Source organism: Oncorhynchus nerka, linkage group LG24 (genome assembly GCF_034236695.1).
Source record: "Oncorhynchus nerka isolate Pitt River linkage group LG24, Oner_Uvic_2.0, whole genome shotgun sequence".
In the NCBI taxonomy this organism is placed as follows: Eukaryota; Metazoa; Chordata; class Actinopteri; order Salmoniformes; family Salmonidae; genus Oncorhynchus; species Oncorhynchus nerka.
This window is the reverse complement of record NC_088419.1, coordinates 67,398,210-67,514,985: the sequence shown is the minus strand read 5'-3', so window position 1 is coordinate 67,514,985 and position 116,776 is coordinate 67,398,210. Positions and strand designations below refer to the sequence as shown.

The 116,776-nt window shown below is 43.4% G+C and overlaps 7 protein-coding genes and 1 non-coding gene across 15 annotated transcripts in view; 5 read left to right on the top strand and 3 right to left on the bottom strand.

The window, feature by feature from the left end:
- The first annotated feature begins 7,165 nt into the window (after window positions 1-7,165).
- LOC115108817 (U5 spliceosomal RNA) lies at window positions 7,166-7,281 on the top strand. The gene has a single exon (XR_003860407.1). It is a non-coding gene; the product is annotated as a U5 spliceosomal RNA (small nuclear RNA).
- Window positions 7,282-18,939: 11,658 nt separating this feature from the next.
- mmachc (metabolism of cobalamin associated C) lies at window positions 18,940-21,158 on the bottom strand. The gene is made up of 5 exons (XM_029632853.2): window positions 21,041-21,158; window positions 20,476-20,676; window positions 20,017-20,169; window positions 19,665-19,841; window positions 18,940-19,424 (listed from the first exon to the last, which is right to left on the bottom strand). Exons 1-5 carry the CDS (start codon window positions 21,128-21,130, stop codon window positions 19,272-19,274), a joined length of 774 nt encoding a protein of 257 aa, XP_029488713.1. The 5' UTR covers window positions 21,131-21,158; the 3' UTR covers window positions 18,940-19,271.
- Window positions 21,159-21,224: 66 nt separating this feature from the next.
- Window positions 21,225-26,065, top strand: LOC115108477 (trichohyalin). 6 transcript variants are annotated; one of them, XM_029632851.2, is made up of 12 exons: window positions 21,225-21,303; window positions 22,161-22,242; window positions 22,444-22,486; window positions 22,601-22,763; window positions 22,893-22,974; window positions 23,097-23,295; window positions 23,432-23,505; window positions 23,653-23,729; window positions 23,845-23,945; window positions 24,023-24,111; window positions 24,224-24,370; window positions 25,017-26,065. In XM_029632851.2, the coding sequence occupies exons 5-12, from the start codon at window positions 22,926-22,928 to the stop codon at window positions 25,181-25,183; spliced, it is 903 nt and encodes a 300-aa protein (XP_029488711.2). In that variant the 5' UTR covers window positions 21,225-21,303; window positions 22,161-22,242; window positions 22,444-22,486; window positions 22,601-22,763; window positions 22,893-22,925; the 3' UTR covers window positions 25,184-26,065. The 6 variants fall into 6 exon arrangements, with proteins under 6 accessions (XP_029488711.2, XP_029488708.2, XP_029488704.2 ...); XM_029632848.2 differs by having other exon boundaries at window positions 21,258-21,299; XM_029632844.2 differs by having other exon boundaries at window positions 21,264-21,303; window positions 22,123-22,242.
- An 84-nt stretch (window positions 26,066-26,149) lies between these two features.
- On the bottom strand, window positions 26,150-36,472 carry LOC115108478 (uncharacterized). Its single transcript, XM_029632852.2, has 5 exons — window positions 35,976-36,472; window positions 31,007-31,258; window positions 29,530-30,075; window positions 28,618-28,781; window positions 26,150-28,410 (listed from the first exon to the last, which is right to left on the bottom strand). Exons 1-5 carry the CDS (start codon window positions 36,037-36,039, stop codon window positions 28,366-28,368), a joined length of 1,071 nt encoding a protein of 356 aa, XP_029488712.1. The 5' UTR covers window positions 36,040-36,472; the 3' UTR covers window positions 26,150-28,365.
- Window positions 36,473-37,377: 905 nt separating this feature from the next.
- ipo13b (importin 13b) lies at window positions 37,378-85,940 on the top strand. Of its 2 annotated transcripts, XM_029632841.2 has the most exons (24): window positions 37,378-37,515; window positions 37,793-37,880; window positions 56,873-56,998; window positions 59,003-59,146; window positions 59,811-60,023; window positions 60,122-60,375; window positions 67,036-67,176; window positions 67,975-68,116; window positions 68,369-68,535; window positions 71,454-71,574; window positions 71,649-71,796; window positions 72,511-72,692; window positions 72,789-72,815; window positions 73,261-73,395; window positions 77,608-77,760; window positions 77,857-77,937; window positions 78,063-78,200; window positions 78,316-78,412; window positions 79,778-79,830; window positions 82,987-83,053; window positions 84,291-84,349; window positions 84,902-84,991; window positions 85,086-85,267; window positions 85,367-85,940. In XM_029632841.2, the coding sequence occupies exons 1-24, from the start codon at window positions 37,493-37,495 to the stop codon at window positions 85,461-85,463; spliced, it is 2,928 nt and encodes a 975-aa protein (XP_029488701.1). In that variant the 5' UTR covers window positions 37,378-37,492; the 3' UTR covers window positions 85,464-85,940. The 2 variants fall into 2 exon arrangements, with proteins under 2 accessions (XP_029488701.1, XP_029488702.1); XM_029632842.2 differs by lacking the exons at window positions 37,378-37,515; window positions 37,793-37,880 and adding an exon at window positions 44,594-44,941.
- Window positions 85,941-91,142: 5,202 nt separating this feature from the next.
- pfas (phosphoribosylformylglycinamidine synthase) lies at window positions 91,143-102,519 on the top strand. The gene is given in 26 exon segments (XM_029632836.2): window positions 91,143-91,258; window positions 92,633-92,755; window positions 94,181-94,316; window positions 94,401-94,506; window positions 94,616-94,814; window positions 95,390-95,495; window positions 95,606-95,746; window positions 95,858-95,982; window positions 96,107-96,235; window positions 96,381-96,518; window positions 96,767-96,895; window positions 97,055-97,285; window positions 97,370-97,593; window positions 97,700-97,942; window positions 98,146-98,376; window positions 98,586-98,766; window positions 98,853-98,936; window positions 99,087-99,242; window positions 99,739-99,858; window positions 100,005-100,150; window positions 100,545-100,844; window positions 100,938-101,052; window positions 101,129-101,155; window positions 101,158-101,280; window positions 101,433-101,573; window positions 101,714-102,519. Coding segments are annotated over 25 exon segments (3,966 nt in total). The 5' UTR covers window positions 91,143-91,258; window positions 92,633-92,634; the 3' UTR covers window positions 102,028-102,519.
- A 147-nt stretch (window positions 102,520-102,666) lies between these two features.
- si:dkey-183n20.15 (RING-HC_RNF170 domain-containing protein) lies at window positions 102,667-112,194 on the bottom strand. The gene is made up of 6 exons (XM_029632840.2): window positions 111,276-112,194; window positions 110,673-110,775; window positions 109,658-109,766; window positions 107,156-107,229; window positions 106,629-106,739; window positions 102,667-103,881 (listed from the first exon to the last, which is right to left on the bottom strand). Exons 1-6 carry the CDS (start codon window positions 111,314-111,316, stop codon window positions 103,582-103,584), a joined length of 738 nt encoding a protein of 245 aa, XP_029488700.1. The 5' UTR covers window positions 111,317-112,194; the 3' UTR covers window positions 102,667-103,581.
- A 1,869-nt stretch (window positions 112,195-114,063) lies between these two features.
- Window positions 114,064-116,776, top strand: part of hook1 (hook microtubule-tethering protein 1) — a 12,979-nt gene continuing 10,266 nt past the window's right edge. The window contains exons 1-2 of one of the 2 annotated variants that reach the window (XM_029632837.2): window positions 114,064-114,307; window positions 116,268-116,353. In XM_029632837.2, the coding sequence (XP_029488697.1) occupies window positions 114,263-114,307; window positions 116,268-116,353 (131 nt within the window). In that variant the 5' untranslated portion in view covers window positions 114,064-114,262. The remainder of the gene's footprint in view (window positions 114,308-116,267; window positions 116,354-116,776) is intronic. The other variant, XM_029632838.2, reaches the window with a different exon arrangement.

Below are 116,776 nucleotides of genomic sequence, written 5' to 3'. Positions count from 1 at the left end.
ATCATCATTAGTCATTTAGGTCAACATTGGAACATTCAGAGATCCTCACTGAACTTCTGGAGAGAGTTTGCTGCACTGAAAGTAAAGGGGCTGAATAATTTTGCACACCCAATTTTTCAGTTTTTGATTTGTTAAAAAAGTTTGAAATATCCAATAAATGTCGTTCCACTTCATTGTGTCCCACTTGTTGTTGATTCTTCACAAAAAAATACAGTTTTATATCTTTATGTTTGAAGCCTGAAATGTGGCAAAAGGTCGCAAAGTTCAAGGGGGTCGAATACTTTCGCAAGGCACTGTAGATGGGCTGTTTACAGATGGGCTATGTACAGGTGCAGTGATCTGTAAGCTGCTCTGACAGCTGGTGCTTAAAGCTAGTGAGGGAGATGTGAGTCTCCAGCTTCAGAGATTTTTGCAATTCGTTCCAGTCATGGGCAGCAGAGAACTGGAAGGAAAGACGACCAAAGGAGGAATTGGCTTTGGGAGTGACCAGTGAGATATACCTGCTGGTGCGCGTGCTACGAGTGGGTGCTGCTATGGTGACCAGTGAGCTGAGGTAAGGCGTAGATAACCTGTAGCCAGTGGGTTTGGCGACGAGTATGAAGCGAGGGCCAACCAACGAGAGCATACAGGTCGCAATGGTGGGTAGTGTATGGGGCTTTGGTGACAAAACGGATGGCACTGTGATAGACTGCATCCAGTTTGTTGAGTAGAGTGTTGGAGGCTATTTTATAGATGACATCACCGAAGTCGAGGATCGGTGTAGGTCGAGTTATTTAAGTGACTGCATAGATGACAACAGAGAGTAGCAGTGGTGTAAAGAGGGGGTGAGGGGTGGCACTGCAAATAGTCTGGGTAGCCATTTGGCTAGATGTTCATGAGTCTTATGGCTTGGGGGTAGAAGCTGTTTAGAAGCTTCTTGGACCTAGACTTGGCGCTACGGTACCAATGTTGCACAACATGAGCTTAGGGGCTCTCATGAAGTGTTTGATTAGATCTTTGAATATATTTACATTGATGTTAAAGTGATTAGAGCGACAATAGAGTACGGAGTACCAGGCAGTTAGAAAGTTTGGTAGGCTATTAATGACCAGCAGCAGCAACAGAGCTTGGAGAAGCCTAATTACCGTAACTAAATGGTCATGTGGAATTTGACTGCCTTCATCACTAGTGACCGCCGGTGTGGCGATAATACGGTCACTGCAATAGCCCTAGTTAAGGTAAGGGTTAAGGTAAAAATAAATAAATAATGAAAGAGTGCCTAGATCTGCTATTGAAAATGCGACCCTCAGAGCCAGAGCTCGCAGCTTATGCCCAACCACCACCCCGTCCACAACTCAAGTCTACGTGATAGTAATAACGTCCACTGTTGGCCCTCGCGGCTGGTTTCGAAGTCATCTCCCAATGTCCTGCTTACCTGGATGGATGTCAAATTTTGCAGTGGATCTTGAGCGACCTGGCTGCACACACCTAGTATCCTACAGTAATAGGACACCACCCTCTGGCATGGTAGAGATATTATTATTATTATGATGGTGCTTTATTACTAATGGACAGTATTAACAGCAAGGGCATATACAGTTACAGTTAACACCCCCCCTCACACATAACAGTATCTAAAAGACTGCAGTGGAATAGTCACAACCATAACCCCTTAACTATAAACACTTACAGTATACCAGTGATTCATATGATTGTGTAACGTCTATTAAGGTACAGTTAGAGTAATGCTTCGCTTTCCTTCCATCGTCTAGTCCACCCACTACAGGCTGATAACCCTCTCTCTTCCTTTTTGTGTCTGTGTATGTGTGTCTCTGGGTATATGTGTGTGTGTCGGGGGTGTGTGTGTGTTTGTCAGGGTGTCGGGTGAGTTGGGCAGTGAGACGTCTTCACTATTTAATGAAGGTGGGGGCAGTGCCGTCTGTCACAGGGACGATGCTGGCTCTGGCACTAGGCCTGAAGGGGTCCACTCTGCTGGCATTACTGGAGGTGGAGAGAGTCATCACTCACCCTCTCCTCTATCTATCTCTGCCTTTCACTCAATCTCTTCAAAATGAGAAATACAGCTCTTTCTCTCTTTGTTTGGTTCTAACTGAGTAATTATCTCTCTTCTCTACATCTCCGTTCCTCTTTCCCTCCTGTTCTCTTTGAGGCTCTGACTCTTGTCTTTGTGAGCATGTGTTCATCTCCATCATTCTAATTGGAAGAGGAGCAACTGCGTCTATCACTCACGCGGATTACTACACTAAACATAAACTGCAATATATGTGTCTAGACTATACACTACTATACATTAAACACTGCACTATACCTCTACACACTATACATAATCACTGCAATAGAAGAAACATACAAGGCTACAAGACAGCACATTGTCTGTTATCAGAGAAAATGTAATGCATACAAACCAAACAGATGGACTGTTTATCTAGCCGACAGCATGGAAATGGTTTATTTAATCCAGAGCTGAAGAGCAATGCACAGGCCACTTAAGAAGACCTAGGGTAGCTATTAAACCCATGATCATAACATTGTTCCTTTTACTGTAATTCAGATATACTTTCCGGTTTGGTCCTCATAAAGGTAGTTTGATGTGAAACATTTCCCAAATGTTCTGCTGACTGGCTAAATCCTCCATCTGTGTGAATAATAGGTGGCAGTTCTGGGAAAACACAGACTTCATTAGTATAGACGTGTGTAGACCAGCACCCTAGCCCAGATGAGCAGCGTGTGTGTTCCACGGTTTCATCAGAGTATGTTAATCTAGTGCTCCCTGTTTCTGTTTAGTTTGGTGGAGAATGCGCTCCCATAACACCAGCCCAACCCCCACAAACACCGGGCGGCAGGCAGGCACCACTGTTTCATATGCTTTGAGGTTGTATACAAACAGATGAACCAGTGTCTGAATACATGTTCTGTTTCTCTGTATGGATAACCAGATGAGTAATGACATGCATAAAGCATACCATAAAGCTCCAGGTGTGCGAGGGAGTACGCGTGTATATCTTCTGTGTGTGTAGGTGTTTAGGTGTGTATGCTAAGTGCGTTTGTATGTGTGTGGAGTTACAGTCTCATATGTCTCACATGAAAGTTCAGACGTGAGGGTCAGTCATGCTGTAGAAAGAGAGAGATCTGCCCTGAGCAGAGTTGTGAAATCCCCCTGACAGAAAGGCCACTCGCTGTCTGACCCCCAACATCGTGCCCTCTCACTTGGCCTCCCTCCCTACTCCAGCCTAAGGCTTTGATTGAATGGAAGCTTTACAGCAGCATACAGAGAGTCCTACCCCCACATTCACAACCTCTTCCCTGGCTAGAACTCGCTACCCTAGAGGGGGCTAGGGTCTGAGGAGAGGAGGAGGGTGAGATGAGGGAAAATGGGAAAGGAAAGAGTTGAGAGAGAAGAAGAAAAATAAGTAATGGGTGTGGAGACGAGTACTGCAGTCTGTTACTGGCACTGGGGACAATAGAGGAAATGGACCCAGCCCACTGGAGAAGCCACAGCCAATAGCAGATTGAGACAAAGTGGACCCAGAAAGTGTCCATAGTCTAAAGGATATGATGACTCATTAGGTAGAGGCTGGCAACAGAGCAAAGCACCCCTCTAGCTAGCCCTCTGTTACTACACTGACACTTACAGTATAGGAGGAGAGCAGCAACGCTGGGCAATGGCTAACCACATTCCTCTGTTGTGTGTGTCTGAGCGACTGGGTCCTGTCTGGTGCGTGTGTGGGAGGCATCAAGAGGTCTCTGTGGTGTGTGAGTGCAGGTGTGTGTTTAAGGGAGGGTTTGAGCTTCTAAGAGATGGCTGTTTGTGCCGCCTGGTGTGTGTGGATTCCTAGGGGAGATGTGTGTGTTCCTGCTGGAGAGGTGTATGTTTGTATGGGCAGTGTGCATATATGTTCCTGCCATGACTGTGTGTGTCCCAGGCTGGTTGTCGGCAGAGAGGGCAGTGTGTCCGTCCTGACATTGCCAGGCTAGGGTGCAGCAGGGAAGGCCAACAGAAGGTGTGACCGTAGGGTAATGTGGAAGGCGGGTGGAGACAACTGTCAAACTCAATGAAACACACAGGACACACCTCTTCCTCCTCATCTTCCTCGACATCCTCCTCTCTCTGACATAGGGTTGTGTCTTTGCTGTGTGGTATCATTCCTGTCACCTCTGGCTGGTCTGAGGTCAGTGTCAGAGCCTCTCTGAGTCTCTGCGGGTCAGTCTCTGTCTTAAGGTCACTTAGCAAGGATCAGTGAGTCACGCTCTCTCTCTTTGGTTCCCAGTCTGTGGTGTGTCTGCCATGTCCTGTTAGCATTTAATGTGTTGTCTGTCAGCATGTTGTCTGTCTGTCAGCAGGGCTGGTGGTGTCCTGGTGAGAGGCAGACTGGCTGTGTCAGTGAGAGGACATCAGGATCAGTGTCACACGCACACACACAGACAAGCACGACAAACACGCACAAAGACATAGGCACACACAGCAATTATCAGTCTTGCTAAGTTTTCCATTCAGGTGCACATTACACACACTCAAAAGTTCACCAGCAGAGGAGAATAAAAAAAACACACTGAACCCAATGCAAGTCCAAACCAAAGATCCCTCTCAGATTCACTCATAGAATTCCACTGGGTAACCCTGCAGGGAGAGTTCAGTGTACACACGCACGCACGCACGCACACACACACACACACACACACACAAGCGCACCTTCACACTCTCCTCTCCGCTATAGTGTCTTTAACATAGTGTACTCCAGCAATACAGATTTAAAAAAGGTTATACAGGTGGAAACTAACTGATATCACATGCAGTGAGGGCAAACACACACACAGACGTACACACACATGTTGGCATTTGTTGTGTCACTGGACTCAGGTGGGCTGTATAAATGCGTAAGCTGCAAAGACATGTTTAATAATTCACTGTCAGACTAGACGGGGGCAGCCGCACGGAAAACCCTTACCTCAACACAGTGCATTGTCTCAAACAGGTATGTGTGCATGGCTTGCTCCAGATTGTGTATTAACCCATGTCAGATGAGATGAAACTATGTTAGAGGATTTATGGAGGCTACCTGCTGATAGATGACCAATAAACACCTGGATGACAGACAGTCAGTCTGTCTGGTTTGTGTGTGCCTGCATGTCAGTCTATCTGGTATGTGTGTGCATGCCTGTCAGTCTGTCTGGTATGTGTGTGCATGCCTGTAAGTCTGTCTGGTGTGTGTGCATGCCTGTCAGTCTGTCTGGTGTGTGTGTGCATGCCTATCAGTCTGTCTGGTGAGTGTGCATTCCTGTCAGTATGTCTGGTGTGTGTGTGCATGCCTGTCAGTCTGTTTGGTGTGTGTGTGTGCATGCCTGTCAGTCTGTCTGGTGTGTGTGTGTGCATGCCTGTCAGTCTGTCTGGTGTGTGTGTGCATGCCTATCAGTCTGTCTGGTGAGTGTGCATTCCTGTCAGTCTGTCTGGTGTGTGTGTGCATGCCTATCAGTCTGTTTGGTGAGTGTGCATTCCTGTCAGTCTGTCTGGTGTGTGTGTGCATGCCTGTCAGTCTGTTTGGTGTGTGTGTGTTCATGCCTGTCAGTCTGTCTGGTGTGTGTGTGTGCATGCCTGTCAGTCTGTTTGGTGTGTGTGTGTGCATGCCTGTCAGTCTGTCTGGTGTGTGTGAGAAAGGGAGAGAGATAGAATCAGAGGGCTGGTTGTAGGGAAGAGAGAAGGAAATAGAGAGGGTGATCGAGAAAGGCAAGCGGCTGGTTGTGGGACAGAGAGGGAATGGAGAGAGAGAGAGGGAGAAAGTGATAGAGAAAGGCAAGGGCTAGTTGTGGATGTGGGAGTATAATTAAGTCCAGTACTCTGTTTCTCTGCAGGCTGCTGCATGGAGCTGGAGAACTGCTGATTCAGGAGAGAGAGGGAGAGAGAGAGAGAGAGAGAGAGAGAGAGAGAGAGAGAGAGAGAGAGAGAGAGAGAGAGAGAGAGAGAGAGAGAGAGAGATGGGAGCGAGATAGCTAGAGCGGGAGTGGGTGAGAGAGATAGGAGAGGGAGAGAGAGGAGGCCGACTGTTATGGGTAAAGAGTTACTCTAGTCTAGAGTGTGTGGAGTAAAATACAGTAACAGCGACTGTAGAATGCCAGGTTATTGTGAATGGGATGATGCCATCTAAAGGACAAAGCAGAAGTGCACTTTATAAAATCAATCAAAGCTGTTAATGTAACCATCACAGCTAGTGTTCCATTCATGAAGAATATAGTATAACTTTAATTTAGTTTGCCCCAAAAATGCACCATGTTAACATGCAATATTATATATAGAAATCCATGTTCCTAGAAAACAATTAGATTTTAAGTAGAAATTGAAGAAAATAGATCATAGGCAGGCACATCATCACAAGACCTATTTTGCCAGAATAAGAAGCCATTCAGCATAAGGTATTGCCTTTGAAAATAATTGTGTTTAAGAGATTTGGGTAGACTTTTCTTTAGGCCTATTGGGCTAGTGAGCTAATTAAGCGATATCCAATGCTTTGCTGTGTTTTTCAGGGTAGTAGGGTAATCCATAAATCAAACAACTGTTTTAACAGGTTGCTAGACTATTTAACAAAAAAAACGTTTTCTTCGTTGAGTTACTGTTGGACTTCTAAATTGACACGTTGTTGCAGACAGCGGTTACACGCAATTGTAAAGCCCACCAGTTAAATGTTCTGATTTTAATATTTTTTTCCGCCGCTCCTCCCTGCTTCTCACGCCTGGTTTGTGAACAAGTTGTTTGCGGGTCTCAATGGCGCATGCTCGATGTAGAAGTGTTATAGTATTTCGTTCCGGTGGCAAATTGTTTCTAACTTTGAAAGTAGACTTTTGATGGTAGCTAAACTTTTAGGACAAAAATGTTCTCCTTTTTGCTGAAATTACGCTGGCGTTGCAGATTATAATATTTTTTTTAGGATTGAACGGGGCAAACCAGGGAGTGATTTTATAATGCCCAGCGTGCATTTCGTTTGTGTAAAGAATGAATGAACTTACCAAGCATTGACACTTATGACACTTAACTCTTCATTTGTATTGGGGAACTGTAATATCTGTGTGTGTTGTATCGGCGATTTAAAGATTTTTTTGTTGTTTTCCATTAAACCACGATTGTGAATAGTAAGGCCGAGAACTCCGTCGGAACAGTGTCCTAACAGTCAGTAGTACACTCTGGTTTCTCTTCAGATCGCATAAATCTTTCGCCTTTTACTAAAGATTTCCGTGGAGAGGAACATTATGAGTATCAACTAATTTTTTGATGCCTGGCCTCACGGCTGGGCTTCCAATAATTGTTAATAACAAACTGTTCACAGCTCCCAGTCTTTGTGGATATCCTCTGAGATTTAGTGTTTTGCCTGTGTGCTGTATCCACATACTGTCTTGCATTTGTGAACTTCCATCTGACGTCACAGCTCATGGTTGTACGTTTTAAAATAAATATCTTGGAGAAAATGTTGCAGTTGTAAAGCAAGCTTTCTACAGCTCTACATATTTTTGCGCCCTGGGACACTAAGCAACCGCTTTTGTCGCTTATGCCTGGACAGGTCTTCTCCATCTGCTGTATAATGACACTTACCTGCTCATCAAGTTAACACTCGACCCATGAAGACCGTTGGATGGATGTCGAGTCCATATTTGCTCCAATGTATCACCAGGAGACCAGTAAAACAGCAAGAAAAGCTTTCTATACTGAAAACTTAACTGTTGTAACTAATTACAACTATTCTCGTTACTGTAATTGAGTAGCTTTTCCGAGTACTTGTGATTTTACTTTACTTAAGTTAAATGTCATTAAAGTAACAGTATTTCCATATGAGTAGGATATTTCAGTACTCTTTCCACCACTCGTGGAGTGAGTGAAAGAGGGAGTGAGTTAGGGAAAGAGTGTGAATGGATGATTGAGTGAATGTCAGCCAGTCCCATGGACAAGGAATAAGTAACAAAGGCGTAAATAGTATATTGAAGTATGGCAACTTTGTTTATGCATTTTATTTTGTATAGATTTATAAATACATTTTAATTCCTTGAATGCAGAATTTATTTGAAAATGTTAACAGTATATTTGACTTTTTTTAAACATACAGATAAAATAACATACAGATCAAATAAATGTACTTAGTTTACTGTAGATTAATTTACTCTTCCTTTTTCAATTTAAGGCATGGAAAGTATCATGTGTAACAATTTTCAGCTAAATTAGCTAATTATCAACATCAACTGTTTTTTTTTACAGTTTATATCACTCGTTTACTTTTACTGAGTACTTTTTAAAATGAGCTACTTTTTACTTTTATAAGTAGTTTATTTATTATTATTATTATCTTTACACCAGTCATTTTACTTCTACTTGAGTAAAATATCACTAAAATAATAGTACTTCTAATTGAGTAGAATATTTCGGTACTCTTTCCATCACTGCTGAAAACTGCAAAACTGGGCTGAATACTGCTAAAAAGCTGAAATAATGAACTGTACAATCAAGCAATTCAAGAAACATGAGCATTCCTTATCAATTCATAATTTGATGCAATAATCTACATTGATATTGTGACGTCGCCACTAGATGGCGATCATAGAGATCCTATTTAAATTCTATGATTAAAAAAAAAATGGACCTTTATTTAGCTAGGCAAGTCAGTTAAGAACAAATTCTTATTTACAATGACATGGTCGGTTAGGAGGAAGTTGAGGTTAGAAAAAGTGTTAAGTATTCAGCAATCGACTCATCATGCGGCCCAATCAGCCACACAAAACAGTCTTGAGTGGCAACAAATCTGCCCAAGTGGCTGATTTAACTTTCAATACACCCACTTCTGTTGATCCTCCCAGTTCTGTTGACATGCCTACTTCAGACACACTCCATGTATGTAGTTACCCAGGACTCAACTCTATGGCGCTCATTGACAAATTGTTCTAGAATGCATTCCTAAATTAAGCGGTCTTCATTCCAAGGGTTTGAAGCATATATCGTGTGTGACAGAAATAAAAAAAATCAAATCTTATCAATAAATAAATATCTCCCAAAAGAAACATTAAAATACATCTTTGGTTATTGAAAACGAATTATTTTCCAAATAAAACCAATACCAAATGTATAATCTCTTGGTAACATTTTTTATTGATTACTCAGAAATGGATTTGGTCACTTAAGTGATTTAAGGGGGAATCATTTATATTGGTCTAAAAAGACATACAGAGTTAAAATAAAGTACAGAGTGAAAATGAAACCCCATGTTTTGATTGCACAAGAGTATGTCATCTCACATTTGTTTATTGCATGAATTGAAATCAGTGGCGGTCGGTGCCATTTAAGATGAGAAAGGATTATTTTTTTTATGAGCATGGCCTTATTTCTATTACAGCATATTGGATGACTGTCATTCATATTCCATTCACCCAGCTCAATGTAACATTGATAGGTTTAGGTCAATGCATGATACTCAAATGTTCCCTGTACCTCCCTGTACTTCCTGTACTTTAAAAAGGATCGGAAAACTTTCCGGTATTTTTCCGGAATTTGTCTATGGGAAGTTAGGCCCGGGAATTTGGGGATTCATCAAAAAAAGTTAGCTAAAAATGTAACCTTTTTGTGGGATACACAAGGCAATTCTAGGTTTTGTGGCATATTTTGGTTAAACTATCCCCAATTCAATGGAATTGCAACCCTATGCATGCACAGTTCATTCTTCCATGACATGTACAGCTGATTCTCAAGATCTTGCACACTAATGAGATGCTATTGAGCCCACGCTACTACACTGTCTGAGTCAAGGACTACATGCTTTCTGGTAAGTTTTGATTACAATACTGGGTGGGGTGAATATATTTTATATGACATATATGATTTTTTGTTAACTAGTAAATAGTAGCCTACAGCAAAGTGTGTTTAAATCATTTCTAACTTGTTAACAAGTTCTGCTAGTTAGTTTCAGCTTGCTTGAGCCTGCTAACTGAGGAGTGTTAATTCACCTGTTTCCATACATGTTTAATTTTAAAACATTTATCTTACAAAAGGAGTTGTTTAATCTAATAGCTTAACTATTTATCTGTACATGGAATTGTATTTTTATTTTTACAATCTTTACAGGAAAATGCCACAGGCACTATCTGATGTGTGGAGACATTTCACTGCAGCTAATGTAGAAAGAAAAGCTGTGTACATTTGCAAATACTGTGGCAAATCATATGTGAAGAATGCAACAAAGATGCAGACTCATCTGGCCAAGTGCATAAAGTTCCCTCAGCGCTCACAACAAGCAACTTCTGACAAAAGTCCCTCTAATTCTATTCGAGGTGAAATGATGAATCAGACACCTTATCGATAGCAACAGCTTATGATCCTCCTGGAATCAGAAGTTTTTTTTGACTCAATGGAGGAACGTACTCAGAGAAATTTAGAATGTCTTGCTCAAGCTGTGTATGCAACTGGTTCACCTCTGATGCTCACAGGCAATGTGTATTGGAAAATATTTCTGAATGTTCTTCACTCAGCAAACACCCCTCCAACCAGACATGCTTTATCTACTCATTTTCTGGATGCAGAGTTCAACAGAGTTCAAGTGAAGGTCAAGCAAATCATAGCGAAAGCAGACTGTATTGCAATCATCTCTGATGTGTGGTCGAATGTTCGTGGGCAAGGAATAATTAACTACATCATCTCCACCCCTCAACCAGTATTCTACAAGAGCACAGACACAAGGAAAACAGACATACAGGTCTCTACATTGCAGATGAGCTGAAGGCAGTCATCAATAACCTTGGACCACAGAAGGTATTTGCACTGGTAACAGACAATGCTGCAAACATGAAGGCTGCTTGGTCTAAAGTGGAGGAGTCCTACCCTCACATCACACCCATCGGCTGTGCTGCTCATGCATTGAATCTGCTCCTCAAGGATATCTTGGCACTGAAAACAATGGATACAAGAGAGCCAAGGAAATGGTTAGGTATGTGAAGGGTCATCAAGTTATAGCAGCAATCTACCTCACCAAACGAAGTGAGAAGAATACGATCACCACATTGAAGCTGCCCAGCAACATGTCATCATGTTTGACCGTCTCCTGGAGGGGCAGGAGTCTCTTCAAGAAATGTCCATATCACAGTCTGCCGATATGGACAGCCCCATCAAGAGGATCCTCCTGGATGATGTATTTTGGGAGAGAGTGGTAAGCAGTCTGAAACCTATAGCAGTAGCCATTGCACGGATTGGGGGAGACAATACCATCCTGTCTGATGTTCAGACAGATGTAAGATAAGGAAGCCGTACTGCCCTGCCCACTTCACTGTGGCTCCAAGCAGAGGAAACTGCCATTCTGAAATACATCAAAAAGCGTGAAGACTTCTGCCTGAAGCCCATACATGCTGCAGCATACATGTTGGACCTCAAGTATGCTGGCAAGAGTATCCGGACTGGTGCAGAGATCAACAAGGCCTATGGTGTCATCACCGTGTCTCACCACCTTGGCCTGGATGAGGGCAAGGTTCTTGGCAGTCTGGTGAAGTACACTTCCAAGCAAGGGCTTTGGGATGGAGATGCAATATGGCAGTCGTGCCAACATATCTCATCAGCCACCTGGTGGAAGGGACTTTGTGGATCGGAGGCCTCATTCATCCTCCAAATCCACACCAACATCAGCCATCTCAGAGCGCAACTGGTCCTTGTTTGGGAAAAAACACACACCAAAGCACGCAACAGGCTGATCAATACAAGGGTTGAAAAATTGGTGGCCATCCAGCCAAATTTGAGGCTTTTTGAGCTTGACAACGAGCCATCCTCAACAAGGTTGGAAAGTGACAGTGAAGATGAAGCTTCCGAGTCTGATGTTCAAGAGGTGGACATTGAGGAGGTCCAGGGAGAAGACATAGAAGCCTGAGTGGAAGACAACCAAAGTTTTAGTTTCCAGACTATCGTTTTTGGGAGATGCGGTGGATCATTGGAGATCAACAAAAGAAAGGAAATATTGAATGTTCAGTGAAATCATCCCATGTGAAGTCAACTATTGTAATTAAAGCAACTATCTACGCACTCTCCTCCTCTCACCTTTTCCCCCTCGCTTGTGGAGTTCAGTGCACAACCCATCAGCTGTCTATTACCAGGTGAAAAATACTTTCCAAGCCAAACCTTCATATCATGACCACTAATCTCTACACACAGCCTACATTGTCATGTCATAGTCAACATAGCTACTAGAACTAAGGCCTTAGTAAACCCCCTACAATCATGCAGTACAGAGTACAGTCAGAAAGCAGTTTAGCAGTTACACAGGCGGGCTCCGGTTGCAATGAATGAATAAACGAAAAGCTTACCTTGACTTGGAAAACTTCCAGTGTTGGATAGCTAACATAACATCCCTTGATGCCATGTTTGAGTAGGCTAAACTAGCTAGCTGCATTCGCTAACTAAGTGAAAGTTTAAAAAAATACAACCAAATATAGCTCTCCCTCTCGCTTGTCCTTAATTTTGAAGGAAATTAATTTGTTCAAAACTGTTCAACTATTGTCTTTCTCTGTCTTTTATTTTTTGTACTTTTATTTCACCTTTATTTAACCAGGTAGGCCAGTTGAGAACAAGTTCTCATTTACAACTGCGACCTGGCCAAGATAAAGCAAAGCAGTGCGACACAAACAACACAGAGTTACACATGGAATAAACAAACGTACAGTCAATAACACAATAGAAGAAAAAAAATCGAAATACAGTGTGTGCAAATGAGGTAAGATTAGGGAGGTAAGGCAATAAATAGGCGAAGTAATTACAATATAGCAATTAAACACTGGAGTGATAGATGTGCAGAAGATGAATGTGCAAGTAGAGATACTGGGGTGCAAAAAAAACAAAAACAATATGGGGATTAGGTAGTTGGATGGGCTATTTACAGATGGGCTATGTATAGGTGCAATGCTCCGACAGCTGATGTTTAAAGTTAGTGAGGGAGATATGAGTCTCCAGCTTCAGTGATTTTTGCAATTCGTTCCAGTCATTGGCAGCAGAGAACTGAAAGGAAAGGTATCCAAAGGAGGAATAGTCTTTGGGGGTGACCAGTGAAATATACCTGCTGGAGTGCGTGCTACGGGTGGGTGCTGCTATGGTGACCAGTGATCTGTGATAAGGCGGGGCTTTACCTAGCAAAGACTTATAGATGACCTGGAGCCAGTGGGTCTGGCGATGAATATGAAGCGAGGGCCAGCCAACGAGAGCATACAGGTCGCAGTGGTGGGTAGTCTATGGGGCTTTGGTGACAAAAACGGATGGCACTGTGATAAACTGCATCCAATTTGTTGAGTAGAGTGTTGGATGCTATTTTGTAAATTACATCGCCAAAGTCAAGTATCGGTAGGATGATCAGTTTTACGAGGGTATGTTTGGCAGCATGAGTGAAGGATGCTTTGTTGCGAAATAGGAAGCCAATTCTAGATGTAATTTTGGATTGGAGATGCTTAATGTGAGTCTGGAAGGAGAGTTTACAGTCTAACCAGACACCTAGGTATTTGTAATTGTCCACATATTCTAAATCAGAACAGTCCAGAGGAGTGATGCTGGACAGGCGGGCAGATGCGGGCAGCAATCGGTTGAAGAGCATGCACTTAGTTTTACTTGCATTTAAGAGCAGTTGGAGGCCACGGAAGGAGAGTTGTATGGCATTGAAGCTCGTCTGGAGGTTAGTTAACACAGTGTCCAAAGAAGGGCCAGAAGTATACAGAATGGTGTTGTCTGCATAGAGGTGGATCAGAGAATCACCAGCAGCAAGAGCGACATCATTGATGTATACAGAGAAAAGAGTCGGCCCAAGAATTGAACCCTGTGGCACTCCCATCGAGACTGCCAGAGGTCCGGACAACAGGCGCTCCGATTTTCCACACTGAATTGTGAGAAGTAGTTGGTGAACCAGGCGAGGCAGTCATTTGAGAAACCAAGGCTGTTGAGTCTGCCGATAAGAATGAGGTGATTGACAGAGTCGAAAGCCTTGGCCAGGTCGATGAATACGGCTGCACAGTATTGTCTCTTATCGATGGCGGTTATGATACCGTTTAGGACCGTGAGCGTGGCTGAGGTGCACCCATGACCAGCTGGGAAACCAGATTGCATAGCGGAGAAGGTACAGTGGGATTCTAAATGGTTGGTGATCTGTGAGTCAACTACTCACCATATGTCATGCACTGCAGTGTTATCTAGCTGTAGCTTATGCTTTCAGTACTAGATTCATTCTCTGACCTTTTGATTGGGTGGACAACATGTCAGTTTATGCTGCAAGAGCTCTGATAGGTTGGAGGATGTCCTGTGTAAGTCTATGGAATGGGGTGACGACCATGAGCCTTCTAGGTTTTGCATTGAAGTCAATGTACCCAGAGGAGGACAGAAGCTAACTGTCCTCCGGCTACATCATGGTGCTATCCTACAGTGTGCTGCTGAGGCTACTCTAGACCATTGCAAAACAGTGTATTTTAATAAATTATTTGGTGACATGGATATATTTGATATAGTTGTATCTACAGAAAAAGGATAACCTTTTTCATTGTTTCACTATTTTTATGAAATTCACTGAGGATGATCCTCCCCTTCCTCCTCTGAGGAGCCTTCACTCATTGAAATATATTTATTCATGTGGCTCAGCGGTCTAAGGCACTTCATCTCAGTGCAAGAGGCGTCCCTGGTTCGAATCCATCAGGCCTATCAGTGGTGTATTTATGGCAGAGCAAACACACCCTAGACTGTGTACCCATTAATAATGATCTCGCATGACTAGTATGACTGCAGGTGAGTGTGTGTGCGTGCACACACCTTTCACCCCAGAGATTTTGCACACAGTACTGTAAAGGATGGTAATAAGGCTCTTTAAAACTGAGATGGCTGCCACTGTGGAAAGCACAGTGGATGACAGAATGTACACAGCAAACCAGGAACATTCCCAGGACATGTGCTAAGATTCCCATTAAGTTCTAGTTTGCGTTTTATCTAACATTATGATCATAACATCCCAAGAATGATCTAAGAATGTTTTGATAACCATTTCTTTTGTTAGTTTTAAATGAAATACCCTTGGAATTGTCTCCTCTAATATTCCCAAACATGTTGTGCACAACACCTGGAACAGTCCCCAAACGTTCTCATTACGTTTTCCAGTTAATGTAATAACAATGCACAAGTAGTGTTTTTAGAACATACTACGGCAACAAAATGTGAGTGCAACGTCCTGGGAACATTCTTTCAACATCAAGTGAATGTTATATAAACATTTTATAATCATCAGCACAACTGGACAGTTTTTGTGTTATGAGAACATTTGCCGCAACCTAATGAATGTTCTGGGAACTTTCACGGAACCAATTTTGGTATGCTGGGTAGTGTAGAGTTCAGTTGAACCTTGCTCCACATGAATTACATACTTCCCTGCTATAGGCAACCTAACCAGAGGGCTTAGCCACGAGAGAGAATGAGTGAGGAAGGCTGGACTACAGAAATGATTTAACAACTAGAATACAGCTGTGCTGGCCAGAGAAGAGGGTGTATAACAAAGGGAGTAAATTGTGAATGTTACTGTATCCCTCCATTATTTGTCCATCTGGCTCTCGGAGGCCTGCAGCATTCTGTGAGTACAACTACGTTCAACAACACACAAATAGCATAGGTCGTATAGTAGGGGTGGTTCAGTAAACTATGCTAGCTTGATGATTAGTATTCATAGTTAGGAGATGAAATGGTGCTAACCATTGTGTGTATGTGTCGCAGCATCTGGCCAGTACTCTGGGGTTGGTGTGGCTATTCAGTAGGGTTGTGTTTGCACACGTATACACCACAGGAGATAAGACAACACACAAGCTTTAACATGTGTGTGTCGTCCCAGATGTGGCACATTTGGAGACATTGTTCTAGTGGGACTGTTCCTGGCATCAGTGGACTACGGGAGAAATCTACTGGGCTGGATTAGAACATAGCCTTCGTTATCACCAAATGCATGCTTTTCAACCGTTCACTGCCTGCACCCGCACGCCTAACTAGCATCACCACCCTGGATGGTTCCGACCTAGAATATGTGGACATCTATAAGTACCTAGGTGTCTGGCTAGACTGCAAACTCTCCTTCCAGACTCATATCAAACATCTCCAATCCAAAATCAAATCTAGAGTCGGCTTTCTATTTCGCAACAAAGCCTCCTTCACTCACGCCGCAAAACTTACCCTAGTAAAACTGACTATCCTACCGATCCTCGACTTCGGCGATGTCATCTACAAAATAGCTTCCAATACTCTACTCAGCAAACTGGATGCAGTTTATCACAGTGCGATCCATTTTGTTACTAAAGCACCTTATACCACCCACCACTGCAACCTGTATGCTCTAGTCGGCTGGCCCTCGCTACATGTTTGTCGCCAGACCCACTGGCTCCAGGTCATCTACAAGTCTATGCTAGGTAAAGCTCCGCCTTATCTCAGTTCACTGGTCACGATGGCAACACCCACCCGTAGCACGCGCTCCAGGAAGGGGTACAGTGCCTTGCGAAAGTATTCGGCCCCCTTGAACTTTGCGACCTTTTGCCACATTTCAGGCTTCAAACATAAAGATATAAAACTGTCGTTTATTGTGAAGAATCAACAACAAGTGGGACACAATCATGAAGTGGAACGACATTTATTGGATATTTCAAACTTTTTTAACAAATCAAAAACTGAACATTTGGGCGTGCAAAATTATTCAGCCCCTTTACTTTCAGTGCAGCAAACTCTCTCCAGAAGTTCAGTGAGGATCTCTGAATGATCCAATGTTGACCTAAATGACTAATGATGATAAATACAATCCACCTGTGTGTAATCAAGTCTCCGTATAAATGCACCTGCACTGTGATAGTCTCAGAGGTCTGTTAAAAGCGCAGAGAACATCATGAAGAACAAGGAACACACCAGGCAGGTCCGAGATACTGTTGTGAAGAAGTTTAAAGCCGGATTTGGATACAAAAAGATTTCCCAAGCTTTAAACATCCCAAGGAGCACTGTGCAGGCGATAATATTGAAATGGAAGGAGTATCAGACCACTGCAAATCTACCAAGACCTGGCCGTCCCTCTAAACTTTCAGCTCATACAAGGAGAAGACTGATCAGAGATGCAGCCAAGAGGCCTATGATCACTCTGGATGAACTGCAGAGATCTACAGCTGAGGTGGGAGACTCTGTACATAGGACAACAATCAGTCGTATATTGCACAAATCTGGCCTTTATGGAAGAGTGGCAAGAAGAAAGCCATTTCTTAAAGATATCCATAAAAAGTGCTGTTTAAAGTTTGCCACAAGCCACCTGGGAGACACACCAAACATGTGGAAGAAGGTGCTCTGGTCAGATGAAACCAAAATTGAACTTTTTGGCAACAATGCAAAACGTTATGTTTGGCGTAAAAGCAACACAGCTCCTCACCCTGAATACACCATCCCCACTGTCAAACATGGTGGTGGCAGCATCATGGTTTGGGCCTGCTTTTCTTCAGCAGGGACAGGGAAGATGGTTAAAATGGATGGGAAGATGGATGGAGCCAAATACAGGACCATTCTGGAAGAAAACCCGATGGAGTCTGCAAAAGACCTGAGACTGGGACGGAGATTTGTCTTCCAACAAGACAATGATCCAAAACATAAAGCAAAATCTACAATGAAATGGTTCAAAAATAAACATATCCAGGTGTTAGAATGGCCAAGTCAAAGTCCAGACCTGAATCCAATCGAGAATCTGTGGAAAGAACTGAAAACTGCTGTTCACAAATGCTCTCCATCCAACCTCACTGAGCTCGAGCTGTTTTGCAAGGAGGAATGGGAAAAAATGTCAGTCTCTCGATGTTTAAAACTGATAGAGACATACCCCAAGCGACTTACAGCTGTAATCGCAGCAAAAGGTGGCGCTACAAAGTATTAACTTAAGGGGGCTGAATAATTTTGCACGCCCAATTTTTCAGTTTTTGATTTGTTAAAAAAGTTTTAAATATCCAATAAATGTCGTTCCACTTCATGATTGTGTCCCACTTGTTGATTCTTCACAAAAAAAATACTGTTTTATATCTTTATGTTTGAAGCCTGAAATGTGGCAAAAGGTCGCAAAGTTCAAGGGGGCCGAATACTTTCGCAAGGCACTGTATCTCACTGATCATCCCTAAAGCCAACACCTCATTTTGCCGCCTTTCCTTCCAGTTCTCTGCTGCCTGCGACTGGAACGAATTGCAAAAATCTCTGAAGTTGGAGACTTTTATCTCCCTCACCAACTTTAAACATCTGCTATCTGAGCAGCTAACCGATCGCTGCAGCTGTACATAGTCCATCGGTATATAGCCCACCCAATTTACCTACCCCATCCCCATACTGTTTTTATTTTATTTACTTTTCTGCTCTTTTGCACACCAGTATCTCTACCTGCACATGTTCATCTGATCATTTATTACTCCAGTGTTAATCTGCTAAATTATAATTATTCACTCCTATGGCCTATTTATTGCCTACCTCATGCCTTTTGCACACAATGAATATAGATTATTTTTTTTCTACTATGTTATTGACTTGTTTACTCTATGTGTAACTCTGTTGTCTGTTCACACTGCTATGCTTTATCTTGGCTAGGTCGCAGTTGCAAATGAGAACTTGTTCTCAACTAGCCTACCTGGTTAAATAAAGGTTAAAAAAATCATAACCCTAATCCTCAGGACTTTTGCATCAACATCATGAGTAACTGACTAAAAGCTAAAGCAGAATGGGCATTATTTATTCAATTGATGCATGTGTGTCATTCCAACAATGATTTATTTTTAATAAAAATAATAGTTTGATGATAAAGGATAGCAGTAGTCTCTTGAGCAAAAGCTCAGGTTGCACTACTTCATGTCTCCTCTAGGGGCACTAACTCACTAAATGTACAGTACAACGTGGATCATTTCACAGTACAACTGAAAAATTATCAAAACAATAACAAATGTTTGTGCATTTATTAAGTCCTTTACCACATTTAAACGTACCATTGTTGCTTTTCCATGAAAGATCTCTTTTCACTCTACCATCTAACACTAAACATTATAGTAGCTTCATAGGCCAATAGGCAGATAAAGTACAAAAGGCAGATAAAGTACATTAGCTCTCACAGTGGAACACTGTCTGTGAATACAGAAAGACGACAGTACCAATGAGCATGTAGGGATTGCATGTCCAAAAAGGCCTCAAACCATACCAGACGTTCCCTTAAGAGTCAGTTACTTCAGAGCCAGCCAAGTCTAACTGTAGCGTCTCCTCTCACTGTTATCATCTGTCAGTTCTCCTGTGTGTTGTCCTCTTCTCCCCCGGTCAGGTAGCCCCAGTCTGTGAGCAGGTCTAGTCGCTGGGCTGGGGGGGTGGAGAAGTATTTTCTCTGTTTCTGGGAGTAGGTTTGGACTGGGGGGACAATATCTCTGTAACTCCAGTCCTGTCAACACAGATTATATATTCTCTATATCCTCTTTAAATGAATCATACATAATTATATTTATTAATATGCATCATTTGCACCCATTATTGATATAGACAGTATATAGTTTCAGACCTACCTGTCATGCTATCCTTATTGTTGATCTATACTTATTAATCCAGTATATTGTAGCAGGGCTATCTGCCAACCATATTATTGATCAATACTTATTAATATAGTATATAGTGTAAATCCTACCTGCCATCTGAGGTTAAAGTCCTCAAGTAGCTGTATCCTATCCTCCCTGGTAGGAACACAGTCTGGAGGAGCTGTCTGCTGCAGCTCCGAACCCACCTCAGACCCAACAAACACTAACATAGCTCTGATAGCAAACCAGCCCCCCAGACGTGGGTGTATACACACACCAAACATCTTCTGTAGAGGTGACAAGAGGAAGGGAGGGGGGAGAGAAAGACAAAGAGGTAGTATAAATAGTTTTATAAGTAATACAAATGACTGGCCATCTGTGAACCAAAGAACATACAGCACCCTATTTATCAATTTATTAGTAAATGAATGACTGAATTACCCCTTTGGACCGGTCACTCACCTTCTCCCCCCAGGGGTGGTCAGGTATGTCGGAGCGTTGGTAGTAGTACACAGCTCCCGCCACATGGGCAGCGCTCTGGGCCAGGAACTTGGGCTTCCTGCTGGGCAGCATCTCATAGTCATAACTCACATCTACCTTCACACCTGGAAAACACTACAGGAGGGAGAGAGAGATGGGGGGAGGTAGAGAGGGGAGAGAGTGATGTGAAGTGTGGCCCAAGGGTGTGTGTATTAATTAAGTCTTGTCATGAAATCTGTTTAATAACAACCAAACAGAGTAAATGGAACGAAACGGGGAGAGACGACCTACCTGAATTTTTGTCAATACAAACTATTTTTGTTGCAAAACACTTTCCTTTTGGAGTAAACTGTTTCAAAACGTTTTTCAACATCACTCCATCAACACCCCAGATGTTAATGCAGTGAGTGATGCACTGGTTGCCCCCGCCCCCCCACCCACCTCAGAGACTGTGTTGTTGATGCAGTGTTTGACACACTGGTCTATGGGGTCTGCAGACACCCCCTTCCAGCCCCTGCTCTCCATGAAGGGCAGGAAGGCCTGTTCAAACATGGCTGGAGTGCTGAGTACCACCGCTCCCAGGGTGTCATTAGGGTAGGACAGATGGAGAGAGGGGGGCAGGACTACATTGTACCAGCCAATCTGGGAACACAAGCACAACAAAGAATAAAAATGTGGGTAACTTTTGTAGCGATTGAGGGGGAACAGCCCGGAAGGGACACGTTTCAACAACCCTGTCGTTATTGGACAGATATACTATCACCTGTGCCATAAGTCCCAAACCTGTTGGCAGACTACAGTCCAGTATGGTCAGCTTTTATCATTTTCATATGAACAAGACATTGCTGAGAAAGCGTGTACGAACTTTGAATTGGAGCTTGTCAACTTGACTAGTTTAACAATTGACGACACGTTCACTGACAATATTTAAAAAAGGGCCACGTTTAAAGTTTGACGCAAATTCTTTTAACAAATAGCTCGAATGGAACAGCGGCCATAACGTTACCTTCAGTGGATAAACTTCAAACCCCAACTTTGACAGATGATTACTCAAAGCTTTTCTCACATCTTCCACATTGACCGTGGGCAGCGCCATCACTGAATGTTTAAATGTGTTGGGTTGTGGGAAATAGTGTTCTCTATCACGTGACTCTCTTATTTCCGCGTTGTAAGCATTTAATCTATCAACTACAATACCCCGAACCCATTAGTGCAACGTATAATACGCAATCACGTTGTCGAGGATTTAAAAGTGGAACAGGACAGTACGTAAGTAGCTAGCTAATAATGTACATTTCTGCTCAATGTTTTAATAATGTATATTATGTTCTGCAATGTTAACCAACCTTTGAATTGTTTCATCCATCGCTGATATAACGACCTTCAGCCAGCTTTCTGTTCATGCACTGATTGATTTGTGATTTTGAGTACTTGGTGCCAGGGGCAAATCAACAGTAATGCGAACGTCGCCATCGTGTTCCATGTATAAACAAATCACTAGGGTGAATGTTAGCTAGCCAGTCAATCATTCATTGCAAACAATGCCTCTGACTGTCAAATTCGAACGCAACGTTAGCAACAACACAAAGGCAAGCCCAAAACAAAAGCCACCTGCAACGGTACTTAGCTAGCGACAGTTAGCTGTGTTAACTCATCTGTCAATGAAGTGTGATTGATTTGTGTTAGCCACCTCATCATCATTCAGCAACCAACCAACTCGTCTAGAGTTACAGCATCACACGTTAGTTATAAAATACTGGCCAATGCAATGGCTAATCTCATGCGTGTACCATATCCATTTCATTTATTTGTTTATCATTTTGCTTGTTTAAAAAAAAATGTTTTTACAGTACTACTGATATTGATTACTTCATTGTAGGGAAAGAGCAATAAAGGCATGTCACTGTACTTGTGTACAATAAAACTTCACTTGAGATGAAAAAGTTGACAGTGGAGATGTGGGCAGAAGAACACATGAATGAATACTGGATTATGTAGGGATTTCGAGGGACAGTTTGAGCAGAGCATGGACAAGATACCCTGCAGGTAGAGGGCAAGTGCTTTAACTTTTGGCCCATAAATACTCAGAAATCAGTCTTGGCACCCTTGTCCTATGGTTTGAGTAGAGCAGCCCTGACTGAGATGAACTGGGACAACCAGCTGAGCTCCATCCTCTCAGCAGCTGATGGCAGTGTTGCCAAGATGAGGGTGAGTAGCCAGTAGATGGCACTATAACATAATTATGCATACGTGGCAGTGCATTACCAAGGGCTTCATCAGAAGAGTTGACTGCTAATTCTTAGCAGTTAGCTAGATTCTAGTTTTACAGTATATGATAGAAACATTGAAGTTCATAAATACCCTATGTACTTTCCCCACTGTGTGTTGACGGGGTTCATGTTTCCCCAGGAGAGACTGACCACGCCAGGGAATTATCCAAAAGGTAGAGAAGGTGAGGGGAGATCTCTGTGGTCTTTAAGATGGCTGACTGTGACACACTTTCTCTGTTGGTGATTCCCCCTCTTTTTCTGCTCCTTCTTATCCTCTCTGTCTCTCGCTCACTCAGTAGATCTCTATCCAGTCAGGGAGGTGGCTAGTGTGTCAAATTTGGAGCTCCCTCGTCTCCCCCCTCTCCCCAAGTCCTCCATCTCTCTCCTCCCCCTCCCTCCTCCGCTGTGCAGTGGGCAGACCTGGCAGCCGTCCAATCACAACTGCAGATCCAGAGCCAGGTCCGTGCGTGTGCGCATACGTGTGTTCATGTATAACTATCATTTTTATTACATAAAAGGTGCATAAATAGCCCTACATTTTAGTTAATTTCTTCTTCCTTCTACTCTTTTTATTCTAATGGTTGCCAGGCCATAGAGTCTCTGACCCAAAGTCTTCATGACATGGACAGAGAGAGACACTCTCAGCAGCGCCACATACAGGCACTACAAGGTACATACACCTATCGTTATCACACAACACTAACATTTACTGCTCAATATACCAATCCTGATTGGTTGAGTGATTGATTTGTTGATTGAATATTGTAGATTTGTTATTCTTCTATCTCTCAGACGAGGTTCGCAGGCTGCGAGAGCAGGCGACGGAGAGAGAGCGGGAACAAGAAAGGGATGGAGAGAGGAGAGGGTCAGGGATGACTAGTCCAGAAGTGGAGAGAAGGATGGACCAGTGGAGGAGAGATGTGGGCCGTGAGCTCAGCACTCTGAGAAGGCACATCACCAGAGCCACATCACAAGGCAACCTGGAGGAGAGGTGAGGGGGCAGGGTTTTTCTCACCTGTGAGGTTCAGGTGATCATTATTGTATGTGTAGCCCAACACCAAATCAACCATTAGCCCTTAGTATGGACCATACCGGTTTGGTGAAAGCTGATTGTTGTCCTTTTATAGTTTCTGCTCTAAGCTGCGAAGGGAGGAGTTGGATCATTTGAGGAGAGAGGTGGACACACTCAAAACCCAGCTCAGTGAGTCTCACATACACAGTCTTGTTCTCAGTTTTTTTTCTGCAGGACTACACATGTCTCAGACTCAGAGCTGTTGAGAGGGCAAGCACAGTCTCGCTTACTCCTACTCCTTTTCTTTCATCGTATTTGTGTGTGTGTGTGTGACAGGGAGGCAGGAGGAGGACATGTTTCTTCAGCAGTCGGAGGCCAGAGAGACGAGGAGGCAGTATGAACACAGCTGCAAGGTATTAATGAATGAAGGAATTAAATTAACGATTGAATAATTAAAGAAGGTAATTTGAGTGACTTGTTTTCTCTCTGTCTCCCGACCTCTAACCTCTATACTTTGCCTTTCCCCAGACACTAGAGGAACTAACAGACAGCTACAGAAACCACAGCTTTGACCTGGCCAAGACTGTTTCTCAATACACACACACAGAGCAGGAGGTCCGCCAGATCAGGTATGTGTATGTGTGTGTGTGTGTGTGTGTGTGTGTGTGTGTGTGTGTGTAAGTAATGCTATCACTGTGTCCTGCAGGATAACTGTATCGGAGCTGAAGGACGAGATCAGGAGTCTGATTCTCCGGGAGAGACATCACACACCTACTGTTACACTACACACAGCAGGTAAGAGACACACACACCTACTGTTACACTACACACAGCAGGTAAGAGACACACACACATATCTACTCACCTGAGTAGTATAACCCTGTTTGTCTATTAACCCCCCCTCCAGTTCCAGCATTAGCTGCCTTCTCCCGCTGTAAAGATGCCAGGGGTCAAAAGGCGGCGCCAGACTCGGACTCTGACGACTTCAGTCCCACCCCCAGTCTGGCTGAGGTCAGCTCTGATGACCTGTCCTGGCTGGATGACAGAGACACAGGTATACTCACACTCACACTTTGCTCCTGTCAGTGAGGAGCAGAATGAGTCCCATTATGGGTCCAGTTTGTTTCAGAGGAACAGAAAGTGTTGTAACCCTCTCCCATACACACCACACATGTACATTTGGGCTGTAGATGTAACCGTTTCAGTGACTCATCACAACATGTCTGACTCACCAAGGAACAGGAGGCTGGCTTAACAGTGTACATGTGTCTGTGTGTGCATGCGTGCCTACCTGATTTGTGTGTTCGCACCATAGATCTAGCACAAAGGAAGAGTGAACTCTTGTAGTTTTTGGATGCGGGTTCATGTAAGACACACACCAGTGACCTCCATTGAATGTGTGTTATGTGACTGACTGTAACTCTGCTTGCCTGAGGAGAGGCCCGAGAATCCCTCATTTCCTCTCCATCCATGTCTGCTGGTCAGCAGTTTGAGAAACGTGTGTGTGTTTGGATGGGATCCTAAACACTTCCTGTAGTGTGTGTGGCATCATCTAATCTAATTATCCTGCCCGCATGTGCCTCAATTGCTCTGGGAAACATTTAGAGGTCTGATCCCAATCTCTCTTACGGGAACACTACTGATAAAACCCTTGGGACTAGTACACATACACACACGTTGACAGTTCTTCTCTCTTTCAGCTCCTCCTCTAGCAGTACCTCGGGTACATCAGAGCTCCCATTCTGCAGGAAATGACCTCAGAGGACCAGGAAGTGGCCTGGACGATGATGATCTTGATGATGATGATGATGGAAACCTTGAGTTGGGGTCAGACAGCCCCCCTGACCTCAGCCTCAATGACCTTTGAGAGGCTTTGTCATGCCAGTGTTCTAGAATGCTATGAGTTCTTTCTTTGAGAAGTTTTTGGGCACGAACCTCAAACCCTGACTAAAGAGGATGATGAAAAGGCTGAACTCTGCTTGAGAAAAAGAAAGCACCTTATTTTAAAAACTCCTATGTGATTATGCTCTGTCTGTTGTCTTGTGTCAGTGTTTTTTGGGAAAAGGTGTACAATAGTGTTTTGTATTACACACCAATAGTATTTAACTCAACAGTGTGGCAGCATTCTGTGATTGTCTTAATGAATTACATCTGGGGAAAGCTTTGGTTTCACTGACGATATACAACTTGATGATCACTGGTGTTTTTGAGTCTGTTAGTAAAACATATGGTGGACTGATGTTTACTTTTACTATCTAAGGCTGATGCAAATCAGTGAGGTGCTCTCTCTTATTTGGTACTGTATTTTAATCTATTTACTGTAACGTATTGAGATGCAGCCCAGGCCTCTCTTCCCCCTCGCCTTTGGACCACAGACAAGTCCTGCTGTGTAACATGAGTCGGTCTGTTTAATATTTCAGCAGTTAGAGACTGTCTAGCCAGATAACCCCCCCCTCCCCACGAAGGGGAATGGCCCATGGAGCGAGGGACCACAGATGGGTTGGGGAGAGGGGGCAATGGGGAAGGGATGAGATAGGGAGGGGCTTTGGCCATAGTGATGACAAGTTTTAATGTGGATGATTCAGGGCTTTCTCTTACAGTTCCATCACACACAGCCAAGTACTAGACCGCTGCTTGTTTAAATGTTACATTGACTCACTGTACAGCCTGTAAAACAAATGTGATGATTTTGGTCTTCAGCTATAAAATTCTGGATAAAGAGCTGTAATAAAATAGTTCATTTGTTGTAGTTACTTTTGTTAGTGTGTGTGTGTGTGTGCGTGCGTCAGCCACCGCAGCCCAACAACCAAGATCTGTAATGAGAGGAACGAGGATGGTTTCATATCTTTAATCAAAAAACATCATCACTCCAGAATCGACGTAAAACAGTAAAACATATCAACCTTATAATACAACCAGTTATCTTTTTGGCACTTCATATAAGGGACTACTAATACATGGGTGCAAATGAACTACCATTCCACTCCACATGGAGTCAAATAGAACCACTCTGTTTCAACTCTGACTTGAGTCCCGTTGAGGCAGATAACTGGCAAGACAACAAACGTCAGCGGCGTCTGCAACAAACTAATCTGGTAGCCCAAGCAGGAACACTACAGCCTAGATTAAATCCGGACCGTGGAAGATCTACACTATAGCGTGATTGACATTTAAAGGCAATGGTTCCACATTCATGGAGACTCCATTCACGGGAAACGCAACATACGTCGGCTCAATTGGAAATGACCTTTACATTTCAATCGAGCTATAACGCGTATCTTCAGCAGTCTGGATTTAATCTAGCCCTAAATTAGCTAACTTTGACAAATATTCAGAAATAGACATAACTATTGCTTTTCTAATTTGTTTAAAAATGTCAACTTTGGAGTCAATTATACCATGTCGTTTGATTTCAAGTCTACCTTTCTTTATGAAGTTGGAATGTAAAGTTAATTCAGAATATTATGAAATGTAGCTGGCTAACTCTTTGATCCTGCTTTGTGCCATACCCCCTTGTCTGTGCCATATATACTGTCTCCAATACAGGCCTATGGCTTCAACTCAAGTCTCCCCAATAGAGGTTGGGGTAGGGAAGGAAGGAGGGGGTGTTCTTTTCTCCTGTGTGTCTAACACACGCAGACTAACACACAGACTGCATTCCCCTCACATCAATGGAGCATTATGCTCATTATGTCACAAAAGCCTTACATTAAAGAGTTTCTCTCTCTGACCTAGTGCTATACATTTACAATGTCTGTGTTTATGGAGTAGTTTATCAGAGTCCCCTTCCCTTGAGACAGTTAATGGACTGCATGCTAATGGTAGCGGCTAGCACTGACTGACTTGGGCAACAAGTTACCCTCATGTCAAGTAGCTACATGATTAAACCAATGAATGAATTGTATTGAAAGACAACTGGCCAAACTCAGTTGGAAACACTGCTGCTGAATCTGCCCAAGGCTCTTCCTTACTAAGACATGTTAGAACATAGGTCTGGGCCTGGCTGTGAGAACTACAGTAACAGACAAACCCGCCTTAGAGTTCACAACACGTGCTTTGAAATGTAGAATTCTAACAGGCATGGAATGTATTGAGCCGCCATTGAGGATGCTTTTCTCTGTATCGTACTCTGTAAATAGCTCTAGTGGGGTGGAAGAGTCCATTCAGGCTTTATATAAAGATAAATGTACTAAAGATACTCAGAGAGACAACCTCCCCCTTACAAGTGTGACTGACCAGGTTTGAACCCAGGTTGTCTGCAGGCCACAAGGCTGTGTTAGTCCAATGAACTAACACCACCAGAGACTCCCAATAGAGAAACAAAATGAACAATAACAAGCAGGATCTTTAGAGAGGAACTAGTTTCCATGGAAACGCCCAACTTAAATACCCCCAAACCCCCCCCCCCCCCCAACCCCACATACGCACGTGCATGCTCGCTCAACCATGCAGACACGCACGCACACACAGACACACACACACATACATGTCCTCTGTAACGTAAAGTGCAACCGTACTGTACAACACTATATAGCCAGGCACAAGTAGCCTCTAACTAGTGATGAAAGAGAGGATCCCTCGTTACCGAACACTCAACCAAAACACAGCTGACAGAGTGCACGCTTGAATATAGAAGGTAGAATGTAGAAGTGGGAATGCTGCTGATGAAACTTCGGATCCACATAGACCAGGAAAAGAGCTGGTCACACTCACACAGAAACCCCCTGTTGCTCACAGAGACACAAAGGTGGTGAGGGAACGCCAGGGATGCATCTCAATGGTCTAAAATGGCGCCTCCCTCTCCTCATCTCCTCCATCTGCACTGATTTGAAAACACAGGGTCGATAAAAGCAATATGGAGGATGCCTATCAGCAACTGGCTTTCACCAGTCCACGTCTCATGTCAGTGCGGATAAAAGAAAGGATATGAGGACAGGGGACAAGGAGAGAAGGCCAGGTTGGACTATAGAGACGCAGCCCCAGTTCAGAGGGAGAAGGTCTGTGGGGGTCTGGCTGTTCCATCAGGTCAGACTGTGTCCTCCATCATCATCAGTAACTGTACATGGACAGGGGAGTATCCTCCATCATATCATCCTAAACAGGGGAAAACACAACAGGATGTAAATGGTGAGCGCTGGTCAAGATGACAGGTGGTGAGTGAAGTAAACGCTAATGCTAACAATGGCTACTTAGTGTAATAGCTCACAAAAGAAGACTGATGCTTACGCAAGTCTTCAGGTCTCATTAATGTTAAGCGTTACACTGTCTCTTCACCTAACCACTTGTGTTCTACTGTCTCACCATAGGCAGGTCCTGGAGCCTGCGGAACTCAGGCCGCTGATCCCGTCGTCGCAGTTTGATGAAGAGGAGCAGGGTGATGATGGCTGCAGTGACGATGAAGACGGACACTAGTCCAGCTAGGAGAGGGTCCAGGGCAGGTCCACCACTATGGAACACTGGTTCCCCTGCTCGGGTGAGGGGAACATATTATACTATATATACATATATACCACAGGAGGTTGGTGGCAACTTAATTGGGGAGGACGGACTTGTGGTAATGGCTGTAGTGGAATTAGTGGAATGGTATCCAAAACATCCAACACATGGTTTCCATGTGTTTGATACCATTCCATTTGCTCCGTTCCAGCCATTATTATGAGCCGTCCTCCCCTCAGCAGCCTCCTGTGATATATAACATAATATATTAAAATATTAAATATATCATATTATAAAATATAAACACAAGCTATTAACAGGATGTCTTACAAAGAGAATAAGACAGACTTGATTGTAGGGTAGTGACAGAGAGAGCGAGCAAGCCCGCGGCTTTCTGGGCATAGGACTAAACTGACGCACCCAGCATTGAACTGGCATCCCAACAAAAGCTATGCCGTTCTTTGTTTCCCTGCACAAGTCTGCCCCACCCCACACACACACACTCCCTCCTAAACATCTAAGGGTACTATCAGCACCACCACCCCACAATCATCTCTCTGTCTGGCAAGTGACAGAGCCAGTCATAGGACTGACGACTGGACCGTTTAGGTTTAGAGTGTGTGGGTTTATTAGACCGGGGTTGGATGTCTCCCCCCTTTATACGCCAGAGAGATCATAGTATATAATATTGTGGTTGCTGCTGTTTGATAACAAATAACAAAACACTAGCAACATAACACACACACACACGCATACACAACGAATCCATCTACTCACCATCCACTACATTGAGCTGAGAGGGGATGTCGGCATGCGTTTTAGCCTGGGATGGAGGGCTGCTGGCTGGGGTGGAAGCCGGGAGAGGGGTGATGCTGGATGTCTGGGTCTGTGGCTCAGACGTAGGTAGAGCTGGGGGAGAGGCGGTGGTAGTGGTGGTGGGAAAGGGACTGAGGGGCTGTTTAGGCTGGATAGGGTTAGAGGTATCTGGGTCAGGGCTGGGGGTTGAGCTGGGCTGGGGGGCAGCGGAGGTGTTAGTTGGGTGGGTCTCAGGCCTAGTAGGGGCTGGGGAAGCGGTGGTGGTGATGGGTGAGTGAGTTTTGGAGGGATGAGGGGCATGGCTGGATGGAGTGGTGGAGTAGACAGGTGTGTGTGTTGGGATGGTGGAAGGTTTGTGAACGAGGACTGTGGTGGTGGGTGTGTGTGTGGGGACAGTGTGGTTGTCAGAGGGAGCATCAGAGGGCTGTGCGGTTTCTTCAGTGAGGTTCTCCGGGCCAGGGGTCTTCTCAGGGATGGGAGTGGGGGCAGGGACCCCCACACTGGTGGCTAGAAGAGAGAAGAAGAACGGTTTTTAAGTGAAATTCAATACAAAGAAAAGAAGGACCCATTAATGTATCAAGTATACAAATCTTTTTATCAATTTGAAAAGCAATTGATAGGTGAAAAGTCACAGTCAATATCTGCATAAAAAAACATTCAACAAGAAAAAACACAGTTGAACGCACACAAACACACTCGAATTAGCAGTGTATCTTCTAACTCCCAGCCAGAGGACACAGAGGAGAGACAAGCAGCAGTGTTGTGATGAGATAATATATACCTGTAAAACCTCCCAGAGGATACAGATACAGAGAGTGGGTGAGGTGCAGGTGGTGGGGGTGTATGTTTGCAATGAGCCAATGTGTGTGTGTGTGTGTGTGTGTGTCAGGCTCCAAACTTTCTCACTTTTCTGTGCGAAATCACACTGCATTTAATCACAGCACATCTCTCCTCCTCCTCCTCTTCCACCCCCCTCTAGTTCTACACTCTGCCCTCTTCCTGTATGCCTAACAACTTGCTGTTAATTCTCTGTTAATTCTCTCATGATCTTGTTTTTTTCCCTTAAGTTCTCCCTCTTCTGTCTATCTCATGTCTCTCTTTGTGCTCTAGTTAGTAAACCCAACAGTATTCTCCTTTTAAGGACCATGTTCTGTCTTCTAGTGTGTGTGTGTGTGTGTGTGTGTGTGTGTGTCATCACAGCCCAGGCACAGCTCTCCACTCTGCTTGTGCTGTGTCTGACTATGTTGTGGCTTCTAAGTACCCCTGATCTAAGGTGGTATGGCTCTAAATAGACTGAGAACAAGCTGAACCATTTATCTTAAACAAATTATATGTTTACATGTCAAATTTGAAATGGTATTTTATTAAATAATAAAGTAGTCCTCCGAACCAATACAATTCCGTTCATTCTATTTTTTATCTTATACAGTACATTTACCTGGGACCTCTTTTACCACTACGACTGCTGTGTCGTTGCTACTGCTACTGCTGCTGTTGCTACTGCTGCTGTTGTTGTTGGAGAGCCCTCCATCAGTGAGGTTGCTGGCTGGCTTTGGGGAGTCTGTGCTGGGGAGGGACAGAGAGCCTGGAGGAGAGGGATAACCTCCAGGGAGGGGTGCCTGAACAGCCCCGGACATACCTAGGGTCAGAGGTCCATCTGAGGGAGAGGAGTGAGCACCAGGGTCCTGGCCTGGAAAAGAGAGACAATCAGGGTGACATTTTGACGTTCAGTTAATATGAGTGTGTTGCTGAAGCAGTGCACAATAAAGAATGATGTAAGGAAAGTCATCAAATAGTATTTTCATGATCTCTGAAATAAGCCAATCTGTGAATGATGCATTTCTTCAGTCAGATAGTCCTTGTTTTCCAGAAGAATGACATATCTATTAGATCCCTTCAGGACCAGTTAGGATAATTTCTTCCAACTCCTCCTGAGAAGGGGAGGCTGCTCTATTTTTAAAGAAGTGTAGACAGAGAGGATAGATGGTCTACTGGAATAGATGGTGAGGCAGAATACAGATGTAACATGTATTATTCAACTCTGGTCTATGCCTGCTAAAGAGGAGACATTGGGGACATGCCGAGAATTGGATTCCTTCTACATTTTAAAGGACTGCCGTCACGTAAAATATGCATTTTCAAACACCACTATCTGTGACTGTCTGTTGCGCTGACATTTGCAGTTAAACAACACGATTCCTATGCAATTAAGGAAAGCTTGATCCAAAGTGAGCTGACATTTGGAACCCAAACAATAGCCAACCAGTAACACTCAATAACCAATTTAAGAAGATGAGCATCAGATTAGATACTTAGATTCACTAATCTCTCTTGTTCGTGTTCAATCTCTCTTGCCCTGCCTAAACTATCTCTAGTCTCAACAGGCTCACCGTAGTAATCAGGTAGGTTTTGTCACTGTCAGCATTGGTACCATAAAACATTGTAGTTGTTTTTGCATGGTGACCCACCAGATGAAAAACCCCAGGTCTGTAACCACACGTTAGTGTTGAACCGTTAGGGAACATTAGTTCCAAAAGAACTGCAGAATCGTACTGATGTAAATGGGACATTTTTAGCTTTGAGTCATGCCTGTTGTCATGCTGTATACACGGTTCAACAGTTTTATTGCAACCAGAAAGGTCACATGTGCTATCTGTCTGTCCTTCCCTCGTCCTCATTTCCATCTATCTATTCCTCTCCTCCTTTCCTTCTCACACTCCTCCTCCTCTCCTCTCCCCCCTCTATCTGATAAAGTCCAGACTACCCGTCTAATGCCATTACAAGCCAGTGACACAGTGACGTGGAGCCTCTCATTCCCCTCTCCATCACTCACACAGCTGAACACACACAAACAAACACACAGTGACGTGCACACAACATGCTGACGGCAAGAAAGCACATGCATGTACACACACACTTTTGACATAGCTATAAAAGACCATGCACACACACAAACCAGTGTGTGGGTGTACAATACTGGCCCTGTTCCCCTGCCTCATCTCTGTTAGGGCTGCTCAGGTCAAGCTGTGGGGGGAGGGTGTGTGTTGTGTCTGGGGAGCTATGAAGGGAACCACTGTTTGCCATAGAGAAACACTTTCCCCTTTTCATGCGTTACAGGGTCACACACATGAACACACACTCAGGGCGATACAGCATGTACCTGGGGAAATAACTTGACCCTTACATCTGAAAGAACAGCCAACCATTTCTCTGTTAGCAGATTTGCAGTTTTCCTTTCAGCACTGGGTGTGTATCTGTGTGAGAAGCTATACTGTGGCTGTTTTCTAGACCCATATTTAGGCTATACACATTTTTATTTTATTTATCTGTTATTTTACCAGGTAAGTTGACTGAGAACACATTCTCACTTGCAGCAACGACCTGGGGAATAGTTACAGGGGAGAGGAAGGGAATGAATGAGCCAATTGTAAACTAGGGATTATTAGGTGGCCGTGATGGTTTGAGGGCCAGATTGGGAATTTAGCCAGGACACCAGGGTTAACACCCCTACTCTTACGATAAGTGCCATGGGATCTTTAATGACCTCAGAGAGTCAGGACACCCGTTTAACATCCCATCCGAAAGACAGCACCCTACACAGGGCAGTGTCCCCAATCACTGCCCTGGGAAATTGGGATATTTAGACCAGAGGAAAGAGTGCCTCCTTCCAGCAGCATCTGGTCTCCCATCCAGGAACAGACCAGGACCAACCCTGCTTAGCTTCAGAAGCAAGCCAGCAGTGGTATGCAGGGTGCTATGCTGCTGGCTTAAATCTATGGACAATCAGCATAACAAGAATATGACAATGCTGCTCACTGAAATAGGCCACTTATTTACAAACACACAATCCTCCTAAGACCCTGTATAAAAAATAAACATCTGAAAAATCTGTATATACTCAGATTAAAAATGTAAATGTCAGAGTTCACATGGAATATAGCAAAGGAAACATTGTGTTCAACAGTGGCCTTTTCAGAAATCCTTATTCAGGTTTTGTTTTTTCCCTGGTTTGGCCTCTGTGTAGCCTCTGCTCTCCCCCTTTTCTCCATTTCTCCTCTCCTCTCCTCAATCCTCGTCACCCCCTCTCCTCTCCTACAATTGAATCCAACCAATGATAGATTGGTAGAAAAATGTCAGTTGACTACATGACTATAGACTAGAAGATGACTGGATGTCACTTTAGTTGACAGCATATACAGCCAACTCCAGGCTTTGACATTCAACTGACTGAGTTTCCACACTCATTTACGAGCAGCAGCAAATGCCATCCTGTGACTCTATGCTATTTCCAAGTTCATTTTAATTCCAGCTTGAAGACCTTGTGGCAGCTTCGTGCTGCAATTAATAAAACATTTTCAAATGTCAACCTGTGTTTCCCTGTCCTTACTTAGCTACTGAAGACTATACACTCTGCTAAGTAGAATTGAGAGTCAGAAAGAGAGAGACAGAGAGAGAGAGAGAGAGGGGTGCGAAAATAGAGAGAGAGAATGTGAGATGGCAAAAAGAAGGATGGAGGGGTCAGAAAGGGAGAGAGAGATGGGAGGGAGAGGTGAAAGGCAGAGTTGTAAGATAAATGGAGTGTGTGTGAGGAGCTGAGATCAGGTAGAAATATGGAGGAGGAGGAGCTAATACTGCAGCAATAAGTGCTCTGTACTTTTTTTAAACACTAAGGCCTGTGCTGTCTCTGTATTAGATAAGCGATATGCGACTTTAGTTTTGGGCTGGCTTCATTGCTGTCAAGAAAAGGGAGACAAAAGGGAGAGACAGAGGGAGCTGGCCAGAACACAGCTAAGAGTGTGGCAGGCACATAAATGTTTGTTCTGAACTATAAATAACTGTGATTGTTCCAAAGCCTACTCAGCCCCTCCTACTGAGTGCACACACACACACACACACACACACACACACACACACACACACACACACACACACACACACACACACACACACACACACACACACACACACACACACAAAATTGTAGAAATCATTGGTACAATAGGATAGAGTGCTTGACCTGCAACCCTAGACTACAGTTCGAGTTGTGGTCAGGCCCTGCTTTGGGCCTAAATTTGCGATTATTTGGTTGGAAAGTGTGCTAGACATCTAGGAGCCGTGGCAGACACACAGGGCATCTGTAAGAACCTTAAGTTCTAGGAACTAGGTCTTGGAACTTGGTAGGAACACACCCAGTCTGCCTGCATCCTCCCTCTGTGGTTTGAGGAAACAAATATAATTGTGTGCATATCAAGACACTAGACAAGTGTCCTGGGGTACACCCAGGGGCCGTGTTTACTCATTTTAGTTCCAGCCCAGCACTAACACCTGTTTGCCTTTGATTAGTTGAATCAGGTGTGTTACTGCTGGGCTGGAACAAAAATGTGCAACGCTTGTGGGCCCTCCTTGTAGGAAAGGTTTGAGGAACACTGGTCTAAGGCAGCACCCTTTCCCCTTTCCTCCATCTGCACCATAGAGAGAACAACCATTACAATATCTATAATGTGCACAAAGATATAACACCCACACCATGGAACCAGGGTCCAACCCTACAACCCCCATGCTTGTCCTCAGAAGATGACCCTGTATGTGTGTGTGTGTGTGTGTGTGTGTGTGTGTGTGTGTGCGAGATAAAGAGACCCTAGACTGATTACAGTTAAACAGACAGTCATTATTCTGAACAATAAAAACGGATCAATAGAAATATCTAAAAACAGCTAATTGTGTGTGAGAACTACTGTATATGCTGAACTGTTTGTGAATGAAATCTCTGTTCATTGTAGCACACCAACAAGATGACTTTTAGTGGCTGGTATTGCTCAGTAACTGATTCAGAGGGAGTTACAATTATCATGGTAGGCCTACCACTTGTTAACAGTGTCATAACCTAGGCATAGACTGTCTGCATTTCTCACACACACCTACTTCTTTACTATGACTGTGAAATGTTAACTAATAATGTGAGAGACAGAGCAGACCATCAAATTAAACACAGAGAACAAATATAGGATCAGCAGAGGTTTGAGAAAGAGAGAGAGAGAGCAAAGAATGACATGATGAAAATGTAAAGGTGGATTTGAAATGGCAATTTAGTATTTACCTCAAGAGGTAAAGCAGTAGCAGGGATGACAGGAAGATAGAGAGAAGAGGAAAAATAAATGGACTGAAATAAATGCTAGAGGCATAACTGTATTATAAACCTACAGACACAATGACTTCGACATACAGCAAATAAATCACATGGGCTTTTTGCTTATTCAAACAGGCCACAACTTATCCATCATGCGCACGATTAAAAAACTAAAAAGGATCTGATTGCCAGGACTACAATGCATTATGTGTGTATTTATTCTAACAACCCCTGAAACTGAGAAAGAAAACACAGAAGTGCGAATCCCAGAGCTTCTTACCTTCTACAATCGAACCCAAGCTGAGGATCAGAGCGCACAGAGCGACGTGTATTTTGGTTTCCATCGCTCTCTCCTGTGATATAACAGTAACTATTAGAACACGGATGCCGTCTCGTCCTCTTCGCAGAGGTATATTGTAGTTCGTTCTCTGTGGCCTCCCAACTATAAATAACTGTTAGCGCGTCGGCCCTGTGGAGAGCAGGAGTGAGCTACTGTAGCTTTCTTGACGAGTCTCCGAAGTGCACGAATACAAAGTATTCTCCTAAGCGAATACAAAGTGCCACGTGTTTAGCGCAGTTATAGTTGGGTCTCCTTCCCTGCTGACTCACGAGTTCTAGCCACTGTTCCTCGGCAGTCTGACGAACACACAACGTAAAGAGATTCAAGCCAAATAGACAGATTTTCCTATTAGCCTTTGGTCAGAAAGAATAGTGTCATCGCTGAAACCATCACTACCAGTGACACAAGTGCCAATAGAAGGGGCGTGATGGAGAGAGGGGAGGGAGGAGAACCAGGAAGGGGCACAGAGACGCCCTGAAATTACAACTCATACAGCAAATTTATCACACAGTCTGTGACAGAAATAGAGGACATGCTTTTCTCTATAAAGGATGCACAGAGGCATCTATGTTCTATGGTACAGAGGAGAAAATAGGCAGATGTTCTAAAAAAAATAAGCCCAATATACCAAACTTTGTTTTACAAATTTTTAGGAACATTTACATTTGTTGGTTCTCTGGAAAGATTTTTTAAAATTTGGTGTGTCTCTTTCAACTGACAAGAAATATAGTCATATTGAAAAATCCTATCTAAAAAAATATGAAATTGATCAATTAAATTGCATTTCCCACCAAGGAAGGAAATTGAAGACTACTGTCCTGTCATCAACTGACATAACTGGCTATGACATAACAGGGCGTTTTACTGTAATAAAAATGTATGCAATGTTTTCAAACAGCCACCAAGAGTCCCTGTTGCACAGTAAACCAATCTACAAAGCGACGAGAATCCATAGACTTACCCCTCTCGTCTTGCCACATGCAAGCAACGTCAGATAGAGTGAATTTCTGTCACCTTTTCATCAACATTTAGGTAGTCTATCTTGCCTATGTATTGTTAGGAAGTAAATGCAAAACATCCATGATGTTGAATACCATAAGAGTCAAATATATGGCTCTGCATAGGGCTATGCAAATGTATATCACTACTATAGACTTTAAAATTCAAGACTGGAACATACGTAAAACATATACCATGAAAGATTTTCATACAATTTTAATGCATCATAATTTGTCTTTATAAAACGATCACTGATTTGAAAGCAGGGCGGTGGCAGAGGGAAAGATAAGTGGCGTAATAGCTTATCATTGGCTGTGGGGACAGTGACGTTACAGAGGCTGAAGTCCGTAGCTGGGAGCTGGCAGTATCTGCATTAATTCTACCGTCGTAGCAAAGACAGAGACAATATACTGGATATTTAGCCAGTAACAAGTAACACACATTTCTAATGCCAACGCATGTTTGGATATGAATTAAAAAGGTAGGTTTAACTAGCTCCGTAGGTTGTCTTTACAGACACATTTTCAAGAGAGTAACAAGATGCTTTGCTAGCTAGCTTGTCCCCAGACATACAGAATAATCGGGGCCCACAGAGGCCGGTCAGCTAACAAGGTTTAGCTTCAGAAGCTAAAATTATTTAGCTAACACAGAAGAGCCAGTCATCCAAATCGTGATTACAGACATTTGACTAGTGCCGAGTTCTGTAGCTATCCAGCCAGCTAGCAAGCTAAAGAAGCGGCTCCGCCTTTTATTGACAGACAGACCGGTTGGGCTAACATGGAGACGTCGGGGAGAATAACAACCACGCCAGATGCCCACGACTTCACAGTGGAAAACGTGGAAAAGGTAAGAATCTTAATCTATGGATAAATTCACCAATCAAACAAGTATAATCAAAATATCAGATGTGTGTAGACACGTGTTTTTCAATAATGTATTTTCAATGGGGTAGTTATAATGGTAGGGGGTATAGCTTTCCACATATACAGTATCATGACATGAGTTTATCAGCTAACCGTTGTGTAACAAACAAGTTGTTTTTTTGTCTTTGCACTGAATGAGACCAGCTAGTCTTTGCAGCTGAAACGTCAACAATAGCAAGTCTTTATTCTGTCCCCTTGCCTGTGTATTCCCCTCGCCATTGGTGGAAAAAGACAGTTACTCAAGTAAAAGTGAAAGTCACTCAAGTGAAATAGTACTTGAGTAAAAGTATTTGGTTATAAATATACTTAAGTGTCAAAAGTAAATGTATAAATCATTTCAAATTCCTTATATTAAGCAAAGCAGACTGCACCATTTTCTTGTTTTTAAAATGTACATATAGCCAACACTCAGACATCATTACAAAAGATGCATTGGTGTTTAATGAGTCTGCCAGATCAGAGGCATTAAGGATGACCACGTGTTTTCTTGAAAAGTGCTGAATTGGACCATTTTCCTGTCCTGCTAAGTAATCAAAATGTAATGAGTACTTTTGGGGTCAGGTAAAAGTACATTAGTTTCTTTAGGAATGTGGTGAGGTCAAAGTTGTCAAAAATATAAATAGTAGGGTAAAGTACAGATACCCCCCCAAAACTACTAAAGTGGTACTTTAAAGTATTTTTACTTAAGTACTTTACACCAATGCCTCTGACTAATCTAAACCAATAGCTATGACTGGAGGGCTGGTCTCTCTGTATAATTGAGTCAGGGCGATACATCTGTCCTCCTCTCACCCTGTCTGTGTGATGCACTACATCATCCAAACTACTCTGGTGAATGTTGTTGTGACTGAATGTAGGCTAGAAGAAAAGGGTAGAGTGGAGTGCATTGTGTATACAGTGCAGAATATCAAACAAAAAGTAAACCAAATAGTACTTAGTTCATGTCGAGGTCTAGAATGTAACAGAATGTAATTTCTTGCTGTTTGGGGTTTTAGGCTGTGTTTCTGTATAGCACTTTGACATCGGCTGATGTAAAAAGGGCTTTATAAATACATTTGATTGATTGTACAGAAAGAGATGAGGCATAGCACTCTATACTAGGGTTTTAAATGCCTTTATTTCTATGGCATGTGTCTGCCCACTTGAGATTATTTCTCTGATTATGTAATTTCTAGTAGTCTATGTAGAGAGTGTTATGCTTTCTGTCCACATTAATCTTTCTAACATGTCATACACACACTGTATCTTTTCCTCTTCATCTGTCAATATCTAGAACATCTAAAGCTCTTTAATGAATCCACAGCAGCTGATGTGTGTGTGTTCTGTATATACCACCACAGGGAATTCACTTTTTTAATATGCAGCAGAACACAAACCTCAAGGCAAGTTTTGATGAAGTGTGTACTGGAGCCTGGTGACAGTTGGTGTCCTCAGTGCTTAGGAGGACAGAGGAGATAGTACAAAAATATGTTGCACAATGCTGGTGGTCAATAAGATGGCAGGATCCATCTCCCCCTCTCGCTCCCTGTGTCTCGCTTGCTCTCTCGCATTACTTGCCTTTGTCTAAACATCTTATTTTCTTGCTCTTAACTCCCCTTCACCATCCTTCTGTTCTCATTTTTGTGTGATCCCCCCTCAGTACCTCTGCAGACAGTCCTGCTACTGTGATCTTCTTACGATATTATGCTGCCTGTTTGTCTTTGTCTGTCCATCCATCCTGTCTGTGTCCCTCTGTCTGTTCCTCTGTCTGTCGATCTGGTCTAAATTCTGAGAAAGATCAAATGTTTGTGTGCATTACAGTCCATGAGTCTTTGATCAGGCCTGGCTAATTGTGTCCCCATACTGCTGTGCAGTGGAGTTCTCAGCTAATGATGAGCCAGCTGGGAGCGAGAGAGAGAGAATTTTGGTACTGGAGGTCATTATAGCCACCAGACAACTCTCCATCTCTGTCATCTAAGGTGTGTGTGTTGGCATTCTGTGGCTGCTAGGTTTCTGTGATGAATCTCCCTGTTGCTGGGTGGCTGGTGACCAGGGCCAGAGGGGACGAGAGGGGGACGGGTGAGACAAAGAAATTGTGGATGAGATGGAGGAGCGAGTTGGACGGAGGTTGGGAGAGGGTGGGGGTAATGTCTGACATTGACTGTAAAGAAAGGAGGGAGTGTGGGAGGGGTGATTCGACCGTCTTTATTAGAGAGATAGTGGAAGGGAGTATGAGAAAGAGGGAGGGGAGGAGGGGATATGTGACAGTCATGATTAAGAGAGGGAGAGAGAGGTATGGAGAACAGGAAAGATGGAGAGGAAATTGAAGTGCAGGGGGAGAGGGAGAAAGGTGTGGCTGCATCTCAATAGATACAGGTGGCTCCTTCTCATTGTCCCTTTTCTGATTCACACAATATATAGCTAGAGTGTGTGTAGCTTCCTCTCTGTTTCCTCTACTTAATCTCATTGTCTCCTCTCGTACTGCTGTGAATAGGGAAAACTAGGCCGGTGAAAGCAGTCGTTGGCCGGAAGGTGTCCACCATATGTGCTGTTGTTTTCAGATAGATGCAGATGAGAGAGAGGAGACGAGGAATGGAAGGAGAGCAAAACACTGTAGACCAGGGCTCTCTCTCTCCAACCCTGTTCCTGGAGCGCTACCGTCCTGGAAGTTCTCTCTCCAACCCTGTTCCTGGAGCGCTACCGTCCTGGAAGTTCTCTCTCCAACCCTGTTCCTGGAGCACTACCGTCCTGGAAGTTCTCTCTCCAACCCTGTTCCTGGAGCAGCTACCGTCCTGGAAGTTCTCTCTCCAACCCTGTTCCTGGAGCGCTACCGTCCTGGAAGTTCTCTCTCCAACCCTGTTCCTGGAGAGCTACTCACATTAAGGATCTCCAATCCAAAATTAAATCTAGAATTGGCTTCCTATTTTGCAACAAAGCATCCTTCACTCATGCTGCCAAACATACCCTCGTAAAACTGACCAACTTACCGATCCTTAACTTTGGCGATGTCATTTATAAAATAGTCTCCAACACTGTACTCAGACTGCATCCAGTTTGCTATCACAGTGCCATCCGTTTTGTCACCACATCCCCATATACTACCCACCACTGTAGTGGCTTCCTTTTGTCTTTACCATAGCCACTGCCCAAGCCTGAAGCGGGGTTGTTTGGTACGCATACAGTCCAGACTCAAGGTTTCCAAACGGCCAAACATTCAATGACATCCAGGGATATGGTGCAACAAAAATGTTTATTCTTCTTATATCTAACAAATAAATGATTCTCCAATCAACTTAAAGCATAGAATACTTGATATGGAAAATACATATTATGACCTGCCTGTATGGTCAAAATACTATACCGCTACCACATCTAGCAAGGACTCCCTCTCCCGAAGGCCCAACTTCCTGCCTTTATCCTAACACACTTACCACAATACAATGAATAGGCAAGAGGGGGGGCCAACAACTGAGTTACACTAACAACAAATTAATATATCTCAATCAGGTAAATATAAATCATAAAGGTATGTACCTAATATTTCATCATATACATTAATATATTGACACAAATATACATGGAGCTCCGTATCTTCAGTCTTTTATACAAATATGTCCAAATCGGCTCTAACATACCGGCCCCTAATTGTTGACTGCACTGAATGCACAACAATTACTTAATATTCAAACGTAGAGCCAATACACAAAACATTCTATACCAGAGCACTATTACAGTTCATAGCTATATACAAATATACAAGGTGCCATATAGGAAAATAGTCCATAGATCTCAGTCTGAGTTGAAGTGTAAAGGTGTTCAACTTCCAAAAATGTCAAGAGTTTGACGTCCAAAAATGTATGACTATGACATCAAAGAATGTAAGAGTACGACATCAACGAATCAGAGGTGCACGTGATTCTTAGATGGAGCACTGTGTGTGTGTGTGTGTGTGTTTCATTCCGTCGCCTCAAGGAGCAGACAGAGTTTATTGATAGGTCTCTGTAAAATATTGGTCTTAGTCTTAACCATGACGATCCGGACAAGACCTTTGTCCCCTGGCAAAGCCTCCACCACACGCCCCATTAGCCAAGAGTTCCTTGGGGCGGTGTCATCAACGATGACCACGAGGTCACCAGGACTGAAGTTTTTCTTAGTTTTGTTCCACTTGTTTCGCTCCTGCATAAGTGGAAGATACTCCCTGATCCATCTCTTCCAGAAGAGGTCAGTGATATATTGTACTTGCTTCCATCTCCTTCGTGAGTATAGGTCGCTTCTCTGGAATAGTCCTGGTGGCAGGACTGGCTTAGCTTTCAGATGAAGCAGATGGTTCGGAGTCAGGGGTTCTAGATCATTAGGGTCATTTGTTACAGTAGTGATTGGTCTGTCGTTCATAATCGCCTCAACTTCACACAAGGCTGTCTGCAAAGCCTCATCATCCAGTACTTGCTCTTTAAGGACTGAATAGAGGATATTTTTCACCAGTCGGATCAACCTCTCCCATACCCCCCCATGGTGGGCTCCAGAGGGAGGGTTGAATGACCATGTCACTCCTTCCTTCAGTAATCCAACTTCCTGCCTTTATCCTAACACACTTACCACAATACAATGAATAGGCAAGAGGGGGGGCCAAAAACTGAGTTACACTAACAACAAATGAATAGATCTCAATCAGGTAAATATAAATCATAAAGGTACGTACCTAATATTTCATCATATACATTCATATTTAATATATTTACACAAATATACATGGAGCTCCGTATGTTCATTCTTTTATACAAATATGTCCAAATCGGCTCTAACAACCACTGTGACCTGTATGGTCTCGTTGGCAGGCCCTCTCTTCATATTCGTCGCCAAACCCACTGGCTCCAGGTCGTCTATAAGTCTGCCTTATCACAACTCACTGGTCACCATAGCAGCACCAACCCATAGCACGCGCTCCAGCAGGTATATTTCACGGGTCACCCCCAAAGCCTATTCCTACTTTGGCTGCCTTTCCTTCCAGTTCTCTGCTGCCAATGACTGGAACGAATTGCAAAATTCACTGAAGATGGAGACTCATATCTCCCTCACTAACTTTAAACATCAGCTGTCGGAGCAGCTCACAGATCATTGCACCTGTACATAGCTCATCTGTAAATAGCCCATTCAACTACCTCATCCCCATATTTGTTTTGTTTTTCTCCTTCGCAACCCAGTCTCTCTCCTTGCACATTTATCTTCTGCACATCTATTGTTTAATTCTTCACCACTGCAGCCTATTTATTGCCCTACCTCCCTAATCATACCTCATTTGCACACACTGTATGTAGACTTTTCTATTGTTATTGACTGTATGTTTGTTTATTCCATGTGTAACTCTGTGTTGTTTGTGTCGCACTGCTTTGCTTTATCTTGGCCAGGTCGCAGTTGTAAATGAGACTGGGGTTGGATTGAAAACCTACAGGATGGTAGCTCTCCAGAAACAGGGTTGGAGAGCCCTGTTGTACACTGTTGAGATGTACATTGAGTGTACAAAACATTAGGAGTACCTTCCTAATATTGAGTTGCACCCCCCTTTGCTCTCAGAACAGCCTTGATTTGTCAGGGCATGGACTCAACAAGTTGTTGAAACGTTCCACAGGGATGCTGGCCCATGTTGATTCCAATGCTTCCCACAGTTGTCAAGTTGGCTAGATGTCCTTTGGGTGATGGACCATTCTTCATACACACCGGAAACTGTTGAGTGTGAAAAACCCAGCAGCGTTGCAGTTCTTGACACAAACCGGTGCGCCTGGCTCCTACTACCATACCCTGTTCAAAGGTAATTAAATATTCTGTCTTGCCCATTCACCCTCTGAATGGTACACTTACACAAGCCATGTCTCAAGGCTTTAAAATCCTTCTTTAACCTGTCTCTTCCCCTTCATCTACACTGATTTGAAGTAGATTTAATGACATCAATAAGGGATCAAAGCTTTCACCTCGTCAGTCTGTCATGGAAAGAGCAGGCGTTGCTAATGTTTTGTACAGTCCTAGTCTCCCAGTAGGTACCTATAACAGCTGAGTTCAATGCACACTCAAACATCTCTTCAGTCTCAAACAGCTAATCGATTGAAAGCTAAATTGTGCTTCCCAAAAGTGGATAAGAAGAGGAGAGCAAATTAATACAGAAGTCCGCTCTCTCTCGTGTGTGAGCGTGTGCGTTATGGAGAAGTAGGTTCCTGGCCCTGTCTTGGTTCCACCAGTACAATAGCCTTTGTCCCAACTGTCTGTGTATGTGCCCAGCACAATTCCTTTGTGTGTGTGTGTGTGTGTGATAATAATGGATACTGTGGCCAGGCAGTCTGGATATACACTACCGGTCAAAAGTTTTAGAACACCTACCCATTCAAGGGTTTTTGTTTATTTTTACTATTTTCTAGAATAAGAAGTGAAGACATCAAAACTATGAAATAACAGATATGGAATCATGTAGTAACCACAAAAGTGTTAAACAAATCAAAATATATTTTATATTTGAGATTCTTCAAATAGCCACCTTTTACGCTTGGCGCTTGGCATTCTCATTCCGCTTGGCATTCCTTAACGCTTGGCATTCTCTCAACCATCTTCATGAGGTGGTCACCTGGAATGCATTTAAATTAACAGGTATGCCTTCTTAAAAGTTAATTTGTGGAATTTCTTCTTAATATGTGTGTTTAACACTTTTTTTGGTTACTACATGATTCCATATGTGTTATTTCATAGGTTTAATGTCTTCACTATTCTACAATGTAGAAAATAGTAAAAATAAAGACACCCTTGAATGAGTAGGTGTTGTCAAACTTTTGACCAGTAGTGTATATCCTTTCCAAAGATAATCCAGTTAGTGTGTTATTACATCTGTTACCCAACATAGAGTTAACCTAGACCACCTCATCTCATCCCATTGGATGGCTGCCTGGGTGGACCTGGTGCCAGCACCATAAAGCTAACGCCTAACCAGTCCCTTTCTGTGAACAATGAAGACTGAGAGGAGAGGTACTGACACACACACACACACACACACACACACACACACACACACACACACACACACACACACACACACACACACACACACACACTGAGGGGTAGAAAGCGCGAGGGTGGGAGAGAAAGGAACCAACTACTGAGATACACAGACAGAGAGAATACAGAGAGAGGAGGGTGGTGGAATGTGACACTGAAACCAGAGTCATTGTGATGTGTAGAGGAGAGAGAGAGAGATGATGGTGTTGTGCTATTTCAGTGCATGATTGATATGAGAGAATTAGAGCACTTCCAGTTGAGCATGACGTCACAACCCCCTTCCCCCTCCCTTCCGTTATCGATGGTTGAGTCTGGAGCAGGTGCTAAATCTCATATTGTCATACCTGTTTGTGGTTGGATATCAGTATTCTCAATGGCAACAAAGTAATGATCATTCAATGGTCGTGAAGCTTTACTAATTGTGTTTTCATCTTTTTCTGGCTGGGATGCCATCATCATTGGCTTTACATTTACATTTAAGTCATTTAGCAGACGCTCTTATCCAGAGCGACTTACAAATTGGTGCGTTCACCTTAAGACATCCAGTGGAACAGCCACTTTACAATAGTGCATCTAAATCTTTTAAGGGGGGGTGAGAAGGATTACTTTATCCTATCCTAGGTATTCCTGAAAGAGGTGGGGTTTCAGGTGTCTCCGGAAGGTGGTGATTGACTCCGCTGTCCTGGCGTCGTGAGGGAGTTTGTTCCACCATTGGGGGGCCAGAGCAGCGAACAGTTTTGACTGGGCTGCGCGGGAACTGTACTTCCTCAGTGGTAGGGAGGCGAGCAGGCCAGAGGTGGATGAACGCAGTGCCCTTGTTTGGGTGTAGGGCCTGATCAGAGCCTGGAGGTACTGAGGTGCCGTTCCCCTCACAGCTCCGTAGGCAAGCACCATGGTCTTGTAGCGGATGCGAGCTTCAACTGGAAGCCAGTGGAGAGAGCGGAGGAGCGGGGTGACGTGAGAGAACTTGGGAAGGTTGAACACCAGACGGGCTGCGGCGTTCAACATGGGAGTTAAACAAATATATGTATCTCTGCGCAGACTTCAGACACAGTCAACAACTGCCCATGCCCCTACACACACACACAGGCAAGCACGCATGCACACAGAACATCCCAGCTTTATTCATTCATCAGTTCCCCTCCTCCTTCTGCATGTTATTTGATCTCCATTTCACATCATTAATATAAATATGAACAGTTATGATGATATAAGATGACATAGATCTAATCAATAATGATGATTGATTTATCCAGTCAGACATGGATCAATATCCTGTCTTTTCAAGAAAAGTCTCTTAGCAGGGCTCTGTCTGTCCCCCAGGAATGGTACAACATGACACAGGCAGTACATTACAGTAACTTGACTGGATATCAAAACCCAGACTGCTGTGTGACTCAAGACCTGTCAGCCTGCTGAGCTAATGCCTAGTCGCTAGATCTGAAGACTACAATGAGTCTTCAGGTCTCAGTTTACTGAACCTCCTCTAGTCTACATTAGTCTGCAGCACCCTCACTGTACCATGGTTGGGAGCAGATTTACTGTGTGGCTGGTTGCACCTGTATGCTATTCCCCTAGGGGCAGTACATTTTTTAAATTATTTTTTAAAATGTCACCTTTATTTAACAAGGTAGGCCAGTTGAGAACAAGCAGTGCGACACAAACAAATGTATGGTCAATAACACAATAGAAAAGTAATATTCATGAGACATTCATATTTATTCTTAAATAGCAGGTGCTGTTTCTGAACTGCAGCAGTGCCAACTATTAGACCCTATACATACAGGTAGGCTAGCCTATATTTAAGCAATAAGACAGAAGGGGGGTGTGGTATATAACCTAAAAACCACAGCTAAGGGCTGTTCTTTGCATGACGCAAGTCAATATATATATATAAATAAATAAATAAAAGAGTTCTTAATAACCTCTTAAGTCGACCCCCTACTTTTTCGAACATTCTGTTAAAAATCGCGCAACATTTCAGCGCCCTGCTACTCATGCCAGGAATATAGTATATGCATATGATTAGTATGTGTGGATAGTAAACACTCAGACGTTTATAAAACTGGTTAAATCAAGGCTGTGACTAAAACAGAACGTGCGTTTCATCGAAAAGCGAAGGAAAATCTGATCACTGAAAATGGGAAAATATATCCATGCGCCACTTGAACGTGTTGTTGAATGGGATCCACATTAAATGGGGCCGAGGTTGCAATACCTACAGCTTCCACACGATGTCAACAGTCTTGTCATTTGCCTAGGATTTGTTTCTTGGTCAAACGGTTGAGATTTACCCGGACATTATTTCAAGACGTACAGCTATAGAATATACATCGCCTCGTGATCAATTTGATCGATTATTAACGTTTACTAATACCTAAAGTTGCATTACAAAAGTATTTAGAAGTGTTTTGTGAAAGTTTATCGTCAACTTTTTTATAACTTTGCGTTATAAAACAATGTTTTTTTCCTTGATCACAGTCTTCATAGATCGATATCTAGGCTATATATGGACCGATTTAAACGAAAAAAAGATCCAATAGTGATGTTTATGGGACATCCAGGAGTGCCAACAAAGAAGATTGTCAAAGGTAATGAATGTTTTATATTTTATTTGTGCGTTTTGTGTAGCGCCGACTATGCTAATTATTTTGTTTACGTCCCCTGCGGGTCTTTTGGGGTGTTACATGCTATCAGATAATAGCTTCTCATGCTTTCGCCGAAAAGCATTTTAAAAATCTGACTTGTTGGCTGGATTTACAACGAGTGTAGCTTTAATTCAGTACCCTGCATGTGTATTTTAATGAACGTTTGAGTTTTAACGAGTGCTATTAGCATTTAGTGTAGTGCATTTGCATTTCCAGATGTCTAGATGGGACGCCTGCGTGTCGGGTGGAGGTAAGAGGTTTTTAACAGGGTGTGTGTTTTTTTACCCTCGCAGGTGTCGTCTCCTTCAGACATGAGCTCATCGTCAGAGCAGATGTTGAGCACGTTGCCTTGACACAGCCCTTAGCCGTGGTGTATTGGCCATATACCACAAACCCTGAGGTGCCTTATTGCTATTATAAACTGGTTACCAACGTAATTAGAACAGTAAAACGTTTTTTTTTGTTGTCATACCTGTGGTATATTCTAATAAAAAGCAAGAACGGGCGCACACCCAGAGATAATTATTTAGAGTACAGGTGCTGACGAACAGCGAATAAATTGAAAGCTATAAAAATAGAGTGAAGAAGGCACAGTGATGACGAAACGTTGGTGTTTTACCCAATACATTACTGGGAGTTTTTTATATATATATATATATGAGTGTGGTACTCTATTTCTTTTTTATACCCGGGGTATAATAGGATGCCACCTTTCCAACAAGTCAGTTCGTCTAATTTCTGCCCTGCTAGAGCTGACCCAGTCAACTGTAAGTGCTGTTATTATGAAGTGGAAACTAGAGGTCGACCGATTAATCAGCACGGCTGATTTCAAGTTTTCATAATCAATAATCAATTTTTGTTGTTGTTGCCGATTACATTGCAATCCACGAGGAAACTGCGTGGCAGGCTGACCACCTGTTACGCAAGTGCAGCAAGGAGCCAAGGTAAGTTGCTAGCTAGCATTAAACTTCTCTTATAAAAAACAATCAATCTTCACATAATCACTAGTTAACTACACATGGTTGATGATATTACTAGTTTAACTAGCTTGTCCTGCGTTGCATATAATCAATGAGGTGCCTGTTAATTTATCATCGAATCACAGTCTACTTCAACTTCGCCAAACAAGTGATGATTTAACAAAAGCGCATACGTGAAAAAAGCACAATCGTTGCACAAATGTACCGAACCATAAACATCAATGCCTTTCTTAAAATCAATACACAAGTATATATTTTTAAACCTGCATATTTAGTTCAAATAAATTAATGTTAGCAGGAAATATTAACTTGGGAAATTGTGTCAATTCTCTTGCATTCAGTGCAAGCTGAGTCCGGGTTTTTGCAGCAGTTCTGCCTCGTTGCGAATTGTGTGAAGACCATTTCTTCTTCCTAACAAAGACCGTAATTAATGAAGTTTACATACACTTAGGTTGGAGTCATTAAAACTTGTTTTTCAACCACTCCACAACCTCTTTGGGCTGCAATCCCGTTAATGGGATGATATGACAACAGCAAGTGAAAGTGCAGGGCGCCAAATTCAAAACAACAGAAATCTCATCATTAAAATTCCTCAATCATACATGTATCTTATACTGTTTTAAAGGTAGTCTTGTTGTTAATCCCACCACAGTGTCCCATTTCAAATAGGCTTTACGGCAAAAGCACCACAAACAATTATGTTAGGTCACCACCAAGCCACAGAAAAACACAGCCATTTTCTTAGCCAAAGAGAGGAGTTACAAAAAGCACAAATAGAGATAAAATGAATCACTAACCTTTGATGATCTTCATCAGATGACACTCATAGGACTTCATGTTACACAATACATGTATGTTTTGTTTGATTTATACATTGGCGCATTACATTCACTAGTTCCAAAAACATCCAGTGATTTTGCATAGCCACATCGATTCAACAGAAATACTCATCATAAATGTAGATGATAATACAAGTTATACACATGGAATTATAGATATACCTGTCCTTAATGCAACCGCTGTGTCAGATTTCAAAAATACTTTACGGAAAAAGCAAACCATGCAATAATCTGTTCTGTGCGCCGTCTCAATCAAGTCAAATTAGCCGCCATGTTGTAGTCAACATCAACCATAAATTACATGCTAAATATTCCCTTACCTTTGATGACCTTCATCAGAATGCACTCCCAGGAATCCCAGGTCCACAATAAATGCTTGATTTGTTCGATAATGTCTGTTATGTCCAATTAGTTACTTTTGTTAGCGCGTTTGGTGTACATATCCAAACGATCGTTCTGGTCAGCGTTACGTCGGACAAAAACTTCAAAAAGTTATATTAAAGGTCGAAGAAACATTTCAAAATAAGTACAGAATCAATCATTAGGATGTTTTTATCATTAATCTTCAATAAAGTTCCAACCGGAGTATTCCTTTGTGTCTTGAGGAGCCATGGAATGCAGGTCGCGATCATGTGAAATGCACATGACCAGGATATAGCTGACTGCCAGACACCTGATTCATTCTGCTGTCATTCAGTCCCACAACACAGTAGAAGCCTCATTCAAATTTCTATAGATGGTTGACATCTAGTGGAAGCCCTAGGAAGTGCAATTTCATTAATATCTCAAGGGGATTTCAATGGGAACTGTGTTGAATACATACCAACCTCAGATTTCTCACATCCTGTTTTGATTTCTCCTCAGGGTTTTGCCTGCCATATGAGTTCTGTTATACTCAGACATCATTCCAACAGTTTTAGAAACTTCAGAGTGTTTTCTATCCAATACTAATAATAATATGCATATATTAGCGACTGAGGAGCAGGCCGTTTACTTTGGGCACCTTATTCATCCAAGCTACTCAATTACTGCCCCCCAGCCATAAGAAGTTTTAACAAACTATAGTTTTGGCAAATCGGTTAGGACATCTACTTTGTGCATGACACAAGTCATTTTTCCAACAATTGTTTACAGACAGATTATTTCACTTATAATTCACTGTATTACTATTCCAGTGGGTCAGAAGTTTACATACACTAAGTTGACTATGCCTTTAAACAGTTTGAAAACAATGTCATGGCTTCAGAAGCTTCTGATAGGCTAAATTACATTTGAGTCAAATTAAAGGTGTACCTGTGGAAGTATTTCAAGGCCTACCTTCAAACTTAGTGCCTCTTTAATTGACATCATGGGGAAATAAAAAAGATACCAGCCAAAAAATTGTAGACCTCCACAGGTCTGGTTCATCCTTGGGAACAATTTCCAAATGCCTGAAGGTACCACGTTCGTCTGAACAAACAATAGTACACAAGTATAAACACCATGGGACAACACAGCCGTCATACCTCTCAGGAAGGAGACGCGTTCTGTCTCCTAGAGATGAACGTACTTTGGTGCGAAAAGTGCAAATCAATCCCAGAACAACAGCAAAGGACTGTTTGGCCATAATGACCATCCCAACCGAAGACACCATCCCAACCGTGAAGCAAAGGGGTGGCAGCATCATGTTGTGGGGGTGCTTTGCTGCAGGAGGGACTGGTGCACTTCATAAAATAGATGGCATCTTGAGGAGGGAAAATTATGTGGATATATTGAAGCAACATCTCGACATCATTGGTCACAAATGGGTCTTCCAAATGGACAATGCCCCCAAGCATAGTTCCAAAGTTGTGGCAAAATGGCTTAAGGACAACCTAGTCAAGATATTGGAGTGTCCATCACAAAGCCCTGACCTCAATCCTACAGAACATTTGTGGGCAGAACTGAAAAAGCGTGTGCGAGTAAGGAGGCCTACAAACCTGACTCAGTTCCACCAGCTTTGTCAGTAGGAATGGGCCAACATTCACCCAACTTTTTGTGGGAAGCTTGTGGAAGGCTACCCGACACGTTTGACCCAAGTTAAACAATTTAAAGGCAATGCTACCAAATACTAATTGAGTGTACGTAAACTTCTGACCCTCTTGGAATGCTATGAAATAAATAAAAGCTGAAATAAATCTTTCTCTATACTATTATTCTGCCATTTCACATTCTTAAAATAAAGTGGTGATCCTAACTGACCTAAGACAGGGAATCTCTACTAGGATTTAATTTCAGGAATTGTGAAAAACTGAGTTTAAATGTATTTGGCTAAGGTGTATGTAAACTTCCGACTTCAACTGTAACATTGAATGTTGTGCATTCAATACAGTTCTGTATTTCACTGAAAGAATAAATGTTTTATTTTCAAAATGATAGTTTCCGGATTTGACCGTATTAATGACCCAAGGCTCCTATTTCTGTGTGTTTATTATATTATAATTAAGTCTATGATTTGATATTTGATAGAGTGGTCTGACTGAGCGGCGGTTGGCAGCAGCAGGCTCGTAAGCATTCATTCAAACAGCACTTTCCTGCATTTGCCAGCAGCTCTTCGCAATACTTGAAGCACATCACTGTTTGACTTCAAGCCTATCAACTCCCGAGATTAGGCTGGCAGTACTATAGTGCCTTTTAAGAACATCAAATAGTCAAAAGGTATATGAAATACAAATGGTATAGAGAGAAATAGCCCTATAATTCCTATAATAACTACAACCTATACATCTTAACTGGGAATATTGAAGACTCATGTTAAAAGGAATCACCAGCTTTCATATGTTTTCATGTTCTGAGCAAGGAACTTAAACTTGAGCTTTTTACATGCACATATTGCACTTTTACTTCTCCAACACTCTTTTTGCATTATTTAAACCAAATTGAACATGTTTTATTATTTATTTGAGACTAAATAGATTTTATTTATCTATTATATTAAGTTAAAATAAAAGTGTTTATTCAGTATTATTGTAATTGTCATTATTACATATATAAATCGGCCAATTTAATCGGAATCGGCTTTTTTGGTCCTCCAATAATCGGTATCGGCATTGAAAAATCATAATTGGTCGACCTCTAGTGGAAACGTCTAGGAGCAACAATGGCTCAGCCTCGAAGTGGTAGGCCACACAAGCTCACAGAAAGGGGGCCTCCGAGTGATGAAGCGCGTAGAGTAAAAATCGTCTGTCCTCGGTTGCAACACTCACTACCAAGTTCCAAAATGCCTCTGGAAGCATCCACGCGTTGACTGGAGTGGTGTTAATCTCGCCGCCTTTGGACCCTGGAGCTGTGGAAACGTGTTTTCTGCAGTGATGAATCACGCTTCACCATCTGGCAGTTTGACGGACGAATCTGGGTTTGGCGGATGCCAGGGGAATGCTACTTGCCCAAATGCATAGTGCCAACTGTAAAGTTTGGTGGAGGAGGAATAATGGTCTGGGGCTGTTTTTCATGGTTCGGGCTAGGCCCCCCTTCCAGTGAGGGGAAATCTTAATGCTACAGCATCCAATGACATTCTAGACGATTCTGTACTTCCAACTTTGTGGCAACAGTTTGGGGAAGGCCTTTTCCTGTTTCAGCATGACAATGCCCCCGTGCACAAAGTGAGGTCCATACAGATGTGGTTTGTCGAGATCGGTGTGGAAGAACTGGACTGGCCTGCACTGACCTCAACCCAATTGAATACCTTTGGGATGAATTGGAATGCCGACTCCGAGCCAGGCCTAATCGCCCAACATCAGGGCACGACCTCATTAATGCTCTTGTGGCTGAATGGAAGCAATGTTTCAACATCTAGTGGAAAGCCTTCCCAGAAGAGTGGAGGCTATTAAAGCAGCAAAGGGGGACCAACTCTATATTAATGGCCTTGATTTTGGAATGAGATGTTCAACAATCATGTGTCCACATACTTTTGGTCATGTAGTGTATCTAGCGGTTTCTGTGTGCTATCTGAGTGCCTGTTACTTGAGTAGTGGGCAGATGGATAATCTGACTGCCGCACAGAGTCGCTTTCACCTGCAGCCCAGTACTTCCTCCTGGCTCCTTCTACACTGCTTTTAATGTTTCCTCTCTTCCACTCTATCTCTGACACACACACACACTGGGAGAGTACCAGTATAGTAGCTAGTTCTTTCAGAGCCTAAGTACCTCCGTGTGTGTGTGTGACCATATGGAGAGACTGCTGCAGACAGACAAAGGGGGGCTCTTCACCTGCAGCCTCCCGTCTCGCTCCCTCTATCTGCATCAGGAGTGGATGATCAGATCCCTGACAGATCTGATCTCTGGTGGCTAATGAAACAGTTGAAGCAACATTACAGCTGCTAGTTGGATGCATCTGGCTGGCTGTAGTGAGATGGGTCTATGTACGACACACACAGGCGTGCAGTCTGGAGTGTGTCCTTGGGATGAGAAGTCTCCTTAGATCACACAGTGGACAGCAGTAATGATCTGCCTTAGCTTTGAACTCTGGAAAATCACAGCTTCGTTTAGAAATGGCGAGATGAAGGGACGAGATGAGAAAGAGAAGAAGGGAGGGAAAAAAGACTGCAGGCACAGAGCGACGGAGTTGATGAGGAATGAGCGTGATGAGAGATTTCAGTAAAGACACTGCTCCTCAGTAAAGAGGTTGCTTGATCTGGGCAGATTCACTATTCGAGCAGCTGAGGTGTGTGTGTGTGTGTGTGACAGATACAGATAGAGCGGTGTTTCAGCGTGGAACAGCGGAGGACTGGAATATGAGTCAGGCTGTGATCTCTGACACACACAACCCAAAACCTCTTCATACTGTGTGTATCGACACTGAGGGATGATTTCAAAGGAAACAAAGGAACCCTGCACAGATGTTTATCCTTTCAAATGTTTCTCTCTATTTGACAATGATGTCAACCCACACTAGCTCTTGGTCAAGGTGCAAGGTAGGGATACACGCTAGATACAGTATGTAAGTGGAGATGATACTCTCTGTATTGGTGTTCTATAACGACAGTCAGTCATACTAGAGTCTCCATACAACCTGTTGAGTCAGTTACTACTGGAGAGGATCGGAGGATGGATGGAGTAAGCACTTTGTGACATCTGCTTATGTAAAAATGACTTTATAAATATATGCAATTGATTGAGCATGTTTGAAGATGTGAGCATGGAGAAGGATAAAGGAGGGATGGAGGGAGCATGGAGAAGGATAAAGGAGGGATGGAGTGAGCATGGAGAAGGATAAAGGAGGGATGGAGTGAGCATGGAGAAGGATAAAGGAGGGATGGAGTGAGCATGGAGAAGGATAAAGGAGGGATGGAGTGAGCATGGAGGAGGATAAAGGAGGGATGTAGTGAGCATGGAGGAGGGATGGAGTGAGCATGGAGGAGGATAGAGGGATGGAGTGAGCATGGAGGAGGATAGAGGGATGGAGTGATTATGGAGGAGGGATGGGGTGAGCATGGAGGATGGATATGGGGTGAGCATGGATGGGGATGAGGAGGGATGGGGTGAGCATGGAGGAGGATATAGGAGGGATGGAGTGAGCATGGAAGAGGATAAAGGAGGGATGGAGTGAGCATGGAGGAGGATAGAGGGAGGGATGGAGGAGAGCATGGATGGAGGATAGGAGGATATGGGGTGAGCATGGAGGAGGATATAGGGATGGGGTGAGCATGGAGGAGGATATGGGATGGGGTGAGCATGGAGGAGGGATGGGGTGAGCATGGAGGAGGATATAGGAGGGATGGGGTGAGCATGGAGGAGGGATGGGGTGAGCATGGAGGAGGGATGGGGTGAGCATGGAGGAGGGATGGGGTGTGCATGGAGGAGGATAGGAGGGATGGGGTGAGCATGGAGGATAGAGGAGGGATGGGGTGAGCATGGAGGAGGATAGGAGGGATGGGGTGTGCATGGAGGAGGAGGGATGGGGTGTGCATGGAGGAGGATAGAGGAGGGATGGGGTGAGCATGGAGGAGGATAGAGGAGGGATGGGGTGAGCGTGGAGGAGGATAGAGGAGGAATGGATTGGGCATGGAGGAGGATGAAGAAAGAACATGGCCAACTGTATTCTTCTTAGGAAGCATCTGTTTCCTAGTGTTCAGCCAGTCTGTTTCAGAGGATAAGAACCCAATGTTGCTAAACTACATAGAAACACTAACGTTAAAGTTCTAAATGACATACAGTATACAGTGGGGCAAAAAAGTATTTAGTCAGCCACCAATTGTGCAAGTTCTCCCACTTAAAAAGATGAGAGGCCTGTCATTTTCATCATAGGTACAACTTTAACTATAAAAAATCCAGAAAATCACATTGTAGGATTTTTAATGAATTTATTTGCAAATTATGATGGAAAATAAGTATTTGGTCAATAACAAAAGTTTTTCTCAATACTTTGTTATATACCCTTTGTTGGCAATGACAGAGGTCAAACGTTTTCACAAGGTTTTCACACACTGTTGCTGGAATTTTGGCCCATTCCTCCATGCAGATCTCTTCTAGAGCAGTGACGTTTTGGGGCTGTTGCTGGGCAACACGGACTTTCAACTCCCTCCAAAGATTTTCTATGGGGTTGAGATCTGGAGACTGGCTAGGCCACTCCAGAACCTTGAAATGCTTCTTACGAAGCCACTCCTTCGTTGCCCGGGCGGTGTGTTTGGGATCATTGTCATGCTGAAAGACCCAGCCACGTTTCATCTTCAATGCCCTTGCTGATGGTAGGCTTTGTTACTTTGGTCCCAGCCCTCTGCAGGTCATTCACTAGATCCCCGTGTGGTTCTGGGATTTTTGCTCACCGTTCTTGTGATCATTTTGACCCCGCGGGGTGAGATCTTGCGTGGAGCCCAAGATCGAGGGAGATTATCAGTGGTCTTGAATGTCTTCCATTTCCTAATAATTGCTCCCACAGTTGATTTCTTCAAACCAAGCTGCTTACCTATTGCAGATTCAGTCTTCCCAGCCTGGTGCAGGTCTACAATTTTGTTTCTGGTGTCCTTTGACAGCTCTTTGGTCTTGGCCATAGTGGAGTTTGGAGTGTGACTGTTTAAGGTTGTGGACAGGTGTCTTTTATACTGATAACAAGTTCAAACAGGTGCCATTAATACAGGTAACGAGGAGCCTCTTAAAGAAGAAGTTACAGGTCTGTGAGAGCCAGAAATCTTGCTTGTTTGTAGGTGACCAAATACTTATTTTCCACCATTAATTTGCAAATAAATTCATTAAAAATCCTACAATGTGATTTTCTGGATTTTTTAATTTTTTTTATTTTGTCTGTCATAGTTGAAGTGTACCTATGATGAAAATGACAGGCCTCTCATATTTTTACGTAGGAGAACTTGTACAATTGTTGGCTGACTAAATACTTTTTTGCCCCACTGTATATTATACTGCAATTATACTGACTTTCTCCCTCCCCGATCCCTCTTTTTTTCTCTCTCTACCCCCCAGGCACTTCACCAGTTGTACTATGACCCTAACATAGAGAATAAGAACCTGGCCCAGAAGTGGCTGATGCAGGCTCAGGTCTCCCCTCAGGCCTGGCAGTTCTGCTGGGCCCTGCTCTGCCCTGACAAGGTAGGATATACCAGCACACACACACACCAGGGTTTCCATTAGGAAAATGTTGCGCCGGACATTTGACTGGCAGAATGTTCATTTACCGGACATTTAAGAAATTTGCTGGACCCATATGCATTGGGTGTGTATCCTGATTTAGGGTGTCCACCCACGGTGCTCAGAATGACAGAAATCACATTAATGAACATGCAACTCGAGGATGCAATGGTGTTCATTCTTCTTACCGAATTCTGAAGCGCAATTGTTAGAATAATTGTCCACATTTACATTTCCTCAGCCAATAAGACAAGTAACGAACCGCAACATTTCTAGCCTATGTCAATCTACTATTCCCCCATAGTAGAACAGTTTACAATGAGAAATAAGGCTCATGAAACGGATCAGAGTGTTTAGCTTAAATGTTGATAAACAATTATTTATTAACATTATAAGAGCAGCAATGCACACAAGGCACTAGGCTATGCGCAAATGTTTGTTCCATAATGTAATTAGCGGAAAAACACAGTTGTCAAAAGAGCACATGTGAGCGGTTTCATGAGACAGAGATGAAAATATACATTAGAAATTTAGAACGAGTGGAGATCTAAAGATGTAACAACTAACATGGGTTGCTAATATGACTAGGATTGTGCCTTTGGCTTCTGGTCAATGAAAGAAAGTTTATTTGAAAAGCACTAGAACATGAGAAAAACAGGCTACTGGTTTGAATGGTATATGGAAGTCTATATAAAATAATTGCCTGCACGTTTGTTTGGATTTTGAATAGGCTACTGTAAAGCAAGGTAACACATGCCTCATAATATGTAGTAAAACGTTAAAGTAAAAAAGCTCAGCTCATTGCAAAATGGTGTGTGACGTGCTGAAGCCTGTCTAGTTGCCTATGCACTTGAATGGTAAGAGTGCTTCAATTACCAGTAAAGAAATAAAAATGGTAGCTCTTTTTAATCATGGCCATGAAAACTGTTTTTAAAACGCAATTAGAATTGTAGCACATTTATTTGGATTATAAAAGCAGATTTCACTCCAGCAGCAAGGAATGAGCTGTTTTGATGAGCTGTAGCAGCAACAAAGAGATGTTTGATGAGCTGTAGCAGCAACGAAGAGCTGTTTGATGAGCTGTAGCAGCAACGAAGAGCTGTTTGATGAGCTGTAGCAGCAACAAAGAGATGTTTGATGAGCTGTAGCAGCAACGAAGAGATGTTTGATGAGCTGTAGCAGCAACGAAGAGATGTTTGATGAGCTGTAGCAGCAACAAAGAGATGTTTGATGAGCTGTAGCAGCAACGAAGAGCTGTTTGATGAGCTGTAGCAGCAACAAAGAGCTGTTTGATGAGCTGTAGCAGCAACAAAGAGATGTTTGATGAGCTGTAGCAGCAAGGAAGAGCTGTTTGATGAGCTGTAGCAGCAACGAAGAGCTGTTTGATGAGCTGTAGCAGCAAGGAAGAGCTGTTTGATGAGCTGTAGCAGCAAGGAAGAGCTGTTTGATGAGCTGTAGCAGCAACGAAGAGATGTTTGATGAGCTGTAGCAGCAAGGAAGAGCTGTTTGATGAGCTGTAGCAGCAACGAAGAGCTGTTTGATGAGCTGTAGCAGCAACGAAGAGCTGTTTGATGAGCTGTAGCAGCAACGAAGAGCTGTTTGATGAGCTGTAGCAGCAAGGAAGAGCTGTTTGATGAGCTGTAGCAGCAAGGAAGAGCTGTTTGATGAGCTGTAGCAGCAAGGAAGAGCTGTTTGATGAGCTGTAGCAGCAACGAAGAGCTGTTTGATGAGCTGTAGTAGCAGGCAGCTCTTGCGCTACATCAACTGGTATTTCAATCAATGAATAGGCTAAAAATGCATTTTCACAATGGAATTTATTTTCTTCTCCCAGACAATTGGCCGGTGGCAATTTTAGTAATTGACTTTTCAGTTTTTTGGGGGGCCAAAAGCCGGCTATTACCGGCTAACACACAAACCCTGACGACACACACACACACACACACCTAACCCTGTCTCTCTCCCTAGGTTCCTGAGATCCAGTACTTTGGGGCTAGTGCCCTCCACACTAAGATATCACGCTACTGGTCTGACATCCCCTCTGACCAGTATGAGACCCTAAAGACTCAACTCTTCTCCCAGATCGCCTGCTTCTCCTCCGGGTCCAAGATGGTGGGTAGATGGATGGATTTATTAGATAAGGGATGGGCTACTTTGATGTGTGTGAGGGCCACAAAAAAACACAACTCACCATGAGGGGCCACAGTGGCTCGTGGGTCTGCGTACCCACATTCATACCCCCCCACACCTTGCGAGAAAATCATTTTAGCGGTCCCCCCTCGTGACAGTGAAGGGAAAGAAAATCTGTTTAAAAATAGCACTTTTACAGCTAATTTCCTGCAATTCTACACATTTTGCCGTGGAGGCAAATGTTTGCAGTTTTTAATATGATAACTGATGATCAGTGGGCCCCACCCCGGTCTGTAATTCGACCATGCTTACTACAAGTTTAGTCTAGCGACCAGCTAACTTACTAATTTAAAATGTTTTTGCTGACATGGGCTAATTAAGTGACTGCTGATGCACAACCAAATTTCGAAATTTGACCTTGTACTCTATTATTTTAACTCTCAACAGTAATTTGAGACCCTGACAGTCTCCCCACCCCAAAAAAAACACATTTAAAAAAATAGTTTCACGGGCCACCAGTTGCCCATCCCTGTATTAGATCATTGAAAATACATACAACTGGAGCTAAATGCCTTAAAAACCATCAAGTATAGTAAATAAAACGAAGTCATAGATTACAGTACGTCGTTGTGGTCCTGTTTCCAAGGTGCTGACGCGTCTATGTGTGGCGCTGGCCTCCCTGGCCCTGAACACCATGCCAGAGGCGTGGCCAGGCGCCGTGCCAGAGATGGTACGTGTGTTCCAGGAGGAGGGAGGGGGGGTGGATGGCCGGGCAAGGTGTCTGGCCCTGCTGGAGCTACTGACCGTTCTGCCTGAAGAGTTCCAGACCAGCCGCCTGCCACAGTACCGCAAGGGACAGGTGAGGGATGCGAGAGACTGAGGGGTACCATAGGGCACGACAGACAGACACAAAGACAGACACACATCCATCTACTACTCACCACCCTCTGTCTGTAGGTGCGAGGTGCGTTGGGTCGTGAATGGGGGTCAGTGTGTCCACTCCTCCAGCAGCTGCTGCGTCGAGGGGACAGTCCCGGGGCAGTGAAGGCTCGTGTCCTGCGCTGTCTGTCCTCCTGGGTGCTGCTGGACGTCCCTCTCAGTGAGAGTGAAGGACTGGTGGAGGACTGTTTCACTGCTCTACCAGACCCCGAGCTGTTTGATACTGCCGTGGAGGCTATTGTCAACGCCATATCACAGCCCGACTCCCAGAGGTGTGTCTGGGCCAGGGGAGGGTGGGAGTGTGTGCCAACCCAATGACTTCAGACAAACACACAAGGTGACACGCAGCCAGTGTCTGCATTATGGAGGAGGTGGAGGGTATTGTTTTAAAGAGAACCAAGAGAACAACAGATTCAGATATGGAAGAGCGAGACAGAGCAGGGATAGGAAGAGCATCAGAGGGAGAGCGAGATGGGAAGGGGGAGATGGCAGCCAAGAGCACAGTGTGGGCATGGGAAGGGTATATGAGAGAAAGAGATACTGTAGAGGGGAAATAGGGATGGAGAGAAAAATACAGGCAAAGGAGAGTTGACAGAAATTAAGAAAGGAGGAAAGGGGAGATGGAGGGAATACAGGGAGAGTGAACAGCCAGGAGGGGAGGAGGGAGGGAAGAATGGGGGAGGCATTTCTCGGTTGGCTGGCATTACCATGGTTACAGAGATGGGGAGCGACGTCATTGATCTCCAATGGTAGGCACCTAGTAGCCCCTCCCCAAGAGAAAGAGGGTGAGGTAGGGATGAAAAGAGGAAGGGAGAGAAAGATGAGTGAGGTAGGAAAAGGTGCAAAATCCACCTATGGGCAGTTCTCACTCACACACACACACACTCACTCACACACACACACACACACACACACACACGCACAAACAAAGTACTGCTCTAGTCAACCTAATAGCTGGTCTCCTCAACATGTGTTTTTATTGTTCTAAAATAAGGCCAATTTACTGGTGGAGGTATGAATATGGCCCTCATATTAGTGCTGGGCGATATATCAAATTAATTTGATTAATTCCAATGTTAGTATTGCAAGAAACACGTTTTTGTAAATATATTTTTTGTTTTTATGAGCGTTTATGTTCTCATTATCTTTTTGGTCTCCTTCGCTCCATTCTGACAAGGACGGTAGGCCAATTGATTTTAACATCTTAACAATGTGGATAGGTTAGCTGCAGTTTAAACAGTTGGAGACGAACCAAAGGGTGTGTTCATAACAAAAACTGTTAGCCTCCAATGAGGTATGAGACTTGAAAGCCAGATCAGTGATTATTGCAACAAAAAAATGCTTATATAGCCTAGGTATAATTTCACGAGCCCTGAATTTATTAGATTATTGTTGACTGATTAAAATGCTTTTTATTTTACCTTTTTTTATTTATTTCACCTTTATTTAACCAGATAGGCTAGTTGAGAACAAGTTCTCATTTACAACTGCGACCTGGCCAAGATAAAGCAAAGCAGTTCGACACATACGACAACACAGAGTTACACATGGAATAAACAAAACATACAGTAGAAAAAAAGGCCATGGTGGCGAAGTAATTACAATATAGCAATTAAACACTGGAATGGTAGATGTGCAGAAGATGAATGTGCAAGTAGAGATACTGGGGTGCAAAGCAGCAAGATAAATAAATACAGTATGGGGATGAGGTAGTTGGATGGGCTGTTCACAGATGGGCTATGTACAGGTGCAGTGATATGTGAGCTGCTCTGACAGCTGGTGCTTAAAGCTAGTGAGGGAGATATGAGTCTACAGCTTCAGTGATTTTTGCAGTTCGTTCCAGTCATTGGAAGCAGAGAACTGGAAGGAAAGGCGGCCAAAGTAGGAATTGGCTTTGGGGGTGACCAGTGAGATATACCTGCTAGAGCGAGTGCTACGGGTGGGTGCTGCAATGGTGACCAGTGAGCTGAGATAAGGCGGGGCTTTACCTAGCAAAGACTTGTAGATGACCTGGAGCCAGTGGGTTTAGCGACGAGTATGAAGCGAGGGCCAGCCAACGAGAGTGTACAGGTCGCAGTGGTGGGTCGTTTATGGGGCTGTGGTGATAAAACGGATGGCACTGTGATAGACTGCATCCAATTTGTTGAGTAGAGTGTTGGAGGCTATTTTGTAAATGACAAAGTCGAGGATCGATAGGATGGTCTGTTTTATGAGGGTATGTTTGGCAGATAGGAATTTGAGATGTTTAATGTGAGTCTGGAAGGAGAGTTTACAGTCTAACCAGACACCTAGGTATTTGTAGTTGTCCACATGTTCTAAGTCAGAACCGTCCAGAGTAGTGATGCTGGACGGGCAGGTGGGTGCGGGCAGCAATTGGTTGAAGAGCATGCATTTAGTTTTACTTGCATTTAAGAGCAGTTGGAGGCCATGGAGCGAGAGTTGTATGGCATTGAAGCTCGTCTGGAGGTTAGTTAACACAGTGTCCGAAGAAGGGCCAGAAGTATACAGAATGGTGTCGTCTACGTAGAGGTGGATCAGAGAATCACCAGGAGCAAGAGCGACATCATTGATGTATACAGAGAAGAGAGTCGGCAAGAGAATTGAACCCTGTGACACCCCCATAGAGACTGCCAGAAGTCCGGACAACAGGCCCTCCGATTTGACACACTGAACTCCATCTGAGAAGTAGTTGGTGAACCAGGCGAGGCAGTCATTTGAGAAACCAAGGCTGTTGAGTCTGCCTATAAGAATGTGGTGGTTGACAGAGTCGAAAGCCTTGGCCAGGTCGATGAATATGACTGTACAGTATTGTTTCTTATCGATTGCGGTTATGATATCGTTTAGACCTTGAGCGTGACTGAGGTAAACCCATGGCCAGCTCTGAAACCAGATTGCATAGCGGAGAAGGTACGGTGGGATTTGAAATGGTCGGTGATCTGTTTGTTAACTTGGCTTTCGAAGACCTTAGAAAGGCAGGGTAGGATAGATATAGGTCTGTAGTAGTTTGGGTGTAGTGTCTCCCCCTTTGAAGAGGGGATGACCGCGGCTGCTTTCCAATCTTTGGGAATCTCAGACGATATGAACAGGCTAGTAATAGGGGTTGCAACAATTTCGGCAGATCATTTTTGAGAGGCTCCAGATTGTCTAGCCCAGCTGATTTGTAGCGATCCAGATTTTGTCGCTCTTTCAGAACATCAGCTATCTGGATTTGGGTGATGAAATGGGGGAGGCTTGGGCGAGTTGCTGTGGGGGTGCAGGGCTGTTGACCGGGGTAGGGGTAGTCAGGTGGAAAGCATGGCCAGCCGTAGAAAAGTGCTTATTGAAATGATCAATTATAGTGGATTTATCTTTTAATTGTGCACCAATGCTTATTTCGAGAGAACATTTGTTTTTAAATTAGATATATATTTGGAATGTTTGAAAAAATCGAGATGATTTTTAGGCCATATCGCCCAGCCCGAAAACACTCAATTAGATTTGAAAAGGACTAACAGTTTGTATATGTGTTTTCGTGTGCCTGCGTATGTGTTTGGCCACACTAGAGTCAGGGCAGAAGGATTATCACTATCTATCCCCAGACGATTAGCTCAATCTTTCCTCCTTCCCTTTCCTTCACTTAAAATATTTCTATCTCTCTCCCAGGCTCTCTCTTTCCCCCATTTTCCTCCCTTTCTCTCTCTCTGCCTTTTTCTCTACTCTGCCTATATCTCCTCCTCCACCTATCTCCTCCTTTTTAATTACAGTGAAAACACTCAATTAGATTTGAAAAGGACTAACAGTTTGTATATGTGTTTTCGTGTGCCTGCGTATGTGTTTGGCCACACTAGAGTCAGGGCAGAAGGATTATCACTATCTATCCCCAGACGATTAGCTCAATCTTTCCTCCTTCCCTTTCCTTCACTTAAAATATTTCTATCTCTCTCCCAGGCTCTCTCTTTCCCCCATTTTCCTCCCTTTCTCTCTCTCTGCCTTTTTCTCTACTCTGCCTATATCTCCTCCTCCACCTATCTCCTCCTTTTTAATTACAGTGACGCTCTGAGATGGGGAAATTAGTTGCCTGGCAACAGGATGCAGTTGGACCAATAGCATTCTCCCAAATGACTTGACTGCAATATGGTTAAACAGAGAGAAGGAGAACGGGAGGGAGAAAGGAGAAAGATGGAGGTGAAAAGAGAGAGAGGAGTCTTTCAAATTCATTCGAGTTTTAAGGGGAGGAGAAAGAAAAGCGAGAGAGAGAGAGAGAGCGGGAAGCGGAGGTCTGTGTGTCTGCGGTAGACAGTCTGTCTCAGTGGAATCTATAGGATGTCAGGTTTCATACAATAGAGAGACGCACATACTCATTCCCCAATGCCCTCTGAATAACACATAAATATACAGAAACACACACTAATGCATTAAATAACAGCCCACCCTGGGAGATTTAGTCATCATTCATTTTTAATGGGTTGACTTGGAGATGCAGGTCGTGTACTCTTAGCTGGGGGAAAGGGTTACTTTGTGAAAGCTTGAGTGTGTGAGACAGAAGTAGAGAGAGTGTATTTTGAAGGTCGGGGGAAAGAGGAGGTTTGGAATAGGTGCTTTATGGTAGATTAATACTGTGTGTGTGTGGCTTGTTGTCATGCACGTGGTACAGCAGCCTTCATGATAATGTCAATAAGGGGACACATGAATATTCAGTAGTCATTACCAATGACACTGCAAGGTTGGGGGGGAAGAGTGATATTACCCAGAGCTAGTGTGGTTGTGTGTGTGAGCATGCTCAATGCAGACAGCAGGGGAACAGACGTATAGATGTGGGAGAATTAAATAGGTGTGTGTGCCTGAGCGAGGGAGAGTGTATGTGGTGGGTGTGTGTATGTGGTGGGTGTGTGTCTGAGCGAGGGAGAGTATATGTCGTGGGTGTGTGTCTGAGCGAGGGAGAGTGTACAGTTGAAGTCGGAAGTTTACATACTCTTAGGTTGGAGTCAACCACTCCACACATTTCTTGTTAACAAACTATAGTTTTGGCAAGTCGGTTAGGACATCTACTTTGTGAATGACACAAGTCATTTTCCCAACAATTGTTTACAGACAGATTATTTCACTTATAATTCACTGTATCACAATTCCAGTGGGCCAGAAGTTTACATGCACTAAATTGACTGTGCCTTTAAACAGCTTGGAAAATTCCAGAACATGTCATGGCTTTAGAAGCTTGAGTCAATTGGAGGTGTACCTGTGGATGTATTTCAAAGGTAGGCCTTTTTCAAGGCCTACCTTTGCTTGACATCATGGGAAAATCAAAAGAAATCAGCCAAGACCTCAGAAGAAAAATTGTAGACTTCCACAAGTCTGATTCATCCTTGGGGGCAATTTCCAAATGCCTGAAGGTACCACGTTCATCTGTACAAACAATAGTATGCAAGTATAAACATCATGGGACCACGCAGCCGTCATACCGCTCAGGAAGGATACCCGTTCTGTCTCCCCGAGATGAACGTACTTTGGTGCGAAAAGTGTAAATCAATCCCAGAACAACAGCAAAGGACCTTGTGAAGATTCTGGAGGAAACGGGTACAAAAGTGTCTATATCTACAGTAAAACGAGTCCTATATCGACATGACCTAAAAGGCCACTCTGCAAGGAAGAAGCCACTGTTCCAAAACCGCCATAAAATAGCAAGACTACGGTTTGCAACTGCACATGGGGACAAAGATCATACTTTTTGGAGAAATGTCCTCTGGTCTGATGAAACAAAAATAGAACTGTTTGGACGTAATGACCATCGTTGTGTTTGGAGGAAAAAGGTGGAGGGTTTCAAGCTGAAGAACACCATCCCAGCTGTGAATCAGGGGTGGCAGCATCATGTTGTGGGGGTTCTTTGCTGCAGGAGGGACTGGTGCACTTCACCAAATAGATGGCATCATGAGGCGGGAAAATGATGTTGACATATTGAAGCAGCATCTCAAGACATCAGTCAGAAAGTTAAAGCTTGGTCGCAAATGGGTCTTCCAAATGGACAATGACCCTAAGCATGCTTCCAAAGTTGTAGCAAAGTGGCTTAAGGACAACAAAGTCAATGTGTTGGAGTGGCCATCACAAAGCCCTGACCTCAAACCTATAGAACATTTGTGGAGAGAACTGAAAAAGCTTGTGTGAGCAAGGAGGCCAACAAACCTGACTCAGTTACACCAGCTCTGTCAGGAGGAATGGGCCAACATTGACCCAACTTTTTATGGGAAGCTTGTGGAAGGCTACACAAAACATTTGACCCAAGTTAAACAATTTAAAGGCAGCGCTACCAAATACTAATTGAGTGTATGTAAACCTCTGACCCACTGGGAATGTGATGAAAGAAACAAAAGCTGAAATAAATCATTCTCTCTACTATTATTCTGACATTTCACATTCTTAAAATAAAGTGGTGATCCTAACTGACCAAAGACAAGGAATTTTTACTTGGATTAAATGTCAGGAATTGTGAAAAACTGAGTTTAAATGTATTTGGTTAAGGTGAATATAAACTTCCGACTTCAACTGTATGTGTGTGTCTGAGCGAGGGAGAGTGTATGTGGTGTGTGTGTGTGTGTGTGCATCCAGATAGACAATAGATGCATTAGAAAGGGCTGAGACAGCAGAAAGAACAGACCAGAGTAATTGAAGCCTAGAGAAATGAAACAAAGCAACAGAGAGATGTAGCTGGTGAAAAGTAAAGATTGATGTGTTTGTGTGGCTGGGATGGGGTGGGGTGGGGGGAAGAGGGGGATGTGTGCAGCGTGTCTTCACAGGATCAGAGAAATAATGGCTTGGGAAAAGATTTAGTTTGAAGTAAACAAGACAGCTATACGCCTCCAGTTTTTCCAATAGTACAGTATGTGAACTAACTCTCGTGTGTGTCTCTCTCTTTCTTTCTCTATCTCTTTCTCCTCCTCTCTCTGCACATCTTTCTGTAGGTATGTGAACACCCTGCTGAAGCTGGTTCCCCAGGTCTTGTCCCTGCAGGAGCAGCTGAGAGAGGCCATCCAGAACGGAGACATGGAGACATCACACGGAATCTGTCGCATTGCTGTCGCACTGGGCGAGAACCACTCCAGGTGTGTGTGTTTGTTGGTCCCCAAAAGGCCCTCACGAGTACACTAAACACAATTGTGTTTGCGCTATCCCCTCTAAATCATCAACCAATCATTCCTTTCACTTCCCCTCCTCACACTCCTTGGTGACATAATTGATTAATTATCACAAACCAATCAAGAAATAATCAGATAAGATGACGTGTTCAGCTCCAAGTGCAGGCCAACCCTGGTAAACAAGCTGTTGGTTTGTTATTGTGTTGTTCTGCAGGGTCTCCCAAGGCCTCATGTCTCGCTGTGTATGTCAATATCTCCAGTCTGAACCTTTCACCTGTCATTCTATCTAAAGAACCAGCCCTGCCTGTCCCACCCCACCTCACCTCACTCTATCTAGAGAACCAGCCCTGCCTGTCCCACCCCATCTCACCTCACTCTATCTAGAGAACCAGCCCTGCCTGTCCCACCTCACCTCACTCTATCTAGAGAACCAGCCCTGCCTGTCCCACCCCAACTCACCTCACTCTATCTAGTGAACCAGCTCTGCCTGTCCCACCCCACCTCACTCTATCTAGAGAACCAGCCCTGCCTGTCCCACCCCACCTCACTCTATCTAGAGAACCAGCCCTGCCTGTCCCACCCCACCGCACTCTATCTAGAGAACCAGCCCTGCCTGTCCCACCCCACCTCACTCTATCTAGAGAAACAGCCCTGCCTGTCCCACCTCACCTCACTCTCCTTAACTACTGACCTAGTTTACTTGGCTCTGTCCGTTTCTCCCACTTACTCTCTCGCTCCCGTTTTCTCTCTCTCTCTCTCTCTCAGAGCTCTTTTGGAGCAGGTAGAGCACTGGCAGGGTTTTCTGGCTTTGGTCAACATGATCATGTTCTGTACTGGGATACCAGGACACTACCCAGTCAACGAGACGACCAGCTCCCTCACACTCACTTTCTGGTACACACTACAGGTATGCACCCTAACCCCTGCACTGTAACCCAGTCCCCTACACTTTAACCCATGACACTAACGTTACACCCTAACCCCTGCACTGTAACCCAGTCCCCTACACTTTAACCCAGGACACTAACGTTACACCCTAACCCCTGCACTGTAACCCAGTCTCCTAGACTTTAACCCAGGTCACTAACGTTACACCCTATCCCTAACTACCCTGTTCAGAATACCACCACTTAACAGCACACACTTTCTCTCTTTCCAGGACGACATCATGTCGTTTGACTCTGAGAGACAGGCGGTGTATCTGCAGGTTTATAGACCAGTGTATTTCCAGCTGGTGGATGTTCTGCTGCATAAAGCCCAGTTCCCCTCTGACCAGGAGTATGCATCATGGTCCTCAGATGAGAAGGAACAGTTCAGAATCTACAGGTACACGAGTGTGTGTTTCTGTTTGTGTGTGTGTGTGTGTGTGTGTGTGAGGATTTGCTGACAGGTCTATTGGTCAGCAGGTGAGTGTGTGTGATTGTACCAGCCTGTAAGTTAAGTGGCAGCTGAGAGGGCACGGATGAAAACATTTGTCTGAGTAACAGATCATCAGATGCTCAGAAGCACATTACTAACAGCACAGTATGAAATCGAGCCCTGCTGTTAGTCCCTGCAGAGTTAAATGGTGCCTTCTATTTCAAATGCTCCGAATACAACAGGTGTAAACCTTACAGTGAAATGCTTACTTATAAGCCCTAACTAACAATGCAGTTTTTAGTAAATACCTACAAAAAAAGTAAGAGATAAGAAAAACAAATAATTAAAGAGCAGCAGTAAAATAACAATAGCAAGGCTATATACAGGGGGTACCGGGGCGGGGGCACCGGTGTCGTGGCAATTGAGGTAATATGTACATGTAGGCAGAGTTATTAAAGTGACTATGCATAGATAATAACAGAGAGTAGCAGCAGTGTAGAAGAAGGGGGGTGCAAATAATATGGGTAGCCATTTGATTAGCTGTTCAGGAGTCTTATGGCTTGGGTGTAGAAGCTGTTTAGAAGCCTCTTGGTCCTAGACTTGTCGCTCCGGTACAGCTTGCCGTGCGGTAGCAGAGAGAACTGTCTATGACTAGGGTGGCTGGAGTCTGACAATTTTTAGGGCCTTCCTCTGACACTGCCTGGTATAGAGGTCCTGGATGGCAGGAAGCTTTGCCCCGGTGATGTACTGGGCCATACGCACTACCCTCTGTAGTGCCTTGCGATCAGAGGCCGAGCAGTTGCCATACCAGGCAGTGATGCAAACCGTCAGGATGCTCTTGATGGTGCAGCTGTAAAACCTTTTGAGGATCTGAGGACCCATGCCAAATCTTTTCAGTTTCCTGAGGAATAGGTTTTGTCGTGCCCTCTTCACGACTGTCTTGGTGTGCTGATTTCAGGTGTAAACCAGGGATGCAAACTATTCACATTTTGGCAAAATTCGCTGTTTTGAATCCAAAATAGGTGACCTACGTGATCCGTGTAGATCCGATGAGAAAATATTACTACTGGCTGTAAGCGAACGAGTGATTAGCGTTTGGAGCAATACTGGCTGCTGTATCCAAGGCTCAGCCAATCGTTTACATAACAGCAGAATGCAGCGCAGCACGCTGTTGAAGAAAGAAGAGACAACCAACTTACTAATTACAGCATCAGCGCGCGCTCTGGAAAGGCAGCGCGTCCCCTGAACGTTAAGGAAGAGGTAAGGTTAGGTGAGAAGCCTGACCACGGAGACTGGGTGAGAAGGTGATGAAGCATACTTCATGAGCTGTAACCGAAAACTACTGGCATTTGGAAAGTTTGAGGTGAGGGAGAAAGTGGTGGAACAAGTATTAGCATTGTTAAGTATTTTGCTAGCTGGATCCTATTTTCCCGTTAGCTAGCCAGAGAAATGTTGAGCAACATTAGCCAATTTATTTGATCACATAATAGAGTTTATGGTGTGAAAAATTGCTTGCTAATAAAGTAATGTTAGCTAGCTAATGTGGTTAACTAGCTAACGAACTAACCAGCTATTTTTTAACTAATGTTTTCCCTATACAGTATGTGGTTAATTTTCAGAATGAGAGAATTAAGTAAAAATGAGGCGTTGCTTGTTATTGCTGGAGCTGGGCCTGGCTTAAAACAAGTGGATTCAGGAATCCAGTGTAGCTGGAGCTGGGCCTGGCTTATTAAACAAGTGGATTCAGGAATCCAGTGTAGCTGGAGCTGGGCCTGGCTTATTAAACAAGTGGATTCAGGAATCCAGTGTAGCTGGAGCTGGGCCTGGCTTATTAAACAAGTGGATTCAGGAATCCAGAAGCTGGGCCTGGCTTAGTGGATTCAGGAATCCAGTGTAGCTGGAGCTGGGCCTGGCTTATTAAACAAGTGGATTCAGGAATCCAGTGTAGCTGGAGCTGGGCCTGGCTTATTAAACAAGTGGATTCAGGAATCCAGTGTAGCTGGAGCTGGGCCTGGCTTATTAAACAAGTGGATTCAGGAATCCAGTGTAGCTGGAGCTGGGCCTGGCTTATTAAACTGGATGCCATTATAGAGTTGAAAGGAACACTAAACACTTTCCCTCTTTCTCGCTTTTGCTGGCATATTGTAGAACAGATATACACTTTCTGCCTGTGGACAATGTAATAATGTGCAGTGTAGCCCAAAGATATTGTTTTGTTGTGTTGAACTTGACAGTAACACATGTGAGTGAGGGGGGTTATTACATGTTTTACTCAGTGAACGTTATCTTTGCACACATGTAGCCTTGTGCACTTGATCAAGGTCTATAGTGGCCACTATAATAGAGCAAAAATAGAATGCCTGTTTGTTTCATTCTATTTCTACTTTAAGATGTTTTTTTCCCCCCCAAGTGCAATATGTATGTGTGGTCACAAGCGTTCTATTATAAAGGCTGTCATGGCTAACTGTAATATCAGTGTATTGTTTTTTTTCTCTCAAGACTTGAGTGTCATTTGCAGTAAAGTCTAGGCAACAAATAACATTGGATTGCTTTCTTTACATTTTTTAGCTGTGTGTTAGGTTCACAGTAACCACATTTTATTTTACACACAGAGACTGATCATGTAGGTCATATTATTTGTTGTTTAATTAGTTAAAGCCTGCATTTCCCCCGAGCAGGGACTTTTTGCATGTTTCAATGCATCAACAAAAAAAGTATCACTAGTTTGCATCCCTGGCAACACATGATTTGTACATGTTATCTCAATAGAAAAAAGCAGTAGACTAAAAAAAGAACCTTGTAAACACACCACTTTCCCCCATAGTATTGATAGTTCCACCTCTATAACAAAACCTTGCCTTCTGTTGGTAACACCTGTGTTCCAGGGTGGATATCTCCGACACTCTGATGTATGTGTATGAGATGCTAGGAGCTGAGCTGCTCAGTAACCTGTATGAGAAACTAGGACGAATACTGACCAACACAGAACAAGCCTCGTCATGGCAGGTACAGTGTGTACACACACACACACACACACACTGAACACCCACGCACTGTCTGAAGCCGTTTGTCTCTTCCAGCATACAGAAGCGTTGTTATATGGGTTCCAGTCGATAGCGGAGACCATAGATGTCAACTACTCTGATGTCATCCCAGGCCTGATTGGACTCATCCCCAGAATTAGCATCAACAACGTCCAACTGGCCGACACCGTTATGTTCACTATAGGTATTGATACGGTCATAGCTGTCATTTCTTTGTGTCTTGTTCATCCAGGGAATCACAAGGAGAAAAAAAATTAGACAGGAAAAGTGTCAGGATACAACTAGCTGTCATGATTTGGGGCTGTACAAATGTTTGATGTATTAGAATAATTGATTATGCTTATGTTATATTAATAGAAGAGGATGGGTTATAAGGTCATTCACTCACTCAATGTGTGACTAAGACAGAACTCTGCAGGGGAGTGAAGGAGATAAGACTAGGTAAACATTCCACAATAAATCCACTTTGGGGGAAGGGGACATTTACTGCTAAGTGTAGCTAACAATAAAGGCCCTGTTTATACAGCTTTGTAGGCATGGTTTTGGTCCCAGGAGGAAAGGATGATGATGTAGGCAGTGACATCACCAGGGCATGACTTAGGGTTTAATAAAACCACTGGAGACCTTTTGTTGCATGCAGAACTTACTCAGGTAACGTGCGTGCTATGTTCCTGTTTGTCAACTTCTGTCTGCAATTGCATGAATAAAGGTTTTTGAATGATTTAATTAAAGATATTGTCATAATGCTAATTTCAACAATGAACCAATGATTGACAAAGGACGACCGACGTAAGGAACGAACCCTAACAAAAGCATCAGACTCCTTTGTTTGTCTCCTGTAGCGTACAGTGTTACTGTCTTAAATTCTTTCATCCACTGTGTTCCTCCCTCCCTGTAGGAGCTCTAGCAGAGTGGTTGGCAGACCACCCGGTTATGTTGAGTAGTGTTTTACCTCTGGTACTCCAGGCCTTGGGGAACCCAGACCTCTCCGTCTCCTCTGTCTCCACACTCAAGAAGATCTGCAGAGAATGCAAATTCGACCTGCCGCCCTACGCTACAAATATAGTGGCTGTATCACAGGTTTGTGTGTGCTGTATATCACATTTCATGTTTTATTACATTTGCGTCAATATAAATAATTCTACTGATACATCTGCTATCCTCTCTTCTTCACAGGAGGTGCTGATCAAGCAGATTCACAAGGTCAGTTCTAGTCCTGTCTGTAAATAATGCAAGCCAAAATCCCAATGTGCCAACTCACTGGACCCATTCTAAACATGTATAATGAAAGTCTGGGACAATGTCAAAATTCAAATAACTTTATTATCTGCGCATTTACCACGCAACTATGCAACAATGAGCGTATTCAATAAAATACAATTTAGCACAGGAAGTTTACACCAGACAATAGAATGAGTCAGCCCATTCTGTCATGAAAACAAAGAGCAAGGTTAGAGCTGGTGACAAGACTGATGGATGGCAGCTACAAACAGCACTTACACAAAGAGTCACATTATCTTTCAAAGGCCTAGAAATGTATAATGTTCTCTCTCCCTCCCTCTTCCTCTCTCTCTTCCTCCCTCTCCCCTCTTCCTCCTCCTCTCTCTTCCTCACTCTACCTCTCCTCCCTTCCTCTCTCCCACTTCAGACCAGTCAGTGTATGTGGCTGATGCAGGCCTTGGGCTTCCTGCTGTCTGCTCTGCCTGTGGAGGAGATACTGAGGAACCTGCACTCCCTCATTACACCCTACATACAGCAACTTGAGAAACTAGCGGATGAGACGGTACACACACACACACAACACACATTGTGGTAACTGTTAAAGTGGCATACTTTCTTCTCTATTGGACTGGGGCCATATGAACAGACCTTGTGTCTGCATGGATGCAACACTCTCTCTCTCCCGGTCTCTGTCTCTGTTGGACTGTGTCCATATGAACAGTTGAACATTTCTCTGTGGGACCAGATTGGCTTCATCACTAGACAATGGGCTACTGAATCACAGGGACATAAGACACACCCACTCTGACACAGCACACACACACACACACACCAGATTCTTACTTTATTAAATGTCACATCTAATGAATCTGGGCCTTCATATAGGAGCTAAAAATAGGGTTTTGACATTTTCTTAAAATAAGGAGCTGACATTAACTAAAAATAAGGATGTGACATTATCAGTGTTGAATTAGTCTCTCTTCCCTGATCTATTGTTCTGGAGTCAGCAGAGACCTGAGTGTCTGGGTGAAAAGAGATGTCAGTTCAAATGAAGAGTTTCATCTCGCTCTCTCTCGCTTTCTCTCTCTCGCTTTCTCTCTCTCTCTCGCTCTCTCTCAATTCAAGGGGCTTTATTGACATGGGAAATATATGTTAACATTGCCAAAGCATGTGAAGTAGATAATATACAAAAGTGTTATAAACGATAACAATGAACAGTAAACATTACACTCACAGAAGTTCCAAAATAATAAAGACATTACACATGTCGTATTATGTACAGTTGAAGTCAAAGTTTACATACACTTAGGTTGGAGTCATTAAAATTTGGTTTTCAACCACTCCACAAATGTCTTGTTAACAAATTATAGTTTTGGCAAGTCGGTTAGGACATCTACTTTGCGCATGACACAAGTAATTTTTCCAACAATTGTTTACAGACAGATTATTTCACTTATGATTCACTGCATCACAATTCCAGTGGGTCAGAAGTTTACAAACACTAAGTTGACTGTGCCTTTAAACATCTTGGAAAGTTCCAGAAAATTGTCATTGCTTTAGAAGCTTCTGACAGGCTCATTGACATAATTTGAGTCAATTGGAGGTGTACCTGTGGATGTATTTGAAGGCCTACCTTCAAACTCAGTGCCTCTTTGCTTGACATGGGAAAATCAAAATAAATCATCCAAGACCTCAGAAGAAAAATTGTAGACCTCCAGAAGTCTGGTTCATCATTGGGAGCCATTTCCAAACGCCTGAAGGTACCACGTTCATCTGTACAAACAATAGTACGCAAGTATAAACACCATGGGACAACGCAGCCGTCATACCGCTCAAGAAGGAGACGCGTTCTGTCTCCTAGAGATGAACGTACTTTGGTGGCCATGCTATACTCACTGAGTTTGTACATCGTCAAAGCTTTCTTTAAGTTTGGGTCAGTCAGTGGTCAGGTATTTTGCCACTGTGTACTCTCTGTTTAGGGCCAAATAGGATTCTAGTTTGCTATGTTTTTTTGTGAATTCTTTCCAATGTGTCAAGCAATTATCTTTTTGATTTCTCATGATTTGGTTGGGCCTAATTGTGTTGCTATCCTGGGGCTCTGTGGGGTGTGTTTGTGAACAGAGCCCCAGGACCAGCTTGCTTAGGGTACTCTTCTCCAGATTAATCTCTCTGTAGGTGACGGCTTTGTTATGGAAGGTTTGGGAATCGCTTCCTTTTAGGTGGTTGTAGAATTGAACGTCTCTTTTCTGGATTTGTATAATTAGTGGGTATCGACCTAATTCTGCTCTGCATGCATTATTTGGTGTTTTACGTTGTAGACTGAGGATATTTTTGCCGTATTCTCCATGCAGAGTCTCAATTTGGTGTTTGTGAATTCTTGGTTGGTAGCGGACCCCAGACTTCACAACCATAAAGGGCAATGGGTTCTATAACTGATTCAAATATTTTTAGCCAGGTCCTAATTGGTATGTTGAACTTTATGTTCCTTTTGATGACATAGAATGCCCTTCTTGCCTTGTCTCTCAGATCGTTCACAGATTTGTGGAAGTTACCTGTGGCGCTGATGTTTAGGCCAAGGTATGTATAGTTTTTTGTGTGCTCTGGGGCAACGGTGTCAAGATGGAATTTGTGGTCTTGGCGACTGGACCTTTTTTGGAAGAATATTATTTTGGACTTAATGAGATTACTGTCAGGGCCCAGGTCTGGCAGAATATCTAGGTGCTGCTGTTGGCCCTCCCTGGTTGTTGACAGAAGCACCAGATCATCAGCAAACGGTAGACATTTGACTTCAAATTCTAGTAGGGTGAGGCCGGGTGTTCTAAGATTTGTATTTGATCATGTATATGTTTTTGCTGTTTGTTCTTTGTTATAGAGCCAAAAAGATTGGAGAAGTGGTTTACCCATATATCTCAATTTTGGATAGATAGTTCTTCATGTTGTTGTTTGTGTAGTGTTTTCCAATTTTCCCAGAAGTGGTTAGTCTATGGATTATTCAATTACATTGAGCTTTCTGTTTTAAATTTTTAGATTCGATAGGGAATCTGAGGTCAAATATACTGTTAAGGTTTTCTACTGCCAGGTTTACACCTTCACTATCACAGTATAACGTTTTGTCCAGGAAGTTGTCTAAAAGGGATTGAATTTGTTGTTGCCTAATTGTTTTTTGGTAGGTTTCCACACTACATTCCTTCCATCTATAGCATTTCTTAATATTACTCAGTTCCTTTGGCTTTGATGCCTCATGATTGAGTATTGCACTGTTAAAGTAGTGTGTGATTTTGCTGTGGTCTGATAGGGGTGTCAGTGGGCTGCCTGTGAACGCTCTGAGAGAGTCTGGGTTGAGGTCAGTGATAAAGTAGGCTACAGTACTACTGCCAAGAGATGAGCTATAGGTGTACCAACCATGGGAGTACCCTAGAAGCCTACAATTGACTATGTATATGCCCAGCATGCAACAGACCTGCAGGAGTTGTGACCCGTTTTTGTTGGTTATGTTGTCATAGTTGTGCCTAGGGGGGGGGGGAATGCTGTCACCTCCTCTCTGCCTCTCCTCTCGCTGCTGGTCACACTCCCTCTCTGCCTCTCCTCTCGCTGCCTGACTCTCTCGTTCTCCTCTCTGCCTCTCCTCTCGCTGCCTGTCTCACTCTCTCTCGCTCTCTTCTCTGCATGTCCTCTCGCTGCCTGACTCTCTCTCTCTCCTCTCTGCCTTCTTTCTCCTCTCTGCCTGTCTCTCTCTGCCTCTCCTCTCGCTGCTTGTCTCTCTCTCTCCTCTCTGCCTCTTGCTGCCTTGCTGCCTCTCCTCTCGCTGCCTCTCCTCTCACTGCCTCTCTCTCTCTCCTCTCGCTGCATCTCTCTCCCTCCTCTCTGCCTCTCTTCTCGCTGTCTCTCACCTCTCTGCCTCTCCTCTCGCTGTCTTTCTCCTCTGCCTCCTCTCGCTCTCCACTCTGCCTCTCCTTCTCTTGCTGCCTCTCTCTCTCGCTGCCTCTCTCCTTTCTCTGCCTCTCTCGCTATCTTTCTCTCTCTGCCTTCTCTCGTTATCTTTCTCTGCTCTGCCTCTGCTCTCGCTGCCTGTCTCTTTCTCTCCCTCTCCCCTTTCTACCTGTCTGGTTGTGTGATTTATAGCCATGACGTCAGACTAGGGAATCAGGTTGTCTGTGCAGCCTGACAAACACTGGCACCTTGAGGCAAGAGGTGAAACTGCACATCCACTATATTGTAAGCTACAGTACAACCATTGTCTGTTTTTATGCATTTAGGGTGGCATTCTGACTTAAGATCTGGACACTCGACTCAAATTTTCACCCATTGACGTCTGTGAATGATTTGGGTATAAGTCCAAGTTGCACACACCTATCTCAATTCTGAAGTGTGTGTGTGTGTTCAGTAGCAACATTGCTCAATAAGCGAAGGGATTCAGCCCAGCTGCATTACACCTCCCTTGTACGCCACAGTTCCGTTGTCATGGATACAGAGCGGTGATTAAATCGGTACTAACAAAGCTTTAATTAGTGTTGTCACCCTGGAGAGCGTGTGTCTGAAATCTGCAGAAAGAAGAGGCCATCAACTGACTGACGCACCCAAAATCATCTCTTCTCTCTTTCACTTCTTTAGAAGAAGTTCTGTCCTTTTCACTTCATCCCTCTCTCTTTCATGTTCTTTCACAGTCTCTCTTTTTGTTTCACTTGTTAAGACATGGCAAATCTTGTTTGTCTGTCTCCTGAAGCTAATGACTTACTTCCTCGTCTTTCTCTCCCTCCCTCATCCCTCTCTCCAGCCCAACCCGTCCAATAAACTAGCGATAATCCACATCCTGGGTCTGTTATCTAATCTCTTCACTACGCTGGACATCAGCAAGCAGGAGGACGAATCAGGAGAGGGCACAGCGCCACCTGTCAAAACAGCCCCGCCACCACCAGGACCTAACCCGGTGAGAGACATCACCATCAACACCCAGGCACATGCCAGCTCAGTGGGAGTGTTTAGCGTTGTCTAGGTTACTCAAACTAACCGGTGTGTGTTCTAGGTGGTGGTGGTCCTACAGCAGGTCTTTGCTCTCATTCAGACGGTCCTCAGCAAGTGGCTCAACGACTCTCAGGTGGTGGAGGTGAGACAAGCACACACTGGACAGACCTATAGTGATGTTTTAATATCTGAAGCATAAAAAAATCTGACCTGAATAAGCTGAAAATGAACAGTTTCACTCTCCCCTATTTCCCTCCCTCCTCCCAGGCCGTATGTGCTATCTTTGAGAAGTCGGTGAGGACTCTCCTCCATGACTTTGCCCCCATGGTGTCTCAGCTCAGTGAGATGCTAGGACAGATGTACAGTACCATACCACAAGCTTCAGCACTGGACCTCACACGACAGGTACACACACACACACGCTTGAACACACTCACGCCAACACAATACACACGCATCAGAGGCACACACACACAAACACCTTAACCAGTGTGAAACCATCTGTGGTTGTATTTGACAGATGGTCCATATATTTGCCAGTGAGACGGACAACTTCCCTCCCATCAAGGCTCTATTTGAGCTGGTTACCTCGGTAACACTCTCCATCTTCCAGCAAGGTAGGGGGTCCTGCAGGGGAGGGGTGTGAAAAATGTCTGTTTTTCTTTTGGGTGATTTTGATTGACAGGAAACCTGCACACACCTGCTTTCAGCAGCAGGGGAAATGCAATGGATGCATCTCAGTAGTCTAAAGTCATTGTCTCCTCTCCTTGGAGCTGGACAGTTGAAAACACCTATTGCATCATATTGCAGTGTTTTTAGATGAGTGCAGATGAAGGGGAGGCAATGAGGAGAGGAAGTCACGTTAGATTATTGATATGCATCCTCTGTCCTCCTGTGCTGCTATGGAGAATTAGAAAAGAAAAAGCATTAGAAGGAAGTTCTGTTTTTCACACTGACATTATCCAGTGGTTGTTATCTGAATACTGTCCAGCCCTCTCTTCTCCCTTTTTAGTTGTCCTCTCATTCCCTACTCCCCCTCTTCTGCTTTGACTGTGTTTGATTGATAATGGCTGCCTCTCCTGCTTTCTTGAACTCTTTCTTTCTGAGCAGGTGACCTTAAATGTTACACTGTGGCCTGTATCTTATACAGTATGGTGCAACGTTACAGAATGTTGTTGCAGAACAACATTCATATAGAAATGTATTGTGTAGAATAGACAGCCCTCTCGGTTTTACAGAACGGAATTGTGTGTGCTCTATACATTGCATTTCTATCTGGGTTGCACCCCACTGAATAAGCCTGTAAGGTTGGGTCTTGGGTCTTGTTTGGAGTCTGGGAACAGTGAAGGGAATGGTTGCCTCCCAAGTGTTCACCTTTTGGGGGGTGGGTGGGGGTAGGGGTCAGGGGTTCTATTGACCCAATCCCAAATCGACCCCCAGCCCCTACCCCCTTGGCACATGGATGGTTGTAAGCCACACAGAAAAATATCATATTGCCTATCGTATGACATTGCAAGCCACTAGGGTGTATAGTCTAGGAGAGATGCATAGGGGCTAGTCCAGGGGAAGGGGGTAGAGGCAAGGGGTTGATTTGTGACTGGACGCCCCTTTTTCTCTGAAGCGTCACAGAGGTGCCTCCTGGGTTCCCCACTCCAAACCCACTTTTGTTATTTTTAGGTTTGTTCCTTCTCTCGTTACTTTCTTTTTATCTCCAAATGGAACCCATGTTTTCTCTCTCTACCTGTTTTCTGTTCGTTCAACCGCTCCTGTTTTTCTGAGACTCTTCCAAAGCTTCACACGCCCCTCCTCCCTCTCTCTCCCCCTTTGTTTGTTCTTTACTCACGTGTGACAATTATTTCAATGAGATCTTTTCTGTTCTCTTTTCTTTCCACATGACTGTTGAATCGGTTGAGTTGCTGTTTGTATATTATTATTATTATTCTCTTTATGATTTGTTAAGTTTCATCTTTATTATATTTTAGGACCCAGGGATCATCCTGATATTGTTGATTCATTTATGCAACTCCAAGCTCAGGTGTGTTTTTGGTTTCTTATTTCATTCACTTTGGGTTTCTCAATCTCTCTCTCTCTCTCTGTCTCTCTCTCTCGCTGTCTCTCTCTTTCTTTCTCTCTCTCGCTGTCTCTCTCACTGTCTCTTTGTCCCTCTCACTTGTCTCTCTCTCTCTCTCTCTCTCTCTCTCGTTATCTCTAGCTCTCTCTCTTCTCTCTTTCTGTTTGTTAAAAAGGGTCCTAGGGCGACCCATCATAATGGCAGGGCAGAGAATGGACAGTAGGTGGCGCTATTGAAGGACCGACTGTCTTCTTCAATACTCAGGGCTCTAACCAGAAGCTACACCTTTGTCTGAAGATGAGGGAGTTCGGTTCAGAGTTCACCAAGGTCATGTCCAGTAGGCAAAAAACAAGAGAATGTTTTGAAAGGAGGAGGGACAAACTAAACATGTCCAATAAGAAACATTTTCATGTTCAGTTGTCCTACTGAACACGACCCTGGGATATAGTTCTAGAGGTCGACCGATTATGATTTTTCAACGCCGATACCGATTATTGGAGGACCTAAAAAAGCCGATACCGATTAATCGGACGATTTGTTTTATTTTTTTATTTTGAGTAATAATTGTAATAATGACAATTACAACAATACTGAATGAACACTTATTTTAACTTAATATAATACATCAAAATCAATTTAGCCTCAAATAAATAATGAAACATGTTCAATTTGGTTTAAATAATACAAAAACAAAGTGTTGGAGAAGAAAGTAAAAGTGCAAAATGTGCCATGTAAGAAAGCTAACGTTTAAGTTCCTTGCTCAGAACATGAGAACATATGAAAGCTGGTGGTTCCTTTTAACATGAGTCTTCAATATTCCCAGGTAAGAAGTTTTAGGTTGTAGTTATTATAGGACTATTTCTCTCTATGCGATTTGTATTTCATATACCTTTGACTATTGGATGTTCTTATAGGCACTTTAGTATTGCCAGTGTAACAGCATAGCTTCCGTCCCTCTCCTCGCTCCTACCTGGGCTCGAACCAGGAACACAACAGCCACCCTCGAAGCATCGTTACCCATCGCCCCACAAAAGCCGCGGCCCTTGCAGAGCAAGGGGAACAACTACTCCAAGTCTCAGAGCGAGTGACGTTTGAAACGCTATTAGCGCACACCCCGCTAACTAGCTAGCCTTTTCACATCGGTTACACCAGCCTAATCTCGGGAAGTCATAAACAGCGCAATGCTTGAAGCATTGCGAAGAGCTGCTGGCAAAACTCACGAAATGCTTATGAGCCTGCTGGTGCCTACCATCGCTCAGTCAGACTCCTCCTACAAATCATAGACTTAATTATAACATAATAACACACATAAATACGAGCCTTAGGTCATTAATATGGTCGAATCCATAAACTATCATCTAGAAAAACAAAAAGTTTATTCTTTCAGTGAAATACGGAACCGTTCCTTCCGTATTTTATCTAACGGTGTTATCCATAAGTCTAAATATTGCTGTTACATTGTACAACCTTCAATGTTATGTCATAATTACGTAACGAGCCAGGCGGCCCAAACTGTTGCATATACCCTGACTCTGCGTGCAATGAACGCAAGAGAAGTGACACAATTTCACCTGGTTAATATTGCCTGCTAACCTGGATTTCTTTTAGCTAAATATGCAGGTTTAAAAATATATACTTCTGTGTATTGATTTTAAGAAAGGCATTGATGTTTATGGTTAGGTACACGTTGGAGCAACGACAGTCCTTTTTTGCGAATGCGCACCGCATCAATTATATGCAACGCAGGACACGCTAGATAAACTAGTAATATCATCAACCATGTGTAGTTAACTAGTGATTATGATTGATTGTTTTTTTATAAGATAAGTTTATTGCTAGCTAGCAACTTACCGTAGCTTCTTACTGCATTCGCATAACAGGCAGGCTCTTCTTGGAATGCAATGTAAAGCATGTGGTTAGAGCGTTGGACTAGTTAACCGTAAGGTTGCAAGATTGAATCACCGAGTTGACAAGGTACAAATCTGTTGTTCTGCCCCTGAACAGGCAGTTAACCCACTGTTCCTAGGCCGTCATTGAAAATAAGAATGTGTTCTTAACTGACTTGCCTAGTTAAATAAAGGTGTTAAAAAAATTTAAATGGCCAAATCGGTGTCCAAAAATACAGATTTCCGATTGTTATGAAAACTTGAAATCGGCCCTAATTAATCGGCCATTCCGATTAATTGGTCGACCTCTATGTAGTTCCCAGTGACCTCACTGGTTAGAATCCCAGAGCCACGCCCCTTTTCTGATGTAATTCCAGCCCAGTGCCAATCAAAGCCCAAATTAATTAATATTCCATTAATTAATCAATTCAGGTGAATTGGTTGCCCTCTTTTTTATTTATTTTTGTCTTCCTTCTACATTCTTCTTCCTTTAATCTTTGGATAGATCTGATCTCTTCTCCTCTTCCCTCTGTCCCCCTCTCCTCCTCCATCCTGAATGAGTTACTTACAGTATCAGTTGTATTTATCCGTACATGTACTTTACTTACTTATGTTGCATATTCAATCCAACCAGGCCAAAAAAGGGAGGAAAAAATAGTGTATCAGAATGAAATTGATACAAAAGCTACAGAACCATCATTGCCTTTAGTTTGACTTAAGTTTGGAATAATTTTCTATTTTTGTTTTTCTCCAGTTTGTTTGCCGAGTTTGCATTGGTGCAGAGTTGTGTACTTTACTCTATGAATGGTAGTTTGTCGTAGGGAGAGTGGAGTAGTCTAGCCTGGTAGCTTCATCTGTTTACCTGCTATAGACAACTCCTTTAGCCCAACTCACATTAACTCCCCCTCAAGGATTTAAAAACATTGGATTGGTGTAAGAAACACTTTGTCTACACCAATCCAATGCTGTTAAATCCCAGATGGGTAGTGAACGAGATCACACATCAGGGAGAATCAGAATTTGCCTCTGTTGTTCAGCTCGGACTACAAGTTGTTCCTGACCTTGTGGGTAAACAGCTGAACATGGCAATGACAAGGGAGTTGTCTAAAGCAGACAGTTCTGTCTACGAGGCTAGAAGAGTGTGGGGGGGGGGGGGGCAGAGAGAGGGTGTACCCATGGAGTAGGGGCACAGACTCCTGCCCTGTGTCATGCCTCTGTCTGCCTCCTACTGTAGGCCCTCAAACGGAAGCCAGATCTCTTCTTGTCTGAGAGTCTTGACGTGAAAGCTGTGTTCCATTGTGGTAAGTGTGTGTCTCTTTGCTTCCAACAAGCACACTGATCATTGTGTGTGTGTTGCCGCGTCCCTTTTAACACGCACACTGTAAAACTGTTAGAAAGTGTTTAAAGGTCAACTGCCCCTTAGAACCAACTTCTCTGGATTTAAATGGCCTATGTGTCATGGATGTGAGTTAGAAACATTCATTCTAGTGTCAAAATTGACTTCAAAGTGTAAATCGGATAAATTTGGACATAAAGTCAGTCTCGTCCAAAACTGAATTTTGTAAGGGAGTTTGTCACGAGTTACTGGGAGGGTTTACGATCATGTTTACTTGCCCAGTGCTCACTAACATGAGAGAAGCAACTGTGCTAATTAAGCTCTATCTTAATGCTGCACGCACTCTATCCAATCACAGCATCCAGAACCTCCAGACAGTGAGACAGACCTGTCCTTTATGCAGCGTATCAGACTGATGTTTGATAGTGTTAATCACGCAAGTCTGCCACTTTTGGGGCAAAATTAGAATTGAGATGATCAGAGCGCACTTGTATCATAACTGCAACCTGTCAATATTCCAAAATCCATTTGCGAGCATCTTGTGTCCCCCGCGACCTGCTTTGTAACATGATTCCCTATGAAACACTGCCAGATAGACACTGGTAATAGGGAGAAAAGTTTCAAAAACACAACAGCACTGAAGTACACACATTGCCACTCACCTGTGGTGAGCACAGAGTTGGAACTTAGCTAGCAAGTGATTTTGGGCACTGATGAACAATGTGTAGCTTGTACTTTATTTACGATAGTTTCACAGCTTGCAGATTATGAAGTTGTAGACATGTTATCGTTCTCAGAAAAAAAGTTACTTGCGAAATACTGTACCAAACACCTTAGCGAGATGTAAAATTGACTAAGTTCTCTGCAAAAACTTCTAAATTAATTACAGATTTCTTGATTTATCTTAGATTAATTCTGACAATTGATAGGAAGTGACTATTTTGAGGAAGACGCTATGTTGTTGCTACGCTGACTCAGGAGGGACAAACAACAGTACCTGCCAGGGTAGGAGATAATAACACACCCAGATCAAACCACACCACCAAGATCACTCTCGTTTGTCTTCAGTCATGGCCACTTAATGAGCAATCTTTCAAACGAGGCCAAATCAGGAAGTGCAGTCGCCCTTTAAATAGTTTAAATAGTATAGCTTTTGTATTTTTATGTTTCTTTAATGCCCCCCCCTCCTCTCTCTCCTGTAGGAGTACTGTCACTCAAATTCCCAGAGGCTCCAACAGTGAAGTCTACCTGCTTGTTCTTTGTGAGTATACACACACACACACGCCCCTCTGTATTTATTTGGACAGTAAAGCTAAACATTTTTTATTTTGCTCTATACTCTAGCATTTTGGATTTGAGATCAAATGTATTTTAGTAAAGAATGTCATCTTGTATTTGAGGGTATTTTAATATCTGTTTTGCTGTTTAGAAATGAAAGAACTTTATGTAAAGTAAACTGCAAATGCATCCAACAAGTTTGTAGTCACAAGCTTGATGTAGTCATTACGTGCTAGGAATATGGGACCAAATACTAAACTTTTGACTACATTAATACACTATAAGTGAATATGTACAAATACTTATGACACCTTCAAATGGTGGGACTAGATATGCAGGAAAATACCCTCAAATAAAAGGTGACATTCTGGACTTTTGCCTAATTTGATGTTGGAGTATAGTGCCATGGTTTTAGCTTTACTGTCCAAATAAATACAGAGGGAACTATATGTTTTTGTATAACCAAGGTGGATCTTGTTGAAATGTGTTCTTAGTTTTGTGGTTCTCTCTGATTGTCCCTGTGTGTGTGCCGTAGACTGAGTTGTTGCCCCGTTGCTCAGATGTGCCCCCAGTGGCCCGAGTGGTGCAGGAGGATGGAAAACTACTGCTGCAGGCTGTACTAGAGGTAAACCTACATGCATCCTCGCTAATGTATTTTAGATGTCCTACTGTATACTGAAACATATCACCTTATTGACTGGTCTTTCCTCTCTCTCCAGGCAATCGGGGGAGGTTCATCTCGTAGTCTGATGGACCAGTTTGCTGAGGTGCTGTTCAGTCTCAATAAGCACTGTTTCCCTCTTCTCACTGTGTGGCTGAAAGAGGCGCTGCAGGCAGCAGGCTTCCCCTCCACTAGGGTCACCACAGAACAGAAGGACACCTTCACCCAACAGATACTCAGGTACCACACACACGTACTTGCTCACTCACCTAGGCAATGCTGCTGTTAGCTTTTCTTTCTGTGTCTGACCCCATATCTCTCCTCCCGCTCTCCCTCTAGAGAGCGAGTCAATAAGCGGAGGGTGAAGGACATAGTAAAGGAGTTTACCCTAGTCTGCAGAGGGCTTCACGGGACCGAGTACGCCGCTGAATACTGACCCTGACCTTGCCACGACTTCCCCAGGCTGGATGGCACGGTACCACAGTACCCACAAACCCCTCAACACTGGAGTTTTCCTTGGACGATTGAAACTAGACCCTCCCCCTAGAACAGAAAACAGCTCCCCATACAGGCCAACCATTAGACAAATGGTGCTCTATCACACCACTCAACGGTCTGACGAAGGCTGCTCTCCTTCTTTCCTCTCTTTCCCCCTGTCTCTCTTTCTCTCCTTCCCTTTTGTGACTTCAACTCCCAGCATGCCCTCTCTTCACCCTCTTTCTCTCCTTTCTCTCTCTGTTGTTGCATTGGGATCATCTGTGGCTCAGAGGCTGTTTCCCTGATGTTTCCTGGTTGTTTAGCATCTGAGATGATAGTGGTACTGTACCTGCTGTCCGTAGCTAGCTAGTTTACCTTTGTATCTTTGGAAAGAAAACTAAATAAATATACATTACCAGTCAAAAGTTTGGACACACCTACTCATTCAAGGTTTTCTTTATTTTTACTATTTTCTGCATTGTAGATTAATAATGAAGACATCAAAACTATGAAATAACACATATATAGAATTATATAGTAACCAAAAAAGTGTTAACCAAATCAAAATATATTTTATATTTGAGATTCTTCAAAGTAGCCACCCTTTGCGTTGATGACAAATTTGCACACTCTTGGCATTCTCTCAACCAGCTTCGCCTGTAATGCTTTTCCAAAAGTCTTGAAGGAGTTCCCACATGCTGAGCACTTGTTGGCTGCTTTTCCTTCACTCTGCGATCCAACTCATCCCAAACCATCTCAATTGAGTTGAGGTGATTGTGGAGGCCAGGTCATCTTATGCAGCACTCCATCACTCTCCTTCTTGGTCAAATAGCCCTTACACAGCCTGGAGGTGTGTTGGGTTATTGTTCTGTTGAAAAACAAATGATAGTCCCACTAAGCGCAAACCAGATGGGATGGTGTATTGCTGCAGAAAGCTGTGGTAGCCATGCTGGGTAAGTGTGCCTTGAATTCGAAATAAATCAGTGTCACCAGCAGAGCACCATTACACCTCCTCCATGCTTCACGGTGGGAACCGCACATGCAGAGATAATCCGTTCACCTACTCTGCGTCTCACAAAGACACGGCAGTTTGAACCAAAAATCTCAAATTTGTAAATCTCAAATTTGTACTCATCAGACCAAAGGAAGATTTCCACCGGTCTAATGTTCATTGCTTGTGTTTCTTGGCCCAAACAAGTCTATTCTTCTTATTTGTGTCCTTTAGTAGTGGTTTATTTGCAGCAATTCGACCATGAAGGCCCTGAGTCACAATCTCCTCTGAACAGTTGATGTTGAGATGTCTGTTACTTGAACTCTGTGAAGCATTTATTTGGGATGCAATTTCTGAGGCTGGTAACTCTAATGAACTTATCCTCTGGGTCTTAACTCTGGGTCTTCCTTTCCTGTGGCGGTCCTCATGAGGGCCAGTTTCATCATAGCGCTTGATGTTTTTTGTGACTGCACTTGAAGAAACGTTCAAAGTTCTTGATGTTTCTGTTTGACTGACCTTCATGTCTTAAAGTAATGGACTGTTGTTTCTCTTTGCTTATTTGAGCTGTCCTAGCCATAATATGGACTCTTTTACCAAATAGGGCTATCTTCTGTATACCTTGTCACAACACAACTGATTGGCTCAAACGCATTAAGAAGGAAAGAAATTCCACAAATTAATTTTTAACAAGTCACACCTGTAAAATTGAAATGCATTCCAGGTGACTACCTCGTGAAGCTGGTTGAAAGAATGCCAAGAGTGTGCAAAGCTGTCATCAAGGCAAAGGGTAGCTACTTTGAAGAATCTCAAATATATGTAATTTTTTTAATACTTTTTTGGTTACTACATGAGTCCATGTGTGTTATCTTATAGTTTGTTTTCACTATTATTCTACAATGTAGAAAATAGTATATAAAAAAAACCTTGAATAAGTAGGTGTCCAAACCTGACTGGTACTGTGTGTGTGTATATATACATATATATATATATATATATATATATACATACATATATATATATATATATATATACACATATATATATATATACATATATACACATATATATATATATACATATATACATATATATATATATATACATATATACATATATATATATATATATACATATATATATATATATATACATATATACATATATATATATATATACATATATATATACACATACATACATACACACACACATACATACATACAGTTGAAGTCGGAAGTTTACATACACCTTAGCCAAATACATTTAACGTCAGTTTTTCACAATTCCTGACATGTAATCCTGGTAAAAAATGCCCTGTCTTAGGTCAGTTAGGATCACCACTTTAAGAATGTGAAATGTCAGAATAATAGAGAGATTGATTTATTTCAGCTTTTGTTTCTTTCATCACATTCCCAGTGGGTCAGAAGTTTACGTACACTCAATTGGTATTTGGTAGCATTGCCTTTAAATTGTTTCACTTGGGTCAAACGTTTCGGCTATCCTTCCACAAGCTTTCCACAATAAGTTGGGTGAATTTCTGCCATTCCTCCTGACAGAGCTGGTGTAAATAAGTCAGGTTTGTAGGCCTCCTTTCTCGCACCCGCTTTTTCAGTTCTGCCCACACATTTTCTATGGGATTGAGGTCAGGGCTTTGTGATGGCCACTCCAATACCTGGACTTTGTTGTCCTTAAGCCATTTCTCCACAACTTTGGAAGTATGCTTGGGGTCATTGTCCATTTGGAAGACCCATTTGCGACCAAGCTTTAACTTCCCGACTGGTGTCTTGATGTTGCTTCAATATATCCACATAATTATCCTTTCTCATGATGCCATCTATTTTGTGAAGGGCACCAGTCCCTCCTGCAGCAAAGCACCCCCACAACATGATGCTGACACTCCGTGCTTCACTGTTGGGATGGTGTTCTTCGGCTTGCAAGCCTCCCCCTTTTTCCTCCAAACATAACGATGGTCATTATGGCCAAACAGTTCTATTTTTGTTTCATCAGACCAGAGGGCATTTCTTAAAAATAAAAAAAGATCTTTGTCCCCATGTGCAGTTGCAAACTGTAGTCTGGCTTTTTTATGGTGGTTTTGGAGCATTGGCTTCTTCCTTGCTGAGCGTCCTTTCAGGTTATGCCGAAATAGGACTTGTTTTACTGTGGATATAGATACTTTTGTACCTGTTTCCTCCAGCATCTTCACAAGGTCCTTTGCTGTTGTTCTGGGATTGATTTGCACTTTTCGCACCAAAGTACGTTCATCTCTAGGAGACAGAACATGTCTCCTTCCTGAGCGGTATGACGGCTGTGTGGTCCCATGGTGTTTATACTTGCGTACTATTGTTTTAACAGTTGAACGTGGTACCTTCAGGCGTTTGGAAATTGCTCCCAAGGATGAACCAGACTTGTGGAGGTCTACAATTCTTTTTCTGAGGTCTTGGCTGATATCTTTTGATTTTCCCATGATGTCAAGCAAAGAGGCACTGAGTTTGAAGGTAGGCCTTGAAATACATCCACAGGTACACCTCCAATTGACTCAAGTGATGTCAATTAGCCTATCAGAAGCTTCTAAAACCATGACATCCTTTTCTGGAATTTTCCAAGCTGTTTAAAGGCACAGTCAACTTAGTGTATGTAAACTTCTGACCCACTGGAATTGTGATACAGTGACTTATAAGTGAAATAATCTGTCTGTAAACAATTGTTGGAAAAATTACTTGTCATGCACAAAGTCCTAACTGACTTACCAAAACTATAGTTTGCTAAAAAGAAATTTGTGGAGTGTTTGAAAATCTAGTTTTAATGACTCCAACCCAAGTGTATGTAAACTTCATATATATATTTATATACACACACATCTATATAACGAAACAAAGGGGGTGCCAGTCCTGCTGCAAAACAGGAAGAGAGAGGGACCAATGACGGAACAGGATTCTGTGGACTGACACATATTAACAGCATACCGTATAACATACAACACCGACTCACGCTCCCCAAAGCTCTTACGTTTGCCAAAATTATTTTGGAATGTCATGTGAACTAGTCTAATTTGATTTTGATATTTGCCTTTATGGGGAATTATGTGCCGATTGAAGGTTGAACCACTGACCAACTAGACTAAAGCAGAGGATTATACTGTCTGCTGTACTGCCCCTGTCCAGCGCTACACACACACACACACTCACAACTGTAGTTTCCTTAAGAGTCTAGAATGTCCAATGATTGATCAATGAGGAGGGAGAAGAGGTGACTGAGAGAGTGATGCAGAGGTTGGTGAGATGAGTGTTGTGAGGGGAGGGGAAGGAATAGATGAGGGTGTGTTGTCCTATCTGTGGACTGTACAGTCACTGTAGTCGTGCAACTCGATTAATCATGTTGTGTGTGTGTAGGGGAGTGTGTGCAGTGTTGATGCCGTGTGCATGAGTGTGAGCAAATGTCTGCCTCCCCGCTTGTTGAGTGCACTTATATCGGACCTTCATCACTTTCTCCTACCAAACACAGACACCCCCTCCCCTTTTAAACACAGATCCCGTCCCTCCATTTGACACTCTCTTAGTCCTCCTTTACATACAGTACATATACTGAGTACTCCACTTAAATGTTCTCTGCTCACAACACACAAGAACTGCAACAGTCCACTAACCTCCATATTTCCTGGATTGACCGACCAGTCCTAACCATTGACTAGATGAACTCATTCGTATGATCTATAAACCAGTAGAACAAACTACACACCGTACTGCTCTTAACCAGTGCTTGTCAACAAGCAACCTGAGTCCTATCACCCAACCGGGTGTCTTCCTAGAACGAGACTGAGAGGGGTAGTCAGTGATGTCATAAAGATTATTCAGGAAGTGTATTTGCAGTTGGAGACTGATGGAATGGAACTCTTCTCTGTGAATGGAATTGAGACTGCGTCTGAAATGACTTCATGAAAATAGATGGAAATCAGAGAATAGGGTACCATTTAGGATGGATGAAACGATTGGAGCAGCTGGCTCCCATGTGTACTTCCTGCTTCCTTATGACATCACCTCTGTCCAATCCCTCTTTGTGTCACTAGGTGCCTGCAGACATGTAGCATGTGTGTGTTTTTGGGGTACGGGGTTGGGTGGGTGGTTTTTGGGAGATTATGAAATACTGTGAGTGTGATGCTGTGAGATAATGCTCTGGGTACAAGTTGGCCATTAGATAAAGATCTAGGATCAGCTTACCCTCAGTGGGTCCTCAATTTAACTATTATGGACTGAAGATGCAAGACTGACTTCGGATCAGTGTCTAGGGTTGACTTCATCCTATGGTCAAGGGAACTGACTGAGAGTATGTTTGTCACTGACAAAGAGAGATGAGGAGGAGGGTTGGAGCGGGGATGAAATGTACATTGTTTCTTTTTTGTACCATGTTTTAATTTATTAAATATATCTGATGGCAAGTCGTGTTTGTGTGTGTGTGCGCGGGCGCGCGCACTTCCTACTGGCCAGTATGTTAGGTCTGTTTTGCCTATAATAAATACAGAAAGAAAATCAGTAATATGGCACCAAGCTGTATTCATTTATCATTTTCATGGGCTTCTTCCTCATTTTCACGAAGGGAATTACAAACGTTTAAAAGAAAATGTACAATCAGGATCACGCATGCGTCGTCTTCTCATCGTGGGTGTGTGGTGGTGAGTTTGGTGCGCCCTCACACACGTGGGGTGCTCTTCAATTTGTGGTCTCTGCGGATCAGACATTCAGAAGAATAGCTACTTTTGGACTTGGAAGGTAAGCAGCCTTTTGCTAAGAATGTTTTCTGTATTTTACTCGTAGCTAACTACTAGCTAGTGAACTATTCGTATTGAATTATCCAGCTAGCTGATTAATTAAAGCTAGCTAGCTAACGTTACTGTAGCTAGCAACTTTGTAAGTAACTTACCTTACGCTTTCAAAGTTTAGATTTGATGCCGTGTTATATCTTGTGCACGATCTATTGTTGCAGGAAGTAAACTCATGTGCCACGTTCTCTTACTAGTTCATTTTTTGCCTAAACGATCAAATCCGAGTTTGATTGTTATTTTATTTTGTTAAATACTTAACTAACCAAATTGATTACATTATCGCTGGCTAAATTGCTATCATATCTAACAAAGCATTATTTTCATATGGAGGACACTTTTTATCAGTTAACAAAATAGCCCTGCTAGAGCCCGAGCTGCATGCCTTGTGATGCAACACGCAAATAATAAAGTTGACCCATGTCCTGAATGATTACTTAATGAATGCATGCGTATAAAGAGGAGTGGGGTTGGAATCGGCCTCGTGATCCATATCCACTTAGCTATCATATCCACTTAGTTACCCTCGTTCTACTCTGTATTTCTGTCAAGCACACATCCTCTAAATTGTTATAACCTAGTAACAGTTGGGGCAGATTTTTCTATTTATTTGACCTTTTATTTAACTAGGCAAGTCAGTTAAGAACAAATTCTTATTTTCAATGACAGCCTAGGAACCTGTTCAGGGGCAGAATGACAGATTTGTACCTTGTCAGCTCGGGGGTTTGAATTTGAAATCTTCCGGTTACTAGTCCAACGCTCTAACCACTAGGCTCCCATGCATAGAAAATGACTGCAAGTTTAGCTGAACAACTAGGCTGCCTTGTCTCAGCACTATATTCATACGTGAAAGTATCAGTGGACCTCAAATGCTACAGTAAACATTCCTTTGAGGGTGAGAGCATTGAGACATCTTTAGAACCCAAAGTGCAGTGTGTACCAACCCACACCGATAAGCCAACAGTTAGGCTACACTGACAGACACGTATTTGATCTCGCTCCAATATGTATGTTTGTATAATTTCCTGTGTTTAGCTGACAGACTGACTACAGTGTCACAAAAATACAACACACTCTGTTCTGGCTGCAGAGTTGACCTCTGTCCAGGGCATAATCAGGTCAAAGGTCAACACAGGGACAGATCTGGAGTCGGTCCTTCTATATTATTGATTGATTATAATGATTGTGTTTGATTTAAAGATGGTTAGTGTTAAATTACTCTTGTCATGTGGCCTCCAACATGTGCATGGTAACATATGTGCTATGTCACCATTGGGTTTTGGGAAGAAAAAAAACAATTATCCACTCATCTCCCCTTCTCTAGTTATGGCAGTAGTGAGGTTCTACAGTAAGGAGGCTGAGAGGGGGTGGGTCTTACAGACTGCTGCTCAGCTTCACCCCCAGCTGTCAATCACCAGTGAGCTCTGCTACAATGTCGAGCTGACAGGTGAGTGTGTTTGTGCATAATGTATATGAGTAAAAGATGCACCCAAATTGTTCAGGCAAGTAAGAAATACCTGCGCTCAGGCTATCCGGGAGGCCAAAGTTAGTTACTTTAAGGAGCAGTTCTCTCTGTGGGTTTAACCCCAAGAAGTTCTGGACAATGGTGAAAGAACTGGAGAATAAACCATCCTCACAGCTACCCTTTCCCTAATGTTCATGATGTGTTTGTTACTGCCAAGCTAGCCCCGATTCCTACCCATGCTAGATTACGGAGATGTATCTTAAATAGTTTAGATAAATACCTACTCATTTTCTACATTGTAGAATAATACTGAAGACATGAAAACATTGAAATAACACATAGAATCATGTAGTAACCAAAAAGGTGTTAAACAAATCCAAATATATTTTATATTTGTGATTCTTCAAAGTAGCCACCCTTTGCCTTGATGGCAGCTTTGCTCACTCTTGACATTCTCTCAACCAGCTTCACCTGGACTGTTTTTCCAAAAGTCCTGAAGGAGTTCCAAGATATGCTGAGCACTTGTTGGCTGCTTTTCCTTCACTCTGCGGTCCAACTCATCCCAAATCATCTCAATTGTTTAACACTTTTTGGTTACTACATGGTTCCATGTGTTATTTCATAGTTTGTCTAAACTATTATTCTACAATGTAGAAAATAAAAACCCTTAAATAAGATGAGTAGGTGTGTTCAAACTTTTGACGGGTACTGTAGATCGACAGGTAAGGGTGCTCTCGAGCAGTTAGATGTTCTTTACTATTCGGCCATCAGATTTGCCACCAATGCTCCTTAAAGGACACATCACTGCACTCTATACTCCTCTGTAAACTCTCTGTATACCCAAATCAAGACCCACTGGTTAATTCTTATTTAAATAAGAAACTCTTAGACCTCAACCCTCCCTAGCTGAGAGATCTACTGCAACCCTCATCCTCCACATACAACATCTCGTCTGCCAGTCACATTCTGTTAAAGGTCCCCAAAGCGCGCACATCCCTGTGTCTCTTTCAGTTCGCTGCAGCTAGCGACTGGACAGTTTTATCTCTGTCTCTTATCTCTATCCAAAGACTCAATCATGGACACTTACTGACAGTTGTGGCTGCTTCGGGCGATGTGTTGTTTTCTACCTTTTTTCCCTTTGTGCTGTTGTCTGTTCCCAACAACGTTTCTACCATGTTTGTGTTGTTGCCATTCTGTGTTGTCTTAGGTCTCTCTGTGTCGTGTTGTTATTTTTACTTTTTATCCCCTGTCCCTGCAAGAGGCCTTTTGCCTCCTGCTAGGCCGTCATTATAAATATGAATTTGTTCTTAACTGACTTCCTAGTTAAATGAAGAGGGGGAAAAAGTGTCTTCAGTTAATTTTAGGCTCTCTAATTCTCTCCTCATATCCCTCCCCTTACTCCCCTAGGTGCTGAGTCTCTGAGTGTAGAGCAGAGGGAGGTGCTGCTGTGGCTGTTCCGCCCCACTCTGCAGACAGAACAGCTGTCTGACACACCATACCTGTCAGAGGGAGAGGGAGGAACACTAGTGGAGATCGGACCTAGGTACACACAGACACACACACAAATTGATTTGAAATGCTCAAATCAACCCCACTATTGATGTTTTGTTTGTGCTGCCCCCTGTAGGTTGAACTTTTCAACAGCATGGTCCACTAACGCTGTGTCCATCTGTCAAAGTGCTGGACTGACCAACGTCACCAGAGTGGAGCTGTCCAGAAGACTGCTGATACAAGTACACAAATACAGACGCACACAATTTAGGTGCAATTCCTCAGGCTGCCATGTTGCACAAAGGGGACAACTGGATCAATTCTAACTTTCCTGTCCCTTTCTCTCGCCAGCCCAAGGATCGACAGAGTCAGACAGTGTTGGATGGAGAAGTGGAGAGACTGGTCAGCAGTCTCTATGACAGTATGACTGAGTGTGTTTACACACATCCCATCTCCTCCTTCACTGTGGCAACCAAACCACAGGAAGTGTTTGAGGTAGACATCCTGGAGAAAGGACGAGCTGCCCTGGAGACTGCTAACGATGAGCTGGGTAAGTACACCTGTTAATGTTAGATATCTCATCAGGTCGTCGATCGGTTCCTTCCTGTCTACCTTTCTTTCTTTTCTCACTCTTCTTCTTATGTCGGCTATCTCTTGTTGTCCTCTCTAACCTTTCCTTTTCCCTCCCCCTATCTTTCACCAGTCCTTCTTCCCCTTATGTGGATAGGCCTACTTTGTCACATGACATATAATCTAATGACATAGATGGTTGAAGTCACAGGACTGACGGTGTCATTGATTAGCTTGTGTCTGTAATTACACTAAGGCACACTTTGTGTGTTTGTGTAATTAGATTAAAGCATGCTCTGTGAGCAGTGATTTAACTGTTTGCAATATCAGTGTGTGTGTGTGTGATAAATTAAATCCCTCATACTTTGAGGGGCCTGTGGAGTTTGACTGAATAGTAAACTCACCCACATGAACAGCCTTCCCTTGATCACTGTTAGTTTCTCATTTTTAGAATTGTGTTAATGTGAACCGCCTTGAGGACGTGAGCTCCCTGTTTCATCTGATGTTTTTCATTGTTGATCCAAATAACATTTTCAAGTGTGTGTGTGTGTGTAGGTCTGGCCTTTGACTCGTGGGATCTGGACTACTACACATCATTGTTCCAGAGAGTGAAGAGGAACCCTACCAGTGTGGAGTGTTTCGACCTTGCCCAGTCCAACAGGTAGGTGTGTTTTGTTGATGGTGTACTCTTTAATCTTCCTTTGTTTTATTCATGTTTTGCTTCTGGGGGTAACCTTTTGCATTTCCTGTCTCTGTGCCGCCCTCCCTCAGTGAGCACAGTCGTCATTGGTTCTTCCGGGGACGTATGGTGATTGATGGACATGAGCAGAAGGACACTCTGTTTAGCCTCATCATGGACACCCAGCGTCATAGCAACCAGAACAACGTAATCCAGTTCTGTGACAACAGCAGGTAGGAGAGATGGTGTATGGAAGGACGCTTTTACAATATGTCACACGATGGGGATTTTGTTTCCTTTCCACATTTTACAATTCCATAGTGTGTATGTGTGTGTTTGTGTAGTGGTATAAAGGGGATGGAGGTGGAATGTGTGTACCCCAGAGACCCGTGCCAGGCCAGTGCCTACGAGTTGAAACTCTCTGAAAGACATGTCATCTTCACTGCGGAGACACACAACTTCCCAACTGGTGAGAACATGCACACACTCACACATCCAGGCCAGGAGTGTGTTACAGTTATTTTATACATATATTTACACCTTTTTGAAATCCTCCCCTCTCCCTGCCTTCCTCCTCCTTTATTTAACCCCAGGTGTAGCTCCGTTCAGTGGTGCCACCACGGGGACAGGAGGGCGTATCAGAGATGTGCAGAGTGCTGGGCAAGGCGGGCATGTTGTCGCTGGCACCGCCGGATACTGCTTTGGCAACCTCCACATACCTGGTGAGTGTCTGGAGAGATGTCTGTCTGTACCTGCTGCTGTCTGTCGTGAGGATCATGGAAATGGCAGGAAACCTTGCATGAGTAAAATATGTCCATCTCCCCCATCCTCCTCCCCTCTCCCCCTATCCTTCTCCTCTCTCCCCAGGTTACAGCCTGCCATGGGAGTCTAAGGGGGAGGGGTGGGAGTACCCCCCCAGCTTTGCCCCTCCCCTGCAGGTGGTCATCGGAGCCAGTGATGGAGCGTCAGACTACGGCAACAAGTTTGGAGAACCAGTCCTGGCAGGTACAGACACGAACGATGGAAACAACAGCAGCATCTGAAATTGCACCCTATTCCTTATATAGTACTTCAATAGTAGTGCACTATATAGGGAATAGGGTGCCATTTCGTACACGCTAATCAAAAGTGGTGGAACGTATAGGGAATAGGGTTCCATTTCAGACTTAACCAGCCTTCCGTTCCTCGTGAGTATGACATGTTTTTTGGAGTTGAAACCACAGGAGGTTAACTTGCTTTCGGTCTCCATCTAGGCTTTGCTCGGTCCTTCGGCATGCGACTGGCCAGTGGGGAGAGGAGAGAGTGGATCAAGCCAATCATGTTCAGCGGTGGGCTGGGCTGCATCGAAGATGCACATGTGAAGAAGGAGCCGGCAGAGAAAGGTTAGATCTTTGGTTGGAGCTGATTGGTGTATGGTTAGTGGTAAAGTTGGGGTCAACACTTGGAAATCGACTAGGTCATTTATTGACATTATATGGTTATTTTAAACATAGAATTAATGCCAGTCTGTAAAAACCTTTACTTGTGCTGCTGTTTGTCAGGAATGGAGGTGGTGAAGATCGGGGGTCCGGTGTACAGGATCGGAGTGGGAGGAGGGGCTGCCTCCTCTATCCAGGTGCAGGGTGATAACTCCAGTGCCAGAGACCTGGGGGCGGTGCAGAGAGGAGATGCTGAGATGGAACAGAAGATGAACCGGGCACTCAGGGCCTGTCTGGAGAGAGCGGGAGGAAACCCCATCTGTAGTATACATGACCAGGGGGCAGGGGGAAATGGTAAGAAGAGTGTGTGACGAAGCTGAGGAATGGAAGTCTGAGTTGGGATTGGTTGTGTGTTGGATTAATGTAGTTGTTTTGTAGGTAACGTGTTGAAGGAGCTGTGTGAGCCGGCAGGAGCTGTGATCTACTGCAGCAGGTTTAAGAGAGGAGACCCTACCCTCAGTGTGTTGGAGCTATGGGGGGCGGAGTACCAGGAGAGCAACGCCATGCTCATCCGCCAGTCAGATCGCTCCTTCCTGGAGAGGGTGTGTCAGAGGGAGAAGTGCCCCGTTGACTTTGTTGGAAACATCACTGGAGATGGAAAGGTGAAGATGGGGAGGAATCACAACTGAATCACATTTCTGTCATTTTACCACACACCTTTCCTTTGGGGTGTGAGTGATTTTGACAATGGTCTCTCTCCATGTGTAGATAGTGCTTGTGGATGATGTGGGTGGTGGTGAAGGAGAGGACCAGACAGACAGAGGGCGCTGTCCTGTAGACCTCCACCTGGAATGGGTGCTGGGGAAGATGCCCCAGAAGGACTTTGTCATGGAGAGGATGACAACTGTCCTCAAGCCTCTGTCTCTTCCCACTGGGCTGGGTGTAAGAGACGCCCTGGACAGAGTCCTACGCCTGCCCGCCGTCGCCTCCAAACGCTACCTAACTAACAAGGTGTGTGTGTGTGTTTTAGAGATTTCACTATCTCAGTCATTTTTTAACCTCACATTAAAAACATTACAAACAGTAAATTAAGGCTGTTGGGTTTAGTAAATCAAATGTTTTTGTAGAGAGAAAAGCTCTGAGTTCATTTTGTATTCTCTCTCTGTCTCACTACCTTAATCTGTCTCTCTTCTGTATCTACATCCCTTTCTCAGGTGGACCGGTCCGTTACGGGTCTGGTTGCCCAGCAACAGTGCGTTGGTCCTCTCCACACCCCATTGGCTGATGTCGCTGTCGTCTCTCTGTCTCCATTCGGCCTGAAGGGGGCGGCGACCGCAATCGGGGAACAGCCAATCAAAGGTCTCGTTTCGCCGGGGGCGGGAGCTCGCATGGCTGTGGGGGAGGCGCTGACTAATCTGGTGTTTGCTGAAGTCACAGCCCTGAAGGTAATAGAATATAACGGGCACGGTTAGAATCACAGCCCTGACAGGAACAGAAAGTTATAGGCATGCAATGATTTCAATGACCACAGCAGAGATAATTAGGGTGCAATGGCATTGACCAGAGTCAGAGCCTTTCAGAAAGACCAAAAACAAACTTTTAGCGAACATCAGCACCAGTCTCTCTGTGCTAAGTGCTGAGTGTGTGTTCTCAGGATGTAAAGTGCAGTGGTAACTGGATGTGGGCGGCAAAGCTCCCTGGTGAAGGGGCATGTCTCTGGGAGGCGTGTCAGGCCATGTGTGATGTCATGGGTCAGCTGGGCGTGGCCATCGACGGAGGGAAGGACTCACTGAGCATGGCTGCTAGAGTTGGGACAGAGACTGTCAAAGCACCAGGTACTTTGTTTGTGTCTTTAGGGCACTATTTGTGTTTTGGGGGACAGGCAGTGTGTGTGTTGTGTATAAATCTGCTCTTTCTCTAGGTGCTCTGGTCATCTCTGTGTATGCTGTGTGTCCCGACATCACGGCTACTGTTACCCCTGACCTGGAGAACCCTGACGGCCAAGGTTTGCTACTCACGCATACACGCACACACACACGCTTGAACAGACACATACACACTGCACATCACAATATTGACACAGCTCAACATTTAAACCTGTTCCTGAGTTGATTTCCACACACATACGCACACCTCTAACATTCCTCCTCTCCAGGTGTGTTGCTGTGGGTTCCAGTGACTCCAGGTCACTACAGACTGGGAGGGTCAGCTCTGGCCCAGTGTTACGGTCAGTTAGGTGACCATTCACCTGACCTCGACTACCCAGAGCTACTGACTGCCTGCTTCAATACCACACAGATCCTGCTACATGGTCAGTCACACTTTACATCAGTATGGCTTATATACTGTCACTGTTCTGTCTGTTGAGTGTATCATATCAGTGTATTCTAGTCGGTAGTGTATCATACCAGTGTATTCTAGTCGGTAGTGTATCATACCAGTGTATTCTAGTCGGTAGTGTATCATACCAGTGTATTCTAGTCGGTAGTGTATCATACCAGTGTATTGTAGTCGGTAGCGTATCATACCAGTGTATTGTAGTCGGTAGCGTATCATACCAGTGTATTGTAGTCGGTAGCGTATCATACCAGTGTATTGTAGTCGGTAGCGTATCATACCAGTGTATTGTAGTCGGTAGTGTATCATACCAGTGTATTGTAGTCGGTAGTGTATCATACCAGTGTATTGTAGTCGGTAGTGTATCATACCAGTGTATTCTAGTCGGTAGTGTATCATACCAGTGTATTCTAGTCGGTAGTGTATCATACCAGTGTATTCTAGTCGGTAGTGTGTTATGTGTGTTGCAGACCGCCTGCTGAGTGCAGGACATGACATCAGCGACGGAGGGCTCATTTCCTGTCTGCTGGAGATGGCATTCGCAGGCAATCGTGGGATAGAGGTGGACCTGCCCTCTCTGGGTGCTGGAGGTCAGTAGGACAGAACATTCTATAACTTTATTTAAACCCCTCAGAGGTAAGGAAGATATCAATATGCAATATATACAACACAGATCTCTCTCTTACCCTTCCTACCTCTATGTACCCTTTCTGTCCCTCCCCCACTCTTCCTATAGTCCTGGAGGTGTTATTCAGTGAGGAGTTGGGCTTGGTAGTGGAGGTGTGTGAGAGGGACATAGAGAATGTGTGTCAGAGGTACACTCACGCTGGACTACAGTGTCACCGCATCGGCACCACCCAAGGCTTCGGACCAGAGTCCATGGTGAGACTGACACTATTTATATCACTATTGTTTGTCTTGGATGGTCATATAGGGCAGAATCCTATGTTAGATACTTGAGCCATAAGGCCCGAGGGGGTGTGGCAGGTATATGGCCAATATTCCACGGCTAAGAGCTGTTCTTAAGCATGACGTAACATGGAGAGTCTTATTGCTATTATAAACTGGTTAGCAATGTAATTAGAGCAGTAAAAATACATGTTTTGTCATACCCGTGGTATTATGGTCTGATATACCACGGCTGTCAGCCAATCAGCATTCAGGGCTCGAAATACCCAGTTTATAATATAGAATTGAGCACTTAAATCATGCATTGATATCAATGCTTTTTGGGGGATGTTGTTTATTTTTGTTAACATTGTTCTTCCTGTCTCAGGTCAAAGTTCATGTGGACGGACAGGAAGTGCTGAGCGACCGTCTGCCCAGCCTCCGGGCGTTGTGGGAAGGCACCAGTTTCCAGCTTGAACGCCTGCAGGCCAATCAGCTATGTGTACAGCAGGAAGAGGAGGGGCTAGCCACACGCACACAGCCCTACTTCAAACTCACCTTTGATCCCATGGAGAAACTCAGCAATAACGGTCTTGGTGCAAGCCAGCCTCGCGTGGCTGTGATCAGAGAGGAGGGCAGCAATGGAGACAGAGAGATGGCCGTCTCTCTCTACATGGCTGGCTTTGAGGTACCGGGCACACATACATACATACACACACACACACACAGGCATACATACACACACCTAATTTGTTTGTGACCCCTCTCTCTCTGTGTCTAGGTATGGGATGTGACCATGCAGGACCTGTGTTCAGGCTCTTTAACTCTAGACATCTTCAAGGCTCTGGTGTTTGTAGGAGGATTCAGCTATGCAGACGTCCTGGGCTCAGCTAAAGGTATGCACACACATACAGCATGTACACATACACACGCATATTCTCTTTAACCCTGTGTGTATCTGTCTCCTGATAGGCTGGGCTGCCACAGTGACCTATAACCCCGGGCCAGAGCGGAGTTTGAGCAATTCCGGCGTCGTGACGATACGCTGAGTCTGGGTGTTTGCAACGGCTGTCAGCTCCTAGCCCTGCTGGGATGGGTCGGGGAGGGGGAGGAGGGAGGAGGTGGTAGGCAAACTGTTTGGCTTTGGTGTCTACTTATTACAGTTTCTTCCCAGAGAGAGATTTACCAAGACAACGATTAATTTAAAGACTGTCTTTTGAGTACTGTTCACTCAAACAGTCCCACTCACCCTCTTGCTGTGTGTTTGTCTCTGCAGAGTCTGATGTGGTCCTGACCCATAACCAATCTGGCAGGTTTGAGTCGCGGTTCGTCAGTGTAGGGATCAAGGCCTCTCCTTCAGTCTGGCTCCGGGGCATGGAGGGCTCTGCCCTAGGCGTCTGGGTGGCTCATGGGGAAGGTACAATCTCTTAAAATAATATTCAGCCTATCTAGCTTAATAGACAGCTATTGCAATTTTCCACATTGACATGATAAATGTTGACAATGATGCACAAAAGCCAAGGGTCATCCAACACTCCATCTTCTCCTTCTCTCCAGGTCTGGTTCAGTTCCGTTCCCCCCAGGTTCAGCAGCGTATCATCTCCTCCGGCCTCGCCCCCCTCCGTTACCTGGATGACACTGGTTTACCCACTGAGGTGTACCCCCAGAACCCTAACGGCTCTCCCCAGGGCCTAGCGGGGCTGACCTCCAGGGATGGGCGCCACCTGGCCATGATGCCCCACCCGGAGCGCTGTACCTTTGGCTGGCAGTGGCCATGGGCCCCCAGGGAGCTCCAGAGCTCCCTCAGCACCACCTCTCCCTGGCTACGCATGTTTACTAACGCTGCTGCCTGGTGTAGTCATCAACAGTGAGGGAGCTAGCTAGACAACACAGCTCTTTCGCACTGTAGTCCAACTGTAGAAATCAAAATTTGGCTTGGAAGTCAGTTGCACTGCTAAAATGGTCAGAAACATTCCCATTACTTCCCCACACCACTACATGTTATTCACTGTTCTGTTTTAACTGAACAATGTTACTCTGCTGAAATCAGTCTTTATGTTATTGGTACTTAAAATAGTATTTTCTCAAACTGAAAAGTATTTGCATTCCAGAGAATCAATGCTGAAATAAAGCCCACCAATCACTGCACCATGGTCAAAAGTATCTGATCAATCACTTGAGCTGTCTTTAACATTCCGAAGGTCACGCTACTACTAACAGATAGTTTGATTGGTTCTCTGTTTATCACTGATACTGTTCAATTATATTGACAATTTTGTAATTTACTGACACATTTCCAAACGGTTTATGAACTGTTATTTTTCTATCAAACTGAGAACTAATTAAATACATTTCAAAATGTGGAGATGGAATAATTGATACAAGGATAATGTGTAGTTTAATGTCTATATTGTATTTGCATGTGTATTGTTGTGCTAAACAGGGCTCATCTGGAAAAGAGTTATTGGTCTCAGCATTTACTCCCTGTTCAGTAAGGACAAATAACAAACTTTCAGAACAAAAAATACACCATTTATAGCATTTTACAAGTATTCACATCAAGTATTTACAGTTTCACTGAGAAACAGCAGGGTACAATATAATAGGTCTACATTTAATCTGCACCCCCTGAACAGACCCAGGTTTTATTGAACCACTGAAGGGCATTGATAACAGTAACACGGACACCAAAATAAAGGCTAGGGGGTTGGACATTTCCAGGAACTTTAAATAAATTCCCTGTTTTTTTCTACAAATTCTGTTTGGAGGATTCTGGATTTCCTGCTTATTCCCTTCTGATTCCAGGAACCCCCCCAACTGAGATTCTGGGAAAACCAGGGAATTTATTGAAAGTTCCCTATATGTTGAAACACTAGCAACAGGTACTGTAGAAAGAAACACGACACACAAAAATCTGAAAATATCAGACAATGAACCTCCAAAATGCTGCATAAAAAACATTCAACACATTCCATTAAACATACCCACTGGAGGAGGAGAGACTATTTGTGTAGGTTCCACCATGTTGCTTTCATCAGATCAGTGGTCATGGAGGAAAGAAGGCTAGGTGTGACACTTTATGCATTCAGCCATGCAAAAACTGAGCCCCTGGTTAGACTTACTATTAGACTGTAAACCGCTGCTTGTGGTACAGTGAGTCCAACACCTGGGGTCTAATCATAAGTCCAAAATGTTTTACAACCAAAATGAGTTTCTTTGACAAATTCAGTTAGATCCCTCACTGTTTGGTTCCTAGTGAATACACCTGCTAATAACCCCAGGATGCAAACCAGCAGATATACACTGCTGACTTCTTGCTAGGTCTCTCAAAAAAGAGTTGACTAACTAGACTAGAGGTGATCTCCTGTTGAAATGAAAGCTAAATCACTGCTGGCCATCATTTCTGCTGCTCGCTCTACAGAGAGTTACTGAACAGGCCTACCCCCTGTGTGAGCTGAGGAGTTCCCACTATCTGGTGCCATCTGCTGGTTGATATTGATAACACAGATGAGCAGCAGGAAGACCACCACCAGGTCATCCAGGACCCCCAGGAGGTCAGACAGGGAGGGTGGAGTGTCCAGGGGGGGTGAGGTGAGGGACACCACAGTCCCTAGGCAGCAAAGTGCCACCCGGAGGAAGAAGAGGCACACTAGCCCCCCCATGGTGCCCAGGCGGCAGATTAGCAGCTGCAGGAACAGGGGTGTGTCACACAGGTAGTCTGTCACCTAAGGGACAAGACAAACGGACACAGGTGTGAGTAGAGGGTGCCACGGTCACCTCGCCTGGCTTCAGGTGGGACAGAGAGATATGGCTCTTGTTCAGTAGAGCAGGTGTTCCCAAACTTTTTGTGGCTGGGATCCCTTTTGCAAATTCATCAGTGATTTAAAAATAGCATACAAGGAGTTTTACTTCAACGTCTTCAGTGCATGACTGGGCACAGTGTAAAACATTTGAAAGGCCCTTCTCTTGGCATTGAAGAGAAAAAATGTATGTCTTCAAGCTAATTTTCTGCAATTCTACACATTTGTCCATATGCAGAGTGCATTCATGTTCAAAGCATACATTTTGAGGAATACAAGAGGTTTTGAGTTTAAAGTTTGATAATTGGTGGAGAACTGTAGATACCAATATTACTGTGAGCCTTCCAAGCCCATGTTGTCCAAGGTTAAGAACATACATTGTAGATCAATAATATTTGTATTGTAGTATACAGTGTTGGGGAGTTGCGAACTTAAAGAGTCTATTGATGCACCAGTGTGTCAATCTATGTAACATTTATTTTTTTTTTTATCTGTCAATTTAAGCTAGAGATATGTTTTTTGTTGTTGTTGCATGGGCTGAGTCTCATCCACCACATCTGCTGTGGAAGGTGGGCGAGCTGCAGAGGTGTTTGTCAGACCATGAAATATCCCCAAAAAGTCTTCTGAACGGTTTTGTCAACAAAATAATATGACCGCTATGTGGAAAGGGGAGACTCACGAACTTGGTCTTCTCCCCCCATGGGTGTCACGGGACCCATCTAAAGGTAACCCATACAAATGAATGGAAGTATGGATATATATATCCTAAATATGACAGACACTTCAAAGCCGTATTCCTTTTTTGCCAGTTATGAATGTGTTGTTCAATGCTTTTCTATGGGCTATAGTAGAAATGGCCAAATTAAATATTTTATCAAATCATTTTTTATATATATATACACTGCTCAAAAAAATAAAGGGAACACTAAAATAACACATCCTAGAATAGAATGAATGAAATATTCCTATTAAATACTTTTTTCTTTACCATAGTTGAATGTGCTGACAACAAAATCACACAAAAATTATCAATGGAAATCAAATTTATCAACCCATGGAGGTCTGGATTTGGAGTCACACTACAGGCTGATCCAACTTTGATGTAATGTCCTTAAAACAAGTCAAAATGAGGCTCAGTAGTGTGTGTGGCCTCCACGTGCCTGTATGACCTCCCTACAACGCCTGTGCATGCTCCTGATGAGGTGGCGGATGGTCCCCTGAGGCATCTCCTCCCAGACCTGGACTAAAGCATCCGCCAACTCCTGGACAGTCTGTGGTGCAACGTGGCGTTGGTGGATGGAGCGAGACATGATGTCCCAGATGTGCTCAATTGGATTCAGGTCTGGGGAACGGGCGGGCCAGTCCATAGCATCAATGCCTTCCTCTTGCAGGAACTGCTGACACACTCCAGCCACATGAGGTCTAGCATTGTCTTGCATTAGGAGGAACCCAGGGCCAACCGCACCAGCATATGGTCTCACAAGGGGTCTGAGGATCTCATCTCGGTACCTAATGGCAGTCAGGCTACCTCTGGCGAGCACATGGAGGGCTGTGCGGCCCCCCCAAAGAAATGCCACCCCACACCATGACTGACCCACCGCCAAACCGGTCATGCTGGAGGATGTTGCAGGCAGCAGAATGTTCTCCACGGAGTCTCCAGACTGTCACATGTGTCACGTGCTCAGTGTGAACCTGCTTTCATCTGTGAAGAGCACAGGGCGCCAGGGGCGAATTTGCCAATCTTGGTGTTCTCTGGCAAATGCCAAACGTCCTGCATGGTGTTGGGCTGTAAGCACAACCCCCACCTGTGGACATCGGGACCTCATACCACCCTCATGGAGTATGTTTCTGACCGTTTGAGCAGACACATGCACATTTGTGGCCTGCTGGAGGTCATTTTGCAGGGCTCTGGCAGTGCTCCTCCTTGCACAAAGGCGGAGGTAGCGGTCCTGCTGCTGGGTTGTTGCCCTCCTACGGCCTCCTCCACGTCTCCTGATATACTGGCCTGTCTCCTGGTAGCGCCTCCATGCTCTGGATACTACGCTGACAGACACAGCAAACCTTCTTGCCACAGCTCGCATTGATGTGCCATCCTGAATGAGCTGCACTACCTGAGCCACTTGTGTGGGTTGTAGACTCCGTCTCATGCTACCACTAGAGTGAAAGCACCGCCAGCATTCAAAAGTGACCAAAACATCAGCCAGGAAGCATAGGAACTGAGAAGTGTTCTGTGGTCACCACCTGCAGAACCACTCCTTTATTGGGGGTGTCTTGCTAATTGCCTATAATTTCCACCTGTTGTCTATTCCATTTGCACAACAGCATATGAAATTTATTGTCAATCAGTGTTGCTTCCTAAGTGGACAGTTTGATTTCACAGAAGTGTGATTGACTTGGAGTTACATTGTGTTGTTTAAGTGTTCCCTTTATTTTTTTGAGCAGTGTATTTTTTATACCTATAGGGGTCCTAAAATGCTAAATCCAATACCTAAATGATCCATGGTATGACCAATCTTAAAACAATTCCATATGTTAGCTTAGTAGAACTAGGTTGTAGTGTGGTTGCGGCATGTTTTAATAAAGTATATGACAAGGTTTTGTGTGTTACTAGGTTGTAGTGTGGTTGTAGCATGTTAGTAAATGTTATGAAACGTTTTGTGTGTGGTACTGACCTTTCGAGGGGCTCCTGAGTAGCGTTTGTTGTAGTCTGTGATTTCTCCCAGAACCTCCCTCTCTTTACTGTCTGACCAACCCTTACTGAACAGACGACACAGGACCTTGACCTAAAAGAGAGAGAGAATCCATTCCAGTTACATTCTGAATAATTATTTATCACTTTTATTCAACTTAAAGGGATAGTTCACCAAATTGTAAAATTTAATGTTGGTTTCCTGACCCTGGAAGCAGTCGATCGACAAGGTATGAAATCAATCCATGCTTTGGTTTAGTTTTCCTGGCACTGTTTCCAAATGCTAACGTTTTAACATTTGTGGCACAAATCCCATTAAAGTCATGGGACCAATATCAGCATTTTTTTGCGCATCATGTCTAAATCATCCAAAAGTATCTACATTTAATTGTGAAGCTCACAAAAGTCACTTATAGATGATTTGAACATGATGCTCATTTTCTTTTCAGATAACAAGTGTAATATCTTGGTAATAATGGCTGTTTCTACAGTTGGGTGTATCTTCCTTACCTTTTGTCTACACAGAGGGCAGCTTATGGCGTCCAGCCAGGACCCATGTCTCCAGTAGGAGATCAGACAGGGAGCTGCAGACAGAGAAACAAGGTAACATAAAGTACTCTATCACTTATATATTCATTCATATTTTTACCCCCAAAACAACGATCCACCATTAAGGAAACATGGTCATATCGCTAGTATAGTATGCTTATATTATTGTGCATGAGGCGGAATGCGGGAATGAGCAAAATGCTGACAGCAGCATTAGAAGCTGTTGATGTAGTGATATGACCTTGTCTACTGCATGATCATGAATTAACACACACTTGGATGGTGTTTAGGTGTAAAGTGTAGCTCCTATCTCTCCCACCCTCTCTCTCTGAGGGGAAGGCAGGGTTAAGTAGGGCAGGTCAGGTGGAGTAGTTATTATGTCATGTGATGATGACACAGACAATGGTGAAGGTTAGGTGAGGGAGAGAAGATTGGCTGTTGCTACTATCCTTATCAACCACTATTTTAACCCACCACTGATATACAGAAAGTATTCATAACCTTTGACTTATTCTACATTTTGTTGTGTTATAGCCTGAATTCAAAATGTATCACAGATTTTTTTTCTCACCGTCCAAGCTCTCTCAAGTTGGTTGTTAATTGTTGCTAGACAGCCATTTTCAAGTCTTGCCATAGATTTTCAAGGCAATTGAAGTCAAAACTGTTATTAGGCCACTCATGAAAATTCTATGTCATTTTGGTAAGCATATATTTGGCCTTGTGTTTTAGGTTGAAAGGTGAATTTGTCTCCCAGTGTCTGTTGGAACAAAGACCGAAGCAGGTTTTGCCTGTGCTTAGCTCTTTTCCGTTTATTTTTTTATCCTAAAAAACTCTCTAGTCCTTGCCAATGACAAGCATACCCATAACATGATGCAGCCACCACCAGTTGCTCAGTGATGTGGTGTTGGATTTGCCCCAAACATAAGGCTTTGCATTTAGGCCAAAATGTATATTCCTTTGCTGTGTTTGTTTTACAGTATTCTTTGTCACAATTTTTGCAGTTTTACTTTAGTGCCTTATTGCAAACAGGATACATGTTTTGTAATATTTTTTATTCTGTACATATTTCCTTCTTTTCACTCTGTCATTTAGGTTAGTATTGTGCAGTAACTACAATGTTGTTGATCCATCCTCAGTTTCTCCAATCACAGCCATTAAACTCTGTAACTGTTTTAATGTCATCATTGGCCTCATGGTGAAATCCCTGAGCGTTTTCTTTCCTCTCCGGCAACTGAGTTACGGTAGGAAGGACGCCTGTATCTTTGTTGTGACTGGATGCATTTATACACCATCCAAAGTGTAATTAATAACTTCACCATGCTCAAAGGTATATTCAATGTCTGCTTTTTTTTACCCACCTACCAATAGGTGCCCTTCTTTGTGAGGCAGTGGAAAACCTCCCTGGTCTTTGTGGTTGAATCTGTGTTTGAAATGCACTGCTCGACTGAACTTATTTAGGCTTGCCATAACAAAGGGGTTAAATACTTATTGACTCAAGACACTTCAACTTTTCTTTTATTCATTTGTAAACATTTGTTAAAACATAATTCCCCTTTGACATTATGGGGTATTGTGTAGGCAAGTGACACAAAATCTCAATTTAATCAATTTTACATTCAGGCTGTAATACAACAAAATGTAGAAAAGGTCAAGGGGTGTGAATACCTTCTGAAGGCAACTGTAGCTGTCTATGACTGTTAAGCCACTTCTGTAATGAGGTTATTGTCAAAACAGACAGTTTTGCTTACTCAGAGATAGCAAACCGAACTGGATCGAAAATGTATTTAAAATGTGTGAAATTCTCTTGATTTAGCAAGCTTGTGTTTTGCACTTTTGGGACTATTTTGTTGATTCTATTGAGCCCGACGAACTAAGTAAAGCACACCTCAAGTATTTCCGATATTTGCAATTTGTGTTCGACCCAGGTACGATAGCAAGACAAAGACCAGACTGACAGCCAGGTTGTCATAACAATTCCATATAGTCACCATATCCTAGGACCCTTTTAGACCATAGATGGCCTTGGGAGAGTTTGCACACGCGTGCCAAAAACATCCTTCCTATTTTCCTGTTTTCATAGTGAGCCTACGTGACTCTGGCCAAATGAGAGAGATGTGTGTGAATGTGCAAAGCCTGACTGTGTGTGATCTCCATCAGGTGGGAGCCACACACTGGGTCACTAGTGTGGCACAGGCTAGACAGGTCTTGGGGCTCTCATCATGTTACACGGATAGAAACACGGATGCTTCGTTGGCCAGACAGATGGACAGACAAAATAGTTAAATAGATCCAACCTGACCTGCTGCTGTAGTCAGTGTGTTGTATGGTACTTTCATTTGTAATGTAAATGTTAATATGCTACCTTCTGGGCTCTAAAGACCTCTTTCTATCTGTACAAGTCTCTATTGGCCCTTAGATAAATCCGATCATGTGCAGGTTGTGGTGGTCGTGGTACTGTCTTACCACAGAAGAGATGGCCACAGTTGGTCTTTACGGGGAAGCTGGCAGTTTGTAGACATACAGGGCAGAGCCAGTCTCTGTGGCCCGCGGATGGACAGATCTGAGAGGAGTTCTTGGGAGAGAGAGGAATACATTGGTACAGTTAGAGATAGGTAATTATAACACCGGTTTCTGTTTCTCTGACCTCTCTGCACTTAATTGATCACTAAAGAGTGATTGGAAGCCTTGAAACAGGTCCCATGTCTAAAACTGGCAAATACTGTGGCTTTTAGGAACATGAGATACACACCTCTGGAATAGCAGTGAAATAACAGAAACAAGCACCAGGGAAAAGATGAGGCCAATGTCCTATAAATGGACCTCAGTGGACCCCATCATAAGGAAATATCAGCTCGGAAATGATCACGGTCTTAGCTTGCCAGCTGGAGGGAGCTACCGTCCTCTCCTTCCCTCCAGACTGCCTCTCTTCTAAGCATTATTAATAACAGTAATCATTTTTTGTAAGAGTAAGAGTTATTATCAGTTAATAACAGTAATTGTTATTTGTAAGAGTAAGAGTTATTATCAGTTAATAACAGTAATCTCAACAACTAACAACAATATCAAACTAAGACAGTGACATTACTCCGACATAATCAGGAATCATATGGGTAGAGCATCTCAACTTCTCTGTCAAACAGAACCATGTTTTGTTATGAATTTAACCAAAAGTACAATGTAATTACGCTGGTCTTTGTAGCAGCAATGATTTTAGCACTATGGAAAGTACGGCCACTATTTCTCCTGATTCCCCAGACCGTCAGACAGTCAACATTTTGCTATACTACAATTAATGTTTTCTAATATAAAAATGATTATTGACATTGTGGCATGCGTTGATTGACACTGCAGTGTGATTATAGTGGTTGTCATGTCAGGGCTTAGAATCCTGCCCCCTAGCATTCTTAGATGTTAGGGGTCATCAGTACTTGACCCACTATGTGTGTGTGTGTGTGTGTGTGTTTCTGTGTGGCCTCACCTTGCTGTAGGTCACATGTTTGAGGGATGTTCGGTCCTGTGTGTGTTCTGAGGACGATCCTAGGTGACCCTGACCCACTGTGACCTCAGGCAGAGGGTCACATCTGGTGGAGGAGGAGATTGGGGAGACGGGGGAATAACATGAATTACATTGTGTTAAGGTTTAAATTGGCATGCAACAATTTATTTAACAAACTATCAGCCACCATAGCTGTTAAACTTTTTGCTTATTGATAGTTGCAGTTGACACTGAATAGTTTGTCCAACATCTATACATTGTCTATAGAGGACAATACACATTTGGCATATTGCAGCCAAACTGGGATCTTATGGTGATTTGCCCAGTGCAAGTTTAATTAGTTGGTAAAAAGCTAGTAACCAGATACTAGACACCCCATCCCCCTATACCAAGTACCCAAACTAGTTAACTGTGAAAACAATCTGGATACCAGATACACACAACCTCAAGCTACCAGACCTTTACAGTCTAAGTACCAGACACCCAACCACACCTATACTATCAGCATCTGTAGTGTGTGAGTGGGTGGTGTGTAGAGGAGAGGGTATAGACCCTCTGTTTATGCCCAGAGAGAAAAAGACTTACCTGGGATGAGAGCTGTGTGAGGTGTGCATGGTCTGATTCATCTGGCAGCTGGAAGTGTAGGTCTGGTAGCTGTAAACAGACAGAGAGCCTGGGAGTGTCTCCTAGACACTCATGAGTGTGTCTCTGTAGACTGTGTGTTTCCCGGAGAGGCTAGAGAAGGAAATGTTTCCTGACTGCATCATTGTACACAATAAATCTTACTGGTCAGTTAATCATTAACTAGGCCTTTCGATCTGGGAGCTGACGGCTGCCTGTCTGGAAGAGACTTAGAGAGCACCAGAGCACATTATTGATTGCAGTGAATGTCAATGTACTAGGATTACATAACATAAAAGCAGATTCTCTAATATGTGATTGATGTGATTGGTAAATGTTATTATAACATGAAATCGGTAAGGGCTCTAAACAAAAACTGTAAAGCGTTTCCATGGCCATTCCCATTTCCAAATTCTATTTTGATCATGTGACCACCCACACAAGTTCAAAGCTATACTGTTTGTCTCCGCCTTTTCAGTCTTAATAGTTTAGTGCCAACTTGGCAATGATTTACTGAAGGTTTACTGAGTTTAAAGCCTTTACCATAAAACACCAGCTCTATGGTGAAATAGAGTTGTGAAAAACCTTGTTGTTGTCTATCAATCCATATGTATCAGACTCATAGAAATGTATAGAGATCTCTACTTGGAAATAACCTGTTTTTAGCATGGACATTGACATTAAGGGCTTCCACTAGTAGTCAACTGGGTGGGGATTCCTATGGGTTGAAGCAATCAGCCAATGATTAAAGCATTGTCATCTTCTTCAAATTGGGTTGTATGGTTTGTATATGGCCTTAAACTATATCAGCGGCATCTAGTGGCCACAATAAATTAATAACACAGAAGAGTTGGTTCAAGACTCCTGCACTGCAAGTCCTGGTAAATCACCAATCGCTTTACACTTTTTTCAGACACAAAAGAACACGAAAATGGAGTACTTTAAAATTAAGAATGCCTCAATGGTGCTGCCCATGCTTTCACAGACGCCATAATGGCACAGATACAATGATGAGCCCTCTATCCATCTCTTTGAGGAGCACCCCAGTTGAAAGGAATATCAAACCCTCTAAATTCACTAGGATTCGCACAAATGTCATCATAATAGTCTTCATACATAAGTCTGTCACATTGGTACTGGTAAAGATACCGAAAATTCAGATTTGCATTGCCCAAGGTCAAGATCACAACTGAATTTCCACATTCTAATGAGTAATAAAGAACTGTTATCAGCAAGTGTATGTTTGCAACGTGAAAATATTCACGTATGATGTTGAACTGTTATGTCTGTTACAACGCTTCACAGTCTGCTTCCTGGAACACAAACGGTCACCCTACACTTCTCGATCTCAATTACAGGATAAAAATGCCTCAAAATGTCTAAAAATAGTTGATCGATTTGGCAGGGGTCAGAGGGTGAATGCTGAGATAACAGGATAAGAGTGACTTTGTTCTCCCTCTGACAGAGGAAGAGAGAAGGTGAAAGGTCTATTCTAGCCAGATGGGCCACTGGAGATGGCTAAAGTACAGTGTCATTTCACTAAAACACACACACACACACACAGTTTGTCTGCCGTTTGTCCCACATTCCTTACTAAAGGCATTGTGGTTGTCCAGCGAGTCCAAGTCAAAAATACATGTGGTATTACAAAAGACGGTGCTTAATAGAGAACCTCAAATGAAATCGCTTTTTAGTCCAGGAGTAGACTTGATCTGGGTCTGGGAATCCGGCCCTATAGGTGTCAGCAGCTGATAAACAAACAGACAGTGGTCTGTTGAGTCAGATACAGTGTATTAACTGAGTATGAGTTTAAACCCTTTACCTATCTACCAGCCAGATTATTTTGGGGGTCAAGTGCTTGAGGAAAACACCTCTCTGTGGGTCCACATTTTGACTCATGGGTCTGTGCCACCAGGTATGGTAAAATAAATAGACCCTGATTTTCTTGTCATGAGACCAGGCACGTGAGTTTCCCTCCTAATCTTATCTGTGTCAAATTAGACTGTAATAAAAAGTTAATTCCTCACATAAGAAAACACATGTGAGATTCATTAACCATTAACACGAAGAACAGGATTGTGGGTAGCTGACTCAAACTACTCCAGGGTAGTTCAACTAGCCATTCCTTTGAATTTGTCTACACCTGACCTCAGGTTTATTGTACAGGAAATGTAATACATGAGTGGTTATGGTAAAACAGAGATTCAAGTGTTACACTTTCACAGTGCTCTTCATGAGAATCATTGTAAATGTAAATCATTGGCTTGACTGTTCACTGTAGATTTACCATTCAGATGTCACTAACCAGTCACTAACATACACACAGCATCATACCATTGTCGGTTCCACAGCATCCCACACACAGGCTGGGTTCCTTGCTGTCATTTCTGATTTCCTTAGCGAATCTTACTTGTTTGGATAGGTAAGCAATATGGTAAAGGTATATTACCCTTGTGATTTAAATATCCACCAAGTACCCTAATTGTCACTCTTTCAATATATTGCTAAAATACCGAGAAAAGGGAGCAAGGTTTTAGAATGAAATCCAGCTCAGATTTTTGAGGTGTTCCGCAAACCCTTGATTCCGCTCTGTGATTGGCTCCACACAGACCTGTCAGTCAGTCAGATAGTCAACCTGATTGGTCTGTCTGTTCCAGTCAGAGGACACCATTGGTGTTTCATTCCTCGTTCTTGCGTTCTTGTGCTCTTTATCGCGTCAATCCCCATCCGTCTCAACCGCGTAACGGAAAACGTCAAAGCGCGAGGCAGTTATTCACGTATGAATTTACGGTGCTTTTACTGCGCAGTGAGTAGGAAACCTATCCATATTACGCAGTTAACGTTATAGATGCAACCCCCTGCAGGTGAGGTCAAATGCAGAGGGAAGGGGAACGGTGTTGTTGTTGATGGCAGGTGCATCGGACATATCTGGCCAAACCTGACGGGGAGAAATGGAGACGGACAAAGCGGTGTTGTGTGAGAGCCTTATTATTTGGGTAAGTGCTGTCTGCGATGTCCGCTGTTCAATGCGAGAGCGCTTTAAAGCGTCTGATTGCACGAATTATTTGACTGTTTTTATCGATGACGATATAATTTACCTGTGGCAGGTAAATTAGTGTCAGGACTAGAGCAATCAGGAAATGGCCACGATTGGAAACCCACCTGTTCTCTCCTATTTATAATTTAGGCCTACAGTAGCCTAATGTTTGCGTATTGATAAACCATTGTCGTCAGCTAGGCTGTAAGAATAGCCTGTATAGAGTATATACGCCGATTAAAATCAATGATTTATGATGGAGTTGAGCGGGGACTAGTGTGGGCGGACTGGAGTTCCGACGTTTTTATTTAAAAAAATAGGCTACTGATTTCAGTACCCAAAGAAAGGCTGGTAATTACACAATACATTGTTCTGATTAATTGCGGACTATTCGTTGGGTGCTGAAGTCATTAGTTGTGTTGTTTTAAAAGAAAAATCTTAACTAAAGGTTTGAGTTCCAGGCCTCCCACGCTAGTCGTAGATAAACTCCATCATAAATCGTGGAGTTGAGTTAAATCGGCTATGCGCTGGGTGGGTATTTTATCTGAAACTACAATGCACAAAATGAGTGTTACCTCGTTTCCAGTTTTGTCTTTAGTTCTTCGACACACAACGAAAGACAACAATATCCCTGAATTCAGTTGATCCTCATCCGATTTAGGGAGCTAATCTCATTAACTGCTAGATATTTGTGGAATGTTGCTCCTTCGATTATAGCCACTGGCAAATCAGTAATAATGTAACTTTCATTTGGGTTGATCCTAAACGCCTAATGTGAATTGTCGCACCTGTAGGCTACAGTTTATTGTGCAACCTTAATCCTTACATGGCTTGCAATAATTTAGTAACATTTGAGATCATGTAAATGTGTCTTGAAGTCAGTTAGGCTATTAGGTGAGATTAGATAGTGTGCCAAGTGTTACAGCATGTTTCTCTCCTGTAGTGGAGCTTTCCCCCCTCCAGTGTCAATAGGGGACAGAATAGGACTAGGGCTGCATCCCAATAAACTGAAGTGGCTTCCTCCTGTTTTTGGCTATCCTCTTTATCTGCTGCTACCTGGGAGATCTTGCCAAATGAAAGCCCCTTTCTGTTGGACATTCACCCACCATTGTTTTCAAATCTTCTGTGACTGAAATTGAGTGGGAGTGTAAATGAGAGGGGACAACAAAGACACTCAAGATGCATGATTTTCCTTGAATGCTGCAAGGGTATAACCAGTACAGTACACACAATGTCAGTGAATGAATAACCACATTGACTTAGTTTCCACAGGCAGCACAATTCTGAACTTTTTCCACTACTCAGAATCAGAATGGGCTTCCTGTGTAAATGCAGCCATTGAGTGGTGGGGAGCACTACAGTTTACATCCAGTGGATGCTAAAGTATAAGTTGAGGGCACAGGACTGGGAAGGCAGTGTCTATATTGTATTGAAGGTAAAAAGCCTTGGTTGCAGTACTTGCTGTGGCAGGTTTGTAGTGAGTGCTCACCAGACACCATGGAGACACAGTCCTGTAGGATTACTTATTCACACGTCCACCATAGCAGAGTAGGGCCTAGACTAGAGTACTGAAGCATGTCTCTCTGGGGCTCTCTCTCTCTCTCTCTCTGTGACCATACTCATGCACACACAACCACACCTCTTTCTAACCTCGTATGACAATGCAATGTCTTAACCATTAAAGCAAGAGGAAATCCTCATGGATTGAGAATGACAATTGGGTTGATGTGTTAGGTAGGGCTACATGTGCACACCAATGAAATGTAGTTTTTGATGGTTCATGACAGGGTTTGCTGTATGATCAATGCAAGTGGAGATACATTTCAGTGCCTCCTCTGTCTCATTTATGTCCCAGTGTCTTCCCCCTGTCTGTACTCTAATCTATGTCATAATCTTTGTTTGAATCCATCCCGTCTCAGCTCCAGACCTTTAACACTGGGTCACCATGTACAGCTGTAGTGGAGCTCACCACTGGCGTCGCCATGTCTCAGGCCTTGCATCAGATGTGAGTAACGCACACTGAATGAATCTAAATGTCTTCCCGGTGCCATGTGTTTTCTCTGACAGATGACACGCACATTAATACGCGCCCCTCCGGTGACTCTTGAGATGTGCTCTGACCAATTACTGTCTGTCAAATGCTTGCAGGCAAAATGGATCGGGCTGCTGGCAGCATAGAGACAAAATAGACATGTTTAGAACTGCTAATTGTTCGCAAGATGAAAGTATGAATGCAATGAATTGATTATTGAATGTTATGATGTACACAGCTTTGCAGAACCAAAACATACACAGCTTCTGCTCAACGAACTCGAGAACGACTCGTTTGGGGTGCTGCAGTTTGAATGATATTTCACTCTCACGGCAGTGCATTCTACTAAGAGTCGTTCACAACCTAGTCCGATTGTGGCCACAACTCATATCAAAT

Coding starts and splice junctions, on each gene's coding strand:
- mmachc (XM_029632853.2), bottom strand. CDS start 21,130: ATGGCGCTGCCCACGGTCAATGTGGAAGATGTGAGAAAAGCTTTGAGT. Junction 20,677..21,040: donor TTGAAGTTTATCCACTGAAG/GTAACGTTATGG, acceptor TTGTGTTCCCAG/ATTGGCTGGTACAATGTAGT. Junction 19,425..19,664: donor ACTTTAACCTCAGATGGCAG/GTAGGATTTACA, acceptor CTGTGTTGACAG/GACTGGAGTTACAGAGATAT.
- LOC115108477 (XM_029632851.2), top strand. CDS start 22,926: ATGGACAGAGAGAGACACTCTCAGCAGCGCCACATACAGGCACTACAA. Junction 22,975..23,096: donor CCACATACAGGCACTACAAG/GTACATACACCT, acceptor TCTATCTCTCAG/ACGAGGTTCGCAGGCTGCGA. Junction 23,946..24,022: donor CAGGAGGTCCGCCAGATCAG/GTATGTGTATGT, acceptor TGTGTCCTGCAG/GATAACTGTATCGGAGCTGA.
- LOC115108478 (XM_029632852.2), bottom strand. CDS start 36,039: ATGGAAACCAAAATACACGTCGCTCTGTGCGCTCTGATCCTCAGCTTG. Junction 30,076..31,006: donor AGTGGTAAAAGAGGTCCCAG/GTAAATGTACTG, acceptor TCTCTCTTCTAG/CCACCAGTGTGGGGGTCCCT. Junction 28,782..29,529: donor TCAGCTCAATGTAGTGGATG/GTGAGTAGATGG, acceptor TCACCCGAGCAG/GGGAACCAGTGTTCCATAGT.
- ipo13b (XM_029632841.2), top strand. CDS start 37,493: ATGTTTGGATATGAATTAAAAAG. Junction 56,999..59,002: donor CCCTGCTCTGCCCTGACAAG/GTAGGATATACC, acceptor CTCTCTCCCTAG/GTTCCTGAGATCCAGTACTT. Junction 73,396..77,607: donor AGAAACTAGCGGATGAGACG/GTACACACACAC, acceptor CCCTCTCTCCAG/CCCAACCCGTCCAATAAACT.
- si:dkey-183n20.15 (XM_029632840.2), bottom strand. CDS start 111,316: ATGAATCAGACCATGCACACCTCACACAGCTCTCATCCCAG. Junction 107,230..109,657: donor CTGTGGCCATCTCTTCTGTG/GTAAGACAGTAC, acceptor CTCTGTCTGCAG/CTCCCTGTCTGATCTCCTAC. Junction 103,882..106,628: donor ACTCAGGAGCCCCTCGAAAG/GTCAGTACCACA, acceptor CTTGTCCCTTAG/GTGACAGACTACCTGTGTGA.